The sequence below is a fragment of the Medicago sativa genome, chromosome 2 (assembly GCF_051527215.1).
Source record: "Medicago sativa cultivar Bolivia chromosome 2, Bolivia_mono, whole genome shotgun sequence".
NCBI lineage: Eukaryota > Viridiplantae > Streptophyta > Magnoliopsida > Fabales > Fabaceae > Medicago > Medicago sativa.
In genome coordinates, this window is record NC_140750.1 from 12,372,097 (window position 1) to 12,516,275 (window position 144,179).

General features: G+C 34.2%; 5 protein-coding genes and 9 pseudogenes across 13 annotated transcripts; 5 read left to right on the plus strand and 9 right to left on the minus strand.

The window, feature by feature from the left end:
• Positions 1-282: 282 nt before the first annotated feature.
• LOC146944617 (putative F-box protein At4g22030) lies at positions 283-6,796 on the minus strand (annotated as a pseudogene).
• Positions 6,797-8,024: 1,228 nt separating this feature from the next.
• Positions 8,025-9,777, minus strand: LOC146944618 (putative F-box protein At4g22030 pseudogene; annotated as a pseudogene).
• Positions 9,778-20,320: 10,543 nt separating this feature from the next.
• On the minus strand, positions 20,321-21,843 carry LOC146944619 (putative F-box protein At4g22030 pseudogene; annotated as a pseudogene). The gene has a single exon (XR_015028146.1). The product of XR_015028146.1 is annotated as a putative F-box protein At4g22030 pseudogene (transcript).
• A 3,242-nt stretch (positions 21,844-25,085) lies between these two features.
• Positions 25,086-32,714, minus strand: LOC146944620 (putative F-box protein At4g22030; annotated as a pseudogene).
• LOC146944621 (putative F-box protein At4g22030 pseudogene) lies at positions 29,770-31,356 on the plus strand (annotated as a pseudogene). Its single transcript, XR_015026030.1, has one exon. The product of XR_015026030.1 is annotated as a putative F-box protein At4g22030 pseudogene (transcript).
• Positions 32,715-35,691: 2,977 nt separating the features above from the next.
• Positions 35,692-37,143, minus strand: LOC146944622 (putative F-box protein At4g22030 pseudogene; annotated as a pseudogene).
• A 6,394-nt stretch (positions 37,144-43,537) lies between these two features.
• LOC146944623 (putative F-box protein At4g22030) lies at positions 43,538-51,251 on the minus strand. The gene is made up of 2 exons (XM_085742976.1): positions 50,119-51,251; positions 43,538-43,978 (listed from the first exon to the last, which is right to left on the minus strand). The coding sequence occupies exons 1-2, from the start codon at positions 51,127-51,129 to the stop codon at positions 43,634-43,636; spliced, it is 1,356 nt and encodes a 451-aa protein (XP_085599102.1). The 5' UTR covers positions 51,130-51,251; the 3' UTR covers positions 43,538-43,633.
• A 4,070-nt stretch (positions 51,252-55,321) lies between these two features.
• On the minus strand, positions 55,322-56,829 carry LOC146944624 (putative F-box protein At4g22030 pseudogene; annotated as a pseudogene). The gene has a single exon (XR_015026032.1). The product of XR_015026032.1 is annotated as a putative F-box protein At4g22030 pseudogene (transcript).
• Positions 56,830-84,697: 27,868 nt separating this feature from the next.
• On the plus strand, positions 84,698-88,746 carry LOC146944625 (peroxisomal membrane protein PMP22-like). Its single transcript, XM_085742977.1, has 7 exons — positions 84,698-84,833; positions 85,056-85,154; positions 86,423-86,524; positions 86,926-87,001; positions 87,930-88,000; positions 88,128-88,213; positions 88,424-88,746. Exons 1-7 carry the CDS (start codon positions 84,762-84,764, stop codon positions 88,473-88,475), a joined length of 558 nt encoding a protein of 185 aa, XP_085599103.1. The 5' UTR covers positions 84,698-84,761; the 3' UTR covers positions 88,476-88,746.
• Positions 88,747-91,498: 2,752 nt separating this feature from the next.
• On the plus strand, positions 91,499-92,913 carry LOC146944626 (putative F-box protein At4g22030 pseudogene; annotated as a pseudogene). Its single transcript, XR_015026031.1, has one exon. The product of XR_015026031.1 is annotated as a putative F-box protein At4g22030 pseudogene (transcript).
• A 4,918-nt stretch (positions 92,914-97,831) lies between these two features.
• LOC146944627 (uncharacterized) lies at positions 97,832-100,862 on the plus strand. Its single transcript, XM_085742978.1, has 2 exons — positions 97,832-98,239; positions 100,145-100,862. The coding sequence occupies exons 1-2, from the start codon at positions 97,954-97,956 to the stop codon at positions 100,525-100,527; spliced, it is 669 nt and encodes a 222-aa protein (XP_085599104.1). The 5' UTR covers positions 97,832-97,953; the 3' UTR covers positions 100,528-100,862.
• Positions 100,863-103,271: 2,409 nt separating this feature from the next.
• LOC146944628 (mitogen-activated protein kinase kinase kinase 18 pseudogene) lies at positions 103,272-104,790 on the minus strand (annotated as a pseudogene). The gene has a single exon (XR_015028038.1). The product of XR_015028038.1 is annotated as a mitogen-activated protein kinase kinase kinase 18 pseudogene (transcript).
• An 8,765-nt stretch (positions 104,791-113,555) lies between these two features.
• On the minus strand, positions 113,556-118,185 carry LOC146944629 (aspartic proteinase-like). Of its 3 annotated transcripts, none has more exons than XM_085742980.1 (14): positions 118,149-118,185; positions 116,900-117,265; positions 116,737-116,797; positions 116,391-116,485; positions 116,189-116,301; positions 115,927-116,095; positions 115,786-115,825; positions 115,612-115,676; positions 115,349-115,462; positions 115,111-115,175; positions 114,680-114,836; positions 114,480-114,599; positions 114,205-114,293; positions 113,556-113,845 (listed from the first exon to the last, which is right to left on the minus strand). In XM_085742980.1, exons 2-14 carry the CDS (start codon positions 117,257-117,259, stop codon positions 113,761-113,763), a joined length of 1,533 nt encoding a protein of 510 aa, XP_085599106.1. In that variant the 5' UTR covers positions 117,260-117,265; positions 118,149-118,185; the 3' UTR covers positions 113,556-113,760. The 3 variants fall into 3 exon arrangements, with proteins under 3 accessions (XP_085599106.1, XP_085599105.1, XP_085599107.1); XM_085742979.1 differs by lacking the exon at positions 118,149-118,185 and adding an exon at positions 117,565-117,811; XM_085742981.1 differs by lacking the exon at positions 118,149-118,185 and adding an exon at positions 117,436-117,746.
• A 21,890-nt stretch (positions 118,186-140,075) lies between these two features.
• LOC146944630 (xaa-pro aminopeptidase P) lies at positions 140,076-143,436 on the plus strand. Of its 2 annotated transcripts, none has more exons than XM_085742982.1 (4): positions 140,076-140,269; positions 140,629-140,774; positions 140,864-141,012; positions 143,008-143,436. In XM_085742982.1, exons 2-4 carry the CDS (start codon positions 140,648-140,650, stop codon positions 143,083-143,085), a joined length of 354 nt encoding a protein of 117 aa, XP_085599108.1. In that variant the 5' UTR covers positions 140,076-140,269; positions 140,629-140,647; the 3' UTR covers positions 143,086-143,436. The 2 variants fall into 2 exon arrangements, with proteins under 2 accessions (XP_085599108.1, XP_085599109.1); XM_085742983.1 differs by lacking the exon at positions 143,008-143,436 and adding an exon at positions 141,274-141,532.
• The last annotated feature ends 743 nt before the right edge of the window (positions 143,437-144,179 follow it).

The following is a 144,179-nucleotide window of genomic DNA, read 5'->3' on the forward strand; positions in this document are numbered from 1 at the left end:
GAGAATATTTCCCTATCCGGGTTGTGTCAACGCCTAACACAAGGTTCAATTTGGCCATCTAGGTGGCCAAAACTGATCAAGCATTGTTGTATTTTCCATCAAGCATTGTCGTACCCATTGTATTTATTATGAAAAAAAAATGGGAGTACATTATACAATTCTTTAACATGTGTTAAGAGTTTCACCTCAAACGTTCAACGTCTTTATTTATTTTCAAAATAATTGAAAGAATTCATATGTAAAGAATGAATCAAACAAGAAATCAAAACAAAAATGTTGTTTTCAGAAGAGTTTGTTGGTGAATTCATCTATCTAACGTCCTTCCATCCGATAGACAGCAGATTTTGAGGCAAGCTCTTTCATGTCCATTACACTTCTTCCCAATTGCAATGCAATCCTCATCTCAAACACCTCACCATTTTCTCTTTTATTCAAATCTTTCTCTTCAATTGTTTCTTCAACTGTCTCTTCCAAAAGCTCAAAAAATCCTCCACAGTTTCTATACATCTCAAACACCATACCAACTTGTCCTCCATGCTCAAAAGTATTAACAACAGTTGCCAAAGCACTGGCAAAAGCAGGAACAAAATTTACCAACATTTCATCACCTACAAATAATGACCCTATAGCTGCAATTCCTGTTAACAAAGGTCCTAAAATTGTTAAACTCTTGTTAATTTTCAAGGCAATATTCCCTGATCTCTCATAATCTTCAGTATCTTTTCTCTTCACCACTTCAATTACCTCCTTCATTTCATTTTCCAACTCCAAATTCCACCCATTATCGCTCTCATTATTATTCTTCATCTTATTGTTCAATCTAGTAATTTTCTTTGGACATGGCCACCACATAGATGCTTCAAATTTGGATGGAAATTTCTCAATCATTGCACCTCCTAACAAAGGAAGTGGATAGGCTTTATCAAGAGCCAAAACCTTCTCAATTGCAACCATTACATCGTCCTCACTGTGATTAATATTACCAAGTGAGATTTTGGTTTGGATTTGTGTACGAAGTTGTTTAAAGAGTCTTGTAGTGTTCCTTTGTTCTTCTGCAAGCTGTGAAGGTTTGATTTTGTTCATCACAAGTAATATTCCAGTGGCAGCAGCGAAAAACATAGCAGAAGATAGTTTCAAAGCCAAATGAGGTGAATGAGAATCAAAACAACATGCAATAGCAGACATTGTTATTATCAAACAATAGAAAAGCAAAATAATTCTTCATTATTGTATAAAGAGGGAGGTACAATCAGTATATATAGGCAAACTAATTGTACTACACTAATCTAGTTGTACTACACACTAACAGAAAGTACAATCCAATAGTGTATATGTGAGGTTACTTTACTTGCATAGCAAGTTATTGTTCTAAGTATTATTATTCTCATCTATGTGTTTAGTGTGTAATAGCCCCCCACAAGTTGGAGGGTGATATATGTCTAGCATCTTCAACTTGGACAATAGATTGTTGAAAGGTTGAGGAAGAAGAGCTTTAGTGAAGAAGTCAGCAAGTTGTTCTTTGGAGGGAATTGGCAGTAATTTGAGAATGTTAGCTTGAAGCTTTTCACGCACAATATGGCAATCAATCTCTAAATGCTTTATGTGTTCATGAAACACATGATTAGCAGCAATATGAAGCGCACTCTGATTATCACAGTATATGACTGGAGTTTTGGTGCATTTAATCTGCAAATCATGAAGGACATAGAGAATCCATTGGAGTTCACAGGAAGCAGCTGCCAGTGCTCTATATTCAGCCTCAAAGGAAGACTTGTTGACAGTCAATTGTTTGTTTGTCCTCCATGAAATGAGTGACTTGCCTAAGAAGAAACACTGACCAGAGATGGATCTTCTTGTATCTTTGCAGCCTGCCCAGTTTGCATCTGAAAAGCCTTGTAATTGAAGATGAGCATCTCTAGGGAAGAAGATGCCACGTCCAGGAGATCCTTTCAAATATCTTAATACTCTTGTAGCAGCAGTGAAATGAGTTTGAGTAAGATTGCTGAGAAATTGACTCAACTGCTGAGTGATAAATGCAATGTGTGGCCTAGTGGTATTAAGGTACAAGAGTCTGCCAATCAATCTCCTATAAGCAGGAATGTCATGGTAAGGTTCTGAACCGTCATTGTGAAGTTTGACACTAGGGTCAGAAGGTGTACTAACATGCTTAGAGTTGAGGAATCCTGAATCTTCAAGGAGATCTAAGCAATATTTTCTCTGACAAAGGGAAATTCCAGATGAAGAGTGGGCAACTTCAATACCAAGAAAGTATTTGAGAATGCCCAAATCTTTAATTTGGAAAGTATTGTGGAGAATCTTCTTGATGGAAGTGAATTCCTCTAAAGAGTTCCTAGCTAAAATCACATCATCAACATAAACCAACAAAATAGTGAATGAAGATGAAGTGGTTTTAAGAAAGAGTGAATGGTCTAAGGAAGCCTGTTTGTAACCATTGAGGAGTAACAATGAAGTTAATCTTTCATACCATTTCCTGCTTGCCTGTTTCAACCCACAAAGTGATTTGTTCAGTTTACACACTTGATTGGGATTTGAATGTGAAACACCAGGAGGGATAATCATGTAAACATCTTCCTGTAATTCTCCATGCATAAATGAATTGTTGACATCAAGTTGATGAAGATGCCAATTATGCATAGATGCCAAAGCAAGAACAATTCTAACTGTAGTGAGTTTGGCAACAGGAGAATATGTTTTAAAATAGTCCAAACCTTCAATTTGGTTATATCCCTTAGCAACCAATATGGCCTTATATCTCTCTATAGAGCCATCATCATGGTTTTTCACTTTGTAAATCCACCTGCAGCCTATGGGTTTGGCATTGGGTGGAAGATTAACAATCTTCCAAGTACCAGTCTTATTCAAGGCATTAAGCTCTTCTTGCATATCTTTCCTCCAACAATCATGTTTGTTTGCTTCAGTGAAGGTTTTGGGCTCAATGTGAGTGTGAAGAGACATAGCAAAACAAGAATGAGGATAAGAAATATTTGCATATGACAAATAATTGGAAATATGATAAGGAGAAGATGATGTATGTATGGAATTAGTAACTGGACAAACATAATCTTTGAGATAAGCAGGAGTGGATTTAGTTCTAGTAGAGACTCTGACAGGAGGGTCAGGAATGACAGGTGAATCAGTTGGAACAGGTGACTTTATTATAGGTATATGGGAAGTAGGAATAGGTAAAGAATCAGGGACATCAATGAAAGGTGGGGGTGAAGGAGTGATATAGTGCCAATTGTCAGTGACAGATTAAGGAGAAGAGGCTTGATAAGGTAAAAAAGTTTCATGAAATGTAACATTTCTAGAAACAAAAATTGTTCTAGAATGCATATCCAAAAGAACATAACCTTTGTAACCAGATTTATAACCTAAAAATATAGATTTTCTTGCTCTAGATTGAAGTTTAGTTCTGTGAGATTGAATGGTAGAAGAAAAGCACAAGCATCCAAAAACTTTGAAAAGGGCAGAATCAAGAACTTTATCATATAGAACATGGTAGGGAGATTTGTGATGAAGAATAGGAGTAGTGACTCTATTGATTAGGAAAACAGCATGAAGCACAACATATGACCAATAACAATTTGGCAATTTTGATTGAAACAAAAGGGCTCTCCTTACATTGAGTATATGTTGATGCTTTCTCTCTACTCTAGCATTTTGCTGGGGAGTTTCAACACAAGACCTATGGTGCAAAATACCCTTAGAGTTATAAAATGAAGGTAAATCAAATTCAGGATCATTGTCACTTCTAAGAATTTTAGGAGTGATATGAAACTGATTCTCAATGAGCGTAATGAACTGCTGAATATGAAGGGAAACGTCAGCTTTAGATTTGATCAAAATGATCCAAACAAACCTACTATAATCATCAACAATAGTGATAAAATACTTGTGACCATGAATAGAAGGCACACTTAAAGGGCCCCATATATCACAATGAAGTCATTCAAATTTGGAACTAGCATGAGATGAACTAGTGGAAAATGGCAAATGCTTATGTTTAGCAAATTGACAGACATCACAAATGGCTTTATTATCAATACAAATTGAAGGATACAAAGAATGCATATTTGACAATCTTTGATTGGACAGATGCCCCAATCTAAAGTGCTGAATCAGGAATATGAGTAAAGGAACTAGGAACAATAGACTGAGAATCTTTATTAATGGAAATATTACAATGAGGAACATTAGAAACAGAAGAACTAAAAGCAAAAGTTGAAGGAGAAATCCTCAATTTGTATAAACCACCATGAGGATCAGCCAAACCAATCATCTTGTTGGTAATCAGATCCTGTATAATGCATTTATCAGGCAAAAACTTGACATAACAATTCAAACTACTGATAATTTTGGCAATTGAAATCAGATTAACTTTGAAATGTGGAGAATACAAAACATTTGTGATATGAAAATGTGGAGAAAAGACAACAGTGCCAGCATGATGTATAGTTACAATAGTTTTATTAGGTAAGTGAACATGAACATGTTTGATAGAGTGAAAAGAAGTAAAGTATTGTAATGATGAACAAATGTGCTCATTAGCACCAGAATCAAGTAACCAATCATGAGAGGAATCAGTTAAAGCACAAGAGAATATTGTTGATATACCTGATTGAGGAGTAACAGATGAAGATGGGAAACTTGTAGCAGAAGCAATATGGTTTGAAGTTGGTGGAGAAGGAGTGGAGCCTGAAGCAAGCAACTGTGATTGTTGAAGAAGTGATACAAGATGATTGTAATGCTCTTAAGTCAAACTAGTAGAAGGAGGATTGTCAATTGCAGAATTCACAGGCTAAATATCTGTAGTACCCGAAGAAGAAGCATTTGTGGCATTTGCTGTAGAATTGGATTTGTATGAATTGGGGTATCCATGCTTTTGATAGCAAAACTCCACAATATAGTTTGTACGTTTGCAGAATGTACAAAACCTAGAGTTATTCTTTGAACCAGCAAAAGATTTACCATGTCCATATTGCTTCTTAGAATCAGAAGCATTAACAAGAATGCTAGAATCTTCTGAAAAAGAGGGAAGAGAAATTGTACCATTATTACTCTCTTCTTGTATAACCAATGAATACACTTTGTTGATAGAAGGCAAGGGATCCATAAGAAGAACTTGAGATTTAATCACATTGAAATTATCATTCAATCCAGTCAAAAATTGAATTACTTGATCCTCCATACGATGTGCTCTTGCAGACCTCATAGCTTCACACCGGCATGGAAAAGGACAAGTACAATTAGGCATAGGCCGATGAGAATTAAGCTCTTCCCATAGAATTTTCATCTCAGTGAAATATTCCAAAACAGTTTTGGATCCTTGCTTCAAATTGTTGATAGAAGAACGTAAAGAAGCTATGCGAATCCTATCAACCTTTACAAAGCGTTCTTTGAGTTCTTCCCAAACATCAATGGCGTGCTCATGAAAAACCAAAGTTTGAGCAATTTGTGGAGAAACAGAATTGATCAACCACGAGTGAATAAGATGATTGCATCGTTCTCATGCATCACGGTTCAAGTCTTCAAGATCAGGTATAGGCACAGATCCATTGATAAACACAAGCTTATTCTTCGCGCCAAGTGCACGTTGCGTGGATCTGCTCCAAGCTAAGTAATTGGAACTAGTAAGAAGTGGAGTAACAACAACAGAGTTTGGACCTTCGCTAGGATGAACGTAGAACACTGAATCAGTGTTTTGCTGAGTATTTTGATGAGGCACCATTGTTGAAGATGAAAAACTCAAAATAACGAAGTAATCAAGGAGAAAACAGAGTAATCAATGGTGAATTTGCAGAAAATGCAAGAAATTCAACCAGAAAAAGGAAGAAGAGGATGAATTGCAGCGGAAAGAGAAAGAGGAAAAACGGTTAGGATCAGAAAGAAAACGGTTAGGAACAGAACTACCCTCAAAGAGAGTGCTCTGATACCATATTTTCAAACAATAGAAAAGCAAAATAATTCTTCATTATTGTATAAAGAGGGAGATACAATCAGTATATATAGGCAAACTAATTGTACTACACTAATCTAGTTGTACTACACACTAACAGAAAGTACAATCCAATAGTGTATATGTGAAGTTACTTGCATAGCAAGTTATTGTTCTAAGTATTATTATTCTCATCTATGTGTTTAGTGTGTAATAATTGTTGAAGCTGTGAGTGTTATCATGTTGACGGAGTTTAATAGGAGTTTGTTCCAATTGTCACGTTGTTGTCCTATGTTGTTATGCATTTCAATTCTGTCAGATACTACTTCCAATATTGCGCAGAGTTTTTTTTCTTTGACAGTAAAACAACTTCATTTAATAGATTAAGCAACAAGCATTACAAACAGATTGAGACACTTGAATTGGGGCATTCCCCATCCATTGTCGAAAATCAAAGTTGAGAGAAAAACTAACACAAACATAGTTGATCATACACATAGATGCTTCAAAAGCCAAAAGGACATAACCAAGAACAACAAACTAGCATCAGTTCACTTCATTCAACCTCTTACAAACCCGAAACCTGGCAATATTGCGCAGAGTTTAATAGTACTAGTAGAGCAATATTAGAATTGGTAGAATTGTATAAATTTTGATCAACATGGTCATTTTCCTTAATTACCACACTTGTCTTAGATAGTTTTGGTAGAGAGAATAAGGAAACTCTAGGTAGTTTTGGGAAATTGATACAGCATTTGATTCTATTCAAAGATAGACAGAAAAGAAATTAGATGAAGGTAAACGGTTAAGTAGTGCTGAAGATTGTAAAGCAGAAAGCATGATGTTGCAGGATTTTGTTATTGGTAATTTTAATGAAGATTCAGTGTGTGTTTATTTATTTATACTAATAATTGAGTCAAAACAATAATAATTATTTGTACTAATAACGAACTAGAAAATTCCTGACCAAAAAAAAAAAAAAAAACGAACTAGAAAAGAAGGTGCTAGATACGGGAAATTGGGTCCACTTTAGCCTTAACATATTTGCTTATGTCATAATCTTGACCCCATTCCTGTTTAAAATGTTGGAGGCATAGAATGGAAACGGATAGCACTTGTGTACCATAATGGTATATACCATTGTCCAATTAGAATATGGCACGTGGCACACCTTTTAAAAATATATATCAAATAAAGTATTTATAAAGCAACATTGGTAGGTGGCACATTCTAATTGGCCAATGATATATACCATTGATACCTTAATGATACACAAGTGGAATCCGAATGAAAACACCATCATGCTAACGTACGTGCCATGTGAATATCAATCAATTAACATTCTAATAAATGCATGGCCCTATGTACTTTCTCTTCAGTAACATATACACCAAATTGTTCTTCATCGCACCAAAAAATGAAATACTAAATAATGCATTTCAAATACAGTAAGACTCATGTCTCGTATGTTTCTATTCTTAAATACTAAATTGTTCTTCACCATACACAACAAAAAAAAAATGAAATACTAAATTATTTACGTGCGTCACGCGTATGTATGAATTGTGAATTTTTGATGTACAAGACAACAAGTCAACATATATTCCTTAAAAAAAAGAAAACAAGTCAACATATATGTCTCGTGAATGTATTTTACACATCTACAATATACAACGCAAACATGTGCTCAAGACCGGCACAAGGGGAAAGCTACCCAAGCTAGGGTTTAATGCTTCAAAATTTTGGATAAAAAAAATCCTAAAAAATGTAATTTAGTTATAAATATTAATGTCTCAAATTGATGTTTGGCGAGCTCATTTGGTCAACTTTCAGGCCTCAAATGCTTATTGACCTAGGTTCAAAGGTTCAAATCTTGGAGTCAACAAAATTTGAGTAACTTTTTTAATTTTAGAAGGTCTCACTTTAAAATTTGTTTTAGGTTTCTAAACTTCTTGGGACGACCCTGCATGTGCTTTATATGAGTTTCATCGGGAATTAAAATCAACTTCTATTTAACTTGTAAGTGTAGTTCAATTGGAATCTAGACAATACGTGTGTGGGAGGGATTCAAATCATGGATTCTCCTAATTTATCTCCACACATAAAGTGTGTCAATCTAGTCATTAGATTATTTGAAAGAAAAAAAAAATATTATTGGTAAATCTTAAATGGACATGAATCTATTTAAATATTTGGCCAAATTCATAAACTTCAGATTTTGGTGGTTTAAATGATCTAATTCTTGGATTCATATCAACCCAGACACAACTTATAAATCAAGCAAAACTGGGGAAGAAAATATATATATCATGAATTCTCATACTTAATTACATTATGAAGTTAGAAATTATATATCCAGAATCAGATCTCTGTTGTATACATTTACATTTGTTTTCTATGTCGTGAAAGAATAAAAGAATGTGACCTATACATGAAAGAACAAAAGAATGTCTATTATCTTGAAGATATATTATCTCAGAAGATCTTGCTGGCAAATTCATCTATGTCAATACCTTCGATGCGACAAGAAGCTGATTTCGAGGCAAGTTCCCTCAGCTCTGATACACTTCTTCCCAACTGTAAAGCCATCTTCATTTCGAATAACTCTCCATTTTCTCTTCTCTCTAAATCTTTCTCTCCCAAAGTTGATTCAATCGAAGTTTCTAACAAGTTGAAAAAACCACCAGAAGCTCTATACATTTCAAAAACCATCCCAACTTGTCCACCATGTTCAAAAGTATTAACTGCAGAAGCCAATGAACCAGCCAAGAGAGGAACAAAAGCAGCCAAAGAACTTCCATTGCCTATAAAAGTAGATCCAATAGCTGCAATTCCTGTGAGCAAAGGCCCTGCAATTGCCAAACTCTTGTTTACCTTCAATGCTATGTTTCCAAGTCTCTCATAATCTTCAGAATCTTTTCTCTTTATCACTTCAACAACCTCCCTCATTTCCATTTCTAATTCTTCACTCCATCCATTATTCATTTTCCCCATTTTCTTGCTTTGTGTTTTTGCCTTTTTGGACATAGGCCACCAATTAGCAGGTTCAAATTTTGAAGGGTATTTTTCAAGCATTGCTCCCAATAAAGGAAGAGGGTATGCTTTATCAAGTGCCAAAACCTTTTCAATAGCATCTTTGACATCTTCTTCAGTAGAATTTCCAAGAGCAATTTTTGTTTGGATTTGACTTTGAAGCTGTTTGAACATTCTTGTAGCATTTCTTTGTTCCTCTGTGAGTTGAGAGGGTTGGATTTTGTTCATGATAAGCAACAATCCGGTGGCTGCCGAAAACAGGAGAGCAGAAGATAGTTTCAGAGCCAAAAGTGGTGCACCTTCCCCACTTGTGACAGCTGCAACACCAGACATAGTTGTAGCAGTGAGAGTAATCATGTTGATTGAGTTTAATAGAAGGGTATTCCAGTTGTTACGTTGTTCGCCAATGTTGTGATGCATTTCTATTCTGTCTGATACAGCTTCCAAAACTGCATAGAGTTGAACTGTAGCATTAGAATTTGTAGAATGCTTTTGTTGTCGATCTTGTAATATTTGTGTTTTGTTGATGTGGTCATTGTTTTGTAGTTTTAATTCTTGATCAACAACTTGTTTTCTGGTTTGAATAGTTGGCAATGAAATATTTTGATCTTTTGGGAGATGAATTGCAGCATTAATAACTCTCTTCGAAGATGATGATAAAGAACATGAAGTTAGAACCGAAGTTTGTAGTATTGAAGCCATGATATTTATGGATTAATAATATTTGAAGGTGTTTACTTTGTGTTGATTTAGGATTGTATATAGTTGGGGAAATAAAAAGATTTAGGTTTTTTGTAATATTGTTTGAATGATTTATATTTGTAAGGTGGTATGCAATATTTATATGCCACAGAGAGTGGGAAAGGGTCAAAATCAAATAAGGAAACTATGATTGACCAATTGAATTAATTAAAAATTGACATAGTCTCTGTTCAAAATTCCAAGATGTTGGGTCTCAACATGCAACGTTGTTAAAATAAAACCACAATTAAGGTTGCACTGCGTTACATGCAAGAAATACGAAACTACGTAGTAGCTGGTAATTAGCCTGCAACAAATAAAATGGCTATGGAATTTTTCTCTATTTCAATCACTGATTTTTACTTTTCATTTGTCAATATATAAGCTATGGTTAGTACTCCATTAGTTTTAGAAATGTCTTTGATTTTGGTCATACCATTTGTCAATATATAAGCCATCTTCAGCATTTTAATTTTAAAAATTTCAATATTCTTCTATGTTGATTTTTGTTTTGGCAGTCAAAACAATTGAGATACATTCTCAACTAATGTTCCATAATCAAATCTGAATCAAATATTAGAGAATCAAGTATCTACTGCTAGACATGGCAACTGGGCATATCGGGGGCGGGTTTAAGCATCCCCGTCTCCGCCCCCGCTTCCATGCACCTGCCCCCGCCCCCGTCTCCAAATCTTATTGAAGGTAAAAATTGAACATCCAACCCCGTCCTCAATGGGGACGGGTCTCCCGGCCCCAACCCCACCGCTACCCACGAAAACTATTTTTTATAAAATATTTTAAAAATATATGCATATTTTTTTCATTTTTTTCATAGCAACAAAAAACAATAATTATATTAATAATTAAATATCTAATAAACTTTTTTTCAAAAGAGCAAAATAATTATAATAAATATGTTTCTAGAGAGTAATAATATATTAAAATAGGTGGGTGCTTATGGAAATAAGATTATAAAATTTAATAAAGTAAATTTTAAAAAGTGGGTGCGGGGCGGGTGTTAGCATTCCCTGCTCCCGTACTAAAAATTTAGATTTCCCCCACACCCGCACCCACACCCAGTTAAATCGGCTTTTCCCGTTAAATTCGGGGCGGGGCAGCCGGGTCAGGCGATGGCGGGTTTTGTTGCCATCTCTATCTACTACCACTTATATTATATTGTGTTAGTTTAGCTTTTTCGGTTGACTTTTTATTATATATCAATTTAAGATTTGAAGAACAGAAAAATATAATTTCAGATCAATATAGATATAAAAGGATTGAATAAATCTACCAAAAATAAAAACGATTGAATAATAAATAAATGTTTTGGAATGGAAACAAGCATGTCAACCTAAAAAGTCTAAAGAGAATGGATACCAACCTTAAAGCTACAACTATCAAACAAAGATTTGGGGTCGAATTAATATAGTAAAGAAATGTTGAGGGCAATTGAGTTGTGAACTATTGACCATAGAATATATTTGTGAAACAGACATAGACGATTAAAGTTTTTTTCGTCAGCAATTTTTTTAATTATTATTTCTTTAACTAGCAGCTAAATATTGTACTTGTAAATCCAAAGTTGGAAAAGATCATGGTTTGAATCTCTTCTAGTTTAATCAGAAATCATGTGTTTAAATTTGGTCATAAGAATATACTGATGGTTAAATTTTTTAGGAAGAGTCTTCGGTCCATTTTGGTCGTATTATTCAATTAGGGTGTGTTTGTTTCAAGTTTACCTAATTTATTCCTGGGAATAACGTTCCTTGGAACATAAAGATGGGAATTTTATTCCAATGTATTTAGAAAAAAGATGTTTGCTTAACATTATAATATTCCTGGGAACCATAAAAGTATGATTTATAATAGGTAATTACTCATGAATTTATTCCCATCTCCATGGGAACTCTATTCCCACCCTTTTCTTTGGGAAGAATTTTCTATTCCCAGGAACCTTTTATACCCGTGAATAAAATTTAGTAAACTTGTAACGAACATAGGCATGTGTATTCCTATCGTTTTATTCCCAGGAATCTACAAATATAACTTGAAACAAACACACCCTTAGTGTCCACTCGTGCTAAGGATATCTGATTCATACAAATGTAATGTCATTTGGTTATACCATTACAGCCCCACAGATAAAATAAGAGAGTTTGATAAAGTTTTAGAAAACTGCTGTTCACACATATTGAAGGGCTGAAAAACACCAGTAAAAGACCAAAATACCCTTTCAGTAGTTAACTGCCGCGAAAGTTAACCGGCTGCAGTTAACTGTTCAGGAAACTTCGGCAGTTAACTACCACAGAAACTTCGGCAGTTAACTGCCGCGGAGCTACAACTAAGGAAACTCTACCTGATTATAGAGAAAGTGAACTCGCAATCCCTTTTATCATGCATGACCATTAATTGCTCTGATCCTATTTGATACTACAACTATACCTGATTAATAGAATTCAGTTACTTCCTTATCTCTATTCATGCAATCATGTGTAGTTATTGACATCATAATTGTAGGATCAATTTGATCCACCTCCATGTCTGATTACTACTAGTAAATCTAATAAATTACTTGTGTAAAAATGACAACATATTCCTCTTGTGATCTGTAGATATCAATGATCAACCTGTACAAATGCGTATGTTTTTTTATTTTATTTCCTATTAATTACGTCAACAAAATTGGAAAGGAAAAAATTCCTATTAATTAATTGATATAATGTATGCATTTAATAGAGAGCATGTGGTGTTTGATTTAATTTAATTTGATATTAATATAAATAAATGGCAGATGATGGTGTTAAATTTCAGGTTTAAAGCTCCGCGGCAGTTAACTGCCGAAGTTTTCGCGGTAGTTAACTGCAGCCAGTTAACTTCCGCGGCAGTTAACTGCCGAAAGGGTATTTTGGTTTATCACTTGTGTTTTTCAGCCCTTTAATATTTGTGAACAGCGGTTTTCAAAGTTTTATCATGATATAGTCCCTCAAGTTTCCAATATAGGAAAAAAAATATCATGTTTGCCAGTCTAAAATATAAAGCAAAACTTAACCAACTCTACCATATTTACGGTTAGTTTACCTATATTATCCTCAAATTAATGTAAATTCTATTTTTTTAATAAACTCTTTTATTTTCATGAAACAAGTTGCCATGGATACCAATTTAGAGAATACAGTTTTTTTTTTTAACTACTTTTAGAACACTAGATGAAACCAATTATTTTATTTAATAATAGTTGTAAAATTAGTTATTTTTACTTACTCCTGTATATCAGATGAGAGGGGATACATTGTGTTTGATGTGCATCTGATGAGACTAGAATATTAATCTTATCATATCTTGTTCGAGGGGATCATCGTCTCTTGTTGATTGTTGGTCCCTTTTCTATAACTCCGTCCTTGTTAGATATTAACAACCTTAATTTTAAGAAAACATATAATCAATTTAAATATTCGGACAAATTCATAACATTCATATCTAATAAAACATATAATCAATTTTAAAAAAAATATAACCAATTTACGTACACTAAAAGAAAACTGCAATTTAGCTTCAAACATTTTAGCGTCAAACCATTTATGATATTAATAGCAAAGTACTCCATCTATTTAGCATCCACTAAATCTAACACAAATGTCTCTTTCTTTCTTTTTTTACACAACTTCGCGTTAGACTTGTTGTTTTTGAATTTCCAAACTATTAAATTTGAATTTCCAAATTCTATCATCTACCGAAGTTGTTACTAGGTTGAGTCACGACCAGGTCGCTCTCTTTAAGACGTTTCGTGGCACTACCCAAAGTTGTGCAAGGTAGACTATCAACCACGCCGCCTCCAGGATAAAACAAGCCCAGCTACAACTGTTCGATTAACTACTGCACTGTAGAAAAATCGTTCGAGAATTACACCCTCAAAATATGGCTCAATCGTTTGATCGAAGCCACTCGATACGGTACGTAACCGCTCTATTCAAAACCGTTCAAATTAATATGGTATTATTAACATTCTATTATGGTGCTGAGACCACTCAAATATGGTGTTACCACCATTCTAACTTCTCCAAAACATGAATATGGCACTACAACCACTCAAATATGGTGATACCACCATTTCTCTTTAAAATATTATATATATACTGTTAAGATCATTCTTTAATATGATCTTAATAGTACTCTATATTCCGAAGAATCATATATTATCGAAGGGACTATGAACTTAAGACCAAGGGACTATGGTCTTAAGAACACTCTTAATACCGAAGGGACAGAAAGGAGTAGAAGCAGAAGAAACTTGTTAAAAACAAGTCGGAGGGAGAAGAGAGGAAAAAACATAGGAAGCATCGACTGTGAATTTTCGGTGTAAAGAATCAAATGGGGCGAGCTCTCCTTTTATAGGGAGAGTTTGTAACAAAAAACGAGTGACTTGGGGATTAAGTCTGCTTAATCCTTAAGCAAACGCGTTTTGTTTCTTAATTGGATATATCCGAAAGTTTCTGGATATGCTTTTGGATCGGGTCAGATCGTAACAAATTTATTTGTTACGCGTAGCGCTTACGGATAATGATTAAATTAATTAATTAATTAATTTAACATTTTCAAGTGACAAAAAAAATATATATCAATTTTTTTTAAGCGTTCACCCGTTCACAAAATTGGGTACCCCAAGGGCACACCCTTGGAGGTCACTTTTCCCATATATAAACACTTACTAGTTGGGGTGACCCTTCAATGTGGGACATTTTTAAGTCACACCCACACACTAGTTTTTTCATAGTGTTTTTCTTTCCAATTTTCTTCACTAGAATTAACTAGTGTTCCAACAATCCCCCACTTGACTTCAAAATGGTTTCGAGAAATAACGTAAAACGTTTCCATAAGATTTGCTAATATACAAAGGTGTCGCCAACAACTTGAACCTTAGCATAGTGGAAGATATTCTTATTTAACAAGAGTTGCTTACAACATTGAACTCTATCTCATACATAGAATCCACACACAAACCTTTTCATAGGTGTATTCTAAAAGCCCGTGCGTTTTAAGGCCCTGCACGTGTATCCCGGTTTTAACGAATGCTCTAGGAATTCTGCCTCGAAATTCCATAGGATTGGCCTAAGTTCCACATTCGTATAGGTGAGTCTATCAAGGGTACTCCTGTAGCTGTGTACCCCACTCAACATAGAGTATAGATCTCATTAAGAGTTACTATTACCTCATCCTTCTTTTGCTGTAGGATCATGCTTTCTATATTCTTTCTCTCATAGCATGTTCTACCACTTCATGACTTGTTTTTACCCATTGAACCTATTTCTTGGGATCTCCAGTCATGTAGGTCGGGTTACCATCACTTGTGGGCTATAGGCATTAGTCCCATCCTACTGGATGTTTCTTGGACTTTCTCTCTATTAAGTCCTTTCGTCAAAGGATCAGCTAAGTTTTCATTCGTACGTACAGAATCAACTCCAACCGCTCCATTTAGAGATACACTCTCTAATCGTGTTGTGTTTTCGCCATATCTGTTGTCTCTTACCATTGTAATAACGATTCTTAATCTTTGCAATAGCCGCGGTACTATCGCAATGAATTAACACAGCAGGTAACGGTTTTTCCCATAGAGGGATCTCAGCTAGCAAGGATCTTAGCCAACTTGCTTCTTCACTAGTTTTCTCTATTGTTCTCATCTCAGATTCATTCCATAGTGGACTGAGTCAATATCATTTGTTTTAACAAACAACTCCTCTAGTGATGCTCAATGTGCAAACACTAGTCGCTAAATATTCATCTGAAAGATGTTCATTTTATATCTTGTACCATTTAAGTACAATATGTTACTCCTAGTGAAGTAATCTTAGAGTCATAGTCTTCTCATGACTCTTTCTATTGCATGGCAATGCTTTCCATCCGTCTACTAGTAAACTTGCACAAGAGTTTCACGACATCGACAATGTCGGATCTAATACATTCAGTGGCATACCTAAGTGCTGCCAATGATGCTCGTATATTCTGTTTTTCTAAATCCATCTCAAGTGTTCTTACACTTGGATCATAATAAGTGATTGCAAGTTTACGGTGAAATAATTACATTTGTTTAAGATATTCTCAACTTGTGAGATTTATCAAAAAAGTTATCTTTTCTGATCTAGTAATCTTGAAACCAAGAATTACTTCAATTTTTGTTTAGGTCTTTCTTATCAATGTTGTTGATAAACACTGATTTCACATAATTCATAACATGAATCTTTAAATCAAATATGAGCAAGTCTTCTTCATAGAGACATATGATCGTGCAAATATTATTTGTCACTTTCATTCACTTTATACTCATTCGATAACATTAGAATGTCAAATTTTTCCATGCCATTCCTCAGGAGTTTATTTTAGACCATTCAAATAATTATCTAACTTACAGACCTTGTTTTCTTGTCCATGAATTGCAAAATTTTTCAGGTTGTTCCATATAGACTTGTTCTTCTAGTTCACCATAAAAAGACAACTTTCACATCCATTTGGAGTACTATCGAGTTATAAATGGCGGCTAAAGGGACTAGTACTCTTATGGATATGATTTTCGTGATTGGTGAATGAATGTCGAAGAAGTCTATATTTTTCTCTTTGTCTAAAACCTTTGACTACAAGGAAAGCCTTGTATTCATCAACCATACCATCAAGTTTTAGTTCCTTTTTTTCAAAAATCCAAATACAACCGATTGGTTTTGCAACTATGAGACAAGTCAACTAAGTTTCATGTTTTGTTAGACTCTAGAAAATCCATTTCATCGTTTATTGTTTCTTGCCATAATTCAGCATCCATTAAGGATATAACTTCTTTAAGGCTTAATGAATCTTCTTCCAATGTATAAACCAAGTTCATACTCTTTAGCAATTTTAGCTTTCTTACCTCCTTGAGGTTCTATAACATCTTGTATGATGTTTTCATAACTATTTCTAATTACATGAATGTGATTAGATATAGTGCCCCCACTAGTTCTTAATTTTTAAAGGGAAATTTATTTTGCCCCCACTAATGTCGTGCTCCCATTAGAGCTCCCACTAGTGCCCCCACTATTCTTTAGTTAAAGGGGTAAATATTTACATAGAATTCGACATCTTTTAAATTCTATGATCACTTTAACATTTAGGTCATAAAACTTATATGTTTCGTTATTTATCGCATACCCGATGAATACATATTCATAGGCTCTACTAGTGAGTTCAACTCTCTTGGGGTCCAGAATCTAAGTATAGTTCAGACAATCCCAAGTTCAAAAATAAGACAAGTTGGATTGTCTTTTCTTCAAAAATTTCTTAATTAGAATTTTTGTTCTTAGACTTGGGTACTCTATAAATTTCAATTTTCGTTATAAAAAATTGAACATTCAAGCATATCAATTTTATTTTTCCAAAGTTCACAGTCATCAATAAATATGATAAAAATATCATTTTATCATTTCTAATTTATGTGTCATCAAATTAACACATATCATTATGTTTAGAGATTCATATCCTCTAAATTCTAATTAATATGAACTTTTGATTCATATATCTTGACTGCAATAAATAAAATTGTTTAATTATATAACTTTGGAATTAAGTCCAAGTTACTCAAGTTTAAAATTAAACACTTGTTCGTGATCAATTTTGATATGTCAAATATTAAAATCACACAACTTATAACATAGAAGGAGAATTTAATTTTTTAACATACCATCAAAGTGCAATCTTTTTCACAAGAGTGCATGATACACAAGTCTCTCTTTAAGTCTGAGTCAACTCAGTCTTATTCAATAGAAATCTGAAATTCAGATTCTTTCTTAAACATAAATAGAATTTCACAATTCCATTTATTTTCCTTTATTGCTCGATTATAGATTTGGAGATTTGTGGCTCGATGGATCTATGATTCATCACTAGTACATAATATTCCAACAAGTTGCTGCACTTATCCTTGAATTATAAACATAATTTTCTCAATACTGTTTTTTAAGTAAAGTGTAATGACAATTCCTAAAACAGCACGCATGATTTAAAACCGTAAGCTTATTTCAAATGATATTGTCCAATGATCATTCCCTTGACACAAAAAGTAGCAGCGTAAAACACTTGGGAAAATTTGTTGGGACTTTTTGGTTCAGTAACTAATAATTTGTTTTGTAACAAATTATTGTCTTCATCAAATAAATTTTTAGTAACTAATAATTTGTTTTGTAACAAATTATTGTTTTCATCAAATAATTTTTTAGTGTTGTTGATTGAAACAACAATCACTTCATCGTTTCATTCAAAAGATGTAAATCTATAGCTTGATTTATTCTTAATGTATTTAGGGACAACTTAACCTCAATATGTAACTTCTTCGGTAGACATATCATATAGAAACGTCTTAAAATTGTTGTTTTTGAATTTCCAAACTATTAAATTTGAATTTCCAAATTCTATCATCTACCGAAGTTGTTACTAGTTTGAGTCACGACCAGGTCGCTCTCTTTAAAACGTTTCGTGGCACTACCCAAAGTTGTGCAAGGTAGACTATCAACCACGCCGCCTCCAGGATAAAACAAGCCCAGCTACAACTATTCGATTAACTACTGCACTGTAGAAAAATCGTTCGAGAATTACACCCTCAAAATATGGCTCAATCGTTTGATCGAAGCCACTCGATACGGTACGTAACCGCTCTATTCAAAACCGTTCAAATTAATATGGTATTATTACCATTCTATTATGGTGCTGAGACCACTCAAATGGTGTTACCACCATTCTAACTTCTCCAAAACATGAATATGGCACTACGACCACTCAAATATGGTGATACCACCATTTCTCTTTAAAATAATATATATATATATATATATATATATATATATATATATATATATATACTGTTAAGATCATTCTTTAATATGATCTTAATAGTACTCTATATTCCGAAGAATCATATATTATCGAAGGGACTATGAACTTAAGACCAAGGGACTATGGTCTTAAGAACACTCTTAATACCGAAGGGACAGAAAGGAGTAGAAGCAGAAGAAACTTGTTAAAAACAAGTCGGAGGGAGAAGAGAGGAAAAAACACAGGAAGCATCGACTGTGAATTTTCGGTGTAAAGAATCAAATGGGGCGAGCTCTCCTTTTATAGGGAGAGTTTGTAACAAAAAACGAGTAACTTGGGGATTAAGTCTGCTTAATCCTTAAGCAAACGCGTTTTGTTTCTTAATTGGATATATCCGAAAGTTTATGGATATGCTTTTGGATCGGGTCAGATCGTAACAAATTTATTTGTTACGCGTAGCGCTTACGGATAATGATTAAATTAATTAATTAATTAATTTAACATTTTCAAGTGACAAAAAAAATATATATCAATTTTTTTTTAAGCGTTCACCCGTTCACAAAATTGGGTACCCCAAGGGCACACCCTTGGAGGTCACTTTTCCCATATATAAACACTTACTAGTTGGGGTGACCCTTCAATGTGGGACATTTTTAAGTCACACCCACACACTAGTTTTTTCATAGTGTTTTTCTTTCCAATTTTCTTCACTAGAATTAACTAGTGTTCCAACAAGACTTGTGGAATGTGGACGTTATAAACTATGATCGTTGACCCTAATTATTTATTAACGTCTACTAAATTGGATGCTAATTTTCGTATTGTTTAAATTGTGTCTATTAATTCCTAAGCTAAAATAATTTTACTCAAATTTTTAACACTTTTATTTTCACATATTCCTTAAATTTTTCCACCTTTATTTTTACATTTCCCTCATTCTTACTGAAAAAAATCTCAACTTTTCTCCGACTCAAAGAAGTTTGCTTCCCTTATACCCTAACTTTCCATTCTCTTTCTAAGTTGATACTGAATCAAAGCCCGCACTAGACATTAAATAACGCTATATAGGTCTTGTTTGGGTAAACAATATAATTAAACACTTATGATAAGTGCTTATCATATGGTGAAAATTACATAAGTTAATAACCTCTACTATCAATGTAACACCCAAGGTTGATGAGGGCGGGGAGTGGTCGCCGGTGCACAAGGCACAACAATGAGCGGCTCCCGACAGCTTCTAGATGAACCGAATCACACCGAAATGAGAGGGATCCTGAGGCAGAGCATGTATGGGACTACATGGTTGAAAGAAAAGTTTATAAGAACTGTTTGGTACTACCTATATCAACAAGATGCATCTTCTTTTTGGTAGCTCATTTCATAAGAACTCCACAGTTAAGCGTGCTTGACTTGGAGTAGCTTTTGGATGGGTGACCTACTAGGAAGTTTTTCGGTAACCGTGCGAGTGAGGACAAAACACGCTGAAAAGACTTGTGTTGGTTTGTAGGGTTAGTCGGCAATGCTTAAAGTCGTCTGGGATGTTACAATCAAAGCGGAGTTATCATGAAGAACTAATTATAGTAACACTATTTTCATAAATTATCATGAAGAGTTATCAAAATTATGTGAAAATGCCATAAGTTGTTTCTAGAAGTTCACCCCCGAGCAATCTATATGTGTTTATATTCAAAGATAAGCTTAAATTAATTAATAAGCCAACCCAAACACAACTTATAAAATCAAGCAAAATTGGGGAAGAAAAGATATATATCATGAATTCTCCCACTGAATTACATTATATATGAAGTTAGAAATTATATATGCAGAATCATATCTCTGTAATCTATTTTTACATTTGTTTTCTATGTCATGAAAAAATTAAAGAATTGATGTCTATTTTCTTGAAGATATAATATCTCAGAAGAGCTTGCTGGCAAATTCATCTATGTCAACACCTTCCATTCGATAAGCCGCTGACTTTGATGCAAGTTCTCTCAGCTCTGATACACTTCTTCCCAATTGCAAAGCCATCTTCATTTCGAATAACTCTCCATTTTCTCTTCTCTCTAAATCTTTCTCTCCCAAAGTTGATTCAATTGAAGTTTCTAACAAGTTGAAAAAACCACCAGAAGCTCTATACATTTCAAAAACCATGCCAACTTGCCCACCATACTCAAAAGTATTTACTGCAGAAGCCAATGAACCAGCCAAGAGAGGAACAAATGCAGCTAAAGAACTATTGCCAATAAAAGTAGATCCAATAGCTGCAATTCCTGTGAGTAATGGCCCTGCAATTGCCAAACTCTTGTTTACCTTCAAAGCTATGTTTCCAAGTCTGTCATAATCTTCAGTGTCTTTTCTCTTTACCACTTCAACAACTTCCCTCATTTCCATTTCCAATTCTTCACTCCATCCATTGTTCATTTTCCCCATTTTCTTGCTTTGTCTTTTTCCTTTTTTGGAAGGCCACCAATTAGCAGGTTCAAATTTTGAAGGGTATTTTTCAAGCATTGCTCCCAATAAAGGAAGAGGGTATGCTTTATCAAGTGCCAAAACCTTTTCCATTGCATCTTTGACATCGTCCTCGGTAGGATTTCCAATAGCAATTGTAGTTTTGATTTGGCTTTGAAGTTGCTTGAACAATCTTGTTGCATTTCTTTGTTCCTCGGCCAATTGAGAAGGTTGGATTTTGTTCACGATAAGCAACAATCCGGTGGCTGCAGAAAACAAAAGAGCAGAAGATAGTTTCAAGGCCAGAAGTGATGCACCTTCCCCACTTGTGACAGCTGCAACACCAGACATGGTTGTAGCAGTGAGAGTAATCATGTTTATTGAGTTCAAAAGAAGATTATTCCAGTTGTTACGTTGTTCACCAATGTTGTGATGCATTTCTATTCTGTCTGATACAGCTTCCAAGACTGCATAGAGTTGAACTGTAGCATTTGAATTTGTAGAATGCTTTTGTTGTTGATCTTGTAATATTTGTGTGATGTTGTTGTTTTCTAATAATGGGGTATTTTTGTACTGTTTGATTAGTTTTAATTCTTGATCATCAACTTGTGTTCTAGTTTGTATCTTAGACAATGAAATATTTGTGAGTTTTGGGAGATGGATTGAACCATTAATTACTCTCTTTGAAGATGATGATAAAGAACAAGAAAGTAGAACTGAAGTTTGTAATAAAGCCATGATATATAAGAATCAATATTATTTGAAGGGTGTTTCTTGGTATATGGTAAGTGTGTTTGCTTTGTGTTTAGGATATTGTATATTGGAGAAATAAAAGGTTTTAGTTGAATGTAATATGTATGAATATTAATATGTGTAAGGTGGTATGAATATTTATATAGCAAAGAACCAAAGAGAAAGGGTCAGAATGAAACAAAGAAACCCTGATTGACCAGTTTAATTGAAATAGTCTCTGTTCAAAATTCCCAGCCTTGTCCCTTAGTTTGGGTCTCACTCAACATTCGACATAGTAAAATTAAGAATACATGCCTACAATTAAGACTGCATAATAGTACTGCGTTACATGCAAGAAAAACGAAACTACGTAGTAGCTTGGTAATTTGCCTACAACAATTTTTTTTTTTTTTTGGTTACATGCCTACAACAAATTATTAAAACTATGGACTTTTTCTCTTCATTCACCAATTTAATTTTTACTTTTAATTTATCAATATAAGCTATGGCTAATTCTCCATTTTAGAAATGTCTTCTATTTTGAAGTGTCTTTGGATTTGGCCATACCAACGTTGTTTTGACTCAACTGGCCATACCATTAGTCTTTTTTTTTTGAAAGGTGACCATACCATAAGTCTTAAAATGTTAACATTATAATTTCAAAAAATTTGAATTTTCAATTCGTTGCTATCTATCTTCGGTGCGGACTTAATTTGCTTAATTAATTTATTATATATCAAATAAAATTTGAAGACTGGGGAAAAATAATATTTGAAATCAATTTGAAGTTAAGAGGATTGAATAATAAACAGGGCCGTATCTGAGGCAGGGCGAAGATGGCGACCACTTTAAACCCCAAAAAATAAGTACGAAATTTAGGCCCTAATTGAGGGAAATGTTAACTGGTGCCCCCGGGGCACAGGTTAAGGAATTATAAAAGGAAATATTTTCTTGAAAATTGTGTATTCTATATTTTAAAAGTTAAAAAGCTGCTGTTTTCAATGTAAATTATAACTTTTCTTTCTACTTTTAGTTTCTTAACTAGTGTCCCAGGGGGCACCGGTTAACAAGACCCAATTTTTTTTAGGGGTCTATTAGCCCTAAAAAAACTGCTTAGTTTTTTGTATCAAGTTTGATGTTTATATATGTTTATTAGTTAGTACCCAAATTGTATGTTCGCCCTAGGCCACCAAAATATCAGAAACGACCCTGATAATAAATACCCCCTCCGGTCCTATTTACAAGAGAAATTTGAGTCAACAAAAGTTGTTGTATCCGGTTAAAAATTCAATCCAGATACATCAAATTTATTTGACCAAACTTTCTTTTATAAATAGGACCGGAGGGAGTAAATGTTCTGCAATGGAAACAAGCATGTCAACCTAAAAAGTGCAAAGAGGATACCAACCTAAATTTAAAGCAATCCACTATCAAAATATAAAAAAAAAATATATAAATACTCAAAACAATAAAAATCGTTGTGATGCTCCAATATATTAAATAAGTATTCAGAGTATGAAAGTAGGGTTTGTTTGCACATATAAGTGGGATCTTTGCAGTTAAAATCGAGAATAAGTAGCAGAAAGATAATATTGTAGGAATTTTTCTTCGTTAACTAATCATCTAATCTAATGTCCTTCCTTGATCGATTATATATTTCTAAATTTCAATTATGCTTACACATGTCCCTCATCATTCGTTTCCATGCCTTGCAAACAACGCAAGATCTATTATACTTATTAACTTATGATGTCTCGTTCAGTTAATCGGTTCAATGACATTAAAATCATACATCGAATGTGAGTGCAAATTATCCCTATGCCGAGCAACTAGCATTCACAAATGAAATTATTTTAGATCCCGTAAATAAAAATTTCTAAATCAAAATATTATTTTCGGATTGCACGTCAGAGAAAAACATTAAGAACAAAAATAAAATAGAGATTATTATATTCTATATAACTAACCAGATCAAGTATCTACATCAGAACCATAACAACTAGACCTAATCTCAATAATAGAGAGAATTAGCTATACTTAACCTTGCAATACATAGCAAGAAGAAAAGAGATTTAATGTTGAAGTTGATTCCTCAATCTCCTTTGCCTTGGCTTTCTCCTTCCATACATACATACATACATACATACATACATATATGGGGATGTATCAAATGAGAGGAGTGGTTATTGTGTATGTGTGTGTGTGTGAAGAATGTCCATATATATATATATATATATATATATATATATATATATATATATATATATATATCAAAATATGAGATATGAGCCCCTTTTTATAAATTATGACAATTAACAAGTGAGAATTTTCTCAACGAGCCAAAATTCGTTTAGCGGATTGACCTTTCTTCATAGTTAAGCCTTTTTCGGCTCAGAAAACGCCTTTTTAGTCGAACGGATTTGAAAGGATTCAAAATAGTGAAAAACCTAGGACTTTCTGCCTGGACTCACTTCTAGATCGCTTTGGCTCGCTTAGTGGAATTGCTTAAACTTATAATCTTTGCTCTTTTCCTTCTCCTTCGCAATAGAACTCAAAAGACCTACAAAAAGAAAGGAAAACAAGTACTAGTAGCATATCTAGCATAAAAGGTATAAGAACATAGTATTTACATGAAATCGAGGATTTTTTCTTGAGATTACTTGCAAAACAAGTTAATAATTGTCATGAATAAACATGTAATTTAATAGAAAATTGGTACTTATCAGGGAAAAATGCTACATATTTCGAAAATTTTGTCCTTATGACATTACGACACTGCATACATGTACTGCATACTTGACGGTATTGTAGCAAAGTCTTAATTTGTATTCATATCCACTCATGTATCGTGTGAAAGGAAGATCTATCGGTTGAAATATATTTGCGTTGTATTTGTGCTTGTGCCACTCGCAACAAAATAGCAAAGCTTTTTCTGGAGTGCTTTGGTAGGTGGCGGCCAAGGGGTACATGGTGTCAACATGGTTGGAATGTCTTGGTTTATCATGTAATACATTTGCACTTATTATGGAATTATATCTTGTTGTTTAAAAGAAAAATTCTTTTAGATACTCTCAATCAATCAAACAATGGTTTTACTTATGTCTTTCCTAAATTTAGTAGTTCTCAAAATCTCCAAAAAATCATACATAGCACTATTTGGAAGAACTAAAGACCACACAGTTAAGGGACATAATTCATTCATTTGGCATAATCACTTTACAAAAAAGAAATCACTGTTGAGAACTATTAGTTGAATCCTCGCCTAACTTTTAACTTCGATAACAAGAAACTAAATGAAGCAAAATTAGGAAAAGAATATAGTTATTATGAATTCTCCTACTCAATTGGAGGTTGAAGTTTGAAATTATATTTGCAAAATCAGATCTCTGTTGTCTATATTTACATTTGCTTTCTATGTCAAAGGACTAATTAACAATGTTTATACATAAAATAATAAAAGAATGATAATAAGGATCTATACATGAAAGAACAAAGTAATATGTTAGTCTTAAAGATTATCTCAGAATAGCTTGCTGGCAAATTCATCTATGTCAACACCTTCGATACGACAAGAAGTTGATTTTGAGGCAAGTTCCCTCAGCTCTGATACACTTCTTCCCAATTGCAAAGCCATTTTCATTTCAAATAGCTCTCCATTTTCTCTTTTCTCTAAATCTTTTTCTCCCAAAGTTGATTCAATTGAAGTTTCTAACAAGTTGAAAAAACCACCAGAAGCTCTATACATTTCAAAAACCATGCCAACTTGTCCACCATGCTCAAAAGTATTTACTGCAGAAGCCAATGAACCAGCCAATAGAGGAACAAAAGCAGCCAAAGGACTACCATTGCCAATAAAAGTAGATCCTATAGCTGCAATTCCTGTGAGCAATGGCCCTGCAATTGCCAAACTCTTGTTTACCTTCAAAGCTATGTTTCCAAGTCTGTCATAATCCTCAGAATCTTTTCTCTTTATCACTTCAACAACCTCTCTCATTTCCATTTCTAATTCTATACTCCATCCATTGTTCATTTTCCCTATTTTCTTGCTTTGTGTTTTTCCTTTTTTCGAAGGCCACCAATTAGCAGGAACAAATTTAGCAGGGTATTTTTCAAGCATTGCTCCCAATAAAGGAAGAGGCCGGTATGCTTTATCAAGTGCCAAAACCTTTTCAATAGCTTCTTTGACATCTTCTTCAGTAGAATTTCCAAGAGCAATTTTTGTTTGGATTTGACTTTGAAGTTGCTTGAACAATCTTGTAGCGTTGCGTTGCTCCTCGGCCAATTGAGAAGGTTGGATTTTGTTCATGATAAGCAACAATCCGGTGGCTGCAGAGAATAAAAGAGCAGAAGATAACTTCAAAGCCAAAAGTGATGAATCAGAACAAGTAGTGGCAACAGTAGCAGCAAGACCAGACATGGTTGTAGCAGTGAGAGTAATCATGTTAATGGAATTCAAAAGAAGATTGTTCCAATTATTACGTTGTTCACAAATGTTGTGATGCATTTCAACTCTGTCAGAAAGAGCTTCCAAGAGTGCATATAGTTTAATACATAGTCACATAATTCGCTAACTTGCTAGCGAACCGCGAATTGGTTCGTGCGAACCGGTTCACGGTACTTTTGCGAACCGGTTCGTCTGAATTCTCTGTAGAATTCGCAGCAGACAGCGTACCAGATAAATGAAAGAGCGAACCAAGAAAAGATGTTGCAATTTCCGTCTTTCCAGTATCGAATTTCAACATGAAGACTTGAGAAAGATACTGAAGACATAATTTCTGGTTGAATGAAAGATTCAGGAAGAAAAAACAAGGAGTTAATAAAAAACATGCATGATAGAGGAAGAAAGGAGTGTGCTGTCTCTTGATGAAGATGATTACTTTTGTTGGAGACGAAAGGTTCAGCAGCAAGAGACTTCAATTTTATTTTATTTTATTTTTGAAAGAAGAAAATCATTTATTTGGAAGTGGATTTAAGCTTACTTTTGCTCTCGATGAAGGAGAGAATGAATTTAGTATTAAAAATATTATTTACCCGATTCATAGGGAGCTGAAACAAACAATTAATATATTGTTTTGGGAAAAGCTATTAAAAATACATTAATTGTTTTGTGAAAAATCAAGGGGAATTGCTACATTTATGATTTTCAACTACAATCGTATTTGACACATCCAGCTACAATATTCCCTTAAAAAAATATTATATTATTTGCCTCAGAAAATGTATATAATGATAATAATATTTTTTAAATTTTATATAGTTATTAATATTCTACCTTTGATAGCTTACACTATAATTGATAGTATTAGTACTACGAACCGACGCGTACCGAAGCTGCATACCCCCGTACGTACCGAATTCTTCTTATAGTGCGTACCGCGAACCCGTACCCGTACCGCGAACCGAAGAGAACCGCGAATTATGTGACTATGGTTTAATAATAGCATTTGAGTTCTTATTGCTGTCTGTACAACTCATCATGTGATTGTGTTGTGAGGACAACATTATTATTCCTTTCTAATTGATCTTTGGGTCCATTAAATTCCTCAATGAGTTGTCTTGTTTTTGATAATTGTGGAATTGAGAAATTAGACAAACTTGGGAGTTTTGGAAGATGGATAGCAGCATTAACTGTCCTCAAAGAAAATAAATTAGCTGCTGCTGATATTTGTAAACAAACCATGTATTGATGATAATTGAGAGCTGAAAATATTTGTGTTTGAATTGTAGATAAGAGTTTATTGTTATATATTTTTTTTTGACAAAAGATGAGAGTTTATGAAAACAATGAATGGGAGTGGGTAGTATATATATAGATAGAGGAATGGAAGAAGTCACAACTAACCGTAAGATTAGACTTGGCCTTTTTATTGACTTTTCTATGTGTATTAATAATAATTTTCAACAAGCTTGCTTTGGCTTCTTTCAACTTTCAATAAAGTCAACCAACTACTCCTGCTTACGTGGATTTTTTTATTAAATATTGAAGGTGTCATTGCATAGCTAGGATGCATGAATTACTATTATTGTCGTTCCTTAAAAAAATGAATTATATTATTGTGGTATATTTTTATTAAATTATAAATTATGTAAAATTATTTTATTAATAATATCATAATGTTATATTGTAACAACGGGTGTTGGGTCTAGTAAAAAGGACTCCCATAACATGGCGAATAATATTCGCATTTCTGTATAGAAGATTGTTCACATCTAATTTCTGACAAAGTCTCTAATTAAATTATCTCAAGTGGAGGGAACTTTTTTTTTGAACGAAGGCTCTACAAGGTTACAACAATCTTTAAAGCTCGGCAAACATTGGCATTATAGATCATCCACTAAAAAGGTTCTCAACAGAAAAGCTATGGTAAATAAAAAAAATCATAATTTAATCATTTATTAAAAAAGTCAACATTTTCATTAACTATTTTGAAAACGTCACAATATAATAATTTGTTGTAAATAATAGAAGACAAATGAATGATTTTGAACTCAACATGAATAACTCTACCCGGTTTTCGTCAATGGTTAATGTAGTTGTCAATTTAAAACTTCTTTGTAACAATCATCATTAATGTATGAAAAAAGATAAGACGAAGATCGATTGATTTTTAAATGAGATTTACTGTAGTCAAAATTTGATGCGTTCACACATTCAGTGCATATTTGTTGTTGAATCAAGATCATAAGATTCGATTTCAATGCAGTTTTAATTTTGTAAGATAAAAAAATATCAAGCTTGAGATATGAACCGTACTATCTCGATCCAACGATCATGAATGTGCCGAATTTATAAATGCGTGAAACTTGTGACATGGTCTAGTTATTTTATTTCATGCTCACTAGTATAATTTGCTTGAGTCCACCAATGAAATATTGAGATCCCTAAATGTAAGCGATTGGTGATCTATACGTACACGGTACATCATCGAGATGAAATTTTCTTGTATTTCTTTTCTTAATAGATATGCCACTAAAAAAACAATACACTGTGCTTTTTTTCTTCTTCCTAAAATATTATCACATTCATCCATTGGATTATTAGTATAAATGACTATTAGTACTAGTATTGATAAATAAGTATGACTATATAGTAGGAATATTATAAGACGATACGTAATAGATGACTGTCTGAAAATTGATATATGGTAGTGTAGATATGAGACAAGTTATCTTGTAATTATGTATGTTATAAGACAAATAAATGATTTTAAATTGGTGTAAACTCAACGAGGATAACTCTATCCACATGTTGTTGATGGGTAAATAAAAGTTTATCACATGTAATTACGAGTCTACCTGAATCTACCCGAGTCTACAATAAAAAAGATTATATGCGCGATTCTACTCATAATGTTTGCAGTGAAAACAGGTCCGATCTTGGAGGTGCGCAAGTAGCTCAACCAAGTCGGGACTCCAAAAGCTACGGGTCTCAAAAAAATAATTAAGTCTAATATTCATACCCCACTTGAATAAAAAAAATTATATGTTACTTCTTTTTCTTTCTTCGTTACACGTTTGCGTTTTTTCTAGTATCTAATTCTCCTTTCTGGACACAAATCGAACCACCCCCAATTTGTATAATCACTTAATCAGTCGATTTGGAAAGTTATTTCATTACAAGAATCACAACAATCACTTCTTTTTTGCTCAAACCATTCGTTTTTCCCTTTTCCACCACGGAGGAGTGACAAATTCAAACGACACCGTTAGGTAAATTTCACATATCTTTCACTTAATTTTTTTTTTTTATTACGTTTCATGTTTAGAAGTTTTTCTGAATCTGATTTTTTATTGAAGCTTAATTACAAAAACAATTTGTGTTTTTTTATTTTATTAGGGACATATTTTAATAAGAAAGTCGAGCCTCCTATTTCATAGAAACTACCCCGAGTGAAAATTAGGTCACATGTTTTGTGACGGAGAGTATCAACCAAGCAAGGAAAAGCCTTTAAATTTTGATCTAGTATCGCACGACACGATGTAATGTTTGAGCGTATATACAACCGAGTACGAGGTGAAAATGATTGAACAGTAAGAGTTGAATAATCAAACAAAATGAAGTCAACCAGTAACACCCAGTCAATAGTTTCCTTATCTGACCAATTCTCTTTCTTGTTCACACATCACCTATATATTACACAAACAAACCCACACACATTCATTGAACCATCAAAAATTTAACAAGAAAACCTTAACAAATTCAACACACATAACAAACATCTACCTAGCTAATTTCTCATTACATCACATATATGGCTTCTTTACAAGTATCATCTATGCTTTCTTCTTTTTCTTCAGATCAAAGAATTATTAAATCCTCTTTCAACGTTCCAAAACTCCCTAAGGCTCTTTCCATAGCTCCAAAAACAAGACCAAGCAGGAAGCTGTTTGAAGAATTAAACGGTCAACTCATACACACAATCCCAATAATGATTCAAGAAAATGATTATCATTATTCACCCAAGTACAATTCTCCTTCTTCTAAATCACCAAACACAAAAACAAAAACCATTACTCAACTCTATGCAATTCTTGAATCCGTATCCGACAGAATTGAAATGCATCAAAACATTGGCGAACAACGCGACAACTGGAATACCCTTCTATTAAACTCCATCAACATGATCACTCTCACCGCCTCCGCCATGGCAGGTATTGCATCCATAAGCGGCTCAGGCGCGCCTCTTTTAGCCCTCAAATTATCTTCAGCACTTTTATTCTCGGCTTCTACCGGTATGTTAATTATCATGAACAAAATTCAACCTTCACAACTTGCTGAGGAGCAAAGAAATGCAACAAGATTGTTCAAACAGCTTAAGTCTCAGATTGAAACCACAATAGCAATAGGAAACCCCACAGAGGAATATATAAAGGATACTATTCAAGAAGTTCTTGCTCTTGACAAAGCATATCCACTTCCTTTGTTAGGAGTTATGCTTGAGAAATTCCCTCAAAAATATGAACCTGCAAATTGGAGGCCTACAAAGAAATCATCTAGAAGAAGCAACAAGAGTTCTCATTCTGAAAATAATGAAACAAAGAAAAATGGATGGAATGAAGGGTTAGAAAGTGAAGTAAAAGATGTGTTGGAAGTTATGAAGAGAAAAGATATGGAAGATTATGAGAGATTAGGAAACTTGGTGTTGAAGATTAATAAGACATTGGCTATTGCAGGACCTTTACTCACTGGAATTGCAGCTGTGGGGTCCACTTTTGCTGGTCAAGGTTCATGGACATCTATAGTACCTGTTATGGCTGGAGCATTGGCTACAGCTGTTAATTCTTTTGAGCATGGTGGACAAGTTGGAATGGTTTCTGAAATGTATAGAGCTTGTGGTGGATTCTTTCAAATGATGGAAAGTTCAATTCAAGAGAATATATTAGAAGAAGATGAAGAACAAAGAGAAAATGGAGATTTGTTTGAAATTAAATTGGCTTTGAAATTAGGAAGAAGTTTGTCACAATTAAGAGATCTTGCTAGAAAATCAGCTTATTCTCGTGTTGAGGGAACTATAGTTGATGAATTTGCTAGCAAGCTTTTCTAATTGTTTTTAGTTTAATTTTTTCTTAATCTAACTTAACAATTCTTTGATTCAATTATGATTATATCTTACAAATTCATTGGTGTCATTTTGATTGTTTGTGTACATTTGCTTGTATAGAAACTAAATTTAATTAACCATCAACCAATATTATTATAATTATACGCAACAAGTAAGATTTTTCGTATCTAGGTTAACCACCAACCACTCACTTTTTTTAACAACCATCAACTACTCATTAGTCCTCGATGTCTAGACATTTTGTACATGAACTAGTTATTGATTATAACTAGTCATAATCAATCACTCTTTGGTGTCAAGCCATTTGGGACCATTGAGCATTCACCCAGTTAGTCTGCTATTAATAAGCCTTGACTGGGTCTCAACACTTCAATTTTATAATTTTAAGATTTGTACATATAATCAATTCATGCATATTTACAACTTTTGGCAACAAAGTCCGTTTATAAAGGAAACATAAAAATAAAGGAAAGTGTAAGCAAGAATACAAGTGATTGATCACATAATTTGTCCTGTGGTGCCCAAGTCTCTAGCAGTAGAGTGGAAATGATTTTCTATTATTCATCATAATGGCGTATGTTCACCATCTTGCTGATAGGAATAGGACCTTTGACCTTTCAATAGTGCTACCTGGAAAATGTCCTTAAAACATAAACATTTATTAGTTGCGTGACTGATTATATTGTGATAGTTTTCGTTTTTTAATTCATGTGATCATTGATGACACTCTGTCATGTCATCTCTATGTTGTTAGTCCGTTTTTATGTGAAACTTATTGTAAGCATGGGAGTTGGAAGTTAAAAACAACAGTATTGAGAAAAGCAAAATCGGGCGTCGATTTCTTACCATCAGGCACCGATTTCGAGGCACAAAGAACCAATTTGGTTCGACATTTTTCGGGCGCCGATTTTGCAGGAGCGTGCAGCTGAAATTTGAATTCATGAGGATTTCGGGGGCCGATTTTATCACATCGGGGGCCGATTTTATCACATCGGGGCCGATTTTCACTAGGTCTATTTAAGGCAAACACATTTTCTGAAGAAGGGTTCTAGATTTTAGAGAAAAAAAGACATATTTTAGAGTTGAAGCATTGATGATCTGGTGGGAGACCATCAAAACTCATAATCAGTCGGATACTGCTTCCAATATTGCATAGAGTTTAATAGTACTATTAGTAGTACTATTGGTAGAATTGTATGAATTTGGATCAACATGGTCATTTTCCTTAATTACCACACTGTCTTAGATGCTTTTGGTAGAGAGAATAAAGAAACTCTAGATAGTTTTGGGAAATTGATACAACATTTGATTCTACTCCAAGATAAAGAAGAAGAAGAAGAAGAAGAGAAATTAGATGAAGGTAAACGGTTAAGTAGTGCTGAAGATTGTAAAGAAAGCATTGATGTTGCAGGATTTTGTGATTGGTAATTTGAATGATGATTCAGTGTGTGTATTTATATTTATACTAATCATTGAGTCAAAACAATAATATAATTATTTATTTGTAATAATAATAATAATAATAATAATAATAATAATAATAATAATAATAATAATTAAATGGGAGCTTCTACAATACACTCATAGATTGAGGTGTACCGGTACTCTTGCTTCCTATATTTATAAATTAACGATCAATTTTATGAAATAAATAGCTATTTGTCGGCATTTATATTTTACAAAATATCATTTCATAAGAAAAACACATCATTCCTTGTTTATAAGAATCATAGTAAGTTTTTTACATACTCTCGTATAAAATAATCAAAGTTCTCTATTATGAGCAATAAAAATTAAAAAGAAAATTAATTTTATTTCGTTAACGCTTTTAATGAATAAGATTTAATCATTATAATTATAAATGATAAAAAATAATATTTTTCTTCAAAAAAACTTATTTAACTATAAATTTAAGGGTTTGGTGTACCGGTACAGTCAAATATGTTGGGTGTACGATAAAATTTGCCTAATTAAATAACGAACTAGAAAAGAAGGTGCTAGATACGGGAAATTGGGTCCACTTTAGCCTTAACATATTTGCTTATGTCATAATCTTTGACCAATTCCTGTTTAAAAGATTGGAGCCATGGAATGAAAACACCATCATGCTAACGTACGTGAATATCAATCAATTAACATTCTAATAAATGCATGGCCCTGTTCTACTAAATTGTTCTTCATCACAACAAAAAATAAAGATGAAATACTAAACAATGTATTTCAAATACAGTAAGACTCATGGCTCGTATATTTCATATATTCTTAAGGATAATGTTTCATGGACACAATTTTCTCCATACACACAATGTGCCACCCTATATAAAAGTATGTGAGAAACAAAAAAGGTGATTTTTTTGTGTGTGTGGGTGGGGATCACGTGAACACATGTCACAATTATGTGTGGGTGTACAAGTGGTACTTTACACATCCCTATTCTTAAATACTAAATTGTGAATTTGTGACACGCAAGACAACATGTCGTGTGTGTTTGGTATGGTGGTGGCGAGAATTGATTTTGATAGAATTGAGTTTGAGTGAATTGATTTTGGTTAAAAGTGAGTTGAATGTGAATTGATTATGTTTGGATAAATTTTTATAGAAGTGATTTTTATGAGTTGATGTTGTTTGGATAGTTTGAATCAAAATTGATTTTGAATGTGTAATGACTAAATTATCCTTTTAATTAAAACTAAATATCTCATTCTTACTTAAAATAATTATTTGAACTTATCTAAAACCATAAATGAATTTTTATTGGTTCACAAATTTATTTAAAAATAATTTCATATTATAAGAGTTTTTTTTTAAAAAAAATTATGTGTTTTTTTATTATAAAAAATTGATCAATTGAGTTATTATTTTTAATACTCCCTCACGTCTCCCACTCTGCCTTCTTCATTTGTCCAGAAGCTTCCACCTCTACCCATTTCCATCTTTTCTCCACCTCTCACTATTCTAAATTTTCCCTTTCCATCTTCTTCTAACCTTTCTTTTCCCAATTTCACTATTTTTCTCTCATACCATTTCTCCATCACTCACCAATTAAGAACATATCTCCATCACTCATCACTATTTTCCTTTTCCATCCTCTTATTTGTGCTTCATCTGCAAATCCAACAAAATTATGATAGATCTGCAAAAATAAAGAAGAAGAAAGATGTTCCTTTTTAAGGAAGAAGAAGAATAAAAATGTTTAATTGTAGGAAATTGGGGAAGAAAACATGAGTATATTGGTAACTATACATTGCATTGAAATCAAAACTGAGTTTCATAAAAGCAGAAGCTAGGAATACCAGCTTCAGTTGTACTGGCGTTTTGGGATAAAAACTGAGTTTTCTAAAAGCACTTTTCATTCACCCAAACAAGAAAAAAATCTGAAAACTGGGTTTCAAAAAGTAAACTCACTTTTGGCTGTTGAAAACGTGATGCCAAACACATACGTCAACATATATGTCTCGTGTGTTTGTCTCCTTTGCATTAAATTATTAGGCATTTCTAACTCAATATATAGGAGGTGAATGTACTTTACACATCTACAATATACAACGCAAATTAAGTTTGGATATACAAGGGGTATGCTAACCAAGCTATGGTTTAATGCTTCAAAATTTTGGATAAAAAAGGCTTAAAAAATTAATTTAGGTATAAATATTAATGTCACAAGTTGATGTTTGGCTAGCTCATTTGGTTAACTTTGGGGTCTCAAATGCTTATTTACCTAGGTTTAAATCTTGGAGTCAACAAAATTTGATTAATTTTTTTTTTAATTTTAGAAGGTCTCTCTCACTTTAAAATTTGTTTTAGATCTTTAAACTTGTTGGGCTGTCATTGCATGTGCTATGTATGAGTTCCATTGGAAATTAAAATCAACTTCTATTTGTCACATAAGTATATCTCAATTGGTACCATGGACCTAATGTGTAGTGGTCGAGGTTCGATCTCCAAATTCTCCACACTCAATACAAGAAAAATGGGTTTTAGCATTAGCAGAGCTATAAGACAAAACTAGGCGCTGACAACTTTTAGCGTCAACATAGCATCCAAAGAAGTGACGATAATAAAAGCGTTGAAGCAAAACACGAGCCTCCTACGTACTGACACTAAAATAGAATATCCAAAAGTGGACGCTAAATTGAAGCTAATTATGCCTATTTAAAATGCATCTAAAAGCAGACGCCAGTTAGAGTTTAGGGTCTTTTGACGCTAAAAACCTACTTTTAAAAGTGGTTATGAATTTAACCGACTTAAAAATGTGGTTATAAATTTAACCAACTTAAAAGATTAAGCAATGAAGGACATTAAGCACAAAATTAAGTATGTAAAACCTTGTAAATCTTATGATTGTTTCAACTAGGATTTAGGTTATCCAACACAATTCGTCCATTTTATTAATAAACTCTATCGTATCAAAAGTTTCTTTTCTACAACGTCATTTAATTTAACTACAAAGAATGAAAGAATAACACATTAAAAAATGAGTTAATTGTTGTCTATGTTTTAGAATATTTTGCTAGCAAATTCATCTATTTCAACACCTTCCATGCGACAAGCAGCTGATTTTTGTGCAAGTTCCCTCAGCTCTGATACACTTCTTCCCAATTGCAAAGCCATTTTCATTTCAAACAACTCTCCATTTTCTCTTTTCTCTAAATCTTTCTCTCCTAAAGTTGATTCAATTGAAGTTTCTAACAAGTTGAAAAAACCGCCAGAAGCTCTATACATTTCAAAAACCATGCCAACTTGTCCACCATGCTCAAAAGTATTTACGGCAATAGCCAATGAACCAGCCAATAGAGGAACAAATGCAGCCAAAGAACCACTACCATTACCAACAAAAGTAGATCCAATAGCTGAAATTCCTGTGAGTAATGGCCCTGCAATTGCCAAACTCTTGTTTACCTTCAAAGCTATGTTTCCAAGTCTGTCATAATCTTCAGCGTCTTTTCTTTTTACCACATCAACAACTTCCCTCATTTCCATTTCTAATTCTTCACTCCATCCATTATTCATTTTTCTCATTTTCTTGCTTTGTAATTTCCCTTTTTTGGAAGGCCACCAATTAGCAGGCTCAAATTTTGCAGGGAATTTTTCAAGCATTGTTCCTAATAATGGAAGCGGATATGCTCTGTCAAGTGCCAAAACTTTCTCCATTGCGCCCTTAACATCTTCCTCACTAGGACTTCCAAGAGCAATTGTAGTTTGAATTTGGCTTTGAAGTTGCTTGAACAATCTTGTAGCATTTCTTTGTTCCTCTGTGAGTTGAGAAGGTTGGATTTTGTTCATAATAAGCAATAATCCAGTGGCTGCAGAAAACAGAAGAGCTGAAGATAGTTTCAGAGCCAAAAGTGGTGCACCTTCCCCACTTGTGACAGCTGCAACACCAGACATGGTTGTAGCAGTGAGAGTAATCATGTTTATTGAGTTCAAAAGAAGATTATTCCAGTTGTTACGTTGTTCGCCAATGTTGTGATGCATTTCTATTCTGTCTGATACAGCTTCCAAAACTGCATAGAGTTGAACTGTAGCATTAGAATTTGTAGAATGTTTTTGTTGTTGATCTTGTAATATGTGTGATTTGTTGATGTGGTCATTGTTTTGTAGTTTTAATTCTTGATCAACAACTTGTTTTCTGGTTTGTATAGTTGGCAATGGAATATTTTGATATTTTGGGAGATGAATTGCAGCATTAATTACTCTCTTTGAAGATGATAAAGAACATGAAGTTAGAACCGAAGTTTGTAATATTGAAGCCATGATATTTATGGATTAATAATATTTTATTTGATGGTGTTTGTGTTAATTTAGGATAGTATATAGTTGGGGAAATAAAAAGGTTTTGGTTTTTTGTAATATTGTTTGAATGATTTATATTTGTAAGGTGGTATGCAATATTTATATGCCAAAGAGAGTGGGAAGGGGTCAAACTCAAATAAGAAAACTATGACTGACCAATTGAATTAATTAAAAATTGACATAGTCTCTGTTCAAAATTCCAAGCCTTGTGGTATGTTGGGTCTCAACATGCAAGGTTGTACAAATAAAACCACAATTAAGGCTATGGACTTTTTCTCTATTTCATTCACTGATTTTTACTTTTCATTTGTCAATATATAAGCTATGTCTAGTGCTCCATTAGTTTTAGAAATGTCTTTGATTTTGAAGTATCTTTGGGTTTGGTCCATACCATTTGTCAATATATAAGCCATCTTCAGCATTTTAATTTTAAAAATTTGAATATTCTTCTATGCGGACTTTTGTTTTGGTAGTCAAAACAATTGAGATACGCTCTCAACTTAATATTCTATAATCAAACTCTCAATCAAATGCTAGAGAATCAAGTATCTACCACTTATGTTACATTTTTTCGGTTGATTTTTTATTATATCAATTTAAGATTTGAAAAATGGGAAAATATAATTTCAAATCAATGTAGATATAAAAGGATTGAATAAATCTACCAAAAAAAAAGATTGAATAATAAATAAATGTTTTGGAATGGAAAAAGGCATGTCAACCTAAAAAGTCTAAAAGAGGATGGATACCAACCTTAAAGCAACTACTATCAAATAAAAGATTTGGGGTTGAATGAAAAGAAATGTTCAGGGGAATTGAGTTGTGTACTAGTGACCACAGAATATTTGTGAAACAGATATAGACATATTAGAGTTTGTTTTTTCGTCAGCAATTTTTTTTTATTATTTCTTTAACTAACAGCTAAATATAGCACTTGTAAATCCAAAAGAGTGGTTGAAATAGATCATGATATGTATTATTTTATATTTTTTGAAGGAATTTGTATTATTTTATTGTATACTTAATATAAGGTACATGTGATATAATATATATCTATAGGTAAATAACAAAACTACCTTATAAAAAAATATTTGTTAAAAAAATAAAATTGAAATTCATATTTTAATTATTTTTTATTTTTAATATTTTAATTTCATCTGATTGTTAATTTTCTAGATTATATAGTACGACAAAATAAATTAGAGGAGATAAAATCATAGGAGTACCGAATGACATTACATTTGTTTAAAGATCAAATGGGCGGACACTAATATTTTCAAGATAAAATCATACAACATTTGTTTAAAGTTAATCGTAAAGAGTAATATTTTTAACTTTCAATTTTATATTAATTTTATAATATATCTTTATAGGAGTATTTGATTTGATTATTTTTGAAAACTTATATTTTATAAGAAAAAATTAGTAAATTATTTCATTATTTATCTTATCATGTTTGTTTCTAATCTAGTCTCTATCTACGATAACATTTTAAAAAGCAAGAGAGGTAGGATATTCTAAGGTTCGTGTCATACCATGTTGGTTCATTTTATAATGGATTTAAACAAGATATCTGATATGTAACTTATCTTATACCGTGACTTTTATCTTTGGCCATAAAAAATGGAAAATTGCTCTTGACACATTTGGTTTGGCTGAGAAACACGAGTAAATTACTCAAATACCCCTTGGTAGTTAACTGCCGAAGTTTACTGGAACCGGCTGCAGTTAACTGTCGAGGAAAACCTTGATAGTTAATTGCCGATGTTTTGTTATAAGAACAGAACTAGCATAGGAGTTTCCAAAACTCCATTGTTACGTTTTTGATTCTCCAAGGTGTGATTTTCAGCCATTTCAAGCCATTCCAAGCCAATATCAATCACAAAAACAAGTACGTGTTTTGAATCTTATTGCATTGTTGTTTTGTTGTTGAATTGTTTTTTTTTTTGTCAAATTTCGATTATATATGTTTTATTGATTTTATGATTTTATGATATGTTAGATTTATGTTCAGGTTTTATTGTTTTGATGATTTGTTGTAGAATTGTTAAAATTGTTAGAATTGTTAGGTTTATGTTTTATGATTTTAGGATAGTTTAGGTTAGAATTGTTAGAATTGTTTAGGTTTAGGTTTAGGTTGTTATGAATTGTTATAATTGTTATAGAAGTTTTATTGAATTGTTAGGTTTAGGTTTTGATGAATTCTTGTAGAATTGTTAGAATTGTTTAGATTTAGGTGTAGGTTTTGATGATAGGTTTAGGTTTTGATTTTATGATTTTATCTCATTGTTGTTTAGTTTAGGTTTTGATCGTCAATTTTTTTTATGTAGACATGTCTCAGAATCAGAACCAAGGTAACGTTCAGGGTGATGAGAAGAAGAAAGAAAAATCGCCTATGACATGGCACGGAATCACATGTGATGGTTCCGTCAAATAGAAGGATTCGAAGGTACCGGTGTACATTCAGTCGAGGTTGAGGAGGAGCGGGAGGACATGCTACTTTGGTCCTCAACCAAAAGCAAGTGCCGCAGGGACTGTAACGGGCAACCCGATTGACTTGTGTGACGATGAAGATGAATGAATGTAATGACTTGTAATGCCTAATTGTTTTGGATCTTTTTTATGTTTTTTTTTAATATGTCGCGCACATTTTGCTACATTTTCCTTAACATTATGGTGCTTTTGAATAAAAATCGCGTTTTGAATAATTTCAATTAAAGTCCCGTTTTGAATTTTGAATAATTGTGTATTCGAATAAAAACTAATTAAATCTAACGTGAATTCGAATAATTAAAATTGCAACAGCGTGAATTCGAATAATTAAAATTGCGACAGCGTGAATTCGATTAATTAAAATTGCGACAGCGTGAATTCGAATAAAAATTGTGACAGCGTGAATTCAAATTGCGTATTGAATAAATTCCAATAAAAAGGTACATTACATTACATTCGGGAATGCACCTTCCAACTACAACAATTGTCTTGCCTCTGAATGAGACAAATTCAAACTTGCTAAGCAGCATGACTCCAACATTCGTCCAGAAGTCCTTTTGGTCTATTCAAAAGATTAAATTCTTGTTGGTCTTGGTTTAAAATGATAGTATCCAAGTGCCAACGGAATGAGGTCCAGACCTTGACACCTCAATACCATCATTTAAACGAAGCCAACAAGAATTTAACCTTTTGAATGGAACAAAGGAACTTTCGGGCGAATGCTGGAGTCCTGCCGATTAACAAGTTTGAATTGCCCCATCCAGAGTAAGACAATTGTTGTAATTGGAATGTGCATTCCAACTACAACAATTGTCTTGCCTTTAAATGGGGTAAATTCAAACTTGTCAAACAGCAGGACTCCAACACTCGTCCGGCATTCCCATAGTTCCATTCTAAAGATTAAATTCTTGTTAGGTTTGGTTTAAATGACGGTATTCAAGTGTCAAAAGAATGAGGTCCATTCCTTGACACTTCAATACCTTCATTTAAACCAGCCTAACAAGAATTTAATCTTTTGAAAGGAACAATGGGAATGCTGGTCGAATGTTGGAGTCCCGCCGCTTGGCAAGTTTGAATTACCCCATTTAAAGGAAGACAATTGTTGTAGTTGGAAGGTGCATTCCCTACCTAATCACGATCTTCTGGCGGAATCAGACTCTTGATGATATCTTCAGTTGATCTCAGCAACGTTACCCGCATATCGATCCACTAGAACATGTTGTGCTCCCAAAACATGCTCATCACATTTTCATCGTTCTTTAATTCCACCCAAGTGAATGATACTCTCCCCTCGTCGAGTGTTGGACGTTTATACCAAACGCTTTGCACCCTCCTTGTGTCTCCGGGGTTGACTCCTTGGTTGAATTCATTCAGTTCATCATTGAGACCTCTTAACGTTACACCAAGGCACTGAACCTTCAACCTATGAGGTTCTCCGCTGTTGAATTGTGCATGAACGTCGATCCACCCGGCCATTGTTTCAAATCTACACAATAAGAAATTGAAAACAATCAATGGAAAACTCATTCAAACATTTCATCAAACACTTGAAGTGTAAATTTTACATAAACCCTAAAAATCATAAAAATAACCCTAAAATGTTTTACCCTAAAAAAAATGTAAAATATAACAAAATTATTCAACTTATATCTAATCTTAAAATAAATCATATACTCTTGCATGTAAATATACTTAAAAACTAAAATAAAAAAATAAATATAAAACACCAAAATAAAAAATAACCCTAAAATTCTAAATTATAACATAAACATCATGCAAACATTTTAACAACATTAATCAACTAACATCTACTCTAAAAATGAATTATAACATGTAAATCTACTCAAAAACTAAAATAAAATAAATCTACTCAAAACCTAAATAATAAAAAACATTTATAACAACTAAAATGTAAGTTAATAGCATTATAATTACTTACTTGTGATTTTGTTGAATTAATTTGGTTGTATTTGGTTGGGTTTTTTAGAGAGATTTTTGAGAGAGATTTGAAAAAAAAATTTGTAAGATGAGATGAATAATGGATGAGAGAGCTTCTGCCAGATTTGTAGCAGAAGTTCGGCAGTTAACTACCGAGGTTTTCCTCGGTAGTTAACTGCAGCCGGTTTTGAAGAAACTCGGCAGTTAACTACCGAGGGGTATTTGGGTAAATTACTCGTGTTTCTCAGCCTTTGCATATGTGTCAACAACAATTTTCTAAAAAATGTCATACAATTTTATTAACTGACCCCACTACTCACTAACCAACTGCCAATCTCGTATCACGAGGAGTTGGATCGATTTAGGAAAAAAAAATAAAAAATATATTTTCTAATGTACAACTTATATGAAAAATTTAAGAAATTATAAGATATATTCAAAGTTAATATTTTCAAACAAATATAAATGAACTAATTTTTACTTCTCAAGTTTTGGTCATCATTGTATCATTTCATAGAGTTAAAATCATTGATTTTCATTGCAAGGTAAATTTTTCAGCAATTTAATTTTCAAGGATAATACTAGCCTACAAATGAGGAAATAAATATACAATTTCAAGGATATAAGAAAAGATGAGTACCTTGAGGCTTGCGATGAAATAACAAGACTAAAGCCATTTTGGAATTGTAGAGAATGAAAATATATAACGAAACTGCAAACATATGTGGATGAGTTCACAATGAAATTGCGAGAGGTGAATTGTTGATAGTGGTTGAGAGTGCACAAACAAAATTGCGGATAATTAATCAAAACAATTGAGCAACATTGCAGTGAGAACTCATAAATTGGGTTCTGGTTAAGGATTATGTTTTTTTTTTTATGAATTGTCGACAAAACTTCACTTTTTTCTGTTGTTAAGGATTCTGGTTAAGGATTGGTGCAATTAAACTTCGAAACTAAAGTGTTAAGACCCAACATATTAGGTTAGAAAAATGTCCAATAGCTACAATTTCATATTAAAAAAAAAAGAGACAAAAATACATAATAACATAGTAGTATAAAAAAAATTGAAAAGTTTGAGGGGACCATTGTCACTTGATGAGTGTTGGTCCCGCTTCTAGCTCTGTCCTTGGTTAGATATTAATAACCTTAATTTTAAGAAAACATATAATCAATTTAAATATTCGGGCAAGTCATAACATTCAGATCTAATAAAACATAATCAATTTAAGAAAACATATAATCAATTTACTTACACACTAAAAGAAAACTGCAATTTAGCTTCAAACATTTTAGCGTCAAACCATTTATGATGTTAATAGCATAGTATCTATTTAGCATCCACTAAATCTAACACAAATGTCTCTTCCTTTCTTTTTTTACGCAACTTCGCGTCAGTCATGCGGACGCTATAAACTATGATCGTTAAAGCTAATTATTTTTAATGTCTACTAAATTTGGACGCTAATTTTCTTATTGTTTAAATAGTTTTTTTTGAATGATTATTGTTTAAATAGTGTCTATTAATTGTTAAGCTAAAATATTTTTACCCAAATTTTTTAACACTTCTATTTTCACATATTCCTTAATTTTTCCACTTTTATTTGTACATTTCCCTCATTCTTACTAAAAAAAATCTCAACTTTACTCTGACTCAATGAAGTTTGCTTCCCTAAAACCCTAACTTTCCATTCTCTTTCTAAGTCGATGCTGAATCAAATCCCGCACTAGACATTGAATAACTCTATTGAGATCTTGTTTGGGTAAACAATATAATTAAACCCTTATGATAAGTTCTTATCATATAGTGAAAATTACATAAGTTAATTACCTCTACCATCAAAGAAGAGTACTTATCATGAAGAACTAATTATAGTAACGCTATTTTCATAAGTTATCATGAAGAGTTATCAAAATTATGTGAAAAAGCCATAAGTTGTTTCTAGAAGTTCACCTCCCATTTCCCAAACACAACTTATAAAATCAAGCAAAATTGGGGAAGAAAATATATATACCATGAATTCTCCTACTTAATCACATTATGAAGTTAGAAATTATATATGCAGAATCAGATCTCTATAATCTATGTTTACATTTGTTTTCTATGTCATGAAAAAATAAAAGAATGTGACCTATACATAAAAGAACAAAAGAATGTTTCAGAAGAGCTTGCTGGCAAATTATATTCATCTATGTCAACACCTTCGATGCGATAAGCAGCTGATTTTGATGCAAGTTTCCTCAACTCTGATACACTTCTTCCCAACTGCAAAGCCATCTTTATTTCAAACAACTCTCCATTTTCTCTTTTCTCTAAATCTTTTTCTCCCAGAGTTGATTCAATTGAAGTTTCTAACAAGTTGAAAAAACCACCAGAAGCTCTATACATTTCAAAAACCATGCCAACTTGTCCACCAAGCTCAAAAGTATTTGTTGGAACACTAGTTAAAGTCTAGTGAAAAAATTGGAAAGAAAGAAAACACTATGAGAAACTAGTGTGTGGGTATGTGACTTAAAAATGTCCCACATTGGAGAGTCACCCCAACTAGTAAGTGTTTATATAAGGGTGGGGTGACCTCCAAGGGTGTGCCCTTGGGGTACCCATTTTTGTGAACGGGTGAACGCTTACAAAATACATATATCACACGCGCGACGACGCCGCCGTCCGTCCGACCGGACGGGCCGGGCTTGGGCTTGGGTCGTGGGTTGGAAAATTGATATATATATTTTTTGTCACTTGAAAATGTTAAATTAATTAATTAATTTTTCATTATACGAAAGTGTTCGCATAACAAATTAATGTGTTACATTTCGACCCGATCCAAACCAGTATCCAGAAACTTCCGGATATTTCCAATTAAAGAAAACGCGTTTGCTTTGCTTAAGGATTAAGCAAACTTAATCCCCAAGTCACGTGTAAAACGCGTTTGCTTAAGGATTAAGCAAACTTAATCCCCAAGTAATTCTCGCGAACTCTGCCTATAAAAGGAGAGCTCCCCCCACTCATTCTTCACACCAAAATCTCACAGTTGATGCTTCCTGTGCGATTTTCTCTCTTCTCCCTTCGATTTTAAATCGTTCTTCTTCTTCTACTCCTTTCTGTCCCATCGGTTTCGAATAGAGCGGTTACGTACCGTATCGAGTGGCTTCGATCAAACGATTGAACCATACTTTGAGGTGTAATTCTCGAGCGACTATATATTGTGCAGTATATACTCGTAACAGTGATCTGGGCTGTTTTATCCTGGAGACGGCGTGGTTGTTAGTCTACCTTGCACAAACTAGGGTAGTGCCGCGAAACGTCTTAAAGAAAGCGACCTGGTCGTGACTCACCCAGTAATTTCGTTCGGTATAATTTTTAAATCGAAAAACAACAATTTTAAGACGTTTCGAAAACATGAGTGCCAACAACGAAATTACTGTATCTAGAACAGCTATCGATTTCAACAAACCGTTTAAGTTTCACGGTAGTAACTTCAAGCGTTGGCAAACAAAGATGATGTTTTTTCTAAATACTAAAAAGGTTGCCCACGTCTTGAAGAATAACGTACCTGTGATACCATCGATGTCGGTTCCTATGGAAACGACTAGTAACGGTAAGACAGCAGTGGCTACAGATGCTTCTGTATCTGCGACAAATGCTGAGTTGGAAAGGCTTACGGCCGAACATGCTGAAAAGGTGAAACAGACTGAAAAGGATATACTCCTCTGGCAAGATGATGATTGCATGTGCAAGAATTATATTTTGAACTGTCTTGCGGATCATCTATATGATCTGCATCTTATTCATAAGACAGCTAAGGATGTTTGGGATTCTCTTCAGAATAAGTATAACACTGAAGAGGCAGGATCAAAGAAATTTGCTGTGAGCCGGTACCTAAACTATAAGATGAACGACGAGAAATCTGTCGAAATACAATCTCAGGAGCTTCAGAATATAGCTCATGAGATTTTTGTTGAAGGGATTCAATTACCTGAGCAGTTTCAGATTGCTGTGATAATTGATAAACTGCCCCCTGCTTGGAAGGACTTCAAGAATGCCCTTAGGCATAAGACTAAGGAGTTGTCTCTTGAAAGTCTGTTTACTCGACTTCGTATTGAAGAAAAGGCAAGAAAACAAAAACTGAATGAAGAGGTGTTTGCTGTCTCGAACAACAACACTAAAAAGAAATATGTGGGTGCTGTTCTGAAGCCTACTGGCAAACAATTTAAGAATCAGAACCGCCCTGCAAATAAGAATTCCAATCGGAATAAGAATGGGAACCCACCAAAGGTCCCAAGAGCTTAACCATCAAAGAATGACCCTGCTCAACCGGTTAATTGCTACAATTGCGGACAACCAGGTCATATGGCACGAAAGTGTAGAAACCCATCCAATAGACCGGCTCAAGCTCAGACTCACTTTACAACAAATGAGGAGCAGCTGTATACTACAATGACAACTGAAGTCAACATGGTGGGTGGATCTGATGATTGGTGGATCAACATGGTGTGTGAATCTGATGGTTGGTTCTTATTTGGCATGCACGACTCTGTCACGTTAATAAACGAATCATTTCTAATATGAGCAATATCGGTTTAATTCCTAAGTTATCTTTGAATGAATGTTAGTTTTTCTTTGAATGAATTTGAAAAATGTCAGTTTTGTAGTCAAGCAAAAATAACAAAAGGATTTCATAAATTTGTAATAAGAGAAACCGAACCATTTGAATTAGTACATTCTAATATATGTGAACTTGATGGTAATCTGACTAAAAACGGGCAAAGATACTTTATAACTTTTATTTATGATTGCTCTGATTACACTTTTGTGTATTTAATGAAAAACAAAAGTGATGCGCTTGATATGTTTAAATTTTTGTAAAAGAAATTGAAAATCAATTCAATAATAGAATCAAGCGCTATCGTAGTGACAGAGGCACCAAATATTTATCACACACATCCAATGAGTATTATAAAGAGCACGGAATCATTCATGAAACAACTGCACCTTACTCTCCTGAGATGAACGGTAAAGCGGAAAAGAAAAAATAGAACCTTTACCGAATTAGTAGTTGCTATCATGCTTAATTCTGGTGCAGCGCCTCATTGGTGGGAAGAAATTTTACTGACTGTTAGCTGCGTGCTAAATAGAGTACCTAAAACTAAGAACAAAATTTCTCCTTATGAAATTTTGAAGAAAAGACAACCGAATTTGTCTTACATTCGAACATGGGGCTGTCTAGCCTATGTAAGGATTCCTAATCCCAAGAGAGTAAAACTAGCCAGTAGAGCCTATGAATGTGTATTCATTGGGTATGTCTTAAACAGTAAAGCATATAGGTTTTATGACCTAAAGGCTAAAGTGATCATAGAATCAAATGACGCCGATTTCTATGAAACGAAATTTCCCTTTCTATCAAGAGATAGTGGGGGCAATAGTGGGGGCATAAATATGAACTATACACCTGATCACAATCCAGTGATTAGGGATAGTGATAAGAGCATCATAACTGATGTAACAGAACTTCGAAGAAGTAAGAGAGCAAGAACTGCTAAAGAGTATGGACCTAAATATGTGGTCTATACATTAGAAGAGGATCCATCAAATCTCAAAGAAGCTTTGTCTTCCTTGGATGCAGACTTATGGCAAGAAGCCATAAATGATGAAATGGATTCTCTACTGTCTAATGAAACATGGCACTTGGCTGAACTACCTCCAGGCTGCAAACCAATAGGTTGTAAATGGATTTTGAAAAAGAAACTGAAACCTGATGGAACTGTTGAAAAATACAAGGCACGCCTTGTAGCCAAAGGTTTCAGACAAAGAGAAAATATAGATTATTTCGATACCTACTCACCAGTTACTCGAATCACATCCATAAGGGTACTAATTTCCTTGGCTGCTGTTTATAACTTGATAGTACACCAAATGGATGTGAAAACTGCTTTTTTGAATGGTGAGTTGGAAGAAGAAATCTATATGGAACAACCTGAAGGTTTTGTAGTTCATGAACAGGAAAGCAAAGTCTGTAAGTTAGACAAATCTCTGTATGGTCTAAAACAAGCCCCTAAGCAATGGCATGAAAAGTTTGACGACTTAATGATTACGAATGAGTTCAAAGTGAATGAAAGTGACAAATGTATCTGCTACAAGTATGATAAAAACATTTGCACTATCATATGTCTATATGTAGACGACCTACTCATATTTGGGTCAAACATTCCTGCCATAAATTCTGTGAAATCACTGTTGAGTAACAACTTTGATATGAAAGACCTAGGAGAAGCTGACGTAATTCTTGGCATCAAGATTACTAGATCAGATAAAGGAATTTCCTTGGATCAGTCTCACTACGTTGAGAAGATATTAAGGAAATACAACTACTTTGATTGTAAACCTGCAAGCACACCCTATGATCCAAGTGTAAAACCTTTTAAGAACACTGAAGATGGTGTTAGACAAACTGAATATGCGAGCATCATTGGCAGTCTCAGATATGCCACTGATTGTACTAGACCCGACATTGCCTATGTCGTGGGACTCTTATGCAGATTTACAAGTAGGTCAAGCAAGGAGCATTGGCATGTTATTGAGAGAGTCATGAGATACCTGAAAGGGACTATGACATTAGGACTGCATTATCAAAAATATCCTGCTGTACTTGAAGGGTACAGTGATGCAGATTGGAACACCTTGTCGGATGATTCCAAAGCGACCAGCGACTATATATTTAGCATAGCTGGAGGAGCTGTTTTCTTGGAAGTCTAAGAAAGCAGACCATTCTGGCTCAGTCCACAATGGAATCTAAGATGATAGCACTAGCTACTGCTAGTGAAGAAGCAAGTTGGCTAAGATCCTTGCTAGCTGAAATCCCTTTATGGGATAAATCGTTGCCAGCTGTGTTAATTCATTGCGATAGTACCGCGGCTATTGCAAAGATTAAGAATCGTTATTACAATGGTAAGAGACGACAGATAAGGCGAAAACACAGCACGATTAGAGAATGTATCTCTAAATGGAGCGGTTAGAGTTGATTTTGTACGTACGAATGAAAACTTAGCTGATCCTTTGACGAAAGGACTTAATAGAGAGAAAGTCCAAGAAACATCCAGTAGGATGGGACTAATGCCTATAGCCCACGAATGATGGTAACCCGACCTATATGACTGGAGATCCCAAGACTTAGGTTCAATGGGTAAAAACAAGTCATGAAGTGGTAGAACATGCTATGAGAAAAAGAATTTAGAAAGCATGATCCTGCAGCGAAAGAAGGATGAGGTAATAGTAACTCTTAATGAGATCTATACTCTATGTTGAGTGGGGTACACAGCTACAGGAGTACCCTTGATAGACTCACCTATACGAATGTGGAACTTAGGCCGGTCCTATGGAATTTCGAGGCAGAATTCCTAGAGCATTCGTTAAAACCGGGATACACGTGCAGGGCCTTAAAACGCACGGGCTTTTAGAATACACCTATGAAAAGGTTTGTGTGTGGATTCTATGTCTGAGATAGAGTTCAATGCTGTAAGCAACTCTTGTTAAATCAGAATACCTTCCACTATGCAAAGGTTCAAGTTGTTAACAACACCTTTGTATATTAGCAAATCTTATGGAAACGTTTTACGTTATTTCTCGAAACCATTTTGAAGTCAAGTGGGGGATTGTTGGAACACTAGTTAAAGTCTAGTGAAAAAATTGGAAAGAAAGAAAACACTATGAGAAACTAGTGTGTGGGTATGTGACTTAAAAATGTCCCACATTGGAGAGTCACCCCAACTAGTAAGTGTTTATATAAGGGTGGGGTGACCTCCAAGGGTGTGCCCTTGGGGTACCCATTTTTGTGAACGGGTGAACGCTTACAAAATACATATATCACACGCGCGACGACGCCGCCGTCCGTCCGACCGGCCGGGCCGGGCTTGGGCTTGGGTCGTGGGTTGGAAAATTGATATATATATTTTTTGTCACTTGAAAATGTTAAATTAATTAATTAATTTTTCATTATACGAAAGTGTTCGCATAACAAATTAATGTGTTACATTTCGACCCGATCCAAACCAGTATCCAGAAACTTCCGGATATTTCCAATTAAAGAAAACGCGTTTGCTTTGCTTAAGGATTAAGCAAACTTAATCCCCAAGTCACGTGTAAAACGCGTTTGCTTAAGGATTAAGCAAACTTAATCCCCAAGTAATTCTCGCGAACTCTGCCTATAAAAGGAGAGCTCCCCCCACTCATTCTTCACACCAAAATCTCACAGTTGATGCTTCCTGTGCGATTTTCTCTCTTCTCCCTTCGATTTTAAATCGTTCTTCTTCTTCTACTCCTTTCTGTCCCATCGGTTTCGAATAGAGCGGTTACGTACCGTATCGAGTGGCTTCGATCAAACGATTGAACCATACTTTGAGGTGTAATTCTCGAGCGACTATATACTGTGCAGTATATACTCGTAACAGTGATCTGGGCTGTTTTATCCTGGAGACGGCGTGGTTGTTAGTCTACCTTGCACAAACTAGGGTAGTGCCGCGAAACGTCTTAAAGAAAGCGACCTGGTCGTGACTCACCCAGTAATTTCGTTCGGTATAATTTTTAAATCGAAAAACAACAGTATTAATTGCAGAAGCCAATGAACCAGCCAATAAAGGAACAAAAGCAGCCAAAGAACTACCATTACCAATAAAAGTAGATCCAATAGCTGCAATTCCTGTGAGTAATGGCCCTGCAATTGCCAAACTCTTGTTTACCTTCAATGCTATGTTTCCAAGCCTATCATAATCTTCAGTGTCTTTTCTTTTTACCACGTCAACAACTTCCCTCATTTCCATTTCCAATTCTTCACTCCATCCGTTATTCATTTTCCCCGTTTTCTTGCTTTGTGTTTTTCCTTTTTTGGAAGGCCACCAATTAGCAGGCTCAAATTTTGTAGGGTATTTTTCAAGCATTGCTCCTAATAAAGGAAGAGGATATGCTTTATCAACTGCCAAAACCTTTTCCATTGCATCCTTGACATCTTCATCAGTAGGATTTCCAATAGCAATTGTAGTTTGGATTTGGCTTTGAAGTTGCTTGAACAATCTTGTAGCATTTCTTTGTTCCTCAGTGAGTTGAGATGGCTGGATTTTGTTCATGATAAGCAACAATCCAGTGGCTGCAGAGAATAAAAGAGCAGAAGATAGTTTAAGAGCCAAAAGTGGTGCACCTTCTCCACTTGTGACAGCTGCAACTCCAGACATGGTTGTAGCAGTGAGAGTAATCATATTTATTGAGTTCAAAAGAAGATTATTCCAGTTGTTACGTTGTTCGCCAATGTTGTGATGCATTTCAACTCTGTCAGATACAGCTTCCAAAACTGCATAGAGTTGAACAATGGCTTTAGAATCTGTTGAATGCTGTTGTTGATCTTGTAATATTTGTGTGATGTTGGTGTTTTCTAATAATGGGGTATTTTTGTACTGTTTGATTAGTTTTAATTCTTGGTCATCAACTTGTTTTCTAGTTTGTATCTTAGACAATGAAATATTTGGGAGTTTTGGGAGATGGATTGAAGCATTAATTACTCTCTTTGAAGATGATGATAAAGAACAAGAAACTAGAACTGAAGTTTGTACTAAAGCCATGATATATATGAATTAATATTATTTGAAAGGTGTTTCTTGGTATATATGGTACGTGTGGTTTGCTTTGTGTTTAGGATATTGTATGTTGTAGAAATAAAAGGTTTTAGTTGAATGTAATATGTATGAATATTAATATGTGTAAGGTGGTATGAATATTTATATGGGAAAGAACCAAAGAGGAAGTGGTCAGAATGAAACAAAGAAACCCTGATTGACCGGTTTAATTAATTGAAATAGTCTCTGTTCAAAATTCCCAGCCTTAGTTTGGGTCTCACTCAACATACGACATAGTAAAATTAAAACCATAAGACTGAACAATAGTACTGCGTTACATGCAAGAAAAACGAAACTACGTAGTAGCTTGGTAATTAGCCTACAACAAATTATAACTATGGACTTTTTCTCTTTATTCACCAATTTAATCCTTTTACTTTTAATTTGTTAATATAAGTTATGGCTAATGCTCCATTTTAGAAATGTCTTTTATTTTGAAGTGTCTTTGAGTTGGCCACACCAACATTGTTTTGACTCAACTTGCCATACCATGAGTCTTTTTTTTTTTTTTGAAAGGTGGCCATACCATAAGTCTTAAAATGTTCAACATTATAATTTCAAAAAATTTGAATTTTCAGTTCGTTGCTATATATCTTCTTTTTGGACTTAATTTGCTTAATTAATTTATTATATATATATATATAGGTTTTTGCTAGAAGTCACCCATGAAGGTGTCTTTTAGCAATCCACATCTCAAGGTGTGATTTCCACTTTTTAGTTATAACGTAACTTTGCTAAAAGACACCTTCATAAAAATTAGTTGGTGTCTTTTAACAAATGCTCATAGAATAACTTGTTAAAAGACACCTTCATAAAAGGTGTCTTCTAGCGAAACTCATATATATATATATATATATATATATATATATATATATATATATATATCAAATAAAATTTGAAGACCGGGGATAAATAATATTTGAAATCAATTTTGAGTTAAGAGGACTGAATAATAAATAAATGACAAGCATGTCAACCTAAAAAGCGCAAAGAGGATACCAACCTAAATTTAAAGCAATCTACTATCAAATTCAGAACTGTTGTCAAATAAAAAACTATCATCAACTCACATGGGTTGATAATAGTCATATGAGATGATTAAAGTTTCCTTCGACATAGTTAGAGGTTTTGAGGTTCGAATCCAACTTTTGTTTTTACACATCTCAGCTTTGAAAATATAACCATGTTAAAACTCCTAAAGCGGTCTTGTAAGTACGCCTCACTTGATAGCAGCATGAACATTTGATTTGTTGGCGTGCAAACTTCGAACCCTACGATTATGCACTTCTCCACACTTAACGTGAATGATTTTCGCCACTAAGTTATTTGACCACACAAAAAAATCTTAAAAATGAGTTTTGCCACGTGTTGTAATCATATTGTTCTCAGGGGATTAGTATATGTAGTTCCGAAGCAGAGGATACCCATTTCAAACTAAAAACAATGCCACAAGTAATGTCATTTGTTGCCAGGGGCGAAGCCTTGTGTTGTTATGAAGCTACCCCCAAATTATTTTTTATTTGAATAGGTTAGTATATTTAGTAATTAGTTACTCCAATAATATATATTTAGCTACGACAAATGAGATTATTTGTCAAAAATTAGTAGAAATAAAAATATTAATAGATATCAACTTGTTTCATAGATGTATTTTGCCTTATTATGACACTTGATCTCTTATGCAAACTATAAAGAAATATTTATTAACGATAAAAACTATCAAAACAACACTCAATATATATTTTTATCTTCCTTTTTTATATTTGACCACCTCGTACAAAAATGGCTAGCTTCGCTGCTGTTTGTAGCTACATATGATATAACGATGGACAAAAATAACAGAATTGAATAAAATTTTGATATAACAAAGACATGATAAAATCTTAACATATCTTGTGTTTTATTTCTTCCTCATTTTTCTATTCCCAAAAATCCTCTTGACCTCTTCAATATCATCAATACTCTCTAAATTCTTCATCATTACTTGTATCATTGTCTTGTTCGTCATGAATGGTTGTAGCAGTGATTCGAACATTCATGCTTTCTGATGTATAAGTTAGTTGTGTACTCATGTGTCCTGTTAGGCATGTCAAATTGTTTATTATTTCATTGTTTCTTTTTATGTTTATCATAGACTGTTGTGTGAAATAATTCAAAACATCTTATATACTATACAGTCTTTCTTCCTCGGGAGGAGGTTGATTGTACTATTGATATAATTGATACTTATATTCAGCATAGATGTTGTTGTAACCACGATCAGTCATGGCTCTATCTCCTAAGGAGAATTCGAAAAGGAAATAACTAATAAGAAAATTTTATTTGGCTAGCAAAGAAGGGTTAGTGACAAACGCAAATACTATACAATAGAAAAAAAATGTATAAATACTGAAAACAATAAAAATCGCTGTGATGCTCCAATTTCTTAAACAAAAGTCCCAACAACAACAACGCATCAAAAATAAGTATTCAGAGTATGAAAGTAGGGTTTGTTTGTACATGAGTGGGATCTTTGCAGTTAAAATCGAAAACAAAAAGCAGAAAATAATATTGTAGGAATTTTTCTTCGTTAACTAATCATCTATATGTCCTTCCTTGATCGATTATATATTTCTAAATTTCAATATACATATTAACTTATGATGTCTTGTTCAGTTAATCGGTTCAATGACATTAAGATCAGACACTGACTGTGAGTGCAAATTAGCCTTATGCCTAGCAACTATAGCATTCACAAATTAAATTATTTTAGATCCCGTAAATAAAAAGTCGATGTCTCACACTTTCTAAATCAAAATTTTATTTTTGGATCGCACGTCGGAGAAAAACATTAAGAACGGAAATAAAATCATCAACATAATGAAACAGAGAGTCTATATCAAGTATCTACCCATAACAACTAGACCTAATCTCAATAATAGAAAGGATTAGTTATACTTAACCTTGCAATACATAGGAAGAAGAAAAGAGATTTAATGTTGAAGTTGATTCCTCAATCTCCTTTGCCTTGGCTCTCTCTCTCTCTCTCTCTCTCTCTCTCTCTCTCTCTCCCTCTCCCCCCCCCCCCTCCACCCTCCCTCCCTTTTTATAGATTATGACAATTGACAAGTGAGAATTTTCTTAACGAGCCAAAATTCGCTTAGCAGATTGACCTTTCTTCAGGGTTAAGCCTTTTTCGGCACAGAAAACGCCTTTTTAGTAGCCTTAAATTCGCATAGCGGATTCTTGCTTGCCGAACGGATTTGAAAGGATTCGAAATAGTGAAAAATCTAGAACTTTCTGCCCGGGCTCACTTCTAGATCGCTTTGGCTCGCTTACTGGAATTGCTTAAACTTGAAATCTTTGCTCTTTTCCTTCTCCTTCTCAATAGAACTCATTCCTAAATTGTTTTAGATACTCTCAATCAATCAAACAATGGTTTTACTTATGTCTTTCCTAAATTTAGTAGTTCTCAAAATCTCCAAAAATTCATACATAACACTATTTGGAAGAACTAAAGACCACACAGTTATGGGACATAGTTCATTCATTTGGCACAATTAGTAAGCGAATGCTTTAGAATATTCCATTCTTGTAGCAGCCACCGCTTCGGATCCTGCACCTCTGCAATTTCTGGCCCCATATTCTGTGGCAGCGATCATAACAACTGGTCCGAAGGAGAAAGACTGTCTTTTCCCGATCGTCGAATGCGAAGAGAGGTAGTACAAGTAAGCGAGAGGTTTAGATAAATACTAGACCATAAGGAGAGGGAGAGAAGCTAACCCCCGTTCCCAAGTCTTCTTCCACCTCACTCCTGGCTTTGGAAGGCCCCAGAGGAAAGCACTGCAATCAGTCCTAAAGGTAGATGCGACTTCGTTCCTTTCTTTTCTTATAAGAGTGTTAGCGCACTGAATCTCAAGGCAATTGCACCTTAGCCCAATAAACGAGACAGGGAAGGCTCTTACACCAAGAAAGGCATGGGAGTCTTTTCATTTGGGCGTGTCATTAAAGAAAAAGAAATCATTGTTGAGAACTATTAGCTGAACCATCGCCTATCTTTTAACTTCGATAACAAGAGACTAAATGAAGCAAAATTAGGAAAAGAATATAGTTATTATGAATTCTCCTACTCAATTGGAGGATGAAGTTTGAAATTATATTTGCAAGATCAGATCTCTGTTGTCTATATTTACATTTGTTTTCTATGTCAAAGGACTGACAATGTTTATACATAAAATAATAAAAGAATGTGAATAGGGATCTATACATGAAAGAACAAAATAATGTGTTAGTCTTGATGATTATCTCAGAATAGCTTGCTTGCAAATTCATCTATGTCAACACCTTCGATGCGACAAGAAGCTGATTTTGAGGCAAGTTCCCTCAGCTCTGATACACTTCTTCCCAATTGCAAAGCCATCTTCATTTCAAACAGCTCTCCATTTTCTCTTTTCTCTAAATCTTTCTCTCCCAAAGTTGATTCAATTGAAGTTTCTATCAAGTTGAAAAAACCACCAGAAGCTCTATACATTTCAAAAACCATGCCAACTTGTCCACCATGCTCAAAAGTATTTACTGCAGAAGCCAATGAACCAGCCATGAGAGGAACAAATGCAGCCAAAGAGCTATTGCCTATAAATGTAGATCCAATAGCTGCAATTCCTGTGAGCAATGGGCCTGCAATTGCCAAACTCTTGTTTACCTTCAATGCTATGTTTCCAAGTCTGTTATAATCTTCAGCGTCTTTTCTCTTTATCACTTCAACAACTTCCCTCATTTCCATTTCTAATTCTTCACTCCATCCATTATTCATTTTCCCCATTTTCTTGCTTTGTGTTTTTCCTTTTCTGGAAGGCCACCAATTAGCAGGTTCAAATTTTGAAGGGTATTTTTCAAGCATTGCTCCTAATAAAGGAAGAGGATATGCTTTATCAAGTGCCAAAACCTTTTCCATTGCATCTTTGACATCTTCCTCGGTAGGATTTCCAATAGCAATTGTAGTTTGGATTTGACTTTGAAGTTGCTTGAACAATCTTGTAGCGTTTCGTTGCTCCTCGGCCAATTGAGAAGGTTGGATTTTGTTCATGATAAGCAACAATCCAGTGGCTGCGGAGAATAAAAGAGCAGAAGATAACTTCAAAGCTAAAAGTGATGAATCAGAACAAGTAGTAGCAACAGTGGCAGCAACACCAGACATGGTTGTAGCAGTAAGAGTAATCATGTTGATGGAATTCAAGAGAAGAGTGTTCCAATTGTTACGTTGTTCACAAATGTTGTGATGCATTTCAATTCTGTCAGATACAGCTTCCAAGACAGCATATAGTTTAATAATAGCATTTGACTTCTCATTGTTGTGTCTGTATAACTCATCATGTGATTGTGTTGTGAGGACAACATTATTATTCCTTTCTAATTGATCTTTGGATCCATTAAATTCCTCAATGAGTTGTCTTGTTTTTGATAATTGAGGAATTGAGAAATTAGACAAACTTGGAAGTTTTGGAAGATGGATAGCAGCATTAACTGTCCTCAAAGAACATAAATTAGCTGCTGCTGAGATTTGTAAACAAACCATGTATTGATGAGAATTGAGAGCTGAAAAAATTTGTGTTTGAATTGTAGATGAGAGTTTGTTGTTTTATTTTTTTTTTATAAAAGATGAGAGTTTATGATAACAATGAATGAGAGTGGATGGTATATATATAGATAGGGAAGAGAATGGATCAAATAAAATAGATGGGAAGAAGTCACAACTAACCGTAAGATTAGACTTGGCCTTTTTATTGACTTTTCTAATTAATAAATTTCAACAAGCTTTGCTTTGGCTTCTTTCAACGTTCAATAGGGACCAAGAAGTAGTAAAGCCAACCAACTACTCCTACCCACATGGATTTCTTTTATATTTATACATCAATAGTTGAATTTTGTTTATTAAACATTGAAGGTGTCATTGCATAGCTAGTATGCATGGATTATTATATTATTGTGATATACTTTTATTTATTTAACTATAAAACTATTTTACTAGGAATATCCTAATGTTTTATTATAAGGTGTTGGTCTGAGTGAAAAGAGGCAAGACTCCTACAACATGATGAATAATGTTTGAAGTTTTAGATGGACGATTGTTTTCATTTAATATATTTAACTATATGTCGAACTGAATCATCTAAAGTTAAGGGATTGTTTTTTATAACCTAAAGTTTATGCGAGTTTGGTTCGAGAGACTCAATAAAGTTATGACAGCTTTAAAGTTCAACAAACGTTAATATTACAGATCATCCATTAAGTTGTCCCAAGAGATAAGCTACGGTAAATAAAAAATCATAATTTAATTATTTATTTAAAAAAAAAACATCATTTTGCTTAACTATTTTGAAAACGTCATAATATAATATTTGTTGTAATATTATAGTATATTATAAATTAATTACAAGGTAAGTACATCCTATTTGTTATATAAAGGTACATCTTGTCTCATATCTACACTGCCATATATATCAATTTTCAGACCGTCATCTATTACGTATCGTCTTATTATATTCCTACTATATAGTCATACTTTTTTTTATCATAGTCATATATACTAATACTCCAATGGATGAGTGTGGTAATATTTTAAGAACAAAAAAAGCACAGTGTATTGTTTTTTAGTGGCATATCTATTAAGAAAAGAAATACAAGAATAATTTCAACTCTCGATGATGTATCGTGTACGTATAGATCACCAATCGCTTACATTTAGGGATCTCAATATTCCATTGGTGGACTTGAGCAAATTATACTAGTGAGCACAAAATAACTAGACCATGTCACAAGTTTCACGTATTTATAAAATCGGCACATTCACGAGATAGTACGGTTCATATCTCTAGCTTGGTATTTTTTACTTGGTACTTGCTCATACTAACCGGTGCTCCTAGAGCACTAGTTAAGAAGTCCAATATAGTAATATTTGTATTAAATGTTTAAATAATGATCCTAAGAGGGTAATATTTGCATTCAAAGTTATGTAATCAATTTCCTCTTTTGGCTTAAAATTTCCTCTTTTGCCTTCTTTAACCAGTGTCGGGACACTGGTTAGCGTTACCCATTTTTATTTTACAAAATTAATAACTGCATTGAAATCTGAATCGTGTGATCTTGATCCAACGACATAGATGCATTGAATGTGTGAATGTTGGGGTATAATAGTGTTGAATGTGAAGTTGGTGAAGGTTTCTTTGTGATGAAGAAACAGAAAATAACAGAAATTGTTTTAGGGTTAGGGTTTAGGAGAGAAGAATAGAAAAGATAATAGAATTGTGGAAAAACTAAAACTTATTCATGAGGGTTACAATGTTTATATATACAAGAGTAACCTTGTGTTATTTGCTTATCAAGTAACTAACAAACTGTAACTAAATCTAGCTAAACATAAGGAAATCTGTTATTACTTAATCACCAAGTAACAAAACCCTAACATGTGGGAAAGCATACAATAGTTTTGAATTACACACCAATACTCCTCCTTAATTCAAACTATCAAAGCAAAACACACCCAGCTCTCTTCTAAGCTTCAGAAACTGGGCTCTTTTCACAGGTTTGGTGAAGATGTCAGCAATTTGATTAAGTGTTGAGCAGTACTCAACATTGATCTTGCATCTGTTCACTTGGTCCCTCAAGTAGTGGAACCTGGTCTCTATGTGTTTGCTTTTAACATGTGCAATAGGGTTTTTAGCTAGATTTATTGCAGACTTGTTGTCAATCAGAAGCTAGGTTGCTGAATGTTGATCATCAGATCCTCCAAAACATTCCTCAACCAGTTTGCTTGACAAGCTGCTGCAGAGCCTGCAACATATTCTGCCTCATAGCTAGAGAGAGCCACTATTGACTGCTTCTTTGAGGTCCATGATACAGGTGCTCCCTGCAACATGAATACAAAACCTGTAGTGCTCCTCCTATCTATCTTATCCCCACACCAGTCTGCATCAGAGTAGCCTGTCATGCTGAGCTGCTCAGTTTCATGTGCATCAGGGAATAAGATTCCATACTGCAAAGTACCATTTATGTATCTTAAAATCTTCTTAGTAGGACACTTGTTAAGAATATAAGCTGCAGTATTGACTGCTTCACCCCAGAACTCATGAGGAAGCTTCTTCTCCTTCAGCATACTGATGACACCTTGTCATTACGTAATTTTATATGTATTTTCATCACAAAAAGGAGTTCACAGAAGACTTATGCAGCAAAAAGAGCAGAAAAACTGAAGGAAACGCAAAGAAATAAAACGTGTCACGATTTGGTACAAACGTGACACGATTTGGGAAGCACAAGAAGCCTTGTTTCGACATTAGGAAAACGTGTCACGATTGGTAAAACGTGACACGATTTGGTGAAACCCTAATTCAGTTTCTTGCTCCAGAAGGTAAAAACGTGTCACGATTCACTTAAAACGTGACACGATTTGGGCGATATTCTGTGCCTATTTATGCTGAAGTCTATTCCAAAAACAGGGGTTACGAATTCTAGAGAGCCAAGTGCGATTTTACAACTACAAGGAGGACCAGGAGGACGATTTCTTCATCTTCCAACCACTTTGTGTATGTTTTATTACCTCTAATGATTATGTTATTTGTAAACATTATTATGAGTAGCTAAATCCATTAGAGGTTAGGTCTGAGATGATTCGTTGTAACCCTAATTGAGATATTATGTTGTGAAACTCTATTTATTGTGAATGATATTCTAGTCTTTATTCAATTCAATTGTTCTTAATGCTTTTTATATCCTGATCAAATATAAATATGATTTTGTGAGAATGAATGACTACTGACCATAGCTTTCTACTTAGACCTATTGAATTGTTCTAATAAACATGGTTAGTCTAGGAATGGATAATCGTTTATTAGTGATGTTAGGTTAACGTGCTTTAAACCTTCAAAGATTATTAGACCACCTAAGGGATTAGGGGCTGTAGTTTAAGGAGAGGGTCCTAACTCAAGGGATTGATTAGGACTATTTTGTTAACTATCGTGGGATTAGAAGATCATTCATACGAATAGGTGCAACATAACAATTAGGGGAACATAGATGATTCGAAAGACCTAAACTCATCTCTCTCTTATTCTTGAAAACCAATTTATTTTTAGCAATTATTTTTATGCAATCAAACCAATCTACTGCCTAGTGGCAAATCAAAATAACCTTTATACATCCTAAAATACAACGTAGTTGAATTATTGAGATTAAAAACAGTCCTCGTGGGATCGATATTTTTACTACTTCGATAGTATTTGGTGCACTTGCCAAACGTCTATCAAGTTTTTGGCGCCGTTGCCGGGGACTGTTGAATTATTTCAACAAGGCAATTACGTTATAATTTAGGGTATTTGCAATTTAATTTTCTGTTTTTAATTTTTATTTTTTATTTTTCTGTTTTCATATTCACTTGATTACTTTGCGTTGTGCAGTGCTACTAAGGTATTTTGCTGTTTATGCGAGGTAAACAGAGCTCTGACGACTTAGAGTACGATCCGGAAATTGAAAGGACTGCTAGAGCACTTCGGAAAGCTGTCCGATCGCAAAGGTTAGCTCAATCCGTTCCACCGGGTGTTCGAGAACAAGTACCGGAGCAATTCTCAAGTGAATCTGAAACAATCTCTTCTCCTAAATCTGCAACTATGAAAGGGGAAGGAGTTGTACCACCAAGACCTAAGCTTGGAGACTACGGTTTAGCCACTCATCGCGGTCAACTGACCCACACTTTTCAACCAGCTAACCCCGTAGCTTTCGACATCAAGACAACTGTCCTCAACGGTTTGAGGGACAAGCAATTCGATGGGACTGAAGCTATGAGTCCGCATGAACACTTGAGCCGCTTTGCTGAAACCTGCGAGTTTTGTGTGCAACCAGCCACCGTGACTGAAGCACAGAAGAAACTAAGGCTGTTCCCTTTCACTTTGACGGGAAGAGCAAAAGATTGGTTGCTAACAATTCCAAACGGGACTGTCCAAACATGGGAAGAGTTAGAGCTGAAGTTCTTGGAGAAGTATTTCCCTATGTCTAAGTATTGGGAAAAGAAGATGGAGATCTCTAACTTCAAGCAAGGAGAAGGTGAATCATTGTATGATGCTTGGGAGCGATTCAACTTACTTCTTAAGAGATGCCCTAATCACGAGTTCACCGAGAAGCAATACCTCCAAATCTTCACTGAGGGGGTAACACCAAACACTAGAATGTTCTTAGATGCTTCCGCGGGAGGTAGTCTCAAGAGCAAAACTGATCATGAAGTCCAAGCTTTGATAGAAAACATGGCTGGAAATGAGTATCGTGCTGAAGCTAAGAAGAAGGAAAGAGGAGTGTTTGGTGTGAGTGAACAAACTGCTATCCTTGCTAACCAAGCAGCTATGAACAAACAAATTGAAGCTCTAACTAAGGAGTTTCAAGGGTTCACTTTGGCTCATAAACAACAACAAGTAGCTGCAATCAAGTGCGACTTATGTGGTGAAGAACATCCCAACGGTGAATGCGTTCCGGAAGGATCAAGTGAAGAAGCTAACTTCATGGGAGGTTATCAAAGGCAGAATCAATACTACAATTCAGGCATTAATAAGCATCCAAATCTAAGCTACTCAAATAACAATGCTTTAAATTCTCAAATGCTTACTCCTCCTCAACAACAACAAAGGAAGCCATCAGCTCTTGAAGAAACTATGATGAATTTCATGAAGATGACTCAAGGCAACTTTGAAGAGATGAAGAAGAGTCAAGAAGCTGAAAGAAAGAACAATGAAGCTTCTAGGAAGATGCTTGAAACTCAACTGGGGCAATTAGCTAAGCAATTGGCTGAACAAAGTAAAGGAGGATTCTCAGGTAACACTAAAGATAACCCTAAGAATGAGTCTTGTAATGCTATTGAATTGAGGAGCAAAAAGGTTTTGACTCCTTTAGTTCCAAAAGCTCCAAAGAAGGTTGATGAAGTAGTTGAGGTGGAGGAGAACGATGTAGTTGAAGAAAATGATCATGGAGTAGTTGAAAAAAATGATGAGGATGTAGTTGAAAATGAAAAGAAGAAAAAAATAGAGGGAGATAAAAGTGAGAAATTGATAGATGAAGACTCAATCTTGAGGAGGTCAAAGAGTCAAATCTTGAAAGATGGAGACAAGCCACAAATTATTCCATCATATGTGAAGCTTCCTTACCCTCATCTAGAGAAGAAGAAAAAGAAGGAGGAAGGACAATTCAAGAAGTTCATGCAACTTGTCTCACAACTTCAAGTAAATATCCCTTTCAGTGAGGCTCTTGATCAAATGCCTTTGTATGCCAAGTTCATGAAAGATTTGCTAACAGGAAGAAGAAAGCCTAAAGATGATGAAAATATTTCTCTTTCCGAGAATTGTAGCGCCATTCTTCAAAAGAAGCTACCACCTAAGCTGAAAGATCCTGGTGCTTTTACTATCCCTTGTTCCATTGGACCGGTAGACATTGGAAGAGCTTTATGTGATCTAGGAGCAAGTATCAACTTGATGCCTCTTTCAATGATGAAGAAGCTCAAGTGTGGGGAGCCAAAACCAACGAGAATGACCATTACTTTAGTTGATCGGTCAATCTCTTATCCTGTTGGCATACTTGAAGATGTGCTAGTCAAAGTTAATGATCTTGTGTTTCCAGCAGACTTTGTGATCTTAGACATGGCTGAAGATGAAGATATGCCACTCATTTTAGGAAGACCTTTCCTTGCAACTGGTCGTGCTTTGATTGATGTTGAGATGGGAGAGCTAATGTTGAGGTTCCATAATGAGCAAGTGGTGTTCAATATCTTCGAAGCAATGAAACACCGAGAGGAAAATCCCAAGTGTTACCGGATTGATGTTGTTGAAGAAATAGTAGAAGACAACTCTCGTGAACCTCAACCACCACAACCTCTTGAAAGAGCAATTGTAAATTCTATAGAGAGTTGTGAGCATGATGAAGATCTTGAAGTAAGAGATTGTGTGAAGCAACTAGCAGCAAGCAAGCAAGAGTTGGGACCGGTAAAAATAGAAGAATTAATGGGTAAGCACTCTATGGATGCTCCTATTTTGAGTGGAGAAGGAGAGAAAAATCCAGAATTAAAAGAACTCCCTTCTCACTTGAAATATGTTTTTCTCACTAAGGATGCCTCTAAACCAGTAATCATCAGCAATACCTTGACACCTTTGGAAGAAGAAAAATTAATGAGGGTGTTAAGAGACAATCAAGGAGCTTTGGGGTGGAACATTTCTGATTTGAAGGGTATTAGTCCAGCTTATTGCATGCATAAAATACACATGGAGGCTGAATACAAACCGGTGGTTCAACCTCAAAGGAGACTTAACCCAACAATGAAGGAAGTGGTAAAGAAAGAGGTGCTGAAGTTACTAGATGCAGGTATGATCTACCCTATCTCTGATAGCTCATGGGTAAGTCCGGTCCACGTGGTACCAAAGAAAGGTGGAATGACGGTGGTGGCTAATGAAAAAAATGAATTAATACCCACCCGCACTGTTACTGGTTGGAGGATGTGTATAGACTACCGGAGGTTGAACACCGCAACAAGGAAGGATCATTTCCCTTTACCATTCATGGACCAAATGATTGAGAGGTTGGCTGGCCAAGCCTTTTATTGCTTTTTGGATGGGTATTCGGGGTACAATCAGATTGCGGTAGCTCCAGAAGATCAAGAGAAGACAGCCTTCACTTGTCCATTTGGTATATTTGCTTATAGGAGGATGCCCTTTGGGCTGTGTAATGCGCCGGCGACCTTTCAAAGGTGTATGCTCTCCATCTTCTCTGACATGATAGAGAAGAATATTGAGGTATTTATGGACGACTTTTCTGTGTTTGGTAAGTCTTTTGATCAATGCTTATTTCACCTAGATGCTGTCCTTAAACGATGCACCGAAACTAACCTTGTTTTAAACTGGGAAAAATGTCACTTTATGGTGACCGAAGGTATAGTTTTGGGGCATAAAATAAGTGCGAAGGGCATAGAGGTGGACCAAGCTAAAATAGAGGTTATAGAGAAGCTCCCTCCACCTGTTAATGTTAAGGGAATAAGAAGTTTCTTGGGGCATGCTGGTTTCTATCGGCGTTTTATAAAAGATTTTTCAAAAATTTCCAAGCCCCTCTGTAACCTCTTGGTCAAAGAAACTGAATTTAATTTTGATGATGAATGTTTGAATGCTTTTTCTTTGATTAAAAACAAGTTGGTAACTGCACCAATAATCATTGCACCCGATTGGGATGTACCATTTGAACTTATGTGTGATGCAAGTGATTATGCTGTTGGTGCAGTTCTAGGCCAACGCAAGAACAAGTTTTTCCATGCAATTTACTATGCAAGCAAAGTTTTAAATGAGAATCAAATTAACTATTCCACAACAGAAAAAGAGTTGCTTGCGGTAATTTTTGCATTGGAAAAGTTTCGTTCTTATCTAATAGGCTCCAAAGTCATTGTTTTTACAGATCATGCAGCTCTTAAATATCTCTTGACAAAAGGGGATTCAAAGCCTCGGCTGTTGAGGTGGATCCTTTTGCTACAAGAATTCGATCTTGAGATTCGTGACAAGAAAGGAGTAGAGAACGTAGTAGCTGATCATCTATCAAGGCTGGAAAATGATGAGGTGACAAACAAAGAGAAGGCCATCAAGGCCGAATTTCCTGATGAACAACTGTTTGCTATTGGAGAAAGGCCTTGGTTTGCTGACATTGCGAACTTTAAGGCCGGTAACATAGTTCCTGATGATATGACCTATCCTCAGAGAAAAAAATTCTTCAAGGATGCAAACCACTACTTGTGGGATGACCCGTATCTGTTTAAGATAGGAACTGACGGTTTGATAAGACGTTGTGTTGCAGGTAAGGAAGCTCATAGTATCATGTGGCACTGCCATAGCTCAGCTTATGGGGGCCACCATAGTGGAGAAAGAACCGCGGCAAAAATTTTGCAAAGTGGATTCTGGTGGCCCACCCTTTTCAAAGATTGCCACGACTTTGTTGCACATTGTGACAAATGCCAAAGGACAGGTAACATCTCTAAGAGGAATGAGATGCCCCTATCAGGAATCATCGAAGTTGAACCATTTGATTGTTGGGGCATCGACTTTATGGGACCTTTCCCTTCCTCTTACTCTTTTCTTCATATTCTTGTCTGTGTTGATTATGTCACTAAATGGGTTGAAGCGATACCTTGTGTTGCTAATGATGCTAAGACAGTTGTTAACTTCCTGCATAAAAACATTTTCACTAGGTTTGGAACACCTAGAGTCTTGATCAGTGATGGGGGGAAGCACTTTTGCAATAATTTTCTTGAAAATTTGCTCAAAAAGTATAACATAAAGCACAAAGTTGCAACTCCCTACCACCCACAAACAAGTGGTCAAGCAGAGGTTTCAAACCGTCAGCTGAAACAGATCTTAGAGAAAACAGTTGCGTCAAATAGGAAGGACTGGTCTAAAAAATTAGATGACGCACTATGGGCATATAGGACTGCCTTTAAGACTCACCTCGGGCTCTCACCCTATCAGTTAGTCTATGGAAAGGCATGTCATCTACCAGTTGAGCTAGAACATAAGGCGTACTGGGCCATTAAGACCTTAAACTTTGATCAAGAAGCCGCTGCTAAGAAAAGACTCTTGAAACTTAATGAACTGGAGGAGATGAGGCTTAGAGCATATGAAAATGCGCTCATTTATAAAGCCAGGACTAAAAGGTATCATGACAAAAACTTAGTGTCTAGGGATATTAACTGTGGGCAATTAGTTTTGTTGTATAATTCCAGGTTGAAACTGTTTCCTGGAAAGCTCAAGTCAAAGTGGTCTGGACCGTTCTTGGTGAAAAGTGTGTCACCTCATGGAGCTGTCGAGTTGATGACACCTGAAGGTGACCGAAGTTTCAAGGTAAATGGGCAAAGAGTTAAGCCATATCTGGGAGGCGACCTACCGAAGGCAAGGGTAGGACTTATTTTGAATGATCCTTAGGGGTCGTCATGAGTCAAGCTAGTGACGGTAAAGAAGCGCTTGGTGGGAGGCAACCCACATTTAGATTTCAGGTAGTATTTCTTATTTCCTTTTTATTGCTTTCAAATATTCAAAAATACAAAAAGATTTTTTGCTGAAACGAACAGAGGAAGAAAATTTGTTGTTTTCCAATACTGTGCAAATCGTGACACGTTTTGGGCCAAACGTGACACGATTTGCCCCCCTCTGAAGCTCCTCTCAGAAATTTTTCTAAGTAAAAAAAGGGTGCCATTCGACATTTCCAGAAAACGTGTCACGATGCTGAAATCGTGACACGAATTTTGGCACCTAAAAATTTTTCTAAGTCTCAAATTGGTGCAATTCGACAATTGGAAATCGTGACACGTTGGCCAAAACGTGACACGATTTCTGGGCAAGAAAATTTTCAAAAATGAAAAATCGTGACACGTTTAGCCCAAACGTGACACGATTGTAGCAGTTTCAAAAATTTAACCGTTACAAAACAAAATCGTGACACGTTTTTGGCAAAACGTGGCACGATTTTCCCAGCCTATAAATATATCCAACACGATTTTCATTCCATTCACTTCCAAAAGTAGCCAAACTCTGCCAAAATTTTCCCAGAACCCTAACCTACGATTTTCTAACCCTTTTCTACCAAAAATCTTCATCTTTTCATCTTCTAATCACCAAACCATTACCATACACCTTCATCATCACCAACAAACAACCAAACCCATTATCTCCATCTTAACCCTAACCCTAATATCCAGTTTTGTTTCTTCTCTAAATCCTAACCCTAACCATGGTTGAGACCCGCAACAAAGGCAAGTCCCAAGCCACATCCCAACCAGCCAAAAAGGCCAAAATAGCCCCCAAACGCAAACAACCTGTCAAACCTAGCCCTAACACCGCACCCCCACCGTCCATCAACCACCGGTTTTATAATACTGCTGCCCGTGACCGTTTCAAGGACATCCGAGGCTATAGGGTGATCCCGGAGAGAGGTTTTGATTTCACCAAACTCATCTCCAACCCTGAGTTCCATCAAGTGATCACTGAGAGAGGGTGGGAGTCCCTTGTTAGTATGATTTTCGAGCAGGCCAACAAAACCATTGGGATAGAATTCTATTCTAATGCTAGGTATATGGGGAGGAAGTATGTGTCCTATGTGAGGGGGAAGGAGATAGACTATAGCCCGGAAAGGATTAATCAGTTGCTGGAGATTGTGCCACCGGAGATTTGTGATGTGAAGAGGAGGATGGAGGAGTGCAAGAATTGGGATGATGAAAGGTGGGAGGAGTTGCTAATGCAGATTTGTGTTGAAGGTGCTAAGTGGCATGGAGGGTCACATATGCTGTTGAGGGCTGACTTCAAGCCCCATGCAAAGGCGTGGGCATCTTTTGTGGTGCAAACTATTGAGGGCACCTCTTGTACTTCAGAGATTCCGCTGCCCCGCTTGTTGACGCTGTCTGCTATTCTTGATGGTACACCCATCAATGTTGGTGAGTTAATTGCCGACAATATCTATATGTTTGCTTCAGGTACCAAGAAGGCACTCCCTCATTTGAGCCTTATCAATTGGCTTTGTGAGGAGGAGGAGTGCGATTTGTTTGCTAATGATTTGAGTGCAGCAATGATGAAGCCCATCACCGACACTTACATGGATGGCTTTGTCAAGGATTATCATGACCGCATGCAGACTATCATGGGTGCCGAGGCAGCAGCAGCAGGACAGCCACAGCCGCCACCACCACAACAGCCACCGCCACCACCTCAGAGTCAGACTTTTGCTGGAGAGGGGAGCAGCCAGCAGGGTGCCTATGCACCTATTCATCCTATGATGCTGGACTACATGTTCGGCCATGCCAACTGGATGAATGAGGTGTCAGATCAGGAGTATTGGAACCGTCCGAGGTTTGGTCAGGAGTTCACTGAGGCGGTCTGCCTCAACAGGAGGAAGATGACTGGGTCTTTCGAGCGCTTTGATGGGTCCGAGGAGGCTATGGACCACTACTTTGATGTCACCAGAGGTCGAGCTCAGGATAGAGAGCAGGAGATCCGAGCTGACTTTGCTGCTGGTGGAGCTCAGTCTAGGCAGCACTTTGGGGAGGATACCTATGCAGAGGAGGACCCCAACACTTGGATTCCGGAGGACCAGATGCAGGATTGAGTGGGCTACTGATGGCCCACCTATTTTTATTTTTCTGTTTTTTGTTTCAGCACTTTGGTTATGTAACTTTAATTTTATGTTCAAACAATTTTTATTGCTTTTAATTAAGTTTAACTCGGTTTTATTCCCCCCGTTTATGTAATTATTCCTGCACTTGTTTATTATTGATGAATTTGTTTGTTTAGTTGACTTTTTACAGTTTGATAACAAATAGTTGTTCAAGTGGTATTCCAAAAGTTCAAAAGGAGGAGTGACTTGGTTTTCAAAGGCGAAGTGTACGGCGTTGCTAGGTAGTCACATACTCCCAGAAATCTCAGCCATAAGGTTCATTGCCATATTTTGTTTTTCAATTTACTTATATTTAGCTTAGTTTTCCATGCAACTACATTTCTAGAACTTGCATTGTTTCTCTATTATTGATTGGTCTTTGTTAATTACACACTGAGGCAAAAGTGCTTGGTCCTGTGAGCCTTTTGAAGCCTACCCTGACTATAATTGTTAAACTTTATCCTTTTCTTAGCCCCTTTGAGCCGGTAGGATTAGAACTTTTTGTTCGGTGACAAACTACATTACAAACTTAGAGACTTTTAGGACTTGTCCCTTATTGTTTTTCTGAGTTAGGCATTGTAGAATGTTGCTTAAAATTAAGTTTGGGGTTGCTATTGGAATTTGCAACCAATTAAGTTTGGGGTGGGGGTACTAGAGAATAAGAGAACAAAAAGAAAAAGAATTGTCATGCAAAAGGCAAAAATACATTCAAAAAATTGATGTATGAAAAAAAAAAAGATGAAATGAATGATGAAAAAGGGACCAAACTTTGAAACATGTGAGTAACTTCAAACTCGATTGTCCCTAAAAGTTATAAATATTCTCTAGTACCTTTGCATTGATTGTTATTCCACAAGGTGAATGATCGTAGGATTGAATTTGTTCTTTAACTTCCGTAGGAATGCCTAACTCTAATTTTGTGTAGCCTACTTATCCAAATATGTCCCACCTTTCACCTAAGCCCCGTTATAACCCTAAAGACCTCAAAAGTGTGTAATGATATTGACTTTGATTGATGTTTAGAAACTTTTCAAGCGTATGGTAATATGTAGATCTGCATGTCGACTGGTAGAACCCTATTTCAAATATTTGCGTGGAGTTGTGAAGTGGTGGATGCATACAAGTCAAACTAGCTCATCATTAGCTAGTAAGGTGTTGAACTTTTGGGTACTACTGCTTGAATAGGTAATTGTTATTTCACTGTCGATTGTCAGCTTTGCAAGTAAATTCCTTGAGGACAAGGAATGGTTTAAGTTTGGGGTTGTGATGACACCTTGTCATTACGTAATTTTATATGTATTTTCATCACAAAAAGGAGTTCACAGAAGACTTATGCAGCAAAAAGAGCAGAAAAACTGAAGGAAACGCAAAGAAATAAAACGTGTCACGATTTGGTACAAACGTGACACGATTTGGGAAGCACAAGAAGCCTTGTTTCGACATTAGGAAAACGTGTCACGATTGGTAAAACGTGACACGATTTGGTGAAACCCTAATTCAGTTTCTTGCTCCAGAAGGTAAAAACGTGTCACGATTCACTTAAAACGTGACACGATTTGGGCGATATTCTGTGCCTATTTATGCTGAAGTCTATTCCAAAAACAGGGGTTACGAATTCTAGAGAGCCAAGTGCGATTTTACAACTACAAGGAGGACCAGGAGGACGATTTCTTCATCTTCCAACCACTTTGTGTATGTTTTATTACCTCTAATGATTATGTTATTTGTAAACATTATTATGAGTAGCTAAATCCATTAGAGGTTAGGTCTGAGATGATTCGTTGTAACCCTAATTGAGATATTATGTTGTGAAACTCTATTTATTGTGAATGATATTCTAGTCTTTATTCAATTCAATTGTTCTTAATGCTTTTTATATCCTGATCAAATATAAATATGATTTTGTGAGAATGAATGACTACTGACCATAGCTTTCTACTTAGACCTATTGAATTGTTCTAATAAACATGGTTAGTCTAGGAATGGATAATCGTTTATTAGTGATGTTAGGTTAACGTGCTTTAAACCTTCAAAGATTATTAGACCACCTAAGGGATTAGGGGCTGTAGTTTAAGGAGAGGGTCCTAACTCAAGGGATTGATTAGGACTATTTTGTTAACTATCGTGGGATTAGAAGATCATTCATACGAATAGGTGCAACATAACAATTAGGGGAACATAGATGATTCGAAAGACCTAAACTCATCTCTCTCTTATTCTTGAAAACCAATTTATTTTTAGCAATTATTTTTATGCAATCAAACCAATCTACTGCCTAGTGGCAAATCAAAATAACCTTTATACATCCTAAAATACAACGTAGTTGAATTATTGAGATTAAAAACAGTCCTCGTGGGATCGATATTTTTACTACTTCGATAGTATTTGGTGCACTTGCCAAACGTCTATCACATACTTCTGGCCATACCAAGGAGACTTCTGTTTCTCCTTTCAGCAAGTCCATTATGTTGAGGAGTGTAGGGAGCTGTGACTTCATGAATGATGCCCTGATTTGAGCAATAGGATTCAAAATCTCTAGAGGTATACTCACCACCTCCATCAGTTCTTAGGATCTTCAGCTTCATACCACTCTGATTTTCAACTAACACCTTGAACTTCTTAAAAACTTCTAGAGCTTCACTCTTAAGTTTTATCAGATATAACCATAGCATCCTTGAATATTCATCCACAAATGTGATGAAATACCTATTTCCACTGTATGTAGGAGTTTCTATAGGTCCACATATATCTGAATGCACCACATTCAATACATGCTTTGCTCTCATCTTCAAATCAGACTTGAAAGCTGACCTAGAATGCTTTCCTACTAAACATATGCTGCATGACTTTTCAGGGATCTTCACACTTAGCTCCCCAATAACCATATTCTTAGTTTTCAGTAAACATAGACTCCTATAGTTCAAGTGTCCATACCTTCTATGCCCGAGTTCAGATTCTTCATCTTTCACTGAAGCTTTATAACAGATCTGCTCCTTATTCACTATGCTGGTTTTGAAGGTTCTGTTCTTTGTAAGCTTTGACTGCAGTATGAGCTTCTTCAATGGATTGTACAGCTTTAAGGTTTCATCCTGCATAGTTACTGAATAACCTTTCTCTATGAGCTGACCTACACTCATAAGATTGCACTTCATTCCAGGAACATAGAGTACCTCTTCTATCACTGCTCTTTTTCCATCACTTCCTTGTATGATCACATTTCCCATACCTTCAGCTTTCATACTTCTGCAATCTGCCAATCTCACACTGGTTTTCTTGCTATCATCAAATTCACCCAGCCATTCCTTCTTACCCGTCATGTGATTTGAGCACCCAGTATCAAGATACCAAGTATCTGATACTGCTTCTGACTCTTTGTCACTTGTAGTAGCCATTAACATGACTGTATCAGCATCAGAATGTGAATCTTCTTGGGCAACATTAGCTTCTTGCTCTTTGTTCTTTCCCTTTCTATCTTTGTTGAACCAACATTCAGAAGCATAATGCCCATATTTTTCACAACAATAACATTGTACCTTTCTTTTATCTTTCTTCCCTTGATTCTTTGAGGAAGATTCAGCTCCATTCTTAGAAGATTCAGGTTTATCACCTTGTTTCTGATTGTTCTTTCCCTTTCTCTTCTTCCACAAATCTTTCTGGGATTCTTGCTGCTTGAATCTTGCAAGCAGTGCCTGTTCCTCATCTTTCTCCACCTTTCTACCAGTTATCTTCATCTCATGAGCTTCTAATGCTCCTTGAAGTTCTTCAATCCTCACTTCATTCAAATCATTGGTTTCCTCATACGTTATCACCAAGTGATCAAATTGAGATGGGAGAGTCCTCAGAATCTTCTCCATAACTGATCTATCAGAAAGGGTTTCACCACAAAGCTTCATCTGATTTGTGATTGTTAGAACAGATTGGAAATAATCCTCAATCTTTTCTTCATCCTTCATTTGAAGCAACTCATACTGTCTTCTCAAAGCCTGTAACTTTATCTTCTTCACTTTATCATCTCCACCGAAATACTTCACCAATGTATCCCATGCCTCCTTTGAACTTTCTGCATCAGCAATTTTCTCAAACTCCTTGTTGTCAACGCATTGATGAATGTAGAACAGAGCCTTGCAATCTTTCTTCTTGGCTTCTCTGTGTGTGTTCCTCTGAACATCAGTGGGATTTTCTGGAAGTGGCTCGAAACCATTGCTAACAATTTCAAGAACATCTTGAAACCCAAAAATCACTTTCATCTGCTTAACCCATCTATCCCAATTCTTCTTTCCATCAAGAACTGGCAAATGCACAGCGATGTTTCCATTGGAATTCATGGTTGATCTTCTTCTTGGATCGAACTATGCTCTAGATACCAATTGTTGGGGTATAACAGTGTTGAATGTGAAGTTGGTGAAGGTTTCTTTGTGATGAAGAAACAGAAAATAACAGAAACTGTTTTAGGGTTAGGGTTTGGGAGAGAAGAATAGAAAAGATAATAGAATTGTGGAAAAACTAAAACTTATTCATGAGGGTTACAATGTTTATATATACAAGAGTAACCTGTGTTACTTGCTTATCAAGTAACTAACAAACTGTAACTAAATCTAGCTAAACATAAGGAAATCTTTTATTACTTAATCACCAAGTAACAAAACCCTAACATGTGGGAAAGCATACAATAGTTTTGAATTACACATCAATAGTGAACACATCAAATTTTGACTACATTAAATCTTATTTCAAAATAACTCGATTTTTATCTTATCTTTTTTCATACACTAATGATGATTGTTACAAAGAAGTTTTAAAATGACAACTACATTAACCATCGACGAAAACTAGGTAAAGTTATTCATGTTGAGTTGACATCGATCAAACTCATTTATTCTTCATTTTTTATTTTTTAAGGAGAAAAATGACGTTTTTATCCTCTAATCAATTGTACTGCGTTTTACCATATATGCATGGTAAGTGTTTTGCACATAACGTCAAAATTTGCTGTGGGAAGTGTTCGTATCATATATCATAGTCCTTTTTCATAGGGGTGGACAGCGGACGGGTTCGGCCGGTTTCCGGGCCCAAAACCCAATTCCGCCGTGAACCGCGGGTGCTATAACCACCCCCCAAACTCGTCCGTTTTTCCGATCGGTTTTGCTGGTTTGCGGTTTTTCGGTTTGTTCGGATAAACGGTTCGGTTTACACGGTTTGTAGATATGAAAGAAAAAAAGTTGACGCTGAAAACAAATGAAGAAGAACCGTCGTTTAAGATGAAAGGGAAAAACATCTAATAAAATCAGATTCAAGAAGGGAAGAAATCAGATTCAACACTCAGAGTTCATGACGCTTCTTGTAGTTTTGCTTATGCAGATCGGAATTCGCGATGCTTCTTTTAGTTCCAACACTTCTTAGTTCTTCCAAAAGAGATCTTATTTAATGATGTGCATGAATAGATGGATGAGAAGATCCTCTCACGAAATGGTGAGTTTCTGTTTCGTTGGAACTGTGAAGAAAAAAGAGAAAGGGTAGGTATCATACTTTTGAGAGAGAAAAAGATGCCAGTACCATTTTGTTTTTTTGAAAGATAAGTTGCAAGGACCATGGCACTTGTTGTTTGTGTGAGAAAGAAAACATAAAATAAAAATAAATAGCTTTGTGATAGTAAAATAGACAACACACGTGATGACATATGATAAAGGGAGAAATAAAAAGTTGTTATCTGACATATGCACGTGGGTCTCAAGGAAAAAGCAAATAGATGTAAGTATTTGTAGCTTCGGTCGGTTTACGGGTTCCGACGGGTCATTTCTTTGCATCCGTTTCCGTCCACTACTAACCAACCATAACCGAACCAGTAACCCGCCTGAACCCGTCAAACCGGTTTGCCCCGCCCGTTGCCCATTTTTTGCTCGCGGGCCGGCCGGGTTTGGACGGGTCGGCCCAATCTGTCCAGCCCTACTTTTTCATAAGCATCGAGTTTATTCGAATCTAAAGCTAGATTATGGTTTCAATAATTGCCTGACTAAAATTTAGGAATATATTAATGAGGATTAGTTATAACACGTCTCAATCTCTCAATTTTTAGTGGGCCACACCCTACCTATCAAGTGTGTGGCAAAAAATCTCCTCCTTGGCTATGCAATTGAATGACACCTTCGCTCACTCGGCAACTCAGCAGCTGCTTGTTGCCTAATTGCTAATCCCTCCGGTCAATATTATAAGCAAAATTCTATTTTTTAGATACATTGAATAATTAATGTATCTAGTCTTTATTGTAGACTAGATACATTAATTATTTAATGTATCTAAATAGTAGAGTTTTGTTTATAATAGTGACCGGATGGAGTATATGAGTACGGTTATTTGAACAACCATATAAGACAACTTATGTGACAACTTCTTTTTTCTCTCTTTTCATTGGTTTAAAAATAATGGAAAGAGAAAAAGGAAGAGAGAGAATAAGAGTATAATGTGGGAAATATGAACATGGTCTCTTAAAAAACAATTGGTTCTTCTAAAGTTATTTTCAATTCAACTCTTAAAATCCATATTTAACTTGATAAAAATGCTAATAAATATAGGGGTGTTCGTGGGTGGGTTTGGGTTGGGTTTGACCAAACACAAATCCAACCAAATAGGGTACTCCGGTTTGGGTGAGGTAAAATAACCACCCGTTATACTATTGGGTGGGTTTGGGCAAACCCACTAATTTTTGGGTTGGGTTGGATTGGGTAATGGGTTACCCAACTTATTTTTCTATTTTTTTTTAATATTAAATGACTAAATGACAAGTCCTCATTATTTTGTTTTAAAATAATATTCTACTTTTTAATTTTCTTAAAAAAAATGTTTAACTTATTTTACTATAATTTTATGCATCGTAGAATATCAAACAATATACTCCATCATAAAATACTTGCAACAAACTAAAGTTGCATGACATAAAATTGCATTAGTATCAAAATAACCAAAAAGTGCAACATATTAATTTGTAACTCTGGTATCTTTTGATTTTCAATATATAGGGTATAATGTGTATGTTTTGGAAATATAACTTTCTTCTACCCTATGAAAGATAAAAAATATTAACATTATTGGGTAAGTGGGTTTTTTGGGTTTGGGTCTAATTTTACCCGAAACTCATTTATTTTTATGGGTTTTTCATTTTTATAAACCATACCCACCCAATTACCCAACCCAACCCATTTTTTTGGGTTTTTTGGGTGGGTTTGACCGGGTTTTCTGGGTTGACCCAACCCATGAACACCCCTAAATAAATACCCAATAAATAGGAGCGAAACTATGAGTATCAAAGGGGTAGCTTCACAGCCCTAATGTTCCCTTCTCGAAACTCTATTGGGCATGCAATAATGCAAAAGGGATTCTTTTCCCACCCTTCTCTTTTTTCGTGTACCCTATTTGGATTATAAAATCTGAAAAAATGAGGGTTTCTAAGAGCGATTTCACTAGGGCAGAGCATCGGTCGGTTTTGGCCAGGTTTAGACTGAAAAACGCAAAACCGACAATAACCAATGAAGACAAAAAGCCACCCATCTACTTGCACGGTTTTTTCGGGTGGCGGTTAAATCGGACCGATTTGGTCAGGTAAGTAGAGAGGAAAGTCTACTGTAACTCTTGAAGAAGAAAAAAAGTGTCAAGTTGCTTCTTTTTTATTCACTAAAAATATATTAAAAATAGTAATTGTAGGTAATTCTTACTCTAGTACTCAAGTAAGTTTATAAGAAGTTGAAACTTTGACTTTTTCTTGGAAATAATACTGAATCGATGACTGACTGTGATTTAATGGGTAGTATTTCTTGACTCAATAACATAGTGACATAGCTATATATGCGGTCGGTTATGACATAGTGACATACCCAAATGACAAAGAAACAGACGATTATGCACAAGAAAATGTACTGACGCACCCATGGGCATGACCCAGGCGCCTCATGCACGCAAAATAACACTCAGGCGCCCGTGGGAGTGTTTCATATTCCCTAGGCATGCCAAATTAACACTTGCGTGCCTAAGGTGTGTAACCCATGTGGGCATGCTGACTTCATGAAGTAACTGTTTTTTGCTATTTTTAAGTGGAAAAGCCCAATTTTTAGGCCCAAATCAAGGTGGAAATCAAGCCTATAAATACAACTCCTCTCATTCATAATTTTTCATTCTAAATGAAGCGGTTCAAGAGGAAGACAAGCACTAGAGTTTAAAGGGAAGAGTATCTATCCTCGCTCTAAGTTTCTAGGGTATGTTTTAATTTCTTTTGTAATTTGTTTTTAGTTATCATGATTAACTAAACTTTATTTTGGTAGAGTTTTAAGATGAACCTCTATTTTATTTGTTTGATCTATTTAATTTAAGTTCTTTATTCAATTATTTAATGAATCCAGATTAATTTTATTATGCAAATTTTTAGTTTCACCTGAAGCGAACTAACCCTGAGATAAAAGTAATTAGGAAGTGACATACCTATTATTGGTGAAAATCTACTAGAATCAGGAAGTAACTAAGATAACGATGTAACAAAAAAAAGTTATTGAACCTAGGAACTAGCATAATAATTTTACTCTTCTTACATCATTGGTAAGGTAGACAAGATAGGGTTGTTCGTTTGTAGAACTACCGAAAGAGAGAGTATGTTGATGTACTTCTAAGATTCATAGATTAGGAAGAGCATTTAGATGAAAATTTAGGAATTCTTCTTCTTAATTGTTTCAATTACCTCTAAGAGAGCAAGACCCCACACTAATAATCCTTGCGAAGGTGTACGGACCCTATAGGATTGATGACCATATACTGTAGCGTGCGTATAACGTTAGTGTGATCAGTAGGTGCAACTTGACAGCTGAAGGAGAATAAAACCTCATGAACTCATCACTTAAATGGAAGACATATAACCAATCCCTGAATAATGCTTGACTATTTTAATTTCAACAAATGGATAGAGAGGATTCAAATAATCCTAACCGCCGTTATCATTCTGCAATCAAAACAGGTTACTTCTAAACTCTCGCTATGAGAAAATTTATCAAATTGCACTAACTCCCCCTTTACCTTTTATTTTATTTATTGTTTTATGTTTTTAAATAAGTAACACGAATTGCCTAGTTGGAACGACAATTCATTTTTTTTTGAAAGAATGGAACGACAATTCATGTGGATGCGATAATCTACTTACACTTTATTACTTGGAAAACGATTTGGTACACTTGCCTAAATTCGACAATCAAAAAGCAATTGAAATTTTCATAATACTTTTTGTAAAATTTTCATAATATAATTTTTGTATACTTTACGAACTAAATTGACAGATTTTATATACTTTAAAACTAATTATTTTTATATAATTTATGGACTATTATTATTATTATTATTATTATTATTATTATTATTATTATTATTATTATTATTATTATTATTATTATTATTATTATGGTTAATTAAGTAAATGGTCCCTATAAATATTCAGAATTTTGTTTTTAGTCCCTACAAAATAAAATCACACTTTTTAGTCCCTGTGACATTTTCCTTAAGCATTTTAGGGACCAAAAATGTTGAGGGAAATCTTTTACGGGGACTAAAAATGCTGATGAAAAATTTTATAGGGATTAAAAAGTGTGATTTTATTTTGTAAGGACTAAAAACAAAATTCTGAATATTTATAGGGACCATTTACTTAATTAACCCTTATTATTGTTGTTGTTGTTGTTGTTATTATTATTATTATTATTATTATTATTATTATTATTATTATTATTATTATTATTATTATTATTATATGTCACGAAATACATGAATTAATAAAAAAAGAAAAGAAAAGATGCGAGATGGGGGGCCCAGTTCGAGATAATCTTACAGGAATCCAATTACCATCGTTTACTTCTTTATTAATGATCTGAGACAGAGCTTCCTTGCAAATAACAAATAGATAGGGAGATATGGGATCACCTTGTCTTAACCCTCTCGTCGGAGCAAAGGAAGGAAGCCTTTTCCCATTCCAAAGAATGGACATAGATGAGTTGGTAACACAATGCATGATCAACTTGATAGTTATGGCAGGGAACCTGCATTTTCTTTGCTTGATAGTTATGGCAAGCTACAATTATAGCCAACATTTTGCAGCGTTTTGCCAATTGCTCTGGCCTCAAGGTGAATATCATGAAATCTAAAGTTTTCTGCTCTTCTTCCACTAGGAGGGGGAAAATTGATTCAATTTTTGCTCACACTGGGATTCAACGCACTCCCTCGCTTGAAAAGTACTTGGGTTTTCCTATGCTACATGGGCGCCTTCAACGTAGGGATTTTGAGTTTCTTGAGTAAAAAGTTAGCCATAAGTTGGCATCGTGGCAAAACAAACTATTAAATAAGGCGGGGCGTTTAACTTTTGACAAGTCTGTGTTGAACTCTATTCCCAATGATTATATGCAAATTGCTTGGTTGCCGCAAACTATTTGTGATTCTATTGATAGAATGGCTCGTAATTTTTTATGGAAGGGCAATTCTGATGGTGGTGTGCATCTAGTTGGTTGGCGCAAAATATCGAAACCGAAGAATCTAGGTGGGCTTGGGATTTGGAAGGCACGTTAGGCTAATACCGCGATGCTGGGTAAGCTTGTTTGGAGACTCCATCAAGAGTCTAATGCGCTTTGGGCTCAAGTTTTAAAGCATAAGTATGTTAAAGGAACAACCTTTCTCGACATGAATAAGAAACCGGGATCGAGTGTTTGGAACACAATTATGAAAGCTCTCTACGTGCTTAAAGATGGTTTTGAGTTTCGACTGGGCGATGGGAGTTCCTCCTTCTGGTTGTCAAATTGGTCTACAGATGGGAAGCTAGCTGTAAAAGTGCCTTTTGTGGATATTCATGACCTGCAGTTACAAGTTAAAGATGTCTATGTGAATGGGAATTGGAATTTTAATTTGCTCTACACGAACCTCCCTTCTGAAGTGCGCGACCGATTGCAATCCCTTCCTCTCTGCTTGAACGCTTTGGTGCCTGGTCGTATTACATGGAAAGGCAATTTGGATGGCATATATATACACCTCCAGGGATGGATACTACTGGCTAAATAGAAATGAATTTGTGATAATTTATCCTCAAGATGAGAGGTTAATAACCAAGTAATTAGAGTCAAGTATTAATGAAATTCTTATAGTAGAAATGTTTGTGAGAAACTGAGTTTAATGTCCAAGTGAAAAAATGTTTTTGTCAGATTTTACTTTACTTTTAGTTGAACTCCAGATTATAATAGGTGCTCTTTTTCCTAAGAACCGGAGGGTTGATACAAAAAAAAAAAAGTTGTATTATAAACAAGGTGTGGCAAAAAGGAACTAAATTGAAAATTTTTGTATATTTTATGGACTATTTTTTTTATTATTCACATTTATAAATATATGTCACAAAATACATTTCTACCAAGGAAAAGAAATAAACAATACGCCAGATTATACAGAGGGAAGGTCGTCAAAAAGTGAATGACACATCGCATTGTGCGGAGCGAATATCAAGCATACTTCCATTTTTTACCACAACTTTTATTGGAAATGTTATTTAAAGTTGATCATTGGTTTAAATATTTCTTTGGCTTTCTTTAACTGTTCACATGGTTTCGATCTTGGATTCATATGCATGTACTTTTCCATACGTATTCTTCCCGCTCAAATTGTGTCTTCTTTCTTCGGTCTTAGCTTTTGCCATCTTCCTTTCTCTTTCTCAAGACATGTATTCTCTAATTGCATGGTTTAACAACTGTAGAAGTGAGGACCATTAGATCTAGAAAGATGTTTTTTTCCCACTAAATCTATGGGTTTTCATATATATATATATATATATATATATATATATATATATATATATATATATATATATATATATATATATATATATATATAAGAGAGAGAGAGAGAGAGAAATGATATATGATATTTATACAATCATTTTGTGATAATTTTTTGTCAATTCTCTATCTCATACTTACATTATGTTCTTAATCTCTCTCTTCTTTTTCCCTTCTCTATTGTTATTAACGAGAGAAAAAAATTGTCATAAAGGGTTTACAAATATCAATATTACTAGTTTGACCAATTTATCCTCAAAATAAGTTGTTTGCAATTGCTTCTAATCAAAGTGGCACATTGGAAATGTTTCCATGTCTAGTTGACCAATTTATCCTCAAAATAAGTTGTTTGCAATTGCTTCTAATCAAAGTGGCACATTGGAAATGTTTCCATGTCTAGTGGGGAAAAGGGTGTAGGTGACAACTTATCGTGTCTCGTTCATGTTTCTAGTGTGAAGGATCCATGTATTCTTCTACATGACCGTCCAAATCAAATTGAAGACAATGTTTTAATATTAAAAATGAGTGCCTAATGAAAAAAAATAAAAAAGACTCGTCCTCTATGTATATTGTAGATAACATCAATAATATTAAAAATAGTCATCCTTGTAACTAACATCAATAACATTTTTTTTTACATTAAAAATAAGCTTAATTGTAGTTTTAGCCCCCTAACTTTTCTAAAGTTGCGATTTTGGCCCCCTAAGAATAAAAACTACAAAACCGCCCCCTAATTTTTGTAACTGTGGCAGTTTTGGCCCCAAGGCCAATTTTGACTCGGTCTACGCTGACGTGGCACCCTATGTGAGGTGCCACGTGTCATTTTTTTTATTTTTATTTTTGCCTTGGGGGGCCAAAACTGCTATAGTTGCAAAACTTAGGGGTGGTTTTGTAGTTTTTTTCCTTAGGGGGCCAAAATCGCAACTTTGGTAAAGTTAGGGGGATAAAACTGCAATTAAGCCTAAAAATAAACATCAATAACATCAAATATGTAAAATGGGACCAAGTAAACTAACCTTTACATATTATTAACATCGTAAATGCGAAACAATTTCTTATTTTCATTCAAAAAAAACCTCACATGCAAATATTTTCAATTAACCGGTGTATTGTGTAATTATTTTCTTTTAACCTCACATATTATTAACCGGTGTATTGTGTAATAATTTTCTTTTAACCTCACATATTATTAACCGGTGTATTGTGTAATTACTTTACAAAGAGAGGTTGTTTTAAAAATGAAGGTATGCTCGTTATTTTCATGCCACATTGTACGACGCAAATAACGAGCATACCTCCATTTTTAAAACAACCTCTCTTTGTAAAGTTCTATAAAGTTGACCATTGTTTTTAAGGTTTCTTCGGTTTTCTTTTACCCTCACATGGTTTTAAAGTTGGATTCATTTGCATGTATTCACCCTGCTCACATTTTGTCTTCTTTATTTGTTGTTACCTTTTGCCAGCTTCGTTCCATTTTTTCTATACATTTATTCTCTACAACAACTGTATGGTAAAACTGTTGTAATGGTGCGGACCGTTCGATTTAGAAAGAGAAAATTAATTTCTCTAAATTGAAGGGTCTCCACAACTGCCAATCATATATATACAACCATTGTGGGGGATCAAAATAATTTTTTTTTTCTCGATTCTTCATCTACCCTTTGTTAATCAGCTAGTTTTATTTTTTAAAGACCATCATCAATTATTAATTATGCATTTCCAACAAAAAATAAATAAATTATGCATGAATTATCAAAAAAATAACCTTTGAGGAGTGCTAGAAACACATTATTTTCAATACTCTTTCTAACACTCACTTGTTTATTTGATGAAATTAATGTTGGTCCTATATTTTTGAAATGGATCTAGCAAAAAGAGGGCACTCACGTGCTCGTCTTTCCGCTCTTTTTATAAAGCTGACGTTTGAAAACTATGATCGGTGTTTTTTTTTATGAAATTTTGATTTTAATTAAAATTAAAAATATAAATATTTGTTGCTTTCAAGTTATAACAAACCAAACTAATCATGATTATCTATTTCAATGACACCAACAATGTAATAAAAAAATATAATCTAAATTCTTTTTTTTAATGACACCAACAACAATCTTTATTATAAAAAAAAATTGTTTAAGGGAATAATTGAGATAATGAAAAACTAAGTATAAATATACTCATCTAATTTGTTACACTTTTTAAATGATAAAGGAAAAAAATAACCAAACATATATATATATATATATATATATATATATATATGGGTTTTGCTACAATAGACCCACCTCTTTTTATGAAGGTCTATTTTAGCATCATGCACCTTTTCATTTGGACCAAAAACCCATTTTTTTTCTTTTTGAAAAAATTAAAACTGAAGGATAGAATTGTAATTTAGATTTAGTGATTAATGTTATTTATTTCTGGTTTCTTTTTTGTTCTTCATATCCCTCCCTCTCTCACTGCTTCTCTCTCTCGATTCCCTTTTCATTCTTCTTCCATATTTTTTTCTTCAATAATTTCTACCAACAACTCCAAGCAACTGAAGCTGCTTTTTTTGCAACATCAATGAGGTCAACACATCAAGCAATCTCTTCATTCCATCGATGCTCTTGTAGATAAATAATCTGCAAAATTGAAAATCAAATTAACCCTCAACCAGTTTTATATTAATAATAATAAACTGCAGGAAATCATGTGTGCTTGAATTTGTTCTTTCCCTTCACTACAACAACACTTTCTTCGGCAACCATTTCTTTCTCTAAGATATCCATTCTTCTCACTTAATCATATTATAAGAACAAAAGCCAATTGAGTCGATTTAAACTTGATTTTGCTTAACCAAAAATGGAGGAATTTGTGTTATTTTTGTTGAAGAAAGGAACACGACTGCAACTAATGGCAGAGACAGAAAGAGATAATCAACGCGAGAGAGAACGAGATGACACCCCATAATTAATTACACTCGTAAATTACTGTTTTATCCCTTAGTTTTGATTTTTTCCAAGAAACAAAGATTGGGTTTTTGGTCCAACTGAAAAGGTGCATGATGCTAAAATAGACCTTCATAAAAAGAGGTGAGTCTATTGTAGCAAAACCCTATATATATATATATATATATATATATATATATATATATATATATATATATATATCGTGTTTGTTACAATTTTTTTAATATTTAAACTTATTCTTATCTATTTGTTAAATGTATTATTTGTATTGAAAACTGAGGATATTTTTCAAAAGAGAAAAAGCAAGCCCAAAAGCACTGAAAGAAGTTATTTTCTTTATATATAGTATATAAGATTACTATTGTTGTTGCATAAGTAACCATTTTCTACTAGCCTATTACAATAACCATTTATTATTGTTGTTATTACCAGCCTCTTATTCATTATTTTATCGCAATAATTTAGTGCAAGAAGCCATGCAAATTGAGATTCACCCTTTTGTACAGCCTTAGCCTAAAGCATAGTTAGTCCACGTAATGAATCCCGGTAAAAAGATCACAGGAAGGTGACATCATTTGCAGAGACCAGTAAACTATGCTCGGGGATTTTGCTCTTAAATAGAATAATTGAACAAGAATAAAATAACTTGAAACATTTAAATGCAATAATTGACGGGATCGAATAAGAATCAATTTGGCGATAAAAGAAATGTTGGTAACATGTTATCTATATCATATAGTTGTGCAGAAAATAAACCAGTAAATGCATTTGTATGTTCATTATTTTTTTTGTTTGCGTGAGCTTCTACCAGCACCATGCACAAAAAAGCGGCATATTGAGAGGTAACAAGTGGCTGCACAACGCAACTTGTGGCGTCGGGTGGCAATCAACCAAGAAGCACAACGGTGGCGACCGAATAAGAACATTTTTCTTTAGGTTCACCTAATATCTATAAAGCCTCTTAAATATATATCCGGTAAGTATCTACTAGATGTGTATTTAGGAGGCTTTAGAGATATTAAGGGGCCTAAAGAGAAATGCTCAAAGAATTATTTTTCTCTTAATTGGCCTTTAGCCCAGTTCTTCATGATCACAAGGGCCCAAGCCAACAAAACAAATCACCGTTTTAGATCCTTCTTCAACTCGTAACACTTTAACGACTCATGACGCCTCCCAACGGCTACCAAATTCCGGACATCGTTTGTAACAGTCACTCACCCAACCAACCTTTTTGATTGCAGTGATTGGGCTCTTAAGCACACATTATTATATTTTTTTATCAAATAATTTAGTGGTCAGAATTTACTTTTAACTATGAATAAACAGAGTGTTCAACGTTCAAATCTCGACATCTACAACATATTTTTCATAACATGTTAGTTAACTTTTTATAATTGCATCATTAGTGATTTCTGATTAGTGACTCAAATGTCATGCACATGTAAGACTTTTATTTTATTTTGACTCTAAGTCACATGTAAGACTAGAATATCAGTTTTGAATAATAGTTGTTTTTTCTCTTATTAGGACTTTGGAAAGTACGTTTGAAACAAAACAGTCTCAAACAACAACAACCCATTTTTCCGGTCAAAACCAAACAACCGAACAGAGGAAGATGGGTTCTGTTGCAAAGAATGGACTCAACAGTTACGTCAAACAGCTTCAAGAACATCCTCTGAGAACCAAGGTATGTTTCCTCTTCTTTCTCAATCTCTTTCACTTTCAATTTCCCTTATTATTTGTTTTTGTTTTTTGCTTCACCCCTTGTATAACAAAAATCTACTTTTAGTCCTTCAGGTATTGAATTATTGGTGGGTTTATTTTGATTGAGATTGAAATTATTCATAAACTTTTTTCTCATTTACTGTTGCTACCTAATTTTCACATTCTTCATTTTGGGGTAAAACAGGTCATTACTGCTGGTGTGTTGTCAGGGATAAGTGACATAGTGTCTCAGAAGCTTACTGGAATACAGAAACTTCAAGTCAAAAGACTTCTTCTTAAAGTGGTTAGTTTCTTTTCCATTTTGTTTTTCAATTTGAATTAGTCTTAAATTTATGAGATTTTTTTTTAATCAAATTGAATTTGTAGTGTTAAAGGGTTTGGGTTGTTCAATTAGTTTGAGCTAAGTGATTAAAGGTTGATATTTATCATACTGACATAACAATTATCATACTGATATTTATCGTAAAAAATGAATTATAGTGTTGGAACAGCAACTCGGTGCAAAAGATTAAAGAAATGATAAATGCAAATTGCAAACAATGAACACGTAATATTTGTTAATGAAGTTCGGTTAATTGCGCCTACATCTCCGACTGTAGGGCAGCTGATATTTGTCAGTGAAAGATTAGGGTTTACAGTGTACAATTTGTATTTAGATACTGCGGTTCAAATTACAACATCTTCATTATATGAAATATGAGTATGTTATTAGATGATTAGACACATGTCTACAACCCAATTTCAACTTACCCAAAGGGTTTGGACTAGTGGTCATCAGTGAATGTAACCACATGTGTTTGTGTCAGATGCCAAACACGCTATCAATCTGAAATGTCTGTGCTACATAGGTCATGACCAAATTCGTCTACAAGGTAAGAATGTGTACATGGATATTCTCAAGTGGAAGGTTCCTGATTCAATCCATGTTGAAAAAAAAAAAAAAAAAAACTGGTGGAGAGGGTGAATTTGTACAAGTCCTCGGTGCAATGTCTCCGAAGGAAGGAACTTGTGTAGAGATCCAAAAGGCCAACTTCAAACTCATACAAAAACTATATTTTAGAAAGCTAAAAAAAAAATCTTTTGATGATTTTGGTGTGTTAATTGAGAAGTTTATCTCATCACTAAGTTGGTTAGTGCAGTTACCTTCTATTGAATCTCCAATATTCATGTGGAAGAGATAGTACTAGATTATTGAGAATGGACTTGGGTTTGATAAAAAATATTAGGCCTCTATGATCAAAAGCTGTTCTTTAAAATGTTAAATTGGTTCTATTTCTCATCTGGATTTGCCAAAAGAAAAGTATATTGACAAAAATTTCTGAAAGGGTCTATTTCTACAATGTTGCTGCTAATCGGAGCTTTGACTATTTCACACCATTTCTTTTACAATTATTGTATATCTCTGCTTCTTTTTTTTCCATCACATTTATCTTCCTTTCTTTCACAGTCATTTGCAATTTATTATTGCAGTTTTCATTGACTTGTGCCTTTTGTTGTTATATATAAATATATATGCATTACGAATCATATAATTTTTTTTATTGGATGCAGCTTCTTGGAGCCGGTTATCTTGGACCGTTTGGGCACTACTTTCATATAATACTGGAAAAGATTTTCAAAGGAAAGAAAGATTCAAAAACTGTGGTCAAGAGGGTGATACTACAAAATCTTTTCTTCTATTTATCTGCATCTATCCATGACCTAAATTCAGGCCTGACATTCATGTTAATTGTTGTCAATCTTCTTTTCTTCAAAGTGTTTATAGCATGTATAATCAGTTAACTCATGCAGTGTATGGAAATACTTAAAAATTCAGGGCTTACAAAATGTGATATATTACACTCAAATTGCTATGTGAATGAATTGAGTTCTTAAGCTAATACTATTCCAAACACATTTTACACATGACTTTATTTGTAGTTGAATAAGTTTTATATATATATATATATATAGACACACACACACATACTCCTAATGCACACAACAAAGGAGAAAAACATGATAAGTAACTTGCATTTTAAAATTATTTCTTCTTTCTTTGATTATTTTTTCAGGTTCTGATTGAACAGTTGACATCTTCTCCTTTGAACAATTTGGTTTTCATGATATACTATGGATTAGTTATCGAAGGTTAGTCATTTTTAAACATCTAACTTTTTCATTTAGTTGACAGAGCATGGATATACACCAAGTCAAATACATATGGAAAGTATGGACAAATAAAATAATTGTCATCAGTGTCAAAATTTATCTTAAAAACAAACCCAACCCAATGACATTCCTATTCAACTAGTAATTTATTTATTTATCTTAAAAACAAACTGAACAAGATATCCTAAAATGATGTGTGGACATAAACTTACTTATCAGAGTAGTAAGAAGCTCAGTTTTATTTTAGTTCGGTCTCTTGTCACATGTTGGTATTATGAGAGCTCCATAATGGGTCAACTCGACTTAAATTAGTGGGTGTTTGGTAACCAAGTGGGTTACCGCCACCTCACGTTTCAACCCTTTCCACCGCAATTTTCTTGAAGCTGCAATTGTTAGCTTCAGCTGAACGTGTGGTTGTAACGTGAATTTTGAAAATACCAAACACAGGCTTAGTGGTCTTTGAAAGAAAAAAAAAAACGGTATGCATGATACAATGGACCTGACTCTCGGCGGTAAAGAGAATCATGCACTCACACAGCTGTTTGATTTCACCTGTCCGATGATGATTGGGTGGCTCAGCTTTAAATTCTAACATATCAGTTTTAAAATGTAATTTGGAATGGATTTAACTGATATGCATTTACAGTATAACAAAAGATTTTTTATGCTCTCAATTAATCATAATAGTTTGTTGACCAAAAACATTTGATTTTAATCATATGTATCTTAAAAGCCATACAAAAGATGGATTGTGATTAGTTGCCAATGTAAAAAGTTGTACACAAACTATGCATCAAGATCAATCTCATTTGCAATACGATCGGTCCCATTTTTATCCCATTTCCATTTATGTGTAAAATGGATGCCATGTTGGTAGTTATGTATATAATGTAAAAGTGGACTGCAGGCCAACCTTGGGTGAATGTGAAAGCTAGAGTGAAGAAGGGTTATCCATCAGTGCAGAAAGCATCATGGACGGTAATCTTGTAGTACAATTGTAGTATCAAGCAGAATTTACTTTTTATTTTGACTGAAAACAGAATTTACTTCAAGAATTGATTTATATTGTTTCTGACTTTAAGATCTCCATTGAATTGAACTGCAGTTCTGGCCTGTTGTTGGGTGGATAAATTACAAATTCATGCCTCTTCATTTCCGTGTTGTTTTCCACAGCTTAGTAGCATTTGTCTGGTACACCCTTTTTTTCTCTTGTCTTTCTCTCAACTTTCCTTAACTTCTTAAGTGTGTATAGTTTGAGGTTTGTGTGCTTAATTGTTGCTATAGACTAACGGCTGTTTGGCCTCTGCCAACACCAACACAACAAACACGCTAAATTGTCGTTCTTTTTAGTAAACAACAACTGAAATGAGATCATTCATTATATATGCTGTTTTATTTCAGGGGGATATTTTTGAACCTTCGAGCACGATCTATGACATTGACTAAATCTTGAGGGAAATGAGATTCCAATATATAGTAGATGCTTCTACTTATTAGTACTCCTTTAGTAGTTTGTTGTGTCCTTATTTTATTTCTGTGTGCTTGTGTGTAATTGTTGAAATAAGCAGTAATCAAGCAAGACATTATTGTTTATTGCAACTTTGTACATGAGAGAATACATTTTTTGGAGAAAGAACGTTTACTTTCTTAAAGACCATTACCGGTTAGATGCTCATAGTTAAAATGCTATGGCAACTTTATGAATAAAGTAATAATCTCTCAAACTTTGGAGTTTCATAAACAGAACATCACAATTTGGCAAATTATGATCATTGTACCAAGGCACTCAAACACTGCACTAGTTACATTGTTTCACCGACCTCTGGTGGAGTGTTTTTGCAAAAGATTTTTGGTTTTTGCAAATTCACAGCTTCCCCATATGCTCTTTCATAAGCCTTGGAAAACAAAAAATAATTGTTAGCAAATAGAATGTGTGCGAGGAGAATGGGGACTCCTCTACACACTCTAGAATCGTGAGTATCTCCTCGATTCAGCCCTTTCTATCGGTGTTGTCAAACTTTTCCTTACATGTTACAAAGGATCATCCTATCTCAAACCTCTTTTGCGATAAATTGGGTCCAATCCCTCTCCACTCAATGAACTGAATATTCAACTTACTCCAACCATACTTATTCACTCCATCTATTTCTCATGAAAATCCATTATGAGTGTGACCTTCAAAAGATTAGCTTAGCTCATTTCCGCATAGGCTTTACGTTTATAAGTGCTTCTAGAGTTTATGTAGTGAATGTCTAAATCACATAAACTCTAGAAACGTTTATAAAAGGTTGGATTCGAACAATTAGACCTTGGAGCTTTATCAGACCCCATTTGAAATAAAGCTTTCTTGAATTTGGACGATAACATTGTCCTCAACAAGTTATCATTATCATCATAAGAGAGTTATGGTGCTATCTTCTCCACCAATGAGTCCTTAATCTTTTGGAAAAGGTTTTCATACAAACATTCACCTCCTACGAGCAACAACAACTACGTCAATATGTTTTGTATTTTTGTCCCTGTCACGAAGTCAGTGAACTTTAGCTCGTTGTTTATCTGAAATATAAATTTCTATACCACTGCTTTGAATATATTTTAATGTGTTGGCAATGCATTAAATTTTAAAAAGTAGCCAAATACTTGGTATGAAAAATGTATAATATTCAACATCAACATTGAAACAAGTAACGGATATATATGTGAACATGACAGAAATCTTTGGCTCCATTTACATGCTCAAAAAATGATAAACGTGAGTAGTCAGAAAAAGAAATCTTTGACCATTTTGAGTAAGAATGTAGCAATGTTTAACTTTAGGCGTGTATTATTTTATTTATTTTAGGGAATTAGACGTGTATTATTATTTTTTGGACAAATTAGACGTGTATTATAGACCGTGCATATGTGGTTTTCTTATATTATATACGAAATGGATCATACTTCTAATTTTAAAATTATAAATTTCATTATTTTGAAACTCATGTGTTTTATTTTTTCTGCATATATAAACATTTTTTCAATCAAAATTTATAAAAAAAATTATAAAGAAAATAAATTTCCCATGTGATAAAGTTAGTTGACATTTAAAATAAGAAAATTTAAAATAAAGTTAGCTTATAAAATAAAATAAGATAAATTACCCTCATACTATTTTAGAACAAAAATCAAGGATATGGATTCTTTTCATTTCTCAAAAGAAAAGGAGGTTTTCATTATAGTTTTGGAGTGAATGTAAATGCACACAAACTTGGTCTAGCAGTATGAATTAGACTCACAACATCATGACTTGAATCCCTTCTGAGAGAGATGCTCATACTATTGTTTGACGGTCTCTAAAATATGATTACTTTCGACGGAAGAAACATATAAGAAGAAAAAATATAAAAAATAAACCCACACATCTAAAATTGGCGATGCTAATTAAACATTTATTTGTCAAAACTATATTAATAGGGTGTTTCTCTTTAGATCCCTCCAATATCTCTAATGCCCTTTAAATACACATGTGGTACGTAACGTCAGTGGCGGAGCTCTTAAGGAGTCCAAGGAAGCAATGGCTCCCCCCACTAAAGAAAATAAAATAAATTTTATAGGAAGATACTAAAATACATCTCACATTTGGAGAAAATTATCAGACTCTCCCTCACTTGACTCCCCCAATTGTGTAAAATTGTATATGACTTTTATGGTAGTATTTTTCGCTCCCCCTAATATTTTAGGTAAGATCTGCTATCGTACATATGGCAAATAACTATCAGATATGTATATAAGAGGCCTTAGAAATATTAGGAGCCTAAAGAGTAACGTTCATATTAATAAAATTGTCCATTTCCTCTTAAGAAATATAGAGATCTCTACTCAGAAATTAATCTTTACACCCCATGAGTACACACACAACATTAATTTGAAATCAAACCATGGACTGTGAAATGATGATTGTGAAGAACCACGGCTCCAGCTGGTCATCAACCGTGGAAAACATTTACCTACCCACATGTTTGAACACAATAACTTAACTTTTACAAAATAAGACTTAGAGTAATCCGTAATTAAACTCGGTCAAAATATTTAACAATTATATGCATTGTCATGCACTTAATTAAATAATGTACTAGTAAGCAATAAGCACATAACGACATAGCCATGTGATATTACTTACTTCTTCTGGTTGTTGTTTGTGGAAAAAGCTGGTTTTAAACATTCATCTTGCAGGCTTTTATATTATTTAATTTACTTTTTTTAGCATGGTCTTAAATTCTTATAATTTTTTAACAAAATATTAATGTAGTTGGTACATAGAGTAGTTAACTTACTCGTTAATTCTGTTCAAAGTCAGCATATATTAAGAACTAGACAAAGGGAAAACGACATAAATTTCAATGCCTCAAACTATATAATATTAATTCCGCAATATTAGGAAATGTGAAATAAATTATATACATGTGCTCTATATAAGATCATGTTATAATTCATTCTCATACCAATTCTATACATTAGTACAAGCCTTCATATATAGAACAACAATATATAATTAAATACTGACACAAATTTGATACTAGTACATGGAAAAATCTTTGATTTCAAACAGAATTTCTTCTTTTTCTTATTGTCATACAAGAAGAATTTCAGCAAGAAACAAGGTGCAGAAGATTCAGCTGACCAAATTCTCCATTCCAAAACTTCCTAATAGATCTTTGGTGGCAGAATTGAATTATGTAAATAATTACAAAATAAAGGATGATTCATACAACTCCAAAATCAACAACAGTTCAATAGCATCTAACCAAAATTCAAAGGAAGTTGTTAAGCTTCATTTGATTATGGAAGTCATATCAGATAGGTTAGAAATGCACAAGATTATCGGAATCCAGCGCGACAATTGGAATAATCTTTTACTGTCATCAATTAATATGATGACTCTTTCAGCTGCATCAATGGTTGGTCTTGCAGCCGTTGCTTCGACGGGAGGTGAAGCATCTCTTGTAGCATTGAAAGTTTCTTCAACAATTCTTTACATGGCTGCAACTGGTTTGCTTTTGTTCATGAACAAAGTTCAGCCATCACAGCTTGCAGAAGAACAAAGAAATGCTGTTAGATTTTTTAAGCAGCTTCAAGAAGAGCTAAGAACAAAGCTTGCTCTTGGTAATTTTAGTGAAGATGATGTGAATGAAGCAATGAAGAAAGTTTTGGCATTGGATAAAGCTTACCCTCTTCCTTTGTTAGGCTCAATGATTGAGAAATTCCCTCAAATAGTGAAACCAGCAACATGGTGGCCACAAATGAAGAAGCAAAAATATCAAACAGAAAAAGGAGGAAAAAATAATGGTTGGAATCTAAGGTTGGAAGAGGAAATGAAAAAGATCGTTAACGTTTTGAAAAAGAAAGATATGGAAGATTATTTGAAGTTGAGTAAACAAGTTTTGATGTTTAACAAGATATTAGCTTTTTCTGGTCCAATACTAACTTGTCTTGCAGCTTTTGGTTCAGTTTTTTTGGGTTCTGTTAATGCACCTTGGCCTGTGATGTTTGGGATCATATGTGGAGCTTTGGCAACTGTTGTTAACACATTAGAACATGGAGGGCAAGTTGGTATGGTTTTTGAGTCTTGTAGAGCAGCTAGTGGCTTCTTTAAGCTTATGGAAGAGACTATTGAGTTGAATATAAATGAAGAAGATCCTCTTAAAAGAGAAAATGGGGAGTTGTTTGAAATCAAAGTTGCTTTACAACTTGGTAGGAGTGTCTCAGAACTCAGAGAATTTACAGATGTATCGTGTGAGGATGATGATAATGCTTGTGAAGAGTTTGCTAGCAAGCTTTTCTAGTATTATTACATGTAATGTGTTGTAATATATATATTTAGCTTAAATGTTGAATGTAGAATTGTTGTGTCATTACATGAGTTTTTACATTTGAGTTTTTTAAAGCAGGTAGCATCAGAGAGGATCAATCATCCCAGATAGATTGACACCATTGAACCAAACTGAAAAACTACAAGTCAATATTAATAACGAAAAAGAAAAACAAATATTTTGGAGAAACATAAACCTGACCTAGAAAATTAAAAACAATAACATTGGTGGAAAAAGTCCGAGCTAATAAAAGTAAGAATTGAATTCTACCACGTGAAGGTTTGAGAAAAAACCTCAAAAGAATCTAATATGTCAACACGAGTTTCCTTCAAGATCAATATCAGAGCAGCAATGCTATATACAGCGAGCAGTATGTTCCCAAAATCATCCTGAAATGCATTGTGTTATAAAGCGAACCACGTGCATCGGGATGTTATCGGGATGATTTTTCTCGGGAAGTTTAGCATGTCCCATATCAGAGACCTTAAATTGCATTGATGAAAGTAAAAGTAAACAAATACATCATCAATGATCAAAATATTTCCTTTTATAATTTTATTAATGACAAAGAACTCCTTATATCAGCTAGTTATGATTCAACTGGTTACTTGAAGAGAAAGGATCTCTAGCAGGCTTTAAGTAATTTGCAGTCTCAAAATGATGCACCTTAGTGTTTCATAGGAGATTTTAATACAATATTAAGGGCTATGAACATAGTGGTTCTCATACTCCGGCAGTCCGGCTAGACCTCCTATGGTGGCCTTTCAATCCTGGACAGACAATAATGATTTGCTTCATCTGCCAACTAGGGGAGTAGCTTTCACTTGGAAAAATGGCAGATGTGGTAGAAGACATATCAAAAGAAGATTGGGTCGTGTTGTGTTCAGTCAAAACTGGCTTGATTGTTGCTCTTCCATCTCTTGCTTAACTCTAATCAAGCACAAGTCAGATCATTATCCCATCATGCTAGAATTCAAGAGTCAAGACAGATAATCAGCTATTTGCTTCGAGTTTCAAATTTTTTAAAATGTGGACTCTCCACAAGGATTGTAAAGATTTCATTGCTAACTGTTGGAATGATAGAGTTGGCATATTAAAGGTGATAGGAACTCCAGATTCTTTCATAGAATGACAAAAATAAAAAATAAAACCAAGTTAATTTTATCAATCGGAAATGATATCACTGATTATAAGAATTTGTTTTCTTTGAATTTTTTTTTTTTTTTATTTGCAAGATCAGCTGGTATTGGAGGAAGTTATTCATAATATGGTTAATATGATTCAACCAATACTTTGCTCACCTTGCTGCCATCTAAGGAGGAAATTAAAAATGCAGTTTTTTTATCTTAATAAAGATGTGCTCCAGGACCTGATGACTTTGAAGCTTGTTTATTTTCAAGCATATTGGGATGTTGTGCAAAAAGATGTAGTTGATATTGTTCTTGAGTTATTTACATCTGGTTGGTTGCATTGCATCCCAAAGTCCCAACTTCAATGCTAACACCATCATTCTTATTCTCTAAAGCCCTATCTTGCATTGCATTGGCCAATTTTAAACTCAAAATTATTTCAAAAATTCTTGTTGATAGGCTTGCTTAAATTCTTCCTTTCATTATCTGAAAAAAACAAAGAGGTTTATCATCAAAGGTAGAAATGATGATTGCATTGCTTAACTTCTAAAGCCATAAATCTGCTTGATAAAAAAAGATTTGGTAGTAACTTAGCCCTCAAGATAGCTGTTTCCGTAGCTTTTGATACTCTTAATTAGGAGTTTCTTCTTAAAGTGCTCAAATGTTTTGGTTTCAGTACAGTCTTTTGCAATTGGACTGAAACAATCTTACACTCGACAACCATTTCAATTTCAATCAATTGAGCTCAACATGGCTATTTCAATTGCAAGAGAGGGGTCAAACAAGGTGACCCTTTATCCCCTCTCCTTTTCTGTTTGGCATAAAAAGTTCTCAGTAGAGGAATGTCAAGGCTTGTGGATGAAGGTAAAATTGATCTTATTAGAGGCTCTAGAGATGTTCATATGCCTTCTCATTGCTTTTACGTTACTGACCTTATGGTATACTGAAAAGATAAGCCTCTAAAAGCTCTTTTTTCTAGATATGATGCTTGTTCTGGTCAGATTATAAACACAAGGAAATCTTCTTTTCATTATGGTGGTATCAATCAAAATAGAATGGCTCACATAGTGAACTTCCTTGGTTTCACTATTGGTTATTTACCTTTTACTTACCTGCAACCCCTATTTGTAAAGGTAGACCAAAAGTAAGCTACTTTCAACCAATTGCAGACAAAGTTAAAGTTAAGCTATCAGCTTGGAAAGCTTCATTTATATTTATTGCTGGAAAGGTTCAACTGGTTAGCTAAAATGGTTTAAAACATGCTTCTTTTCACAATGTACATCTACTCTTGCATGTTTCTTTGATCAAAGAGTTAGAGAAGATGGTTACTTAGCTAAGATAGACCTGCAACCTAGCCTACGTCAAAGTCAGGTCAAACTAGTTTTTTTTTTTTAAAAACTAGAAGACCGAAATATTTAAGTAAATATGAATAATATTTTTTAAAAACTATAATATGAATGCTTACTGATTCTGACTGTTTAGCTGCTTCTGATATTTTAGATATTCATGTTCATATATTTTTGATCTGATTAATTTCTTGTATACTCTCTTTTGTTTGAGTTTTTCTCAAATCTTTTTGTCTTTTATGTTTTTTTTATCTTTTTTTGATAATGACAAAAGGGGGAGTATATGTGACAAGTATTTAAAGGCTCTGAGCCCCATTAATGGCATTTGAAATTTTTTGAAAAACTTCTATCATTTTTTTTTACCTTATTGGTATAAGCTATGAACGAACGAAGGAGTATCAAAATTCAAGTAAAATTAATTGAACCATTCTTCTTATCTATAAGTTAATTCTTTCAATGATTCAATTTTGTTTTTAAGCTCTGATATTTTTTATTGTGCGAAAAATGAATTTAATTAACCTGGATAGAACTTAGGGGGAGCTTACAAACCTCACCTTAAATACTATCAGACTCAGGGGGAGTTTGAGCTTACAAACCTCAGATTCTGAGCTTACAAACCTCAGAACCCCAAAGTCAACTTGTTAATTAGATTAACAACAATTGATCAATTTTAAATACTTTTGTTTGTCATCATCAAAAAGGGGGAGATTGTTGGAACAAAATGTGTTTAACAATGAACCTTAAAGAGTTTTGATGATAACAAGGTATTAAAAATTGTAAATTGGACTAGCTAATATTTGTTCAAGTGTACAGGACCATAATTATAAAGTTACATCATCATTGGTTCTGAATGAGCAAATAAAGAGCAAAAGAAAATGAAGCTTAGATGATTCTGAAGGCAAAGCGCTCCTGAAGTCAAGCTGCTCCTGAAGAAATACCGCTCCTGAAATAAAGCTGCTCCTGAAGAATAATGCTTCTGAAGACAAGAGGTCCAGAAGCCACATCATCAGAAGCTGCACCATCAGAAGCTGCAGAAGTCACTTCATCAGAAGCTGCATCATCAGAAGCTGCCTCATCAGAAGCTATTTCACCAGAAGCTGAATCTCAACTGGATTTGCAAAAGATTCAAGAATTGAAGAATTATCAATGCAAAAGATGTCCATTGGATTCGAAAACATAGCAGAAAATTAGTGGAACATTGCAACGGTCATTTCAAAGGTGTTTGAAGGCATGTGCTTGCATTTTGGACGAAAGCGTTGACATTGTACTTTGTACGAATTGTACAACCACGTTCTCCACTACTCTGTTTTGTGTCCATGCTACAGGACAAGAAAACAGCTCCAGAATACGGTCTCGCCTGCATAGATGTTCCTTTGGATAAGGAATGGATTTCAAATTTGTTCTTCATAGGACAACAACCAAATCAGGCAAAAGATCATTGGTGAAAGATCAAGCTTCAACTAACGACTCTTTGGTGTGCTGGCAATTTCACAACGTCTCTTTCACACCTCTATATAAAGGAGTGAAGACCTAGAGTTTTGGTAATGCAAGAACGCTAAACGAAAGACTCACAAGATTTTCACAAGTACCAAACCTCTGCTGAAATTGTTCTGCATTCACTTAGAATTTCTGTGTCTCAAAGTCATATCTTAGAAATTCTTAAGTCGATTGAGTCTGTATCTGATTTGTATTGTGAGCACCTCTGATTGTATATCAAGTGTTCAACCTTAAACAATTTTCTGTGTAATTTTGTTTAGTTAGGAAGTCTCTTGCAGTTGTGCTTGAGCAGGAAGTCTCTTGATTGTGTTCTTGAGCAAAGGAAGTCTCTTGCTTGTGTGCTTGAGCATTGGAAGTCTCTTGCTTGTGTGCTTGAGCATTTGTAATCAGATATTACTCATAGTGAAATCTCCTTGGAAGTGCAAGGGGGACTGGACTACTTCCGGATTGTGGAAGGAACCAGTATAATTGCTTTGTGTCGTTCTTCTTCTCTCTCTCTGTTTTATTCCGCTGCATTTAGATTCTGATTATCACTTCAGAAGCTGTCTCACCTAGCTTCTGATCAGTGTGTTCAGTTTTTAAGAGAAACGAAGAATTTTTCAAAACACAATTCAACCCCCCTTCTTGTGTTTTTCTCACCTTCAAACAATTCATATCAAACTTAGGAAAGGTCATATTCAAACTTAAAGAATAAGTCTATGACATACTACATACGAGACTTAGGCTTAAATATTTTGACAAATCAAAGCCTTACTCGGCATAGTTTATTCTCACCCACACAATCCACCCGTTTAAAAAATGTATAAATAAAATATATTTTTTTATGGAAAATAAAATAATTAATCAATCTACTTTAATTATTGATGGTAAATTTATAAATAATTGATCTACTTTAATTATTAATGGTAAATTATAAATAATTAATCTACTTTATTATAGATAGTAAATAGTATCAATTTATAATTGTCATAGTTATAGTAATAATTCATCCACAACCTCTCACTCACCCCATAAACTCTGTGTGTGTGATGTATTCTATTCTTTTCTGAATTGCTTCATCACCGACAAGGTAAGATCCAAAACACTCTTGATCGGTGTAGAAGAAGAAGATGATTCATCTATTATTCACAGTGATTTTTTCAGAAGCAACAATGATCGCATTGCTGTTATTCAAGACCCCATTGAGGAAGCTTGTAATAATGGCTTTGGATCGGTTGAAACGAGGTCGTGGACCTGTTATGGTGAAAACCGTTGCTGGTACTGTTCTTGTTGTTTTGTCTTCTAGTGTTTATAGTATGATGAAGATTCAACAACGTGGGATCGAAGATGGTGCTTCTGTTAATCCTACCGATCAGGTTCTTATGGCTAAGCATCTTCTTGAAGCTACACTCATGGGTATGTTTTTTTTAAATGGGTTGTTGAAAAGTTTTGATTTTTGTTTATTTGCTTGATGAATGAATGAATTTTGTATGAGGAATTGAATTTGATTTATGTTTATGGATTTGGATTTAATGTGATTGCTCTGTTATGTGTAATTGTTTGCATTATTAATTTATTGAGTTTTTAGCATTATTATTTTTGTAAATATGATCAAATAGGTACATTTTTGTAATGTGTATAATTTTGCTTATAATTAAGACTGGACGGAGTATCTGTCAAGCACCGGATCCGATACGGAAACTAGATATGACACTGACACAGACACGTTGGAACAAAGAACGTTTTGTATGAGTTGTGAGTGTTGGTCACGGAGATATGAATATATGATCAATCACAAAACCTTTTGGAAATTGAGAAGATCTTCTCGAATTCATGAACCCATTTTCTGATCTTTCGGAGTCATGTTCCCTTTTCCTTTCATTAATGTAGTCGATCTTGCATTGTGATGAATATGTTGTCTCTGTTGTTGCTGATGCAATTGATGAGTGATGATCTCTAGTGATCTAAAAGATTTGTTTGTTTTGCTGCATCTGATGCAGCATGGCTGCCTTCAATTCTCGAATGGTTCTTGAGTTTACTGTGCCTCTGGCTCTTTCCCCAGTCCGAGAGGCTTTACCCTGTCAAACGGGCTCCTCCTGTCCTCTGTTGTCAAAAGCGGCCGCACCGGCCGCTATAGCGGAGCATAGCAGAAAAATCAGGACCACTGCGCCAGGCCGCGTCGGCGGGTATCAGAAGTGGAAAGCGGCAAAGCGGACCTATCAATAGTAAAACAATAACTTTTACTAGTTGTATATAATTGGTATTAGCGATTTTCAATTTTGCTATCCCTTTTATTTCATATTATGAATACTTCATGAAGTTTTGAGTAATGTTTAAGGTATTTTAGTATTTCTTTTGAATAGTATGGTATATAGTATTAAACTTATTAGTGGCTGCACCACCGAAATAGCGCCCGCTATGCGCCACACCGTATTTCTGCATTGACAACAGAGCTCCTGTCTAGGTTCAGCTTCTAGACCTCTCTCAGCTCCCCTGTTGGCACCTCTTCCAGTGCCTATACCTCGTGAACGTGTATTTCGAACCGTGTTTTCCTGAAAAAGAATCACAATGATTCAGCATTCATAAGGCATAAGGATCATATAAACCATATGCATATATCTTATGATTGATTTAGTTAAAGAGAAAGAGCCTTCACCCTTGGGTAAACCGGTCACTCTTGGTATTTTAGCCTCCTAATGGGCTCATATGATTCAGACGCTCAACACTCATATAACTGAAGCTTCTAACTTGTAACTTGTGAGTGAAGCCTCGTTGGTTGTTTGCCTAATTCTTTGTTGGGTTATTCTGTAAATATTTGTGTTTCTTTTTGCTACCGATTTTTTCAATGGTTTAGAATGAATGTTGAGGCAACTTACATGAGATATGTGATCTTCTAAAGTTGAAAAATGTGAGCTTTGGAGAATGTTCTACTTTCTTGTGGTATTGTTTATTGATGAGTTATTGGTGGCATTAGCAGGGAGATTGAAATCAGATGTACTATATGATTTGCAATTTTTAGGATTCTCTCTCTCACAACTAGAAGCCATCTAGTATGTTGTTAAACTTTACAACTCAGATTGTATGTAATTTCCTAAGTTCAACATATTTCCAAATTTTTCAAAACATTGCTGTGTTCTTTGATTTTTAATAAGACCGGTCACATCTTAAAACAACATAGCTGAAGAGGTAAAGTTACAATTCCAATCCAACATAAACAATACTGTTGAGTTTCTGAACTGATTGTTCCTTAATATTTAGACTTATTAAAAGATATCCTCTGTGGCTTGCGAGCATTATTCATTCTTGGTCAATTATTTGCAGGTGCTATCCTTTTTCTTGCACTTATGATAGACAGACTGCATCATTACATAAGGGAACTCCGGATTCGGAGAAAGAGCATGGAAGCTGTTAAGAAACAAATGCGGGGGGCTGAGGATGCGAAAGCTGGAACTTCAGATGAAACTAAAACAATGGAGCAAGAAGCAGCTAAGTTGAGAGCAGAAGTTGATCGTCTGGAATCTGAACTTCAGTCAAAAGATAAAGAGGTAGGTGCTGCAGAAGCCAGTGTAAGTGCTCTAAGGAAACAATCTGAAGGGTTTCTTCTTGAATATGATCGCTTACTTGAGGAGAACCAAAACCTCCGCAACCAGCTACAATCTGTTGACAGAAGATTCTCACATTCAGTTTCCAAGAAGAATATGTGAGAAACATTTAAGGCGGCTTCTTCTCTTCTATACTTTTTGGGATTTCCATAGCAGCTTGCTAGTAACAGGTTATCAATCCCTGTAAACATGCTTCTCATGAATAGGAGTTTTACTTCAGAGTTAAATTTGGACCCAATTTTGTCCTAACAAAGTGTGAATTTTTTTTTTTTTTGGAGTGATGACAGAAATATAGTGCTGATTTGTTTTTTCTGCACATATGTAACTTTTACAGCTTCTGTTCCTTCATTATGAAGGAATGTGCCTTGAAATAGTGCTTGATATCTCTTGCCTTTTAATTTTATTTAGATTTATTATCATTGTTTCTTCTTTGTGGACGTCTTTCTTGTGCCAGAGAGTTCTATTATATTGACTGTTCGTTCTTTCTTAGTTCTTCATTTTTTGGTCACATCGAGCAGCTGGAGTTTTCATTAAGAACTTGACTGCAAGGTTGTACAAATTTCATTATTTTGTAGATTTTGTTAATTTTCTTTTAAATATGACAATGCCATGTTATGAAAGAAAAAGACAAAATATGCTGACCTTGGCATCTCCATGCTAGAACATAAGGTCACTACAGTGCCACATCGGATTTAAGAACTCTGTCAGGTACTAGGTTTGGGCCATAATAGACCAACAAATGATCCAAATCAATAATTGGTTACAAATTGTTTGTGGCAAATCAAGAGAAATATAAACTATACTATTGACAGAAAATAGATGCTTTACAGAAGGTAAAACCTCTTTAATCCCAGAGCAAAAGCTGCTCACAAACAGAAAATAGATGCTTTACAAAAGGTAAAACCTCTTTAATCCCAGAGCAAAAGCTGCTCACAAAAATGACATTCCTCTTTCCTTAACCCCTAAGGTCCTAACCGAATTGTTACTCAATGCCCTTCCACTCAAGTAATTTGTCAAATAACTACATTTCCTCTCTAATAGATTTGTCACAGGCAATTTGTAACCAATTCCTACTAGTTTTCACGCCAAATAATAACTCTTAGCTATGAAGCACAGATACTTTAAGGATTAGGTGTATCCCGGGATTGGATACGTATCGTGTCTGAATTTGTGCTTCATAGATTCTTAGTGTGCTTTCTTAACATGCTCTTAGTGGGTTTCAACCTGAATTCTCACTAGTGTTACCAAAATAACTTTATTAGTTTGAATACGTTGTTATAAAGAACAATTTCTGACATGTGATGTTGAGCTGTAACCTGCCAGATGCTAATCTTTAAGATAATATTATGTTATGCACCAATCCATGTTTCCTATAACTATACTATATTTCCAAACCATTACTGCAATCACTTGAGCAGCAATCAAGTTCCCCATAACTGATACATTATCTGGCTGACTGGTTTTTTCCACCAGTGACAGAAATAACATTTGTTTTTTTTGCAAAAGCTACATCTTATTATTAAAGAAAGCCAATAACGTGCTATAGCTTAGGATGTGTCACAGCAGCCTAAAGTCAGAATCAGATGTAAATACAACAAAAGCATAATGTGATGCGTTAGTGGTCCCCTTATAACCCCTCAGCACCCATTATCTACACAGCTCATGAGCCCCTTTGATTAAGGGAAAATTAATCCCCCACCACAGAGATGCACTGTACTATAATGCTCCCAATCATATCCAAACTCAATACTTGTGCCACATTAACCTTTTTTGTTGCATTTTCAACTTAGAATTCTTATACTTTGTCATTTTAAATACATTGTTTTCTACTATATTACAATGTCTCATTATGATGGAATACAATTAGATGCATGTATACACTTATTTTACATTGTTGTATAGATATACTTTATAACATAGAAATGATGATTACATTATCTAATCTTTGTCAGATGAAATATAAATATTAATATTCGATCTCAGATCAAACAATCATTTGTTACATCTGTATTATATTTTCATCTTTTGTCATGTTTGAAAAAAAAAAATGGAAGGTGAATAAAATATATAACAATTTTCTACAAGATTTCAATCTAGAACGGCATAACGAGTTTATTTATCAAAATATTAGCTGTTCTTCCATAAACATTGTGCTGCCAGATGCCACTTATCCATTTTCTGACTTATTAAATTAATTGTTTGGAGTTGGACTTAACTGAAACAAGATTTCATGGTTTTCAATACATGTTGTCTATAAGTTTTTTTTAACTATTTTCTTAACAAATATCTTCAATAAATCGACCTATAGATCACTTCAAAGGACCAAACAAATTTAATATGTCCATTTCACCAAATTTTCCTAAGCTTTATAATCATTCCTATAGGGCCACAGCTCCTCTACATATATTAGTAATTGAAAATTATATATATTTCAACTTTTAAATACATCTTAGAAAAGAAAATATAAAATTGTTCAAGTAATAAAACCTATAAGAACATTTATAGACTGAAATGAGTATTTTGTATTAAAAAGTTGCACCTACTAAAAGTCACCAACAAATTGATAAGGCATATATAAGAATAAAATCAAAAGCACCAATAATAAGCTCCTCAAAGCTGATGAACAACTCCTTTCAGAAATCAGGTAGAATAAATTAGGACAGACAACATGATAATTGCAGCCCCCATTGCAGGGTAGGTGCCACTATCAATTACCAGATATGTAGTGTTAGATAGACAGATTCTACCAATTCAAGAAAGATTGCTTGAAGCAATAATTGATTTTAGAATACTTTTTTTTTACTATAAAGTAGTAGAAATTAATATATTTGATCTAAAGAAGCACATTAATTATCCCATGACATAAATATTTTAAATTGTAAAATGTTTAATTTATCTATCCAATAAGAAATTAAAGAGAAATAAAAAAGTAGGAAACAGGGCATGATAAAAATTTCTTTGTTCTTCTGAGAATCAATTTTTACATAGAGAACAATCTTTATACATTGACAAACTGATAAAAAATCATTTACACAAAAGCCACAATTGCAGCTTCTAAAACACAAATAATCAAAAATGTCATTCCATCTACTCAATTCAACTACAATTTTTGGTTCATAAAAAATCACCAAACTAATCTCATGATCATCAAGTTCACAAACAATGTCTAATTCATAATCTTCAATTTCTTCAAATGACAATGCATTCAACTCCTCACCATTGCTTCTTACTGTAACCCATTCATCATCATCAGATTCCCAAAAAGCCTCATCAGAACACAAACTTTGAATTCTGTTCCGCGGACTCGAAGAATCCGAGGAACAACTACATTCAAGTGTGGGACCTACTTCTTGAGTTGTTTCCAAAGAATCCCAATCCCAGAAACCTCCTTCCAACACAGTGGTTGGAGTTTCCGAATCAAACACAGAATCCTTAAACTTCCCAACAAACTCATGTCCAAGAAGCTCAACCACCGACCACCTCTCATTTGGATCTCTCTTCAAACATTTTCTCAAAAAATCCTTCCCTTGTTCAGAAACATAATCAGGAATCTCTGGCACATCGCCAGAGAAACCAATCCGATACAAAACCGCGGCAGGGTCAGAAAAACCCTGCCACAGTAGTTTTCTAGTGATCATCTCCAACAAAGTACATCCCAAAGCCCATACATCAGCAGCAAACCCCTGCTCCTCCCCACGTGCCACCTCCGGTGCCATGAAAGCCGGTGTACCAGAAATCACCAACTCCTCTCCCACCCTCCTAGCACAACCAAAATCCGCAATTTTCACACCTTGTTCTGTCACCAACACGTTCTGTCCCTTCAAATCACAATGCACTATCCCATTCAAATGAAGATAGTTAAGCCCTAGCAGAATTTGACGTGCATAGAATCCCACCGTAGCTTCTTCAATTCCATTTCCATTGCGTACTGCATCTGAAAGAGTTCCCTTAGGTGCATACTCCATGAACAAGTTGAACAATTGAACACCATTTTCAAAGGTGACTTCACAACCTTGGTAGCTCACAATTTGTGGACACTTTAACTTGGAGAGAATTTGTTGCTCTTTCTTCAATAACTCCGAGCGGTGAAACTCTGTAGACTTCACCGCAAACACTTCACCACCAGAATGGCAACGATCAGCTACGTAGACGGTGGCGGTCGAGCCACGGCCGATGATTCTGCCTCTAGTCCAATCCATTGACATATTAGAAAGTATGTTGTGTTTGGTTTTCTTTTGTTGTTGGAACTTAGGAGTAAGAGATAGATAGTATATAACTTTGTTAATTAGGACATTTACATATATATAGTGTGAAGATATTAAAATAGTAGTTTTTATTATTATAAAGTTTGGTGTGAATTGGAGTGTTATGGTTGGCTTAATGTTGAGGGAAAGAGGTTATATGATATGATTGTGATGTGGAAAGTGTATTTTTTTTGTGGTATGTGATTTTGGTTGTGTAGAATGGACGGCCGCCGTCTTGTAACGATGGGAGGGGTCCACGTGTCAAAAGGAGGATGAAATTAGAAACTTTTGTTGTTCATGATGCTGGCCGGCCACGCTAGCTATGTGCATTAATATTGCTTGATTAATTAGATTTAAGCATGAAAATGGGTTTTATGATTATATGCATGGTATCCATGAGGGTTTCTTCTAACCGTAAAAAGACAGGTTTTAAACTTGGGAAAATACTTGAGTAACTTTAATATTTGTAACGGTGGTATTTTGATGAGATAAAATGATTGATGAATAACTAGAATAAATTATTTTGACTAGATATAATTATAGGCTAGGAGGGAGACAAAATCACAAATGTCATAAAAACTCAAAGTCAACTTAAGTGAAACTCTTGAATCTGGTAGTTTCGAGTTCGAACTTCGTTAGTTAGATTGGTTGGTTTTGAGTTCAAACTATAGTAGTGTCCATGATGAAAAGTACTCTCATGTGAATGTTATTTAAGTTTTAAAGTCTTCTCCGTCGAAGCATTGTCAAATCCTAAAATTTTAATCCAACTTTTTGAGAAATGTTAATGAGTATTTTAAAAGCTTATTTAAATGTATCAAAAATTGAAGTATTTAACCTTTTCAAATTTAAAACCTTTGAAGAGTGCTCTTAAGAAACTCGTTAGTAAAACCCTAATTTTTTATCATTTTCTTTTTTTAGTATAAATCAAGGAGACGGTGCACATGGAGGCACGTGGTTTGTAAAAGAAGGAACGCGCAAAGATAGGGTAGTAGTAATTGGTGGCATGGTGAATGACGAGAGAGGGAAAAAAAAATTAAAAACAGCGTGCTTTGTGAGTGAATGATTAGGTCATATGAGGGAATTAAGAACAAGGGAGCATGGAAAAGAATGGAACATTTTGGTGGCATATTCCATATGGTTATGTTAAAATTTGGTCCATTATTAAATTTAGTTAATGTTATCTTTCACAGCTAGCCCCATCAAACATAGATAAATTGATGCTCTCGATTAATTTCGTCGGTTTCAATTATATTAGGTCTCTGTCTTTGATCAAACTATTCTTATTCCTTAGTCATTTTTGCCTTGTTACATACTCCTAACAATATGTCCTTGAATGGTTGTGTCACAGCTAGATATATGGATTCTGCCAAACAATATCTCCTTGAATTCTTCGATTAATTAGGTATAGCATGAATATTACTCATAGTGAAATGGATTAGTTCAATGAATTAGATAGAATTGAATCGAGTTTGGCCAATTAAAAAATAACAATAATGTACATGCATACATTGAACGTTGACTACCTATACTGTAATGTAAATTATTGACTGCTCCTAGACTAGAAGTAGACAATCAGATTAGTTAGTTATACTTGTACATAAACTTACCCACTTTCTTCCCTCCTAATTAATCTATACATCTTAGTTGAATTTTAAAGTCAAAGGTACCGTTCGTTGCTTTAATTTAAATGAATTCATTCGCCATAGTATAGCATATAGTATTAGTTAGGTGGATTGTACTCGAAGCAAAAACAAAAGCCAATAGTGAAAGTCAATTTAAAGGCAAAAACGCACTATAGATCTAGAGATATGTATTAGGACATTATTTTTTTTTGTCATTCTAACCGGTGTCTTGTGTTAGTGCTCCCGAAGCACTAGTTAAAAAAATAAAAATAAAATTTTGCATTGTGTTTTTCACACATTCAATAGTTTAACTATACAAGTTTCAAGATTTGTTTTCCTTTTTTTTTCGTTTTTTTTTTTTTTTTTTTTTTGAAGTTTTCCTTTTTTTTTTGAATAAGCTAAAAGCTAAATTAGCCCATCCAAATTGACACCGGAGAGAATCGAACATGAGACCTCGGGGAGAAGCACACTCCCAGATTCCAAGCCAAAACCACCAGGCCCACCCAAATGGGTTGATTTGTTTTCCTATATGTGTTTCCTTAACTATTGTCTTGGGGACACTAGTTAGCATTTTCCTTATTTTTTTAAAATCTGATATCTGGCTCAATGACCGATTAATACGAGGGGTTCAATTCCACTGTCCACTTGCGAGGGACCCATTTAAAGATAGAGTTAATGGATTTAATCCCTTAAAATTGTCATCGAAGAGAATCGAACTTGAAACCTTAAGATGAGCATATTCAAGGTTTTAAGCCAACATCACCTAACCAATTCAATGGTTTATATATTAAGAGATTATAAAACAAATATTTTTTTAAAATGGGATAGGATGGGCTTGTATAATTTATGAGTGTAAAGTGATAGTGCTAAGAGGTAGTGAAGGAGAACTCAAAGGAAAGGATGATGGACAGTTGGAATATGGTTAAAGAAGAAGAAAAGGCCAAAGCCAACTAAACCTAAACAATAAGCCTAGTCGATCAACACCATACAACTAAAAAAATATCAACCAGCCTGTCTATTCACATAGTGTATAGCTGTGAACTATAACTAACAAATGATATGAGAGAAAATAACAACATACACACATACTCTCTTGATGAAGGGAAGCACTTGGGTGACATAATGTCACCGTGACATTAAATCTAGGCCACACAACACATCTGGGCCACACAACACAACATTTTTGTGTGACCTAGATTTAATGTCACGGTGACATTATGCCACCCAAGTATTTTCCCTTGAGGAATGGACATGTGGAATTTAATTTGTTGGATTGGACAGTTAGTACTATAGTAAAGTTAAATTTGAAGGTGTATATTTTTTTCTTTATTGTGTGGAAAGTGCATAAGCTTAGTGAGGCGTTGACAACTTTGCGTGTGGAATGTCACCACGGTATCAAATTAAGGAAGCGTGACATTCAAGGTAGCCAATCATTAAATATCATATGATATGATTCATATCACATGCCGCCAACCATATTTTGCAGTAATCCTTTGCTTTAATTCATCCTCCTCCTAGTGTGAAATGAAATGCATGAATCAATCAAGGTCACGCTGTAATACCATGCTGTAAGGTGCAAAATCCACACCTTCAGCTTTACCATTCCAAATTAAAGTAGTCTTGCGTAGTATAGTTTAGCTGATTAAAAATTTAGACTCATAATTTTAAGTGATTTTCATACTACCTTTTTAGCTTTTAATCCATTATAAATGAGTTGTACTATTTGATTAGATTAAAGTACTTATAAGAATTGTTCCTTGCGTCATCACACCCTCAGGCTTTAGTCACCACTAAACGCATGAAATAACCAAGGGGAAGGAATCTAAATTCAACTTATCTACAGCATGTTCCTTAACTATACCAAATCTCTTATGTAGCATCTTAATTTCCTATGCCAATAAAGTAAGATTATGTTACTACTATATTTGTTCTATATTTCCTTAAAAAAAAATTGTTCTATATTAAAATTTAATTCATTTAATTAGAGTTCATTTACTTTATGTCTCTTTTTAAACAAGTTCCTTTATTTTCAAGTTGAATTCAAAAAATTACTTTTTATTTAAGTTAAACAAGTTCCTTTAGGAATCGTACATCGAATAGATAAAAGTGTTCAACTTAAAACTTAAGTCATAAAGTTCTTCCCTTTAGATGCAGTTGTTTTTTGGTTTGGCCATTATAGATTTAAGTCATCACAATTGATGTATTCCTTGAGTTAAACCACAAAAATAAAGATATATAGGTTGGATATGTGCTTCGCCGAATACCGGTAAGTGAGTGAAGTCGTCAAAGAAAAAATTATCACCACTGAATTTGTGCCGATTGAATATATGAAAGTTGATGTGGATGTCGGCTATTAAAAAGAGTGCTAACAATTTAATTGTGTGAGCTCTAGCCACTAGACTACTTGACAAAAAAAAAAGAGTGCTAACAATTTCAACAAGTATATTGAATCATTGCAAGTTATAAATGGTGTAAAACCGGATGTAAACTTAAGGATTGTGTATCAAATATCCATTCAAGGATTAAATTACTAAACTGAATAAAATTTGAATTGTTTGTTGATGTAAATAATAACTAGAAAGTAAACTTTCCTTCAAAAAAAAAAACTAGAAAGTAAACTTGTCAAAAAAAAACTAGAAAGTAAAAATTGAGAATAGAAATAATAAAAAGTGTATGGATTCGAATATCGGACACCCCACTGATTCACTTTTAAAAAGTAAATTTCTAGTCACTAAACTACTTAATCAAAAAAAGTGTGCGAAATAGGTTTCAATTGAATCCAACCTTGAGCTAATGGTCGAAAATTGGTTATTTGAATTTATTTACCAAGTTGCTATCGAATTTTCTAAAATAAAATTAGTCCTAATTCCTTAACGACACCTTTAATTTTAATTAAATCTCTTACTCCTTGAAAATTCTAAATCAAGGTGAAACGATTAAGAATATAAATTCTAAATTGATTCCAAACATCATTGGCGGACCCAACAATATTTTTATGAAGGGGCCATGTGTTTAGGGTGTATTTTTTATTTTCTTTTAAATAAGTGTATATATAAATATATTATTGTAATAAAATTATATATAAAGAAAGGGTCATGTTGCCCTTAAGGCAAAAGTTAAGAAGTTAAAAAAGAAATTAATCAATAAATGTACGAGTTCTTACATTCAAGCATTCAAAGAGTAAATTGTCGTTTCAGACTAAGAATCATAAATCATTCTAACGGTGATCAAATAATCATATATCAAATCACAAACTAGAGGTTTCTATCAAGATTTACTCATCTCCAACAATGGATGCTTTAGCTACACATAGCGTTTGACATAAAAAATTGGATATCGAAAATTACACATGAAAGACAATGAATAGAAGGTTCGACTCCAGTTTCTAAGATTCACCGGTGGAAAATGGGGATTAAAAGACCTTTTTTTTTGTCAAGTAGGCTAACGACTGGAACTCACACATTTAAAATGTGAAGAAGTGGAGAGTCTGTTCAAACCCCTACCCGCATATATTATGCAATGTTTCTACCAACTGAATTTAGCTCACGGGGACAAAGACCCTCTTTTTTAACCGGTTGCAGTGATAGTCGTGTTAAAAACGTGACGTGGTGACATTTTTGCAATTAAGTTGATAATGTGAAACACTTAAAGACAATTGTTTAAGGCAACTGACTTATAATATTTTGGACGCAGTGGCCTTTTATGATATATTTATCTCAATTTTAATTGATAACAATTAAATATACTATTTAAGTTGTTTTCACCGCTAATTTTATTAAACACTACAAATTTAATCAATTAACTTATTCTTTATATATCAGCTAATCCCTATAAGCTAACTTATCAACTATTTGTTGTTTTTTACCAAACAAAGGTATAGAAATTAAGATCAAAACTTGAAATTCCGTTCCACCTTTAAAAACTGATGATAAGATAACATACTTCAATGGTAGAACTCTTAAGCTGGTTTTCGTTGTAAACGGATTTTGTTTGTAATCATAAACCGAACCCATTATCTTCTTATCTCCCTTTCGTGTATGTGCATACACTTCCTTCTTCTCACTCTCGTTTCTCAATCCATTTAACTGCCTAACCCTCTTCATCCATCCAGCTTCGGCTGACGATCCATTATTGAAAGGAGAATTAGTACAATAGTTATTAGTTTTGAGTCTATTATTAATGATTTCAAGTCATTTAAGATATATTCTTTCAAAAAAAAAAAGTCATTTAAGATATATTGAGAATTATTTAAAAAATTTAAGGCATGTAGTTTAATTTTTTGATGATTAATTTTGTCCTTCATAATTATTACAATATAAATTTAATGGACAATATAAGTAAATTTAATGGCCCACCCAAGATTTTTTTTCTGCCTCGGCCGGTGCACAGAGTTAGAAAATTTGATGACAACGGGTGCAGACTCTCGTCAATTCAAGGTCCCAGATTGGTTTTTTTGTGTTGAATTTTCTTTTTTTTTTTTTTTTATGTAAAAGTGGATGATTTGAGATTGAAAATTTGCATTAGGTGCTATTATTTTATAGAATGCACCGGTTACTGACCTAAGAATTCTCATTTGGTTTAGATTTTCCAATGTTCTTCGAGTACATGCCTAATCTAAGTGGTAATATATGCCACCTAAATTAAATCATGTGCTTGGTGAACCAAAGGGAAATTTAGTGCGAAAATTTCTCACATCAATAATTACAGTTATAATGTGAATTTGACAATCATTGATAGGATAAGAACCGACCTTGTATAGGGTAAAGTAGGCATGTCTCATTCAAATTAGTTTTGTGCTTTGGTACATCGATAAAATATAGATTGAATCATGATAAAAATATAATTCTCTCATTTTTATTCTCAAACCGTCAATCCCGCCATAACCCATAACCAGCTTGACTAGTTACTTTGGACAGTTAATGTACAATGTTCAACATATTAATGAATTTTATAAAATACAATCAGACCGAGAAAAATAAAATCAAATACATACAAATGGTCAATTTTGTTAAGGTTTACTTCCTTGATGCAAGTCAAAAAAAAAAAAATACTTGTTGATTATTTTATACGTGACCTACGCTTCTATGCCTAATAAAATACTCCCTCCGGTCCTATTTATAAGAGAAATTTGGGTCAACAAAAGTTAATGTATCTAGTTAAAAATTCAGTCCAAATACATTAACTTCTGTTGACCTAATTTTCCCTTATAAATAGGACCGGAGGGAGTATCAAACTCCTTAAATGAGCACTACGTACACACCATGCTAGCTATTGCAGAAGACTACATGGGGTACCAATTGAGTTTTTCAAAAACGTTGACATTTTAAATACATACTATATAAAATGTCATTTTAAATACATAGTTTGACATTAAACATGTAGTACAATTTACGTCTAATGTCATATTAGATCTATAGTTTAGTTTGACATTTTTCCTGTACTACGTCTAGTGGCGGCATACTCTTTTCTTTTTCTTTTTTTGAGTTTGAAGTTTGAACCATCATCTTAGATGCCTTCCCTTTTTATTCTTTTTATAAGTCTTTGCATGCAATGTAAGCTTAGAGACCAATCCTTAAGTAAGTTAAGTTATATAGCATCTAAGGTACTCATTCACCATCTTTCAATACATCATTCACCATCTAGGACGTATGTTTGACGGGTTAAAATTTCATTTATGGAAATAACATTTCTTGGGAAATAACAATGGACTATGGACATCTTATTCTTAGGTATTTTAAAAAAATTGTGTTTGGTAAATAATTGTAAGATTCATGGGAATTATTTGTGATAGTGGATATATGGGTAGTTATTTCAATTTTATTATACTATTTACATAGGAATCTTTTGTTCCCATCCACTTTCTTTGGGAATAAAATTATGGGTAAGTGAAAGTTATTATTTTCTAAGAATTTTTCATTTTCGGGAGTTAATTTTTCAAGTTTGAAACAAACATAGGAATCTATCATGGCAACCTCCATATTCCCGGGAATAATTTTTTAAACCAGGAAACAAACACCCTCAAAGGATTTTTCTTATATATCAAGCTCTCAAGTTTATTTTCTCATATGAGATGAATCATCATCTCTTTGATCCGGTGATTTGTAACATTATATTTTTGTTATTAGGTTCTTATCAAACAAATTATTCTTTCATTTTTATTCTCACAAGCATGCAAATAAACCAAATGAAAATCTGTCCATTGTTCTTTCTTTTCACCCCTTTTTGAGTAACCATTTCCTTTCCGTACTCTTTGAACTACCCACTAAAAGCCGTCAACGGTCAATCTCATGCCATAAACATAAACGATTTGACCAGTTACTTTGGACAGTTGATGTGCAAATTTCATCACTAATGATTTTGATAAAATACAATCAGATCGAAAAAATCAATGACTACATACATATGATCAATTTTATAATAAAGTTTACTTCCTTGATTCAATGATCAATTTTATAATAAAGTTTACTTCCTTGATTCAAGTCAGAATAAAATAAGTTCCTAGTATTTTATATATAATGAGTGACCTACATCTCCATGCCTAATAAAATATCTAACTCCTTAAATCAGCACATCCTGCGAGCTGTTGCAGAAGACAGCACTGGGTACCAATTGAGCTTCAAAATATAATGTCATATAAAATACATAGTTTGACATTAAACCTGTATAATTTACGTCTAATGTCATACATGATACATAGTTTGAACCATCTTAGATGCCTTCGCTTTTTATTCTTTTTATAAGTCTCAATTTTACTAGTACTCTTTACATTCAATTTGATGCACCTGATCACAGCTTGAAGAATGCGAAACAGCTTAAAGAATACGATTAAAATAAGAAAGAAAATTGTTCTTCTCCCAACAAAAAACGCTCAATCATATACAAACTGACCAAAATACTCCCATGTAAGTTAACTCACGCTCGGTAAGCTGAAATATAACCTACATGAGTTAACTCATGCTGACTTAAGTCATGCCGAGCATGACTTAAGTCACGCTGGGTTATACACCTGCGTGAGTTAACTCATGCGGGGGTATTTTGGTCAGTTTGTATGTGAGTGAAAGTTTTTTGTTGGGTGAAGAGTCGTTTTCAATAAGAAAACATGGAGCTTCTTCAACTAAGCAATGCATACTTTTGTCAAAAAAAAACTAAGCATGCATACTTAATAATGACTCTACTTAATATAGAGACCCAATAATGGCCACAGGCCACACAAGCCCATAACTCTAAATGCATACAATAGCTGGGGGAGGGGACTGCAAGAATATTAAATTCGATATTTGATATATATACACAACCACAACTTTAGGCTCATTTTGATTGCAAAGTTATACAAACTATTATAAGCAAATAACTGTTGCCAATGTCAATTACTGAGGCTTATCTTTCCCATGATATTTCTTGTTTGTTCATACTAATTTTCTGAAGCAGAAAAAACAAACTACTGGCAAATAAAGGCATGAGAATATTCTCTATGCTGCTTCGGCAAATCCAACTCTGAGTTTACCATAGTCAAAGACTGTATGATAGCGCCCCATGAAGATATCTCCAAGGATCCTGCATTTATAAAGATACCATTAAGTGATTATTATCAAACTAAATGCATAGTGTGTTTTTGTTTTCTTTTTTGGGTCAACAAATGTCATAGTGTATGTGTCAAGTAAAGAACCGGACCGGCTGGTTCAACCAAAAACCGGCATCTCCCAATTGGTTCAACAACAGTTGGTTTTCAGTCTCTTAGAATTAAATTTAACCAGATTGAACTGGGTTCTACTGGTTCATTTTTTCCTTCCTTATTTATTTTTTAAATAAGTTATTTGTTAATCATCCGATTCAACCAATTGAACCATGACCGGTCTCACCCGGGATCTCTAGTGTCGTTTTGAAAACATTAATTAAATTAAACTTTGATGTACCAGAGTGGGCCACGTGGAGGAGGAACATCCAAAGCAGTAAAGCCACTAATGCATTGGGCTGCAGCACCTTCACCCACCTTCAATATGTACTGAAGAAAGCAAATGGAAATTGAATCAGGGAAACAGATAAACATGGAACAAAGCAGCCATTACATGCGTAGAAAAGTTACTCAATTCACAAAGCAACAAATCCAAGGCAAATTCTTCATGAAAATAAAACACGGTCAATGATCAGATCAGCCTTCTCAAAAGTAAATATAGATTTGAAATTATACCTCTTCTGGGGCAAGGTCAAATTTTTTGCCACCAATGGTGAAGGAAACTTTAGGCATGGAAGAGATCTTTGCACAATCAACAGATGATTGTCCCAATGGGTTAGGCATTTTGTCACAAAGCTGCAATATCATCACAAGGCTATAGTTAAGAGAGGAAGCAGGATTTGAGAACTCAAATAGCAAATTTGAAACTAAAGTACCGAATCGGCGTAGTTTATTATCCGCTCTTCTGTTTGATTCTGCTTCAGCTGGTTTTGCATCCAGACAACAGCCATCTCGCATACAGAACAAGTAGCATCTTGATGACCACCGGATGATACTCTATCGGTCTGTTCCACCACACTCTGGATACCCATACTAGAGGAAACAATGAAAGATTTAATAAAATGGCAATCACAGTATATTAGAGTTATGCAGCACTGAGGCTTGAAAATAAATGCATGTCCGGTGTCTGATGTGTGCCAGTGTCAAACAATGATTCCACACCATGTGGTTACACTCAATCACTTTTATTCTTTCAAATTATGACCGGTATCTATGTGTCGGTGTCGTATCCAGTGTCTATGTCAGTACTTCATAGCATTAGACACAGTAGGGTTTTCAAGTTAACAATGGAATCTTTGGGTCTTACCTAACACCATGAGTGCCATCAAATGTGCACAGCCCAATTTGGGAGCAGACCTTTTTTGGCTGTGCCTGCATAACCAAGTGAAAACCATAAGAAAATTCAACAGTCAACAGTCAACAGTCAACAATCACTCATATGCTCAACAGTCAACTATATAATAATGAACAATCACTCAACAGTCAACACTCATGACAATGGTCAAGAACCTAATCAACCAAACTATGGAGAGTAATTTACTTACTTCAGCCACGAGCAATTGCAAAATTGAATGTCCATATTGATCAACAACAGTCCTGCATTCTTGACTGTAAACTCCAGATGCTCCAATTGCTTGGTTTATCATAGTAATTACAGTCTAAACAAGCAAAAACAAGTATATTAGGTCATACAAATAAGCTACTCAAAGATTCAATGACAAAAGCATTATTAATTCTTTCCAGGTCATAAACTCTAGTCAGAAATAAAAATCTATAGCGGCCTAAATCTTCAAGCATTTATTCATACCGTTGGACCTGCCAACAAAGACGTCCCTGAGTCTGCTATTGCTGAACAATCATTAGCACAATATCCTGAATGACGAAGTATTTTGAAGTCAGTATCAATGAATAAAAACCATGAAGCATCAAACAAAGTGCTGTCAATAATATCGTGTCATTGAAGAAACAAACAAATATTTACCAGTGGGTTTTCCATCAATAAGTACATCTCCCATTGCAAACTATCCAGAAAATACAAATGAACTTAGCAAACACAAGTATATTGTAAAAAATGCATTATAAGCATAGCATAATGAATAAACATGTTGACAGTCAGGCCAACCTGCCAATATCCTTTTCGCGTCACAGGCACGTAAGTATGTTCGCCCTTGAAGTGAGCAGGATCAACACCACCAAAAACAAGCTCACCTCCTTGCTCCTCATTTGGATTACGATTGAGCCAAAATGAAAATACAGGATCCTTAACAAGACCTTGTTTAACCATTTTGTACCTGTGGCAGAAAAATACCTCCTAATGAGTAATGGCATGGAAATAAAAAAACAATAACAAAATGATAAATTAATGATTAAATGTGCACAGATACCATATTGGGACAGCATTTCCAACTGATATCTCTTGAAATCCAAGTCCAAGCAAACCATCAAACTTAGCCGCGACAAATGTAAGTCCAGGCTCTCTAGTCGCTTCAATAAATTCCTGAAGGAAATAAAAAAATATATACTCAAGATCGATCAACATATTATTCGTCTGAAGGAAACAAAATATGGAATGAAAATCAACATTACCACGTCCTTCACAACTACATCGCCAACTTTTACATTGTCGTAGCTAAAGAAGCCAGAAACTGCCCCAGTACCATACTGAATTGCAGCATGAGTCCCTAAATAACAAGACAAACTCTCGTGTGAAAAAAATAAAAATCAATTCGAACAACAAACAAAGAAATAAACAAATATGAGTTCTTAAATCATGAAACCGTGTTATTCCAAACCAAATTACAAAATGTCAGAAACAAAACATTTGTATTCGCAACAATTTTTTAAATTCTTTTATGCAGTGTAGTAGTTCTATAGAAACATGAAATGAAACAAACAAAGGCAGATCCTCAAAAAACAAAGGAAGAAGACAAACCATTTGGCTTGTAGGTACTTGACTGGCTAGACTTGTACTTAGCATGGACTAAACATGCAAGCTGCACAAACATGCAAAAACACATTAACAAAGCCAAAATCGGAATATAAATAAATATATAAACCAGATACATATTCATCATATGGATTAAAATAAAACTCACCGAGAAGTAACATTTAACTGATGGCACCCAGGTATTAGAGCTACCAGTATCGAAAATCACAGTAAAAGTCTGAGGAGGAGTACCAATGGATATTTCACCATAGTACTGAGCATCCAAGTAATTCTTCAATGCAACAACATCAGCTTCTCCAGCTCCTCCAAGGATGTTCTTGGAACCATACTTCTTAATGGAAGACCATGATGATCCACAACCCTTCGACCCCAACAAGTTTTTGGGTTCCAATTTGTTCTTTTTCAAACCAATCCTACGCAACCCATCATTTGGTACACAAGAAACCAAAGAAAACAATAGGGTCCACAAGCACAAACTTAACACCACCACATTCAACTTGTTTCCCATTTTCACCTGTTCATCCAAATTCCAAAATTCAACCTCAGACAAAATTTCAACTTTACCAAATAAAAATATAAAATAATCAAATAAATATATTCAAAAAATAAAAATAAGAATAAAAACTATTCAATGGACAATCTTAGTAAGCATCTAGTTATGCACCAACAGAAATTGATTATGACCTAATGAGCATTGACACAAGCACGGATACAACAGAGGACACACATTTACATAGACAATCTTAGTATGGATCTTCTACAACAACAGAAATTAATTTGTGTAAAATTGATTATGACATAGGAAGCACCAACATAGACAAACACCGGACACGCCATAGATAAAACTTTGAAAAATTGGATTAATTGAATGTACATGCGTTGGTATCGAACACCCCACACACACTTTCAATCAGACACTTTCAATCAGACGTGTTGGTGGTAAAGATTGTGACAAAAAGTGAGTCAGAATAAATTTGAGTCTAAAAATCAATTCCAGAATCAAAAGCTTCAAATTCTAGCTTCAATATGAAATCAAATTAGAAAAAAATAAATGTTAATCAAGAACATCCGAACAAGTCAAAATTCATATTACACATTCAGAATCAATTTTGATTTAAGGAAACAAGTTTTGATGTGACATAGGACGATAAATGTGACATAAGGTGCGTAATCGATTCATCTAACAATAATTAAATAAACCATAAACTCATTTCATTCCCCCAAACACACATGCATTAAATTTAAAACCCATAAAACGCATTAATCAAATTAAAGAAAACCAAAAGAATGTACAATAAAAGAAAAACAATCAAGCAATGCATGCAATATTATGAAATCAAAATAAAAAAATTAAAAAAAAAAAAAGGAATGTGATGAAGAAAAAAGAGATTAATTACCGAGAATTGGATTATGGAAGAGAATTGAATTGAGAATGAGAAGAAAGGGTTTGGGTTTGAGAGAGAATTTAAAGGCAAACCCAAACGCGAAATGGTGCAAAAAAGAAACTGTATTGCGTTGGCAGTGTAGTGGGGCCAGCTAAACTAGTACCCTATTCTCGTACTCATTATGTGGGTCCGTATGTTTTCAACCGTTGATTTGAGATAGCAATGGCTGTAATGTATGAGAACCGTTGATCTCGTGAACCTTGTTTGATGTAACTGAAATGGTTACGTGCCTGATAAGTATGAGGCTAATGCATTCTTCGTGACACAACATTTTCCAATCCGAGATGACGTAAGGTCAAGATTCTCATCTAATCCAACGCAAACGCACCACTACCTCAGTTATTTTATTTTCTGAAAGAACTCAATGTTTTTACTAATTTTAAATTATAAGGGAGTTGTTCGTCAATTTGATAACAAAATAAGAGAGATTTGTGTTTAGTTAAAAATGAGCAATGATATTCTAACAACTAAAAATCAACAACTTTTGTGACAACCACCAATTTTCAAAGGAAAAGTAGATAGTGACACGGAAACCAAAGCAATAGAGAGAGAAAGTAAAAAGATAATGTGAGTATGAGAGATAAAGTTGTCACATAGGTTGTCACAAAATGGTTGTTAGAATATCATTTCTCGTTAAAAATATATGATGGTGCTTGTGTTATTTAAGAAAACTTTAAGGGAGGTTGATGTAATTTACTAATGATAAAATCATTGAAATAGTTGTTGTTAAATATTATAAAGTGGTAGACCATTAATGATAAAGATGTCGTTAATGATAAGGATGTCGTTATGAGTTTCGTGTATGAATTATATGCAACTATATTATTTAGTGACTTATTGATCATTTATCCAGTGTTTTTTATAGTCATACTTCTAAATGATACGATAATTAATAATCTACAACAATGTAAAAAATTATTTCATAATATGACATTAAGATAAACAAACAAAAAAAGGCAAATTATTTTTACGAAAGAAGCAATCTTAACAATGTGCAATTTTCTGAAAGGTAGTTTTTTTTTTTTACAAATGAAAAGTAGTTGTATCCCTTGTAATAAATATTAATCCCGTGTATAATTTACAAAGGAGAAATATTTTGTAATATTCTTAAAATCGTGTTATTTGGTGATTATCAATCAGATATAATCGAATAAATTTAGATGCAAAAATATAGTCCTCGTGAGCTTAGCTCAGTTGGTATGGACAATGCATAAAATATGCAAGGTTCGGAGTTCAAATCCCGGCTACCACCAAAAAAAAAAGATGCAAAAATATATATTACCACCAAAAAAAAAAGATGCAAAAATATATATCAATGAGAAACAGTCCTGTATTTTTTCTTTTTTACTTTCTCACTTAAAATATTGTTCCTCTGTTTTGTTAAGTATCGAAGATAATTGTTTCTTCCATATACTTTTCATATTATTGATAACTAAAATGTATTTATTAATGTTTTTTATTAATATTTTTTATACTAAATATTTAAACAATTGTCATTTTTCATTCGATTGCCTAAAAAAGAAAAACGCGTAGGAAGGTGGTTCTATTGCATCTTAAAAAAGAAAAACCCAGAAAGTTAGTTCTATTACATCCTAATGTTAAGTATCGAAGATAATTGTTTCTTCCATATACTTTTCATATTATTGATAACTAAAATGTATTTATTAATGTTTTTTATTAATATTTTTTATACTAAATATTTAAACAATTGTCATTTTTCATTCGATTGCCTAAAAAAGAAAAACGCGTAGGAAGGTGGTTCTATTGCATCTTAAAAAAGAAAAACCCAGAAAGTTAGTTCTATTACATCCTAATGTTAAGTATCGAAGATAATTGTTTCTTCCATATACTTTTCATATTATTGATAACTAAAATGTATTTATTAATGTTTTTTATTAATATTTTTTATACTAAATATTTAAACAATTGTCATTTTTCATTCGATTGCCTAAAAAAGAAAAACGCGTAGGAAGGTGGTTCTATTGCATCTTAAAAAAGAAAAACCCAGAAAGTTAGTTCTATTACATCCTAAAAAAGAAAACAGGAAGGTAGTTTTATTGCATCAAATAGACTTGGTGTAAGATAAAAACACATCAACATCATAAAAATTATTTGTTTGGATACAACGATATAATATGGATTTTTTGCTATAAAATTATCTTCATCGTGTTATTCTTATTTTCTCCCCCCTCTTTTTTTTTTTTTTTGAAAAGCTACTATAATATCTTTTTATTTGAAGTTGTTTTTAGATTTTTTTTGTTAATCATGGTTTTAAAATAAAAATTATAATAAACAGATATAATTCTCTTTAAAGTGATGAAGATTGCTCTTCCCAATTAAAAAATCGCTCTCCCACACCTAAAATGACCGTCAATACCCCCATCGGCAGTTAACTTTCGTTTGCTCTTTAACATTCAACCTATGAGCGAACGGTAGTAAAATGCCGTTGAGAGTATTTTGGTCATCTTATTTACTAAAGCTTAACCCGTAAAGCTAACCCTAAACCTAATTTTTCCCCCCATTTTTTCCTCCACTTTTCTAAGCCATTGGATCTTGCGCATTTAGGCGCCATTCAATTTTAGCCATTGATCATATTATATTTATCTCTTCTATTTTTCGAAACAACTATTTCGTATTTATCTCTTCTATTTTCCGAAACAACTATTTCATATTTATCTCTACTTCCGAAACAAATTGGCCCTACAACTATTTCATATTTATCTATAGCCCTATTTTTCCGAAACAACTATTTCATATTTATCTCTTCTGTTTTCCGAAACAACTATTTCATATTTAACCCGTAACAAATTACATCTAAAAAAATGCATCGCATCAATTTCATTTCATTACTTTCCTATTAATTTTTTATTTGACAATTACTATTCCCCAATTACTATTTCCCAAACAGATAATATCACGAAAGCCCTCTTCCCTCTTCCCTCACGCTAATTCTTCTTCTTTTTTTGTATCTCATTTTCTTTTTCTGTATTTCCAAATTCTCTCTTCACTTCCTCTCTCTCGCCGTCTCCTTTATGCCAGCCATCTATACTGCTTCCCTCACACGCTGACACCCCTATTTGAATCACTCTCATCTGTCTAGCTTCATTCCATGACACCTCTATTTCTCTCCTTCTCTCCCTCTCCATGATCGTACTGCCCTTACCATGGCCAACCCAATTGATTTCTGATTTCCCTCTTTCTTTCTGCTTTAATCGTCTTTCGCTTTCTTCAATTTCATTGTTTCATTTGATAGTTGACTGGATTTCTTGAACAGAAGATCTGATGGATCGAAGACGGCGGCAGAACGGTGATTATTCGATGTAGAAGACCTATCGTGTAAGTGGGTTGCGAATGTTTAATTTTAATCCCTTTTTAATTATGTGAATTAAGAACTTTGTTTGAATTTGATTATGATATCCCTGATTAGGGATTGAAGATACTACTATATATTTGATCTTAATTCCACATCTATGATGATGTTATGCTGTAATTTTCGTGATTATGATATCCCTGAATTTTCTTGCTTCAATTAGTTTTATGTTTTTAACTTGATTTTCGTGTTGATTTTAAGTTTGTATTCCTATTTGGTGATGTTTAATTGTTGATTACAAGTTTTTGTTGATTTCTGATTTTTTAACCCTATAGATATCGCGAATTGTGTTTTCACGACAACCTTGCGACAGGCGTAATTGTATTGCAGCAACCTTTATTCCTTTTCATCTGCTATGTGTGTTTTAAAACAATTTTAGCATCCAATGACCCTGTTTTCTTCGCTATACATTCGGGATGTATGCTTTCTTGATAAATTCCTCACGACAGGTGTAAGTTTTCATCGTTGAATATATTATATTTTACTGAAAAATCTTTAGTCCTGATTTTTTCTGTAACCCTATTATGTTTTTACTTTGAAATTCGAATTATAAATCTTATAATATGTGTAAGTTTCTTTTTTTAGGATTCAGTATTGGACTGCAATTTTTAAGGTTTCTTTTCTTTCTAGGATTTCTCTTATTGAGTGAGAAGATATGTAACATGAATTCTAATACTTGATACTTCAGGACTGTCCTTTGTCATTTCTATTAATACTGTTGCTAAGCAGTGAGTAGGGTATTGTGAAACTAATGACAATTTTCGTTTGTTACAGTAACGGATACACCTTGGGCTGAAAGAGTAACCTTTGTATGTCAGTCCTTTTGTGGTATGCAAATTATGCTATTTGCTATGCAGATTTTAGGACACTTTGGTTCAAATTGCTATTTGTTATACAACTTATATTTATGTGTTGAGAAATTTATGTACTGCTTCAAATTGTTCTGCAACTTTTATTTGGTGTCCATGTTTCTTAACAAAACTATATGTTTCATCCATTAATATTGAGTCATCGATACATAACAAAAGATGAGTTGGGAATAATACTATGACAATAATCACGGATAACATTAGATTATAAATATTCAAACTTTTGGTTTTAGTCTCCAATAAAATTTCACTGACAATTTTGATCTCTGCTTTTTTTTTTTTTTTTACAAAAGAGGGCAAAAGATCATTGATCTCTACTTTTATGAATCCCAAAAATAAGAGGAAGGTGGAAAAAAATGTAAGCAAGAATATATAAAATTTTGCAACGTACTGTAGGCTAATTATAATTGTTGTGCCATTTTTTTGTTTTTTATGGTGTATTTAATTTTGAGCCGTCTTTTTAAAATTGTCTTTCATCTATTCTTTTCCATCTATTCTTTGCACAAATGCTTGCAATATATGCATGAAGTATTTTAGAGTTGCTCTATAAATAAATACAATTCTGCTACTTAGCTGTTAATCCAATGTCTTCTCCCTTACTAAGCATTACAAACTACAGTTTTGATATCCTCCTTTTCTGTTACAAACAACCTGTCCAGCGAACGATAACTTTATAAAAATCATTATATCTTATGTGGGAGACTTCATTTTTGCATAACTAATCCACATCATGTATATTGAATTTCATGATTTTTGGAGGTTTACTAATGCAATAATATCTCATGATTGTCATATATGTGTGCGTTCACTAATGCAATTTTTGGAGGTTTATATTGCGAGAGAAAGATACGTCAATTATTGGAGTTTCAGGACTGTTGTTGCAAGGCATTTGGCAAACATGTATGGAGGTTTTTGCTTCTTTGTTGAAGTTAAAAATACTGAAGTAGGAAGGAAGATAATTTAGCTGTTGGGTATACTGGTTTATGCATAAATGTAGCACAAGATATACTCAATGAGGAATGAAAAAAGTGTTGATCATGCAATACATAAGAGCAATGGTACAGGTGACAAATAAATATTGTAAGTGTTTTTTTGTTTTTGTACAAGAATACTATAAGTGTTTATTAATTATGTATGTATAATTTGTGATACATTGGTGTTGCTTTAAGTATTTGGTGTAATTCAAAGTTGCAAATATGTGCGGAGCAAAATGTGTATGATCTAAACCTATTAGACTCATACTATTGTGCCTTAACTTAATGAATTTATTTGTTGTCTTATTCCAAAAAAGAAATTTAAAGAAATAACAAGTTTGATTGTATAATAACTGATGTGGAATAAAGTACAACGGAGAACAGAAATTTTCAAATACGAGACCTTTAAATTTAACCAAAATTAATAAGATCTTTTTATCAAGTAAAATTTTAAAATATAAATAAAAATTGGAGACCTTATTTAACATCAACTTTTTATTTCATTTCTATATATACTTTAGACCTTATTTAACATCAACTTTTTATTTCATTTCTATATATACTTTATACAATACAGACTATATTTTACAGTGAATATGACCCGTGCGTAGTATATAACCCGTGCGTAGTATATATAAATGTTAGACAGTCTGACCTAACCCTAATCCCGCCCTTTTTGGCGGGATTCGAACCGGGTACCATTTTGGCTACACATTGGAACTCTCACCACTAAGCCACTTCCTTTTTGTTTGAAATATTGTTGCTTCCAAAATTGATATACCGTACTAAAACATTTTTTAAAAGACGCAAACACCCTAGCGGTTCCTTTTCTGATAACAATTTCTTTTCATGCTTAATGGTTCCTTTATTGATGGCAGTATTTATTATTATTATTATTATTATTATTATTATTATTATTATTATTATTATTATTATTATTATTATTATTATTATTATTATTATTATTATTATATTGTTGTTGATGATGTTATTATTTTCTGTCGTTTACCACATAAAAGTTCCTATTCATATTTCTTCTTCTTTCAGTTACCACATAAAAGTTCATTTTCCTTTTCATTTTTATAGAATTAACGGCCCTTGCGGTTAGGATCAGTTTCTTGGTGTATTCTTACTACGTGTTACGATATTAAAGTTGCATTTTTAAAATTGTTGATAATTTGACTGATTCTGATGATAATTTTGTCATTAGAAACTTCATTTTTTAGTGTAATTTTGTCAGCCTCTTTGTTTGTCATATATTATATTATTTGAAGTTATTTATTCTGACTTTTTATTTTCAAAAATCACTACACTAGATTATAACATTACTTTGATTTCTCCCTTTGACTTTTCAAACATGTTTACTATTTTCAATTAGTTTATTTTAGTTGTTCTTTTAACATGAATGTAATCAAATATGAAGATTGAGAAAAAAGAAATTCAAGAACACAACCTGATAATATTATTTGGTAAGAAAATAAAGTTAATAACTTAAATTAGTGTAATTTTTGCATTTTTTGTTGTTGAATTTTGAAGTCGTTTCATAACATAGTATTGAATGTACAATCAATATGATATTTATATACAAAACCCGTGCATCGCACGGGTTAAAGTCTAGTTAACTTTCGTAATTAAGAATATATTTAGTTTATTTAGATACAACTATATAAATAAACATTGCCACAAAATCATCTCAATATTTTAAGTCTCTCTCTCTCTCTCTCTCTCTCTCTCTCTCTCTCTCTCTCTCTCTCTCTCTCTCTCTCTCTCTCTCTCTCTCTCTCTCTCTCTCTCTCTCTCTCTCTCTCTCTCTCTCTCTCTCTCTCTCTCTCTCTCTCTCTCTCTCTCTCTCTCTCTCTCTCTCTCTCTCTCTCTCTGAACTATGATCATTTGTTACAAAAGACACAAATTGGTTAAAATATGTTGAAATGTCAAATGATTATGATGTGGCAAAATTGTGTTTTATTGATTATTAATTTCATATTAGAGAAGGAAAATTTGTGTTTTTGCTGATCATTAACTTTCATAATTAGTGAATAGATAAGTTAGAGATTTTTTGAAAAAAAAAAATATGAATCTATTTTGTGTTTTAAAAATAATTTAGTTTAATTATATACAACTATATAAAAGGAGTTTTTTGTTACAAGATGATCTCAATCTTTTAATAATTATTTTCTCTCTCCTCGAACAAAATATGTAAAATATGCTTCAGTGTCAAATGACTATAAAGGGACAAAATTGTGTTTCTGCAAACCATTAACTTTCATGTTAGAGAAAAAAAAATTGTATTTTCACAGATATAACCTTCATAGAGAATGAATAATTTAGAAGTTTTTTGAATAATCTACTTTGTGTTTTAATAGCATCACATTTTTTTTTACTCAAAAAAAAAAACATCACATTTTTTTTAAATAATTAGTTTTGTTTAGATACAACTATATAAAAGCATTTGTATGTTACAAAATCAACTCAGTCTTTTATGAGTTATTTTCTGTCTCCTTGAAATATGATTTTTTGTTACAAAAGACACAAAATGGTTAAAATATGCTGAGATGAGATGTCAAATGATCAGGATATGACAAAATATATTTTTGTTTGTCACTAATTTTAATAATTAGAGAGAGATTATAGGAAAATTTGTTTTGTTTGGGTTTAATATTAATCATAATTAAAGAGAGACTATAGGAAAATTTGTTTTGTTTGGGTTTAATATTAAGTTAGTTTATTCTTTAAAAAAAGATTAAGTTAGTGTGAAAATTTGTTTTGATCGGGTTAAGATTAAGTTTGTTTGTTCTTTCAAAAAAAAAAGATTAAGTTTTTTTTTTTTTTGCATAGAAAAAGATTAAGTTAGTGTGTTTTACTTGATTGAGTTTGTTTTAATTTGTTTTTTAGGAGAGAAAAATAGGGGGCGGTTGAACAAATTGAGTTTGTTTTAATTTGTTTTTTAGGAGAGAAAAATAGGGGGCGGTTGAACAAAAAGACACAAAATGATATAATTTTGATGACGTGTCAAAAAATTAAGAAAGGGTAAGATTGTATTTTTGGTAGTCATTAAGTTTCATATTTAGAGAATAGAAGATAGGCTTATTAGGTCCTTGCTTAGCTCAGTTGGTAGGGACAATGTATAATATATGTAAGGATCGGGGTTGTAGATATATAAAAATATTGGATTAGCGATTAGCGATTGAGAGCGGCGATTAGCGATTGCACAGAATTCAATCGGGAGAGCGGCGATTAGCGATTAGCGGTTGCAGGATTACGATTCAAAATTAAAAGCCTTTCAAAGCACCGATTGGTTTTGAATCTTTCAACACCAACTAGCCTTTAAGGTAGTTTTTTCAATCATGATTACGAGGCTCTAAAGAAATTTGTGATGCCATAATAAGACGGTGCTGCTCTTCTACAGTTTCCGTATACGATCTAATCTGTCTTTCGACGCTGCTATTGTTTCAACATGTCCCCTCTTCATCTCAAGTAAGAATACCTTTAACGTGTTTGATGAATTGCTTATGAAGAATTGTTGGTTTTCCCTTTTAATAAGGAGTATGTTGGCTTTCCCTTTTAATAAGGAGTATTGATTTTCCCTTTTAATAAGGAGTATTGAATTCCCTTTCAATAAGGAGTTTTTGTGTTTTATCGGAGAAAATGAGTTTCATAGCTTGGAATTGTCGTGGCCTTGGTAATCTACGGGCAATTAGCGCGTTCAAAAAGCTCTTAAGAGATAAAAATCCCACATGTGTATTCCTCTCAGAAACAAAGAAAAAAGATTTTGAGATGAATAAGTTTCGAAATGTTCAAGGTTTATCTGGTGTTGTTGCTGTTAGTTGTTCAGGGGAAGGTAATAGACGTGCTGGCGGTCTTGCAATGTTTTGGAAGGAAGGAGTTGAAGTAGAGGTATTATCTCTTTCCTCTAACCATATTGATGTCTTGATTGCTATTGAGAACGGAGATGAAAAATGGAGACTTACTGGTGTATATGGTTTTCCGGAGTCTCATATGAAGCATAAAACCTGCGAGTTAATTGATCAGTTAGCATTGGTGGAAAGTACAGATAAGTGGCTCCTCATGGGGGATTTCAATCTGATTCTTTCACAGGATGAGAAGGAAGGTGGGAATTTCGGCAACTCTCATATGATTTCAATGTTTCGGGACACTCTTCAAAATTACAACCTTTCTGACTTAGGATTCGAGGGTGATAAATTTACTTGGCATAATAGACAAGATGGTGTGTCTAATATCAAGGCACGCCTTGATAGGATGGTAGCGACGCCAGCCTGGTCCTCATTCTATCCTTCAGCTTCAGTGGTGCATTTAACGAGATATGCTTCAGATCATCTACCTTTGTGGTTGCGGCTTGCTACTAGGAAGCCGAAGAAAAAACAAAATGTTCTTAAATTACAACGTTTTGAAGAATGTTGGCTACGTGATAGTGGAATTTTGGAAGTAGTGAAAGGTTCTTGGGAGGTGGCAGGGGATTCTATGTCTGACAAAATTAATCTATGTGTGAATGATCTTTCTAACTGGAGTAAGGATCGCTTTGGTGATGTTCCCAATCAGATAAAAAATGTTCAAAAGAAATTGGATGATCTTAATAAGCAAACACAACATGAGGGGGTGATGTCAGAAATTAGACGAGTTGAGGCTAGATTGAATGACTTGGTTGAGAGTGAAGAGATTTGGTGGGCTCAGAGGTCTCGTGCTTTGTGGTTAAAGCATGGAGATAAAAATACAAATTTTTTTCATCAAAAAGCTTCTCAGAGAAAATCTAGAAATTGGGTGGAATCTATATGCGACGATCATGGGGATAAATTTTATGATGAGGAAGACATTGCCAGAGTTTTTAATAATTTCTTTCAAGATCTTTTCTCTACAAGTCATCCAGAAAGAATTACTGAAGCTGTGGAAGTGGTCAACGATAGATTGTCGGATGCTATGCGTAACATATTAGAAGCTGAGTTCACAGAAAATGAGGTTTCCTTAGCCGCTAAAAATTTAAAGCCTCATGCTGCTCCGGGACCGGATGGAATGCCTGCATTATTTTATCAACAATTTTGGAGTATAGTTGGCAAGGATGTGACTTCTTTTGCTTTGAAGATTCTCAATGGTGGGGGAAATCCGAGCAACATTAATTATACATACATTTGTCTTATTCCAAAAAAGAAGAAGCCGAAGGTGCCAGGTGATTTTCGACCTATTTCTCTTTGCAATGTTATTTTTAAAATAATTACGAAAACAATTGCAAATAGGTTGAAATTGATTCTTCCGGATATCATTGGAAAATTCCAAAGTGCTTTTGTGCCGGGACGTTTAATTACTGATAATGCCTTACTAGCTTTTGAATCTTTTCATTATATGAGGAAAAAAAGAAGAGGTAAGAAGGGATGTGTGGCGTTAAAGCTAGATATGTCAAAAGCATATGACCGTATTGAGTGGAATTTTTTGATTGAGGTGCTTCAGTCTATGGGTTTTTCTCAGAAATGGCAGAACTTGATTTTCAATTGTATTTCCACTGTTTCTTTCTCTGTTTTGTTGAATGGAAGTCCTTGTCAGAAGTTTTATCCTCAACGAGGCCTCCGTCAAGGGGACCCTTTATCTCCTTACCTATTTATCTTATGTGCTGAGGTTTTTTCCGGGCTTCTAAATAAGGCACAAGCAGAAAAGGGCCTTCATGGAATTCAAATTGCTAGAGGAGCCCCAAAAATTAATCATTTATTTTTTGCAGATGATAGCCTCATTTTCTGTAGGGATTCTTTTCAAGATTCTCAGACCATTCAAGAAATTCTTAATACTTACCAATCTGCTTCTGGTCAACTTATTAATTTGGACAAATCTGAAATCTCTTTTAGCCGAAATGTACCTGATGATCGTAAAATTTTGTTCCAAGGTTGGATGCAAATTAAGGCTGTTGAGTGTCATTCAAAGTATCTGGGGCTGCCTGCTTTTGTTGGTAGATCTAAGAAACAGGTTTTCAATTTTGTCCAAGATAGGGTGTGGAAGAAGTTGAAAGGTTGGAAAGAAAAATTTCTATCTACTGCTGGGAGAGAAGTTTTGATCAAATCAGTGGTTCAAGCAATTCCTACGTATGTGATGAGTTGTTTTCTACTTCCGATGAGTTTATGTGAGCATATTGAAAGTATGATTAGTAAATTCTGGTGGGGGAGCAAACAAGGTGAACGTAAAATTCATTGGATTAAATGGGAGACATTATGTAAGGAAAAAAAGAAAGGTGGAATAGGTTTTCGAACATTTCATGAGTTTAACCTTGCTATGTTGTCTAAACAAGGTTGGCGTATTATGCATAACGACGACTTATTGATCTCACAATGTTTGAAATCAAGGTATTTTCCTAGAAGCAACTTCTTGAAAGCTTCAACAGGTTACTGCCCAAGTTATACATGGAGAAGTATCTTGCAAGCACGAGTGGATATTATTGAGAAAGCTGGTATTTGGAGAGTAGGAGACGGTCGTCTAATTAATGTATGGGAGGATAATTGGCTTCCTTATCAAAATGGACACAAGATTTGGTCCCCTAAACCCCCTAATTGTGATATTATGTTTGTCTCAGATCTCATTCACCATGATATTCGATGTTGGAATGCTCCTTTAATTAATGAAATTTTTCTCCCTTTTGAGGCTCAACAAATTCTTCAATTGCCAATTTCATTTGCTCAATTGCAAGATGAATTTGTGTGGGGTGCTTCACGGTCAGCTACTTTTTCTGTGAAGAGTTCATACCATTTCTTAAAGGCAAGGCGTGCAGCAGATGGCTCACATAGCTCAATGCAAGACAATAATCATGAAGTGTGGAAAAAATTATGGAAAATTAAAAGTATTCCAAAACACATCCATTTTTCTTGGAGGATTCTACATGAAAAACTACCAGTAAAAAATGATCTGTTTAAAAGAGGAATAAGCAGTGACCCACTGTGTGTTCTTTGTGGGGAACATAATGAGACAATTTCACATCTCTTTATGGAATGTCATTGGTCAAAGCAGATATGGTTTGCTTCCTCTTTAGGGGTGGTATTTGATTCGCATGAATTCAGGCATGTTCCTTTTCATAAGTGGTTAGAGAAAAATATTATTGATGTCGATGAGGATATTATAATCCATGTTTTGGCCTTGTGTTATGAGATATGGTGTGCTAGAAATAAGAAATGTTTTGAGGGGACTGATGTTGATGTGATTGCCATTACTCAAAAGGCACAAAGATCTATTGTGAATTTTAAGAGTGCTAGTACGATGTTAGTGGAGACACTGAGTAGAGGTCCAATTATGCCAATATCTGATGTTCATTGGACACCTCCGTTTAGTGGTTTCTATAAGCTTAATGTTGACGCGGCAGGTCCGATAGAGGGTGACAAGTGGGGTATTGGTGTTGTGGTGAGAGATAATGAAGGTGTTGTCGTTGGTGCTAGTTGTTGGCAAGTATGTTCATTACCAGATTCAGAGGTTGCAGAAGCTTTAGCTATGCGGAAGGGTTTGGAATTTGCAAAAGACATGTCTTTTCTGAATCTTATCGCAGAATCAGATGCTTCTAATGTGGTTTTAGCGTTGAATGATCACCAACAATCTTCCAACTATGTTGGCTCTATTATTCGAGATTGTATTAGTTTTAAGGGTAGTTTTCGTAGTTTAAATTTTTTGCATGTTAGGCGTGAAGCCAACCAAGCTGCTCATTATTTAGCTAAATATGCTCTTAAGAATTTAGATTGCATATGGGTAGAAGAAACTCCGCTTTGTATTTCTACAGTCTTGGCATTTGATTTATTGCCAGACTTTGGTTATTGAAATTGTCTTTAACGTCAAAAAAAAAAAAAAAAAGGATCGGGGTTCTGTAAGGATCGGGGTTCAAACCCCGACCACCACAAAAAAAAATAGGCTTATTAGATCGTTTGGTCCCTTGTTTAATTTTCAAACCCCGACCACCACAAAAAAAAGGCTTATTAGATCGTTTGGTCCCTTATTTAATTTCATGTTTTTATTTTGGTCTCACAATTAATAAAAATGGTGTTTTAGTCCATCACCTTTTCATCCGTTTGCCAAATAAATCATTAAGTTTAACCCTAAACTCATCACCTTTTCATCCGTTTGCCAAATAAATCATTAAGTTTAACCCTAAACGTCTATGGTGAACCAACATTATAGATAGTCCATCATAGATCTTATTAATTTTTCCAATTTTAACCCTTTAATATTTTTTTTTTTTTTTTAAAATAAGACTGTTAGATCACGCAAGTCTATTTATCTTCCGATGAACTACCAAGACTTCAATTTTTTCTCCATTTCTTCCTCTTCTTTCTTCCTCTTCATCATCTTCAAAGATCACATTCTTCGACATTCATACAAAACCCAGAAAAAAAATCCAAAAACAACATCATGGTCCTCCAATGCGTTATTATTATCATTATTATTTTTATTAGAAAGTCGAAATGAGATGAAGGGAAACCTTGACGTGTGTTTTTTTTGTAGAAAGTCAAATCCGTCTGTTTTATGAATGTTCTATCGGTGGTACTCACGGGAGTTTATGTTTGTTTTAATTTTCTTATCTGCTTTCTTAATTACAAAGGAGTACTAACGGTAATAAAGGGGTATTGATAGATTTTTTTAATTGTTAGAACATTATTGGCAAATTAAAATCCGTCAGTAATTTAATGCTATGTGTGAGGGTCTAAATCCGTCAATAATGCAATTTTGAATATTTTTGTAGTGTATGTTTCCTTTCAATTTGATCTGAATTGAAGCTCAACAATTGATTGAATCAAATTAAACCGCTTGATTGTATATCTCATTATTTGTTGATATTTTCTGGAAAGTGATATAAAAAAAATTAGATAAGGAAACATTTTAGTTAATTGATCGATAGTTGAGCCAAGCTAAGAAAAGTTGATAGAAATGTTATACATGTTTTGCTTTTACTTCCACGGTTTTAATGCTCTTTGTTCAACGGTGAAGGAATAAACATCATTAGCAAGAAGATAGATGGTAAACATTGGGTGCGTTTGTTTTAGCTTTAGAAAAAATAGATTTTGTGTTAGAAAAATCTAGAGATTTTTTTTAGAGATTTTTAAAAAAAAAATTCTGAAGCTATTTGTGTTTGTTTACTACCAAAAAAAATGATTTTTAACTATTTCATGTGGTACCTCCTTGTATTTGAAAAAAAAAAGATTTTGAAAAAAGCAAATCCTAATAGCTTTTCATTTTAGAGTGAAAATAGATTTTTTTTTAAGAAAATGATTTTTCTAAACATCCTAAACAAACACTTAAAAATGACAAAAGTCATTTTTTTAAGGAAGAAAATAGTTCTTTTTTTTTTTTGTTGGAAAAAGCTGAAACAAACGGGGCTATTATTTGATCATATGGTTGAAGAGGAGCAGAAAGTGTGGGGGAAAAGCAAAAGGCATAGCGTGAAGAAGCAAGTATGTATGACATTGCCAAGAAGCAAAGCCACAGCTTGTGAAGGAATGATAGAAAAGAGTGGGAGAGTGAGGTTAGCAGGCTTACCCCACTAAGGAGTGTTTGGAAGTGCAAGTAAGAAAGCTTGCTAAAGTATTTCACTTAATATAGTCATATAAAAAAATATGACGTTCAAACCACGACCCAATTATAAAACTTCAGTTAGAATAAAGCTAATCTATCTTTGTACCATTATTGAAGATGAGTCCATGTGGTTATGAGTGAAAGTTTTTAGAGTTCAATTAGAAATCAGATAAAACGTATGCATTAAATTGGTGGGTTTGGTACATTGTTAGTGAGCTCGAATGACCAAGTTATTCAAGAGGGTCAGAATTCAAATCATAACTTAAATAAATATTGGTGGTATTGGTGAGGTTTTACTTACCTTTACCTTAAGTTGAACTCAATATTACAAAGGTTTCTGCTGTCCTCGTGAGCTTAGCTCAATTGGCATGGACAATGCATAAAATATGCAAGGTTCAAGGTTCAAACACCAACCACCACAAAAAAAAAAAAACAAAGGTTCCCGCTCTAAAACCTGATAGTTAAAATAAAAACATAAAACTTCTTCAAGGTTCAAACGCCAACCACCACAAAAAAAAAACAAAGGTTCCCGCTCTAAAACCTGATAGTTAAAACATAAAACTTCTTCAAGGTTCAAACGCCAACCACCACAAAAAAAAAAAAAACAAAGGTTCCCGCTCTAAAACCTGATAGTTAAAATAAAAACATAAAACTTCTAAATTTATTTTCAATTTCAATATTTTATAACAGCCTAACACAAAGCTATTATTTAGTGTGTTTGGTTATATGATGATAAAAGTTGGTTTTGATCTAATTAAATTTGTAAAATTGATTTTGGTTAAAAGCATGGGCAGATCTATACTTTTGATATATGTAGGGTTAAAATAGTCTCTCAATGTATCAAAATTTCAAATTGTCCCTGATTGTATATTTCATTAGTCAAAATAATCTCTAACATTAAAATACTTCGTTAATATTGTCATATTAGTCTTCAATATACTTGCTTATTGTCACTTCAAAGACTATTTTGACTAACAAAGTGCAAAATCATAAACTATTTTAGAATTGTAATACATTGAGATACTATTGTGATTATTCGTTACACATTCAGGGACCAAAATAACTATTACCCCTACTCATAATAAAAAATTAGAGAAGTTGGATGGGTGACTTTAGCCTTGAATTGGTCCGCCCCTGGTTAAAAAGCGAGTTTAAGATAAAGTAAATTATGATTAGATACATTTATGTAAAAGTGAATAGAACAATAAATTTAAGTGTATAATCATGTTTGGAGGCAAAATTTACAAATTTTATCTTTAAGTTAGAATCAATGTTTTAGTAAAAAAAAAAAAGTTAGAATCATATTTAAAAACAAAATCAGTTATAATCAAGAACTCTTCAACACAATAAAAATCAATGTTAAGTTTCAAAATCATTTTTAGTTCTTATGAAATTAAACCCAAATATGCACTTAAATAAGTCCGAAAAAAGATATAGTTCATCCTATCAAGTGTCAACTAGATAATATTTTTGTGCTCGAGATGGGTGTTTTTCTCTCCATTTGAGAGAAGAGTATATGATTTCTTCAACATTGTTGAGATGCAAAACCTACACATCGAAGGGGAGGATAATGGAGACTTGGAACTACCAATGGAACCAATACAACAAGAAGAAGTCAGTTGCAGCTTGTGTTATGTATAGTGAGGAGGTTTTTGACATATAGGCCTTTGAGAGTACACATGATGAAGGATGGAATTTCGCACCGAGCTCTCGGGATGTCTGGACATGTTGATGGTTCATGAGATAAGTTATTTTATTTGAATCATGATGCTTGAATGAGTGCATGTGGACTAGAACTGCAAGTGTAAAAGACGGAGACCAATGATTCTGGGGGCGAAAGCCAATTGGCATGGGTGTAATTAATGCCAAGGAATCAAGAGTTTGTTGGTTGATAGCATGAAGCAACATAAACATGGATTAAATGGCAGAAACCACATAATGGCATGCTAAAATACAATCTACATGCAACAATATTTATGGAGCAAGGAAGTAATGGCGTAGGTGCGTGCATTCCTAATGATCAAGGGCATTCAATCGCATCTAAAACATCAATGTTTCAATAGGCTACTTAACGACCATAGTCACTGATATTGGAGAACAAAGCCATAACACTCACCCCAATTACTACTTAACGACTCCAAAAAAGTGTAAGCACGACAAGATAATATAATAATAAGATGAAAAGGAACGTATCACATATATAGATGGCTAAAACTACGATAAATAGGGGAATTACCCCCTCCCCTAGGTACACTCACTCAATTCATACTTCAATAAATCACTTGCTCTTCACTGTGTCTTACTTTGACATTAGAGTATCTATGCATGTACACCTCACTTTGGAGAAGAAGTGTACAAGAAAAATCAAGAGCAACACCATCAACGCATGTGACACATTCATGCTTTATTGTAGGAACAATACGTTTCACATCCTCAATGATGTATGAAATCATATTTATTTGAACTATCTAAGACATAATGTAATGGATGTAAATTTTGTTAATGAATTTCTAAAATAAAAAACAGGATGTGCCTCGTTGAAATCTTAATGACCAAAAACCCTAAGGGGAAAAATGCATGAGTAGAAAAAAGAGTACATTACCCCCTTGATAGAGTAATTAAAATAAAACTTGAAGTGTGTGACATTACACGACCTAGAGATACGTTTTCTAGTTAAGTCCCAACCAATATGACCCCTTGGTAAGCTTCATTCTCTTGGTTTTTATGTTTTATTTTTAAAGTTAAAGTTAACTAAAATTTTGGTCTTGTCAAAAAAAAAAAAAAACCTAAAATTTTGGTTTCTACATAATTTTATGTTTCTACATAATTTTGGTTTCTACATAAATTTCGCGCCCTGCAGCCATTCCGAAAATACCCCTGCGCTAGTTAACTAGCGCAAGTGTAAAAAAACGGGACTTAATTTTTACACATGCGTGACTTAAGTCACGCTGCGTGAGTTAACTCACGTAGAAATTAACACTTACGTGAGTTAACTCAAGCAGAAATTGCTGGTATTGTTTTTCATATTCACAATGTTGTTTCCCTGCACTTTTAGGGAGTAGGAAAGAAAAACCACACACTGTTGTTTCCCTAGAAAAACGTCGATCTTCAATAACCCTTTTCATTTTGCTCACCCACGAGCCCTAATTCCTTTACCAGGGCCTTATTTCTTGAATCACCCATGTATAATGTTGCATCAAAATCATATGTTAGAATATCTCCCTTTTCTAGTTATCAAGGATTTTTTTTATATACCATATGTTTTTAGCCAATTGATGATAACGATGTTGGTCCAAATCACAATAAATTGAATACTCAATTTCATAACTATAATTGATGGCTCATGGCTGCCAATGACAAAAGAAGTTCGATTTGGGATTTATCAAAGTTTGAAAAACCGTTTATATAGAATTAAAAATTGAGACTACTATGATTTGCATTCAAGAAGATTGATTGATTTCAAATCATAGAATGGAGAAGAGGCTGAGATCTATGATGATGACAATGAGTTTGATGTTTTCTGCTGTATTGTATTGAGAAGGGTTTTGCCGTTTTGCAACTGTCTATAAGCATTTGGTTGTTTTCCAGTAGAGAAAAGAATATGCTAAAGCATTGTGAATATGAAAAACAATACCTGCGTGAGTTAACTCACGTAAGTGTTAATTTCTGCGTGAGTTAACTCACGCAGCGTGACTTAAGTCACGCATGTGTAAAAATTAAGTCCCGTTTTTTTACACTTGCGCTAGTTAACTAGCGCATGGGTATTTTCGGAATGGCTGCAGAGCGCGAGCGAAAAGTGCAGGGCGGAGAGCAATAATCATGAATGAATATCGTTTACTTTTGTAAAAAAAAAAAAGGGGATAGGATTAGAAATGGATTTAAGTTATCTTTTCCTATTGAAACACCAAACGGCGAATTGAAACAGGATGAGATAGTTTTATCATATCATGTTTTCCTATCTTGTGCACCAAACAGGCTCATATGGATTGAAATTTTATTTAACCTTTTTTTCTTCATTTTTTGGGTTTTTATCAAACAACCTGGTGGTTAGAAATTCACCTCTTTAAGATGAATAAGTTGTGTCCATGGTTTGAAATCTGTCCCCTGCATATATTATACAATATGTCCATTTTTCTTAATTTTAAGACCATTAGTCATGTGTCCATTTACCTCAATCAATTATGTTATGCCAAATGTATTTCCTCATATGCTATTTTGAATCATAACATTACTCCCTCCTTTGAAATCAACATTGTCTTCAAGATTGAAGTGTTTTTTTTTTTTTTTGAGAGAAAGGTGTTTATAGCATTTTATTAATAATAATGGATTCAATACAACTTGGGATAACATAATAAATTGTGGGACTAGCTAAGGAAATGGCTTCTCTTGCCAAGGCATGAGCCGCCGCATTCGCTTGTCGCCTAATAAACTCCACCCTGGAGTTTGTAAAATGTGCAGAGAACATCTCCCTGCAAGCCTTCATAATGCTTCCAAATTCTGTATTGTTCGTATGGCGTGAATGGAAAGCATCCCTCGTAACCTTCGAATCGAGCTCAAAATCAATATTATTAAATTGCATATCTTGCATCCATTGAATAGCATGAAAAAGGCCCAAAGCTTCGCCAACAGCCACGGGGTAAAGATAATCAAATTGCAGCACTTTAGCTAACACAAAAGTTCCGGTATCATCCTGTAAACAAAACCCTATACATGTCCTTTGAAATTTCTCCGAAAAAGTTGCGTCAACGTTGCACTTAAACCTCCCGAGACTTGGCGGTTTCCACTGCTGAACAGCAGTGCTTATATGGGCATTCTGTTGTTGCAACGTGGTCTATTGAACCATGACAGAAGGTAGCCGCTGGCCAGCAACCTGCTGTGACATGCGCTGCTGAACTGTAGCAGAATGCACGTTCGGCTGCGGTGCCTTAGCTTCTTGCCAGTCATTAATTAACACACATGCTCTGTCAACAACTGCATCACTAATCTCAGTAACATCCTCCCAAATTTTAAGGTTTCTGTGCTTCCACAAACTCCAACATAATGCAGCAAACCGTTGATTAAGTTTCACAGACAAGTTACGAAGCAAATAGAAAATGGCCTCAACAGCAGAATCGGTTTGCATAGCTGCATGTTGGACATCAAACCACATCCCTGCTGACATCCAAACCTGAATTGCAAAAGGACATTCAAAGAAAATGTGGTTCAGGTCTTCATGATTAGAGTTGCAGCTAGCACACATCGTCGGACACGACACACCCTTATCTTGCAACCGGATGCGGGTAGGTAGATAACCCCTACACATACGCCATAACAGATGCTTAATTTTTTACGGAACCTTAAGCCGCCAAATACCCTACAATTTCCGGGACGACGAAGATGAGAAACGTCGATTAACTCTTCAACACATAATCTATACGCACTTTTTACCGAGTAACAACCATCATTCTCCGCCTTCCAAATCAAATGATCGTGTTGAACTTGTTCGAACAGTGGCGTATTCAAAATGCGATCAGCCAAATCATCACTAAAAACCTGTCGGATTAGAGGAACATTCCAGCCTTTACAATGGTCAGATAGTAAACTTTGAACCTTAAAATCACGAATATAATGGCTTTCGGTAATATTTCCATCAATACAATCTCTATGAGAGAGCCAGGGGGAGCCAAGAATAGGTATATCCGCACCATAACCAATAGTCCACCTTGCCCCACCTCGCACGATGAAACGAGCGCGTAAGATACTACGCCAAACAAAACTCGGATTATGACCAACAGTGGCATCAAAATAGGATTTAGAGGGGAAATACCGAGCTTTAAAAATACGAGAAACTAAAGACTGAGGTTCTGTTAGGAATTTCCACCCTTGCTTACCCAACATAGCAAGGTTGAAAGCCGATAAGTCCTTGAATCCCAAGCCTCCATTGGTTTTATGAATTGATAGCTTTTCCCAACTCAACCAATTAATGCCTCTACGAGTATTTCTGCCATTACCCCACCAAAACGAATTAAACATTCTCTCGATAGAAGTAATCAACGTGGACGGTAACTGAAAAAGACTCATAACATAGGAAGGAATGGCTTGGGGAACCGACTTGATCATAACTTCACGCCCTGCCTTAGAGAGACACTTACTACTCCAAGAATTAATGCGTTGCCACACACGATCCTTAATATAGGCAAAAGTGGATGTCCTATCTTTTCCAATCATAGACGACATTCCTAAATACTTACCGGTACCCAAGACAGCTCTGACCGCTAAAATGGTAGTGATGTTATGCTTCAACTCATCAGACACATTCCTACTATAGAAAATTTCTGACTTCGGTAGGCTAATTGCTTGACCGGAAGCAGCCTCATACACATTAAGAATGTTCTTCATGACTTGAGCTTGATTTTCCTCCACCTTAAAAAAGAGAAAGCAGTCGTCTGCAAACAGAAGATGAGAAACTGGGGCAGCCTGTCGACAAATGCTAGTACCAGAAATGGTTCCACTCTCCTCGGCATGTCGAATTAAAGATGAAAGACCTTCTGTGCAAATGATGAAAAGATACGGGGAAAGCGGTTCCCCTTGTCTGAGGCCTCGCCCCGGTATAACCGGTCCAACATGTTCCCCGTTAACAAGAACATTATAGTCAACAGATTCAATACACATAACCACCCACTGAAGCCATTTCTGATTGAAACCCATCTTAATCATCACCTCCTTCAGATATTCCCAATCCATCCTATCGTAAGCTTTACTGATGTCGAGCTTTAGAGCGACAAACTTATCATTGCCTCTAGTTTTCGTCTTCATAATGATGAATAACCCTTGATAAAACACATTGTAATTATTTTATCATATTAATGAAACATTTATGTTCAATGTAATGATTTTTTTTTTTGACAAAGTTCAATGTAATGATATATTTATTTATCAGTCGCAACTTGATATATTATATATTTATTTATTTAACTTTTTATATCATTTATTATCTATCTAATATATTAAAATAATTAAATTATATTTTATAAGATATTGTAAGAAAAATAAAATTATACACCGTCCAAAAATGAAAATAAAATGATATATAAAACTTTAAAAAAATAGTGAAAAAATCCTTTTAAACAAAATAAGTTTATTGTTAAAAAAAAAAGTTTATTAGATACTCCCCTCTCACACAGCCAGTGCTCTATCTCTTTCATGAAAACCTAAATCCCCAAAATCCTCAAATTTCTTCTCCATTCATCGATCTCTCCCTCTCACCGCCATTGCTCTCAACCCAGTTTCTGGTTGACCGCCGATACCATCTTACGTTTCGGTTTTCCCTTTGCTTTATAGGTAATCTCATCTCTTTTGCTATGTGTTTGTTTGTTCTTCTTTTTAGTCATTTTGTGCGGCTGAGATTATTGCTGAGACTTTTAGTGATTTTGTTCTTCTTGTTTCTGGGTAGTTGTAGAATTAATTGTTTTTTGGGATTATTGTTTTATGATAAAATGGGGTCATTTTTATTTGATGGAATTGTGTCTTTTTGGTGTTTGATGAAATGTGCAAGAAATGTGCCAGTGTTTTTTCAGCTTATTTTTAAATAATGTTTTTCATCCCGAGTTGATGAAGATTGAAAGCAATATGGCAATGTTATGTTTTTTCAGCTCTACTCTATATTCCCTGATTTGACTTATGTCCTTACGTGATATTAGGTTGAAGATTGAAAGCAATATGGCAATGTTATGGTTGCAGATGCAGAGAGTCATAAGAAACGGAAGTGTTAATTTGATTTCCACACACTCACATTCTTCGTCTTACTTTTCTTCGAGATCCTACTCCAAATCAACACCCTACGTTGGTAACACTTCCTCCTCTTTTCCCTTTACTTAACACCTTTTCATTGCCTTTTTAACACTCATCAATTGTTGGTTATGCTATGATTTGCAGTCAAGGTTGGAATACCGGAATTTTTAAATGGAATTGGAAAGGGAGTCGAATCTCATGTCGCTAAGCTCGATTCCGAAATTGGTGACTTCCAGAAGCTTCTGGTTACTCGAACCCTCAAACTCAAGAAGCTCGGTATTCCTTGCAAACATGTAAGTCATTTTCCTCCATGGCATTCGTATGAATAATTATATTCTTATTGTGTTAATTTACATAATTACAATTTACAAGTTCATGTGCTTATTGGTTCTTCACCCTATCTTGTGCAACCCTTATTGGTAGAAATTAATTGTTAGACTTCTTATTAGAGAATAATATTGGAGAATGTGTTAGAAATTAATTGTTGTCAGTTATGAACATCTAGTCATGGGGAGTTATGTCTTTATTATGTCAGTTATGTTGTTTATTTTTAGGAATCAATAGAGAAAGGAAAGGAGAAAGTGATTATTTATGGGAGTTGTTGAATGGTTATGGGAGGGAGAGACCAAATTCTCTACTTCTTGGAAGGGTTAGACCAAGACTCTCGTATTTCTTGGATAGGAATTGCCTTGTAAAACAGACCATCTCTTTCCTTAATTTATGTGTGCATTCTGCATTCTCTATAATGTATGTAATTTTATTTCTGTTGTAAACATATTCTTCAATCAATAAAAATCACCTTCTACAATTAAATTGTATTTCGGTACCAGTTTCTAACAGAATGCGAGTGCATGTGTGATAAAGCCGTTGGATAGGATTGTTAACTATTACTCCTTCCGTCCCAAAATAACTGATCTAGTTGATTGTTGCACATATGCCAGTGCACAATTTTGACCTTTAATATCTTCAATTACCTAATAGGAAAAATTATAAAAGGTGAGTCGAGACAAATCAACATCGTATATGCTGCCATTTGTCTTTTAACTCTATATATTAATAGAAAAATATGATCAAACTTCAAAGTATGCTATGTGAATAATGCACCTAGTGAAATAAGATCAGTCATTTTGGGACGGAGGGAGTATTAGTTTTTGTTGCACCTCTTCCACCATTTTTTTGTAAAAAAACTGTTATTAGTTTAAGTCACGGTTAATTTGGCATTCCCTTTCCCCCCTTAATAATTCAGCAGGCTGGGTTGTGTTATAACTATAGATTTACTGTTGTATGTAATTCTTATGACTGGAATTGTAACTTTAAATTGAAACTGGACGAATCTAATTTTTGTATATTTTATGACTGGCGTTTAGCTTTAAAATGACCAGATGGATCTGATTTTTGTTAAATTTATCGAAATTTAAGGCTTGGATGTTAGGACTTAGGATTATCAAAGGCATGCAGAGAGTCTTTAGGACTCCGTATGTTGCTTCCTTGTCTTACAAATAAATAAGTTGTCATAGGAATGATAAACTCATTCATGATTCTTTTCGTAACAATTTTAGCTTTTAATGGAGTTGATCTATGACATAAATTATGTTTTTGAAATATATCTAGTACTTTTGAACCTGCAGCTTTTACTGTTCAGGTAAAAAAAAAGAATTCCCTCTGCCTACAGCAATTGATTTCTGCACATGACTTCTCAATGTTTCATTAAGCCATTAGACTAGTACTAACTTGCTGCAAGAGCATGTTACACATGTTTTTGTGGACTATTGTGTTTGATGTGTTGTCATTTTCATCTGGCAAGGCAAATGCCTATGTTTGATAGGCAGGTGTATATAATTAGATTACTAGCGTCTAAGATGCCTGTAGGCATATGATCCCGATCAGTTACAATTGGGTCAGACTTTGTTAGCTTGCCTTAAATACATTTTTTTTAAATACCATACTTAGGAGGATCTTAGATGCCAGATTATTTTGTATCTTACATCTGTGCTCTGGATGCATGATTGCATGTGCATCATTAGCTAATTCCAAGGTCTGTTGTTGACTCTGATATTGGAAATATAAAATGAAACTTGTATGGCAGTCACTTGTGATGCAATTATGGTTTTTCAATCTTATGACTGACAGATCTGAAGTACAATGACCTATCAACTTTTGGTAGGATTGGGGTTTATGCAATGTTACATTGATTTTAAAGTGACTTTATTTTGATTGTGATTGGCCACATGACATACAATTAGCTAGTCCACCGGCAAACTTTCTCACAACTAGTTTATCCTTTGCAGAGGAAGCTAATATTGAAACATGCACACAAGTACAGGCTGGGATTATGGAGGCCACGTGCTGAGCCGATCAAAGCATGATTAGTTTCTATGTAGTAAGTAGCCTTTCGTTGTGAAATCATATTGGAAATGTTTAGCCATTGTAGAAGACAGGGCTTGACTCTGCATGAAAAGAGGTAGTTTTTGGCTCTGGATACCTCCCATCCTTTTTCATCACATTAATGTTTGTCATTTGCACCAGTCAAGTACACTAGGTTAATCTTAATTGCTGTTTGTGATTTCACATGTCTAATAATTGAACTGTATTTTTTGTCTTGTATCACTCTTGGCAAAAAGAGAATTAACTTTGGGATTAAGAGTTCGCAATGGTTCATTTATTTTGGTGTAGTTAAATCTAATGATGCACTTCCCGCATTTCATTCCCCTTGCTAATTATCCTATGATTGATCTGGTACACTCTTTGTTGTTCATGATTTAACTGATTGTTTAATTTGGAGAAGGTTGGTGATGATCCCATGCTGTCTGGTCTTGTTTGTGACAAAGTAGCCTTTTTAGAGAGTATTGAAAGGGTTAAATTGCAGTCTTCCCCACTTTTCAGCTTTTCCGTATTTTGGAATAATTTAATTGTTTTATTATAAGAGAAACTATTAAGAAATATACTGAGGTTAACGATTTGAATAGAAATATGATATACTCCCTCCGGTCCTTATTATAAGAAAAAGTTGACTTTTTAGGTTCATTGTGTAAGTGATGTATCTAGTCTATATTTATAACAAGATACATTAACTATTCTATGAACCAAAAAAGTCAATTGTTTCTTATAATAAGGACCGGAGGGAGTATGATTGAACATCAGGACATCGTTTGATCCATGTAGTCAACTTTATCAAGTGGGATGAAGCTTGGTTGCTGTATCATAATTGTAAGATCAATAATAGGAGTATTTAGTTTTAATTTAATAGTCATCATTATTTGACTCCTATTTTCAGATTATTATTTTTTGACAAATCCTATTTGCCGTGATAATTTGGATTCTGAAAGTGATGCTTACACCGAACCTGTAATCAAAAATATATCTGGTATAGTATCTAGAATGGCAGATAGAATATTATAGAGAGTAGTAATATTGGGCAATCCATGTTGAAGATTGAAAATAATATGACAATGTTATGGTT

Coding starts and splice junctions, on each gene's coding strand:
- LOC146944630 (XM_085742982.1), top strand. CDS start 140,648: ATGGCAATGTTATGGTTGCAGATGCAGAGAGTCATAAGAAACGGAAGT. Junction 140,775..140,863: donor CAAATCAACACCCTACGTTG/GTAACACTTCCT, acceptor TATGATTTGCAG/TCAAGGTTGGAATACCGGAA. Junction 141,013..143,007: donor TCGGTATTCCTTGCAAACAT/GTAAGTCATTTT, acceptor TATCCTTTGCAG/AGGAAGCTAATATTGAAACA.
- LOC146944625 (XM_085742977.1), top strand. CDS start 84,762: ATGGGTTCTGTTGCAAAGAATGGACTCAACAGTTACGTCAAACAGCTT. Junction 86,525..86,925: donor CAAAAACTGTGGTCAAGAGG/GTGATACTACAA, acceptor TTATTTTTTCAG/GTTCTGATTGAACAGTTGAC. Junction 88,214..88,423: donor AGCTTAGTAGCATTTGTCTG/GTACACCCTTTT, acceptor GTTTTATTTCAG/GGGGATATTTTTGAACCTTC.
- LOC146944629 (XM_085742979.1), bottom strand. CDS start 117,627: ATGTACATTCAATTAATCCAATTTTTCAAAGTTTTATCTATGGCGTGT. Junction 114,600..114,679: donor TAATAAACTACGCCGATTCG/GTACTTTAGTTT, acceptor ATGATATTGCAG/CTTTGTGACAAAATGCCTAA. Junction 114,294..114,479: donor TTGACCTTGCCCCAGAAGAG/GTATAATTTCAA, acceptor TGCTTTCTTCAG/TACATATTGAAGGTGGGTGA.
- LOC146944627 (XM_085742978.1), top strand. CDS start 97,954: ATGATTCATCTATTATTCACAGTGATTTTTTCAGAAGCAACAATGATC. Junction 98,240..100,144: donor TCTTGAAGCTACACTCATGG/GTATGTTTTTTT, acceptor AATTATTTGCAG/GTGCTATCCTTTTTCTTGCA.
- LOC146944623 (XM_085742976.1), bottom strand. CDS start 51,129: ATGGCTTTAGTACAAACTTCAGTTCTAGTTTCTTGTTCTTTATCATCA. Junction 43,979..50,118: donor TGGCTTCTGCAATTAATACT/GTTGTTTTTCGA, acceptor TTTTTTCACTAG/ACTTTAACTAGTGTTCCAAC.